The sequence below is a fragment of the Rhinatrema bivittatum genome, chromosome 6, assembly GCF_901001135.1.
Source record: "Rhinatrema bivittatum chromosome 6, aRhiBiv1.1, whole genome shotgun sequence".
NCBI lineage: Eukaryota > Metazoa > Chordata > Amphibia > Gymnophiona > Rhinatrematidae > Rhinatrema > Rhinatrema bivittatum.
Genome location: NC_042620.1, coordinates 283,598,143 through 283,742,321, shown reverse-complemented (window position 1 = coordinate 283,742,321; position 144,179 = coordinate 283,598,143). Strand labels below are relative to the sequence as shown.

At 45.5% G+C, this 144,179-nt stretch overlaps 1 long non-coding RNA gene across 1 annotated transcript; it reads right to left on the bottom strand.

The window, feature by feature from the left end:
- Positions 1 to 42,259: 42,259 nt before the first annotated feature.
- Positions 42,260 to 103,116, bottom strand: LOC115093295. The gene is made up of 3 exons (XR_003857271.1): positions 102,928 to 103,116; positions 91,878 to 91,926; positions 42,260 to 42,529 (listed from the first exon to the last, which is right to left on the bottom strand). It is a non-coding gene; the product is annotated as an uncharacterized LOC115093295 (long non-coding RNA).
- Positions 103,117 to 144,179: the final 41,063 nt, after the last annotated feature.

Below are 144,179 nucleotides of genomic sequence, written 5' to 3'. Positions count from 1 at the left end.
TTTATGCACCTAGTTGGGCGCCTAATTGGATGCATAGGAGCGTATACCTGGGTGCTTAGTTATGCGTGCACACACACGTATGCTCTATTTATGCATACTATCTGAAGCGTCCTGGTGGAAGCTCAGTTTGTGCACTTATCGAGGCACAGTATTGAGCGTACTCTTATTTTGATGCCTATTAGGGTGTTTTGACAGACTGATGACATCCATAGCAAAGAAGCCTAAGCACCTTGCCCTTTGTGTTGCTTGTCATATTTGGGCATCCCAGCCTGACATTCCCTCTAACTTGTTTCAGCACTGTTTAGAAGCTGAGGGAGAGTTGCCTCCATCTGATTTTACTAAGCCCATTCCAGCAGGAATGGAAAAAGACCTGCGAGAGGTGTCGCCTGATTTTGGTGCTCCCCTAACTGGTTTGCCAGGGGGGGAGGTAGTACAGGTCCGATGTCCCCTGGTTTTGGCATGGATTCCTCTGCCTTTTCTTGGATATAATTTTTTCAAGGATTGCAGTCCTTTCTTCAGGCGCAGTCCTCTGTCCTGGCCAATTATAACAGGTTAGGATCACAGGCTGCGGATTCCTGCATGCCTGGTGCTGCGGGTAAGCATCGGAGTATGCCTAGATTTGCTGCAGGTCTCCCTGATAGGGACCCAGATGGCACGGATGATGAAGACGATCCTTACTCCCTGGATTATGGGGAAATTCCTCTGGATTGGAGCCGTATAGAACTATGTTGTGTTTCTTTTATAGAGATGAGTTACTGGTTCTGATTTTCCAGACATTGAAGATGCTGGGTGTACCAGGGGCTGAATCCATGTCTGAGCCAAAGAAAAATCCCATTTTGATTTCTTTGTATAAAGCTTCTTGTTTCTTCCCTATTATGGAAGCCATTCAAGAATTGATTGATCTTGAATGCGGCGCACCGGAAGCTAATTTTAAAGGGGGATGAGCTTTGGAAGGACTGTACCTCCTGGATCCAGCTGCAAGAGAGCAATTGCACTTTCTGAAAGTAGATGCGCTTTTGTGTGCCGTTTCCAAGTGGACGATTATCCCCATAGAAGGGGGAACAGCCTTGAAGAATGCCCAGGATAAGAGAATTGAGGCTATCCTTAAGCAGGCTTTTGAAGCAATGGCAATGAATTTGCAGATAGCTTCCTGTTGTTTCCTGGTGGCTCGCTCTTGTTTACTTCTCTCTCAGGAGGTTGATGAATCTGGTGTGAATTCCAGGGCAGTGATGAACCAGCAGCCTTCTTTTTGGCAGATGCGGGCTGCGATTTGGTCCGCACTTTGGCCAGAGGATAGCTTTGGTAATAGCAGCCAGGCATCAGCCTCGTCTGAGAAATTGGCCAGCCGATACAACCTCGAAGTCTAACCTTACGAAGTTGCCCTTTTGTTTGGGAGCGAGCTGGAGAAAATGGCCAATAAATGGGGTGAATCTCAGGTTCCTCAGTTACCAGAGGATAAGAAACAGATGCTGCACTCCTTCTGAATGAGAGGTCATACTAGGGGTTTCAGGTGTTTTCAACCCTACAGAGGAGTGGCCTTTCAGAGGACTCAACCTTTGGGTATGTCTCAGCCTTTCATCCCAGGCAGCACAGACGGAGCGCAGGCTCGGGAAGTGGAGCTCCCCGAGCCTCCTGATGAAAGTGTGCTGACCCACCCCCAGGAATATGAGATAGGGGGGTCGCCTTTCTCTTTTTTATCGGAGATGGCTCAAGATCACATCAGACCAGTGGTTTCTGGAGGTGATAAGAGATGGCTATACGCCTGAGTTTCGCATTGTTCCTCGGGACGTTTTCATGGTGTCTCCCTGCAGCTCTCCACAGAAGAGACAGGCAGTGGAATGAACATTGTCAAGACTCCTCAGCCTGTGGGCTGTGGTTGCGGTGCTCATGTCTCAAGAAAATATGGGCCGATATTCCATTTATTTCATTGTGCCCAAAAAAGAGGGCTCTTTTTGCCCCATCCTAGATCTCAAGGAAGTCAACCGTCATTTGCAGGTGACTCATTTTCACATGGAAACCTTGTGCTCAGGAATAACGCCAGTACAGTCGGGGGAGTTTCTGACTTCTCTGGACTTGTCCGAGGCATACCTTCATATTCCCATCTGGCTAGAGCATCAATTATTTCTGTGTTTCACAGTTTTGGGGTGTCATTAACAGTTCTGAGTGTTGCCTTTTGGTTTGGCCACTGTGCCCAGAACTTTTTTTCAAGGTTATGGTGGTGGTGGTGGTGGCAGAGCTGAGAAAGGATGGAATTCTAGTATACCTGTACTCAGACGACTGGAGTAGTCTATGGGTAAATGATCAAACTGATTGACAGGTGAAATAAGGATGACAGCAGCCAATCAGCATTCACTTCCGTTCTAAGCCCTGCCCACGCACGACCTACTCACCATAGAAGTGAATGGGGGCATAGCCATGCCCCTCCCACCCCTTCCCCTAGCTCCACCCCTAACTCCACCCATGCTCCTCGCCAATAGAAGTGAATGGAGAGGCCCATCCTATACCCCGCCCCCAAACTGACCCCTATGATGTCACTGGTGGCCCCGCCCACACCCCGCCCAAGCCACACCCCTATGATGTCACTCGTATGACATCGCTGGAAGTCCACCCCCTCACCACCCCCAAAAACACGCCCATGTCCATCACATGACAGAGAGACCAGGTAGCTTTTGTGTTACAATACACAAGTTTTGAGGGTTGGTGGTGGTTACGCCTTTATGATGGTGATAAAAGGGTATAGCCAGTGACCAGAAAGGTTCAGCAGTCTGTAGTTTGTCTGCCCCTGCATTTATGCCTCTTGTCCACATACACTTCACATTTCTCACACAGTATTTTAAACAAGCACTCAACTTCTTTTTTTAAAGCCAGAACTGTATGCCTTTCTAAACACTCTTTAGAACGGCAATACAGTCTGCATTTAGGACATTTCTGTTGTGCACCAACATTGTCTATACATGTTGCTGTTAAGTAGAGACGGCACCATAATGTGCAATTATGATTATGACTGTACGGCTTCTGGCAAAATTTACAGACGTTTCGCTCCCCATAGAGCTTTTTTACATCTAAGATTCCATAAAAATGGTCATCATGTAGCAACATAAAAACAGTTTTATGGAATTCAGGTCTGTCCTTTGTCTTAAAGCAACCCCATTCTTTTGTATAAAGCACAACCCTTATGTTTATACCTAAATGTTGTTCAAATGTTGAGACATCATCTAGCATGATCTTTTTATGTTCTGACCACCCTAGCTCTGCGTGCAGTTTTTTAGCATGGTCTAATAGCTCTGCATCTGTGAGCTTTATTGGTGACATGAGGGCTGCAAGGCTCCCTGCAAAGCATAGAGCATTACCTGTGTTATTCAAGTCTATTAAATACATTCTCTTTTTATGTACGATTTGGCTGTATAGAATATACCTTAAAACCCTTCATGCCCCTCCCCTCTGTTCCATATAACAAGAACAACGATACGGAATGTCTCACCAAACTGTTTCTCTCTATAACTCTGCAGGAGTTTACTAACTTGATCTAAGAAATCATCAGCGTTCAGATCCTGAGGATTTAACTTTCCCGAATACAAAGAATTATGAAAACCTGTAGAATGTAAATGTACCTGAATATAATCATTAGATAAAACTCTATTGCTTATTTCATTTAGAATGTGCTGTATGCCTTGCCTCACAATGTTTTGTGCACCTATGAATGAATCTATTCTATCTAAATTAATAAAACTAAATTCCTCTGAATAAAGCACGCCATTACATTTTTCTAAATCACGGTTCCACCTTCTCACAAATTGTACAAAATTAACCGGTTCATTTTCTGCAGTTGCATTTTCAGAGGTCCCTGATATACAATTTACCACCACCCCTGAAACATTGTCATCGGTACAATTATCTAAGACCATGCTTTCACATTCTTTCTCTACTTTCGCCCTCTGTTCTGGTCTGCTATCTCTGAGGTTCTTGTCTTTTCTTTCGGAAATAGACCTTTTTGTAGCATTTTCAGAGTCTAAAATTTAAAAATAATAATAAAAACTAACATGGGAGGTGTCATACTTTTTATTGATTTTACAATATTTTAAGAAGAATTTTGTTAAACTATAACAGTATAAATTCTTACTCTTTTGTTTATCTCTTGGCTTTTGGTATGGTCTTTTGTTAGATTTCTTTGGCATATGCTGCTCTTGGTCTGTTATGTAAAAAAAAACACATGGTAATACCTTTTCATTTACACAGCTGTGAAATAATTGGAGGTTTACCCGTATAGATATAAAAATGCTTCCTTACCTTCATTTGTATTATTGTCAGAAATTTATTTATTTATTTATTTATTTATTTAAAAACTCTTATATACCGGTATTAGTAAGCATACATCATACCGGTTCACATTGTAACTTAAAGGCTGAAAATACAATCAACAGGGAGGGCGAACATGGAGGAGTATACATAGAACAGGAGGCAATGAAATTAAAGCATTAAGACTGTAACTGGCTATTTACAGGGCTATATACAAGGCTTAGTCAAGTCAAGAAATGTCTTGGGGTTTTGTTTTTTGCTCTAAGGCCTTGCTGCAACCCAGTTATTGGTCTGTGCTGAACACTGTATCTGTTTTTGCAATATTTTCTTGCTCTTGTTGCGTCCGTCGGTCGCAAATGGCTGCAACTGCTCTGCCTTACTTCTTTTCTTCCCTTTTCCTCCTTGAGCAAGATGGCTGCCTCCGGTGCCGAGGTCCTTGGCGTCTCCAGCTCAGCATGGGCGTTCCAGTCTGCCATGGTCATTCCCAGGGCCTCCTAGGGCGTGCGCGCACATGTTGCCTACGCTCAAATACACGTCATGGTGGGAACCTCGGGGGCGTCCCCACTGCGTGACGTCAATACCTCCGGGTATTTAAAGCCTCCGCTTCGCTGCCATTGTTGAGTTAGCAAGGACTTTGAATTAGCTACTCTGACCACTCTAAGCTGCACGCTTAGACACCTCTCTACATCCGGGCCTTGCTCCTTACGAAGTTTTAGGCACCCGCTCCTCTGGGGTCTCTTGCTTCCAACTCCCTTCGGGGCCTCTACTAACTAGACAACCGCTCCTCGGGGGTCTCTCGCTCTTTCTATTTCAGGATCTCTGGACTATTAGGTACTCACATCTCGAGGGCCTATCAGTCTGTGTATCCTGCACCTCGGACCTTCGGTCCCACCATCTTCATTACCAGGAAGACGCCTACACTACGCTCCTGTGAGTACCTCTATGATCCGGTGCTCCAACTCCACCCACCAGGCTCGGCGTTATCCGCACTGCGGGCTCCCACCTATCTGAACATCTGGGTGAGACTTCAACAGCAGAGACTGTTGAACGTATTGGCACCTCGCGGACTGCAGTGCCTTACCTTCCTGCTTCATACCATCTATCTACAGCAGTACAATAAAGCCTTCCATCTACTACGTGTCTGCTATCTGAGTTTAGCCTATCACTGTGGTTCCCCACAGGGCCCCTCCCCATGGGAGGAGTCATCTCCACAACGACCAAGGGTCCACACAATGCCACAAACATAACAGATTGCTAACTCCATGGACTCGGCTTAGCTCGCGGCCCTGCAGGCCATACCTGGCCTAGCCTAGCGGATCACGGAACAACAAAAGTCTTTGGAGAGCCTAGCTACTGCTTTCAATCAGTTACATGCTCAACTGTATTCTTTAACCACTTCTATGAAGGAATTGCTGTTTCCAGTGGTAAACCTTCATACCACTGTACCTTTATCCACACCTACCCGTTTCACGGGTGAAGCCAAGATGTGTCGAGGGTTTGTTAATCAATGCAGCATGCATTTTTCATTACAGCCTATCCTCTTTCCCACTGAAGCTTCCAAGACCATTTACATCCTATCGTTTCTAGAGGGACGACCCTGGCTTGGGCTTCACCATTATGGGAACGTAAAGATCCTATCCTGAATGACCTATCAGAATTTCTAAAACTGTTCAAGACTGTTTTTGATGACCCGGCTTGCCAGACTATCACTGGATCTGCTTTGCTCAATCTTCAGCAAGGTAACAAGCTGCTTGCAGACTTTGCAATTGAATTTAAAACCTTAGCATCTGAACTACATTGAGACACTGGATGCCTACGTGCCATATTCATGGAGGGCCTCAACTCTCGCTTAAAGCACGAATTAGTGGCTCATGATTTGCCTGATAGCCTTGAGTCCCTGATGGAACTGGCTGGGAGAATTGACCGCCGCATCCGAGACCGAACTCAGGAGGCTAAGAGTCCACAAAAGTCTACAGTGGGGGCTAACTGTCCTAAACCTGTGTCTATTGCTTCCAGCTTAGCGGCTACACCCTTAGAGGAGGAAGAGCCTATGCAACTAGGCTGAAGCCATTTAACTTCTAAGGAGAGACGTTTTTGCGATCGCATGGAATTATGCATGTATTGTGGCCAATCGGGCCACGCAGTCTAAACCTATCCCATCTGTCAGGGAAACTGACGGGCCTAGGATCTGCAGGAGGACTTCTCCTGGCCTCACCTCTTCTACTCCTACTCCTCCATTATCCTTACCAGTATCTCTACTCTGTGGAGGCCTGGAATTTCAGACTCTCGCTCTCATCGACTCCGGGGCTGGAGGTAATTTTATTCTGAAGCGCTTAGTTGAACATCTATGGATTCCTACCATGCCAATAGCTAAGCCATTGCTATTGTCCTCTATCCATGGAGAACCACTTCCTGGAGAAGTTGCATTGATCACCCAGGCCATCGGCCTGCGCACTGGAGCTTTACACTCTGAATCCATCTCATTTTTAGTATTGGAAGAGGCCATACATCCGGTGGTATTGGGGCTGCCCTGGCTTCAAGACCATATGCCACAATTTAATTGGGCCACGTTGGAACTGTCCTGGTGGGGGCCAGACTGTCATGGTCGGTGCCTCGTGGAAGTTTCGCCGCTCATCTGCATGTCCATTACACCATCATTACCTGGCCTACCGCCACAATATGCCTTATTCCAGGATGTTTTCTCAAAGCAAGCAGCTGATGTACTTCTACCACACAGAGTATTTGACTGCGCCATAAATCTGAAGCCTAATTCAGAACCTCCCAAAGGAAGAGTTTATCCTCTTTCAGTAGCTGAGACTAAAGCTATGTCTACCTACATACAAGAAAACCTACAAAAGGGATTCATCAGACCCTCCAAATCTCCTGCCGGTGTAGGCTTCTTTTTTGTAGGGAAGAAGGATGGCACCTTACACCCCTGCATCAATTACAGAGGTCTGAATGAGATTACCATCAAGGACAGGTACCCCCTGCCCTTAATTTCTGAACTGTTCGACAGGCTCCAAGGAGTCAAGATATTCTATAAATTAGACCTTAAGGGGGCTTACAACCTGGTGCGTATTCGTGAAGGAGTCGAATGGAAGACTGCTTTTAACACCCGTGATGGTCACTTCGAATACCTTGTCATGCCCTTCAGTTTGAGTAACGCACCTACAGTATTTCAAAATATGATGAATGACATCTTGCGGGACTTACTTTATCAATGCGTAGTAGTATATCTCGATGATATATTGATCTTTTCGCACAATCTGCAAACTCATCAGGAGGATGTTAAGAAGGTCCTGAGACACCTGCGTGAGTACCACCTATATGCAAAGCTTGAAAAGTGTGAATTCCTTAAGGAGTCTGTACCCTTCCTGGGATACATTGTTTCTAAGAACGGGTTTCAAATGGACTCCAAGAAATTGGAGAGTATCCGGGACTGGCCTCAACCCACAGGCCTGAAGGCTCTGCGTCGATTCTTGGGGTTTACCAATTATTATCGATCCTTTATTAATAATTACTCATCATTGACAGTCCCTCTAACTGCCATGACCAAGAAGGGAGCCAATCCTGCCAATTGGTCTCCAGAAGCCATATCAGCCTTTCTGACGCTCAAAGAGGCTTTTCAAAAGAAGCCGTATCTCCGCCATCCTGACCCACATCGTCCATTCATCGTGGAGGTCGATGCATCAGACATTAGAGATGTGCTTCGTGTTTTGCTACCGGGTCGTTTTTTGACTCGGATACTTCGTGGTAAAGTTTGGTTTTTATCGTTTAGTTTTTTTGAAAAAAAAACAAAACTAAACGGGAAAAACCGAAACCGGGCCAAAAAACGACGCGGGAAAACAAAGCTAAAAAAAACCCCCACCCCACGCATTTAAATTAATTTTAATACATTACATACAACCCCCCCCCATCCCGATCCCTCCCCAAGACTTACCAATATCCCTGGTGGTCCAGCGGGGTCCCGGGTGCCATTTGTCCCTCCGTGGCGTGCCCAGTGTGCTAGTGCTAGCCACACTCAAAATGGTGCCGAATAGCCTCTGAACTACTATGTCACAGGGGCTACCGGCGCCATTGGTCAGCCCCTGTCACATGGTAGGAGAACCGACCAATGGCGCCGAAAGCCCCTGTGACATAGTATGGACAAAGGCTATCGGCGCCATTTTGATTATTGGCAGCCGACGACGACATCGCTCCCGGACCCCCGCTGGACCCCCAGGGATTATTGGCAAGCCTTGGGGGGTCAGGAGGCCCCCCCAAGCTGGCCAAAAAGCTTGCCAATAATCCCTGGGGGTCCAGCGGGGGTCCGGGAGCGATGTCGTCGTCGGCTGCCAATAATCAAAATGGCGCCGATAGCCTTTGCCCATACTATGTCACAGGGCTTTCGGCGCCATTGGTCGGTTCTCCTACCATGTGACAGGGGCTGACCAATGGCGCCGGTAGCCCCTGTGACATAGTACTTCAGAGGCTATTCGGCACCATTTTGAGTGTGGCTAGCACTAGCACACTGGGCACGCCACGGAGGGACAAATGGCACCCGGGACCCCGCTGGACCACCAGGGATATTGGTAAGTCTTGGGGAGGGATCGGGATGGGGGGGGGGGTGTTATTATAGTTAATGTTAATGTTTGGGGTGGTTTTTAATTTAAAAAAAAAAAAAAGTGCCTCTCTCCCCATACAAACCCGAAAAATGGATTTTCCCTGAAGTTCGGTGAAAATCCTTTTCGGGTTTCGGGGCCCCCGAACCAGGACGAATTAGGCAATTTCTTTGTAATTGCCTAATTCGTGATAAACGATTGCACATATCTATCAGACATTGGTGTGAGGGCAGTTCTAAGTTAGTGTAGCGAATCCAATGTGCTCCATTCTTGCTCCTTCTTCTCAAGGCGATTCTCGCCTGCTGAGAAAAACTATGGAATCAGAGACAAAGAACTACTCGCAATCAAGCTGGCTTTTGAAGAGTGGTGTCCTTAGCTGGAAGGCACACAACACCAAATTGTAGTGTACACCGATCACAAGAATCTGGAGTTCCTCAGACGTGCTCAACAACTCAATCACCGTCAAGCAAGATGGTCTCTGTTCTTTAACAGATTTGACTACCTTCTGAAGTACCGTCCGGGAGAGAAGAACACTCGGGCTGATGCCCTGTCACGATCCTTCTCCCCTCAGGATTTGCCAGATGAACCCAGTCATATCATTGATCCCGAAAGAGTGGTTCTCGCAGCCACTCATGCGGTACCCATGAGTGGTGGCCAGAAATTTAAGGAGGAAGCTGTTGAAGTGGGTGCACGATTCCCGTCTGGCAGGCCATCCGGGACAGAGTCGTACCCTAGCTATGTTACAAAGGTACTATTGGTGGCCCACTATGAAGAAAGACGTACAAGCTTATGTGGGTTCCTGTGCTGTCTGTGCCAAACAGAAACCACCACCCGGGCATCCTTGAGGTCTGATACAGCCTCTACCATCGCCGGACGAACCCTGGACACACATAGCAACCAATTTCGTGGTAGGAAAAACACCATTTGGGTCACGGTTGACCACTTCTCCCCACATGGGTGGGGTCTGGGGTGGAGCTAGGGGCGGGGGTCAGGGGTGGGATGGGGTGTGGCCAGGGGCAGGAGGGGTGGGGTTGAGGGCAGGGGGTGTGGCTACGCCCCATTCACTTCTATGGGGGAGTGGGTGGTGCTACACCCCATTCACTTCTATGGGAAGTGGGCGGGGTTTAGATCGGAAGTGAACGCTGATTAGCTGCTGTCATCCTTATCTCACCTGTCAGTTTGATAGATCGTGTACCCATAGATTACTGACTGGCTAACTCAGACCAAGAGTCTACAAGAGAGCCTTCGGATCTCACGCAAGGAGAGCTCCTTGTTGCAGGAGCTAGGTTGGATGCTGAACATGGACAAGATGCTGAACATGGACAAGAGCAGTCTTCAACCATCACAGTCACTGGAATATCTCGGTGTTCAGTTTGACATGAAGCACGGCAGGTGTTCCTACCGGAGGGCTGATGGCACATGTGCGACTGTTGACAAACACAATATGTCCGACAGTGTGGTCTTATCTACAGGTACTCAGACTGATGGTGGCGATCCTAGAGGTGGTGCCATGGGTGAGGGCGCATATGCTTCCTTTTCAATGCACTCTGCTGTCTCGTTGGAGCCCACAGTCTCAGGGCTATTCGATTCGGCTCCACTTACTGACAGAGATCTGCATACACCTGCAGTGGTGGTTGCAAGCGGATCATCTAAAAAAGGGGTTTTCCCTAAGACCACCGAACTGGCTAGTACTCACGACAGATGTGAACCTCTAGGTTTGAGGAGCTCATTGTCAGAAGCTGTCAGCGCTAGAATACAGAAGAGTCTCTCTGGAGCATCAATCGGCTGGAAGCCCACTCCATCTGGTTGGCATGCTTGCGATTCAGCGACCAATTGCAGGGTTGAGCGGTCTGGATAATGTCAGACAATGCGACGGCAGGGAGGAACCAAGAGCCAGCAAGTGTCACAGGATATAGCCCAACTTATGGAATGTGTAAAAGTGCATCTTCAGGAGATCTCAGCCTCGCACATTGCAGAAAAATACAATGTAAGAGCTGACTTTCTCAGCAGACAGAGTCTGGATCCAGGAGAATGGGAATTGTCAAACGAGGCATTCCAGCTCATAGTGAATCACTAGGGCCATTTCTGGACCTGCTGGTGATTTCTCGCAATGTGAAGGTTCCTCGCTTCTTCAGTTGCAGGAGAGATCAAAAGTCCTTGGATATCAATGCCGACTTGCAGGAGTGGCCAGAGGGAAAACTACTATATGCCTTTCCCCAATGACACATGTTGGGCAGAATGATTCAGAGTATCGAGAGTCACATGGGAATGGTGTTTCTGGTGGTACCAGGTTGGCCCAGAAGACCATGGTATACAAATTTGCGAAGGCTCCTGGTGGATTCTTCCCTCTGGCTTCTGGCTCACAGGGATCTGCTACAGCAAGGGCCTGTTCTTTACGAAGATCGACTCAATTTTGTCTTACGGTATAACCCTTGAGAGGGCTTGGTGGCTGAAGCATGAATATTCTTCTACAGTGATTGCCACCTTGCTACAAGCAAGAAAGTTCTCCACTTCCTTAGCCTATGTGCGGCTCTGGTGAGTGTTTGAGGCTTGATGTGAAGATCAAAGGGATCTTCCTTGTTCGATTAAGATCCCGCTCATCTTGGAATTTTTGCAGGATGGACTCATTAAAGGGTTGGCCTTTAATTCTTTAAAGGTACAGGTGGAGGTTCTTGCCTGTTTCCAAAGTCAGGTGAATGGTGGACCCTTGTCAGCTCATCCAGTTGTGACCCGTGTTTTAAAAGGAGTGAAGCATATTCGTTCTCCCTTGCGGTTACCGATTCCTTTATGGAATCTTAATCTAGTTTTGTATTTTTTGGCGGGCCCCACATTTCAACCAAAGCATAGCCTTTCCTTGAGGTTACTGACTGAAAACGGTGTTTCTTGTGGCAATTTGTTCGCCACATAGAGTATGCAAACTACAGGCCTTGTCATGCCGGGAGCTGTTTTTGCGGGTGATTCTGAGAGTGATTCAGCTACGTAATATTCCTTCTTTTTTGCCAAAAGTGGTTTTGGATTTTCACTTGAATCACTCAATTTCCCTGCCGTCTCTGGACAGGGAAAGAGATGTGGAGGAATATCACCTGTTACAGCCCTTGGATGTCAAGAGGTATATCTTGAGGTGTTTGGAGCTTTCCAAATCTCTCAGGAAGATGGATCACCTGTTTGTTCTCCACAGGGGAAGTATACAGGGTTAGCTGGCGTCGTGGGCTATGATAGCCTGCTGGATTAAGAAGGTAGTCACAGCTGAGTATGTGGATGCTGAGCAGCCATTGCCTAGTCAGTTTAGGGTTCTTTCCACTAGGGCTCAGGCAGTGCCATGGGTGGAGGTTAGATTGTTGTCTCCCATCAACATCTGCCGAGCTGCGACGTTATCTTCCTTACACACCTTTTCCAGGCATTACCACCTAGATGACAGGCTTGGGAAGATACAACCTTTGTGAGTGCAGTATTGATCGAACCACGGGCAGCCTTCCTTGCTGTTTGGGAGTAGCTTTGGTACATCCCACTGGTTTTGGATCTACCTGATAATTTCCTTTTCTTTAATAAGGACAGGTGGATCCACCTTCCCATCCTTGGCTGCCAGATGGTTGTGCTATTGTCCTTCTACATGGCTGTGTGTGTTTCAGGGGTTACTGGTAAGTGTTAATCCAGTCCCTAGACTAATGTTTTTACACTCCTTGTCTGAACTCAGTGGTTTCCTGTTAGCTGAGTGCTGGAGTGGTTGTCTGTTAATAATCAAGTTTTATTAGTTTATCCACTGTTGGCTTTTACAGAGAATACTGTTAGGCTGATGTCAATGCAGAGGTAATTATACCGTGATGTCAGCTTTGCTCCGTCTCCATCAGCTGGTAAGAAGTGCATAACCCACTGGTTTTGGATCCACCTGTCCTTATTAGAGAAAAGGAAATTATCAGGTAAGTAGTAATTTCTCCTTACAGCCACATTTATTTACATGCACTGCTGTGGTGCCAACCAGAAAACCCTGCAAAAAGCAAAAAATGACACATGGAACCTATATGGTATCAGGCCTATTGTAACACATGTTAAGTGTGGACTTATCTGTTGCGTGTGCCGGCCGCGGCCAGGCCCTCTTGCCCTCTTCTGCCTGCTCCACTATCTGGCTCCACTTCCCTCGTGGCCAGGAGCCGCTGCCTCCAACCTTGGGCCAATCCCAGTGCTCCTATCTCCACGATGGACATCTATGCTCCGCGGCAGGCCTCCTTGAGCAGTCCGCGGGGAGACACCGTCATCCCGCGCTGCGCCCCTCCCTAGGTGCGCGTGCATCTCTTCTTTTAAAGGGGCTGTGGCGGGAAACTAACCCGTGGCCCCGGATGATGACGTCACTGGGTCCCGGTATATAAGGCCGGGCCCAGCCACAGTCAGTTGCCTTTGCAACAGGTCTCCACGCTGGTCATGTACTTCATTGCTTCTCCTGGTGATTCCTTCATATTCCTGGTTCCTGTCTTGTTTGTGTTCCTGATCCTAATTCCGGTTTTCTCCTTTGTTGCTGTGTTCCTGCGTTACTTTACTTGTTCTATGGATTGACTCCCGAATCCGACCTCTGCTTTGCCCGACCACGCTACTGACCATCTCCTGGACCCGACCTCTGCTTTGCCCGACCACGCTACTGACCATCTCCTGGACCTGACCTCTGCTTTGCCTGACCACGCTACTGATCATCTCCTGGACCCGACCTCTGCTTTGCCCGACCACGCTACTGATTATCTCCTGGACTTGACCTTTGCCTTGCCTCACCGCTCTACCTTGCCTGCCGCTTGCCCTGACTCCAGCCTGTTCAATGATGCCTCTGCTATACTCATTCTGGACTTGGCTTCTCAGGCTTCAGCCTGTTCTTGCTTGGGCGCCCCTGTCTGCCTCTCGTTCCATTTGGCGCCCAGGTTTCTGGGACTCCACCTCATCCAGATCCGACTTGCTACTCTTACCACTGCTGGTCCCTGGCTAATCTCCTCCTCGTCTATCAGAAGACCTCAGACGGAGGCCCACCTAACTCCAGCCAGCCCCGGTACCCAAGGGCTTAACCCGCGGGGAACGAGGGCTGGTATTGGCGAAGCTCCAGCCGGCCTCCGTCAGGCAGCCAGCTCTGCCTACCAATGGTGGGGACCTGTAGGGCTTGCCCTGCGGGTAGCACGAACTCCACCTCAGCTCAAGGGTCCACCTCCGGCACAACAGGGCGCAACATTATCCCTCAGAAGCCCATGAGTAAACTGAATTACAATAAAAATATAGTAAACCTCCCATGCCAAAAAGCATAACTGCCAGCACTCAAACAATAACAACTCTAGCTATGAAATGGCAATACTGAAAATATTACACCAGGTCCTAAAAACAATAATATACATCCTATTAAGAAAACAGAGCAAACCAGGCTGCTATAGATCCCTACACAGAAACTACACGCTTGCAGAATACCTCACCTCAGTTACACATGCAGAATACAGACAGATCCTCACCAACTACAGAATAAAGAGATCATCTAACTATAATAAAGAGGAAAGTTGACCTGTGCCTGTATCATCAGTATGCAAATTGAGCTCTGCCCCCTCCCTCCTTGTACTTTCCAGCTCCATTCCTCTCTCACTCAGTATTATCCACTTTACTCTCTACTATCTCATAAAGAAATTGAGCTATGCCCCTCTCTCTGGCTGCACTCTCCAACTCTGTCCCTCTCACTCTTTCTGAATTGTCCAGTCCCCTCTCTATCACCATAGGGTACAACTGAGCTCAGCCTGCACTTTCTACTACCTACACATCTCAATTATGTACTTCCTACACTTATCAATATTTCTCCATCCTTGGACAGGCTCTTATTATTTGTAAAATATAAATAGAAATGTGCAGACAAAAACTGAACTTGAAACCACAACAAGCCAGACTCTGTATGCAGTGCAACAATGGAAAAACAAAACATCACTATTCCTCATAAAACATCAAATAATAAAATAAAGAAATATAAAACATCAATAATAGTAAAATCATACTAATAAAAAGAATAAATATTTCAAAACAGCTGATGAATAAAATAACATCCAATAATTAAAAATTCATATAAACTTGTAAAAATATTTCCGAACACTAATAAAATATTTCATAACAGCAAACATATCAAATAACACCCAGTAATTAAAACTAATAAAGATTTAAAAATTCCCTGTTCTCCATACCTGGGAACTTTTGATTTCCAGATGCCCTGAAGTTGTCATGGATTAGCAGGAGGAGGTGTGGGGGATTGTTGCTAATAGACTTTCTCCTCTCTTTAACACATACATGCTCACTCACATACATAAGAACTTAAGAAGTTGCCGTACTGGGTCAGACCCCAGGGTCCATCAAGTCCAGCATCCTGTTTCCAACAGTGGCTAATCCAAGTTACAAGTACCTGTGAAGTACCCCAAAATTAAATAGAACCCATGCTACTAATGCCAGAAATAGCAGTGGCTATTCCCTAAGTCAACTTGATTAATTGCAGTTTATGGACTTCTCCTCCAGGAACTCATTCAAACCTTTTTTAAACCCAGCTAAACTAACTTCCCTAACCACATCAACGGGCTACGAATTCCAGAGCTTAATTGTGCGTTGAGAGAAAAATAATTTTCTCTAATTTGTTTTTTTTTTTGTTTTTTTTTAAAGATTTCTTTATTAACATTTTATGTATACACCTTAAACAAAAGGTGGGACTGTACAAAACACTGGAAAGACAAAACAGTTAACCCCCCTCCCCCCATCCCCCTTAATTTGTTTTAAATGTGCTACTTTCTAACTTCATGGAGTGCCCCCTAATCCTTCTATTATCTGAAAGAGTAAATAATCGATTCACATTTACCCGTTCTAGTCCTCTCATTATTTTATAGACCTCCTTCAGCCATCTGTTCACCAAGCTGAAGAGCCCTAAACTCTTTAGCCTTTCCTCATAGGGGAACCATTCCATCCCCGTTATTATTTTGGTCATCCTTCTTTGTTTCTTCTCCAGTGCAACTATATCATTTTTGAGAGATGGTGACCAGAATTGCACACAGTATTCAAGGTGCGGTCTCAGCATGGAGTGATACAGAGGCATTATGACATCCACCGATTTAATCACCATTCCCTTCCTAATAATTCCTAACATTCTGCTTGCTTTTTTGACTGCCACAGTACACTGAGCCGACGATTTCAATGTATTATCCACTATGACACCTAGATCTTTTTCCTTGATGATAATCCTAATATGGAACTTAACATCCTGTAACTACAGCATGGGTTATTTTTCCCTATATGCATCACCTTCCACTTGTCCACATTAAATTTCATCTGCCATTTGGATGCCCAAACTTTCAGTCTCACAAAATCCTCCTGCAATTTATTACAATCCATATGTGATTTAACTACTCTGAATAATTTTGTGTCATCTGCAAATTTGATTACCTCACTCATCGTATCCCTTTCCAGATTATTTTAAAATATTTTAAAAAGCACCGGTCCAAGTACAGTTACCTGAGGCACTCCACTGTACCTTTTTTCACTGAGAAAACTGTCCATTTCCCGGATCACCCTTGGATCCCTTTTTAAATATCAGGGTAACACTAGCCACTCTCCAGGTACAATGGATAATTTTAATGATAGGTTACAGATTTTTACTAATAGGTCTGAAATTTCATTTTTTGAGTGCTTTCAGAACCCTGGGCTGTATACCATCCGGTCCAGATGATTTGCTACTCTTCAGTTTGTCAATCTGGTCTACTACATCTTCCAGGTTAACAGTGATTTGGTTCAGTTCATCTGAGTCATCACACTTGCAAACCATGTCCAGAACCTATATTTATCTATTTATTTATTTATTTAATCACTTTTATATACCGACATTCGTGATGGCTTATATTGGTTTACAAGGCAAGTTATCTCCCCAATATCCTCATTAGTAAACATGGGAGCAAAGAATTCATTTAGTCTCTTTGTGATGGCCTTACCTTCCCTAAGTGCCCCTTTAACCCCTCAGTCATCTAACAGTCCAACCAACTCCCTCACAGGTTTCCTGCTTTCAACTGCATAAGAACCTTTGTACTTGGGGGCTTGGTTTGTAATTGTTTCTTTACTGTCAATAAAATGTTGAAATATAAAAGATTTTATTATGAGTTTGTGCCTCTGCGGCCAACTTCATTTCAAATTCTATCTTAGCCTGTCTTGTCAATGTTTTACATTTAACTTGACAATGCTTATGCTTTTTCCTATTTTCTTCAGATGGATCCTTCTTCCAATTTTTGAAGCAAGCTTTTTTTTTTTTGGCTAAAATAGCCTCTTTCACCTCACCTTTTAACCGTGCTAGTAATAGTTTGGCCTTTCTTTCACATTTCTTAATGCGTAGAAATATATCTGAATTGTACTTCTAAGAGGATATTTTTAAACAATGTCCTCGCCTGTTGTACACTCTTAACTTTTACAGCTGCTCCATTCAGTTTTTTTCTATTTTCTCCAATTTATCAAAGTTTCCCTTTTGAAAGTTTAGTTTTAGAACTGTAGATTTACATATTGTCCCCCTTCCAATCATTAGTTCACATTTGATCATGTTATGATCACTATTGCCAAGTGACCCAACCATTGTTACCTCTCTCACCAAATACTACTTGCCACTAAGAATTAGATCTAAAGTTTATAGGTTTCTGAACCAATTGCTCCATGAAGCAGTCATTTATTACATCCAAGAACTTTACCTCTCTAGCATGTCCTTATGTTACATTTACCCACTCAATATTAGGGTAATTGAAATCTCCCATTATTACTGCACTGCCAAATTGGTTAGCTTCCCTGAATTCTCTTAGCATTTATTTTTTATTTATTTATTTATTAAGGCTTTTATATACCGACTTTCTTGATACAAATCAAATCAATTCGGTTTACAATGAACTAAGCAGAATATACAATTAACCAATCAACAAGAGATACAGAGCATACAGTTACATTATAACAAGGAAGCCTTAACTTGGAGTAGGAAAATAAAGAAGGGGTGATGAGACAGACATTTCATTGTCTGTCTCATCATTTTGGCCAGGTGGACGGTATATTCCTATTGCTCTACTCTTACCCAACACACATGGGAATTCTACCTATGAAGATTCTACTGTACATTTAGTCTCCTGCAAGATCTTTATCCTCTTGGACTCTATGCCATCCCGGACATAAAGCACCCCCCCCCCCCCCCCACCACCACCACCACCAAGTTGATCCTCTCTATCATGATCCTCTCTATCATTGCGCTTTTAATTTCTACCCTGGTATGGCACTGATCCATTGGTTATCCTCATTCCACCATGTCTCTGAGAAGCCAATTAAGTCTATGTCATCATTCACTGCTATACACTCTAACTCTCCCATCTTACTTCTTAGAGTTCTGGCACTAGCATACAGACATTTCAAAATGTGTTTTTTGTTTGTATTAACAACCTACATTTTCATTTGACAGGGATAATTTGGAATCCGTTAGCTCAGGTGATTCTTTACTTAAAGGAACATGGACTACTTTTGCTTTTCGTGGAACCTCGCTGTTGGGATGCCCTAACTCTCCTATTTCATTAGTAACCTTCTAAATTACCTCCCTCCGAATCATGCACTGCTTTCCCCCTTGTTCTAGTTTAAAAGCAGCTCTATCTCCTTTTCAAAGGTGCCAGCAGCCTGGTTACACCCTGGTTAAGGTGGAGCACGTCCTTTTGGAAAATACTCTGCCTTCCCCAAGAGATTACCCAGTTCCTTACAAAACTGAATCCCTCTTCCCTGTATCAATGTCTCACCCATGCATTGAGACTCTGGAGCGCTGGTGCCTCTGGGGACCTGTGCATGGAACAGGGAGAATTTCAGCAAATGGTACCCTGGAGATTCTGGATTTCAGCTTTCTACTTAAAAGCCTAAATTTGGCTTCCAGGACCTCCCTACCACATTTTCCTATGTCATTGGTGCCCACATCTAAAATGACCCAGCACGTCCTAAAATCCTATCTAGGTGACACATGAGTTCCACCACCTTTGCACCAGGCAGGCAAGTTACCAGACGATCCTCACATCCACCACCCACCCAGATATCTATATTCCTAATAACTGAATTACCAACTATGATGGCTGACCTAACCCTTCCCTCTTGGGTAGTAACCCTGGGAGACTCGTCCTCGGTGTGAGAGGACAGCGCATCACCTGGAGAGTAGGTCCTTGCTATAGGATCACTTCCTGCTACACCAGGGTGATGTTCTTTGACCAGGAGATCTTCCTGATCCAAGGCAGCATCAGGGCTAACAGACTGGAGTTGGGACTTGGCTGACTGTGCTCCTGAAGGGCTCATCTATACACCTCTCTGTTTGCCTCAGCTCCTCCAGGTCTGCCACTCTAGCTTCCAGATATCGGATTCATTCTCTGATAGCCAGGAGCTCTTTGTACCGGGTGCTCACATGCAACCTCTTGCTGGCGGGAAAAAAAATCAAACAGATGACACTCAATGCAAAGGACTGGAAGGCCCCTCTCTTGCTCCTGGACTGCTGCTTTCATCTTTAATTTTGTTGAGTTCTTAGTTAAGTTTAGGTTGCTACAGGAGTAGGAGTATGTACAATTAGAGTCCTTTAAATGTATTGTTATATTCACTGTTAATCTGTTAGTAGCCTACAAGGGGACAATTAAACTCTCAATAAGGGTTGGTGCAATAGTCTGATTTAGATAAGAGCCTGATTCATTTTTAATGAGAAAGTGTCTCGCCTCTAAATCAAGGGATGAGCGAGGGGTTGGGGGGAAGGAAGGAAAGATAGACACTAGAATTACTTCCTCTTATTTGCTTTTTATCTCAGATACACATATGCACTAAAGATTATCTCCCACTATTTCACCTCTCCCCAAACTTTTTTAAGTCCTAAGATTTCCCAAAACAATACTTATGATCCTCCTCAGCCACCAGCAAGATGATCTTTTATTTCAAATTTATTTCAAAATTCTTCTATTCCGTCGTTAAGTTAGGTAACCATCACAACGGTTTACATGGAGGCACGATAAAGTAAAATATGAATGGTATAGATTTACAAGTTAACCATGTGCCATCAAAGTACGGTAACATTTTCGTAATAATAAACTATGTGTATAAATTAAACCTATATGTATTTTAAGAAATATTGATTTGAATTTTAATGTAATGATATATTTTAAGGTTAAAAACAACTTATTTGCTTGGTGCGACCTTTTCACTCAGCTGTATTTCTCCTTCTCTTTGTCTATACAAAAAGCTTGTTTATAAAGCCATGTTTTCAAGTTGGTTCTCCCACTGGATACATTCTGTCTCTCACTCACTAACACACACATGCACAATCACAAACATATACATGCTTTCACATACCCTTGTTTTGCACAGAAATGCTCTCTCATACTCCCTAAAACATAAGAACATAAGAAATATCATACTGGGTTCAATCAAGGTCCATTAAGCCTAGCATCCTGACTGACAGTGGTCAGTTTAAGTCACAAGTATCTGGCATATTAAAAAAATATAGATCTGTTTCCTGTTACTCATTCCCAAGGATAGCAATGACTTTCCCAAGTCTACTGGTTAATTATGTTTTATGGATTTTTCCTCCAGGAACTCTCCAAACCTCTTTTAAACCTCGCTATGCTAGTTGCCTTGACTAAATATATAGTAACATAGTCAAGATGGCAGAAAAGGACCAAAATGATCCATCCAGTCTGCCTAGCAGGTTTCTTATGGTAGTAACTGCCATGCTATGCAGGTTACCCCCATGTTTCTCTTTTACTGGGTAATGAGCCTTGAAAATTCAGACCGTGCTGCTTGACGTGCTTTGCTTATGAACTTGGCCGTAGAAGCAGTCCTGTGCTTTTTCCCTTATGTCTGTGCATCAGTACCCCAGACCATAAATGTCAGGGCCCGTGTTGGTTGACAGAAGGTACAGAGAAGGGCAACCAAAATGATAAAGGGGATGGAACAGCTCCCCTATGAGGAAAGACTGAAGAGGTTAGGGCAGTTCAGCTTGGAGAAGAGACGGCTGAGGGGGGATATGATAGAGGTATTTAAAATAATGAGAGGTCTTGAACGAATAGATGTGAATCGGTTATTTACACTTTCGGATAATAGAAGGACTAGGGGGCACTCCATGAAGTTAGCAAGTAGCACATTTAAGACCAATCAAAGAAAATTATTTTTCACTCAACGCACAATAAAGCTCTGGAATTTGTTGCCAGAGGATGTGGTTAGTGCAGTTAGTGTAGCTGGGTTCAAAAAAGGTTTGGATAAGTTCTTGGAGGAGAAGTCCATTAACGGCTATTAATCAAGTTTAATCAGTAGCATGGGATCTTCTTAGTGTTTGGGTAATGGGTACTTGCCAGGTTCTTATGGCCTGGTTGGCCACTGTTGGAAACAGGATGCTGGGCTTGATGGACCCTTGGTCTGACCCAGTATGGCATGTTATGTTCTTATGTTCTTATCTGAATCCAATACCTCTTTCCACCTCACCCCTTTGTGTGCTGAGTGAAAAAGTACTTTCTATGAACAGTTTTGAATCTGCTGGTTGTTAGTTTCATGGAGTGACCTCATTGTTTTAGTGTCATTTGAAAGGGTAAATAATTCTTTATTTACACATATTACCCCACTCACACACACATGCTCTCTCACTCACACACTTGCTCAATCACACACACATGCTCTCTCACTCACACACTTGCTCAATCACACACATATGCTCTCTCACTCATTCTTCTCCCCCTCTGAAATACACAAGTGACAGCAGAAGCCTCCTCCTCCTTTAGCCCGCGCAACTAATAGACTTCCTCTTTCTTTGGGCCATGACGATCAGTACGGCTCCTGCTCCTTCTTCTTTTTTCAACCATGCAGGTCCAACGCTGCTCCTGTCTTGCCCTTTCTCCTTCCTTTAGCCATAGAGGCCCAATGTTGCAGCCTCCTCCTTCTGGCCTTGCATCTCCTTCCTGCTCATGCAAGCCCATGTGACACCACTGACTTTTCCAGGCTCACATGGCAGATAAAAGGAAATGTGATCACCATGCTGACCTCAAAACTGTGGCGCTCTAGGTAGTCACCTAGTCCAGTTGCTGCTTCCACCGGCCCAGGATGAACAATCCTGGGAACCCTTGGATTTCGTCTGGAGACTTAGGGAGTTTGCATCAATTGCTAGGTCTCCAGAGAAACACTAGAAAGCTCTGGACCTCTCTGTTTACTGCTCCAGCCACGTCCCTTTCTCAGCAAGCCTGCAGGGAACAGGAGAAAAGGGGTAAACCTGAAGCAGACAACGGAAGGCAGTATGTGGGGAAAGACTGGAGGGGAGGGACTGGAACAGACACAGCTCAGTCTGCAGTTGTGATTCTAGGACTTGGGATTCAGCTGAGGGTAGAGTGAGGGTGCCCAAGTCAGGGTACGCTGACTTATAGGGGGAGGGGGGTGGGAGCAAAGAGAGTACTGGTGTCAGGGAGGGAGGAAGGGGAAGATTGCTGGAGGGGGGAAAACGGTGCTAGTCAAAGCTGAGAGAGAGAGTGTAGATTAGGCCTCCCCTATCCTCACCACCACACTAATCAGCAACAATCTCAGGGTGACCACAACGCACAAGTTCACAGGTATGTGGATGGAACGGCCTCCTGGGGGAGGTGGTGTTGGAAACAGAAAAGGAAGCCAATTTCAAGAAATCTGGACTCAGCACAGAGGATGCAGAGAAGCGAAGGGAAAAAGCCAGAGGCCAATAGGAATGAAACTGGGCAGATTAGCTGGGACTTAGTGTCCTTACCTGTTGTTTCTTCCTGCCTGGTAGCCAAACCTTCTCAGGAGCTGCCCAGCTCTTGTGAGATGTGCTCTGGACCTGAGCACTTCAGATATTTGTTCATAACATTAAACAGAACTCACAGAAACACAGGACCTTGGGATCTTTATTAAATACCAGGGAGAAAGCTGGGATTGGGGGGGGGGGGGGGGGGCAGGTGGCAGTCTGGTGATGTAGGGCTGGCCTTCCAGTGGCACAGTGCGCCACAGGAAGGCCAGTCTATTCAGACTTTCAGTAGCAGGCTACATTTAATTGAAACGCTGGTGACCTGCGGCTCACCCAGTGGGCACAAGCGAATGCCAGAGAAACTCTGATGATTCACTGCACTTAAGGCCTGGCCCACAACTACATCAGAAGCCAATAAAAACAATGCAGAATCCTGAATAATAGAGCCCAGTACCTCTAAGCCGAATACAAAGCTACACCCCCACTGCTGTCCCTTAAGACTGGGTGCACTTTCAGAGCAAGTCTGCTGGGTGAGTTGTAGCACAGCCATTAATCAAAACCATCCTTCAGCTGCTCCATTAATAACTATGCAAAGGCTGTAAGAAGCATAACAATATAGTTCTTAATGTTACTGTTAATAAAAAAAAAAAAAAATCCCCTGCTGTTACCAGGGAGAGTATAAAAAGGAGATAGGCTGATTATTATCCTGCAATTACTTAGATTTGCGCTCAAATGGAAATGAAAAGGCAGAGTGAGGAAAGAGGTGAACCCAAAGCAAAATCTGATCGGTTTGGCATAGAGGATCAAACCCATTCCCGCCAGCACCACAACTTGCATCCACTCTTTTTCAAGCATTAACTTTCCCATTGGAAATTAACCCTGTTCCACCTAAGTGACTAAAGCAACTAGATCTAGCCAGAAAAACTCGGGGGAAGGACGCCCTGCACTCTTACTCTGTAATTGTCTTGGGTTCCGGCCAGATGGTTCAGTTCTGATGACCTTTGCTCTCCTAATCACGTCTCCTACTGTAGGGAGAAAGCAAGTGAACCTGCTGAAAGACATCGTACGTCAGTGCAGACCCAGCCAGAGCGATATTAAAATCTGCAGACACACAGATTATGAGTGAACAACTCTGCAACCTAAAAAAAGCCAGAGGAACTGGTCAGCTGACTTCTAGAGCTCTAATAATAAGTAACGCCAAGAGTCCCCATAATAAAGTATCACTCCCCTCCCCCACCCACCAAAGCACACAAGTACACAGAGCTAGCATTGCTATACACACCTCCAGGAGGCAGAGAGGTCCCAGGCGCACAAATTGAAAGGGGCCAAGCAGGGGACACTTGTAGTTTATTTTACAAAATCTTAATACATGCATGTGCTCCCGAGGTAACGGTACTGGGATGAAGGCCCTGCCGCTGCCCGGCTTGTATCCTGGAGCTGGACTGTGCATCCACAGAGTCGCAGGAGGCATCCATCCACATCTGCGAGGGCCCCCAGGCACAGAGGGCTTCCCGTTTTGTGTAATGACTTTTAACAAGGCACGTGCCCAGTGTAAAGGGGGCCCCCGTCCCCCAGATATTTCCACTTGAGAATTATCAGTTTTCCAGGCTTTCTGCCGAAAGGGCTGAGGTCCCCTACCAAATTTAGGGGATGCAGGTGCCTCCCCTAACCCGCTGGCGAGACAGGTTTTAGCCACGATTGGATGGCACAAGTAGTGTATGCCTGGAGGTGGCAGGATGTAAGTGTCGGAAATAAGTAAACGTTTGTGTGAGCCATGCTTGAACTGGGGCAAAATGATTTCTTGTAAGCCTTACCTCCCCTCGATTCTGAGGGGAGGAAATGCTTGCCTGAAAATGCTAGGCCTACACTGAGGTTTCACCCTCTGAGGCCTCTCTTATCCTCTTCACTCATCTGATGTCTTCAGTCTGATTGGCAAATTGCCAGCACTGTAGAAGCTTCCTAATAAAAGTAATTAATGGCAAGGACTAAGTTTTGCAGCAGAAACGGGAGGCCAGTTAGTGTCCATCTCACCGTCGAAACCAAACTCATTACGGTGCCTTTCCACTTGCTCTGGGCAGGGTTCGTAAACTGCAGAGCTTTCGTTCTGCTCCAGCTGCAGCCGCTGCCGCAAGCGGGGAGCCACAGCCTGACTCTGGGCTGACCGTGGCATTCGTTCTGACAGCCGCTGCGCTGCAGGCATCCCCTTTCCATGCTGACACGTGCTGAGTGCAGCTTTCAACACCTCATCAGGCCAAGGGCCGTCCCACAGTGTGCGAGCAAGCCCTGCGTCGTGGCTCCGGCCACGTGGATAACACCACGGGGGGAGACCTTTAGGCTGTCCGGGTGTGCGGCTGCTCTGCGACACCCCCACCGCTACCACCACTAACTCTCCGCTGACTTGATGGCGGCCCGTGAAGTTCAAGCTGAAGCCTGTCTACGCGTGGAGCCCATCAGGCACTCGCCAGAAGAAGAAAGACTGAGCTGCGTTCGATTTATTTTCACGGAGCAGTGCAAGAATGTCACCACGGTTGTCTAACTGAGTTCAGTTGAGCAGGTGTAAGCCGGAAAGCCCAGAGCAGCCACAGACACAACTCAGAAGTCTCCCAGGAATGTGCATCCTGAGGTGGCTTCTCTGAGCTTCCGGATATCCAAGACATGTAAGATGCCAGTATTGTACAGCACTGGTAGAGCTTCCGACTCATTCCTGCAAGCCAGCTAGCCAGTGCCAAGAGGATGGACCATCTCATGGTGTCACCAATGTGAAGAGAATCGAGTCTACGCCAGATGTATATTCATACAAAAGTCGTAATAACCAAGGTCACTTCCCCTGCACCGGCAGCCAGCAGTGCACAGAACAATAGTGCCCAGGAAAGTGTGTTATCTCTTCTTGGAAAAAGCATTTTAGGTCTTGGCCTGGAACAGTCTCTCCATAGAATGGAGCTAACCAAGTAGAACACAGAAAAAAGTGCCTTCAGTTCATGTTAGCAGATTAATCATTACTTCTTTCCAGCCATTGAAAATTCTCTATTCTTTAGCACCCCTGGCACCAGCTATGCTGTCATTGCGTCTTTTTCCATTTTCCCATACACTACAGCAATGATTGTGCAAGCTACACACACACACACAGCCCCACCACAGAACAGGCACAGCACAAGCAGCAGCAGTGCAAGCTTCATACACACACACACACACACACACACACTGCCCCACCACAGAACAGGCACAGCACAAGCAGCAGCAGTGCAAGCTTCATACACACACACACACACAAACTGCCCCACCACAGAACAGGCACAGCACAAGCAGCAGCAGCAGTGCAAGCTTCACACACACTCATGCACTGACACACATGTACGGACACACCACAGAACAGATACAGCTCAGGTAGCAGCAGTGCAAGCTTCGCTCTCTCTCTCTCTCACACACACACACACACACACACACACACTGTCCCACTACAGAACAGGGCCAGCACAGGCAGCAACACTGCAAACTTCACACACACACACACACACATATACACACACACACACACTGCCCCACCACAGAACAGGCACAGCACAAGCAGCAGCAGTGCAAGCTTCATACACACACACACACACAAACTGCCCCACCACAGAACAGGCACAGCACAAGCAGCAGCAGCAGTGCAAGCTTCACACACACTCATGCACTGACACACATGTACGGACACACCACAGAACAGATACAGCTCAGGTAGCAGCAGTGCAAGCTTCGCTCCACACACACACACACACACACACACACACTGTCCCACTACAGAACAGGGCCAGCACAGGCAGCAACACTGCAAACTTCACACACACACACACATATACACACACACACACACTGCCCCACCACAGAACAGGCACAGCACAAGCAGCAGCAGTGCAAGCTTCGCTCTCTCTCTCACACACACACACACACAAACTGCCCCACCACAGAACAGGCACAGCCCAGGCAGCAGGAGAGCAATTTTCTCTTCTACAGAGCCACAACTATTTAACGTGTAGCTCTTTTAACCTTATCTTTTAGTAAAATCCCAGGGGTAAAAGTTACATAGGTTTAATTTAGAAGACAAAGTGCTTGTCTTTCTCCTTCATCTCCTGGGGTGTGTATTCCTCTCTGTTGACTGCAGTCCAGCAGGAACATTTTAAGCCTTTCCAGGGATTTGTCAGCCTGTTCTGTGAAAACATTATTCATTACCATAAATCCCAGAGAGATTGGAGTGGGACGGGAAAGCCCCAGGAGTAATTGTTACTAGTTTCAGGGTCCAGCTTCGCTTGCTCTAGACACTCAAATGTCCTCTTACTTTGATCCATTTAGGGCCAGCAGATTTACCATCTCCTCCTCAGGAGAACCCCCACTGGCGTCTTGCTGCTGGCCAGCCTGAGCCGCTCCTGGCCTTCCCCACTGCAAGCAAGCGTAAGTAATCCTGCTTTGCTTGGGAGCTGCCTCTCCATGCATGCAACTGGGTGAAACCATGACCAGGCCAGTCGGGCTATACATTGAAATGGAACTAGCTGGCTTCCTTCTCCTTGTGCCCGCCAGATGCTCCTGTGACTGCAGTGCAGTGCCTTGACATAAAGGGCCACTATTGCCAGAGGATTTATGGCAGGACCACTGCACCCCCTGGACTGAGTGAGAGCTGGAGGGGGCTGCTTCCCCTGAGCCAGCAGGGAAAATTATCCACCTAACAAAAACTCAAAGAAAGGAAGCAACCTCAGTACCTACCCGAGTAAAGCACCAGCTCTGTGCCTGCCCCCCTCAGTCTTTTCAGTGAGTTCCTTCAACAAAACAACACATAAATAGGATAAATAATGCTGATGGCTGTGAGCCTTAGTCCCTGGCTCAGTTCTTCCATCCACTGCTCTCTGCGTGTCCTTGAGAAGCCACTTAACCTCCCTTTCCTCAGATGCAGAATGTAAGGTCTTTGAGGCAGGGTCCTTATAATTGTGTGAATTATCTTATAGTAGCATAGTAATGTGCTAGATGACAGCCAAAAAAGGGTCATCCAGCTCAACCAGTCTATCCAATTATCTCTGTCCTCACTGCTCAAGATATCGCCCATCTGCCAGCCATAGAGCGAGGCCACCTGCAAGTTAATCCTCCTGCAAGACAGTTTTTATCAACTTCTGTTGAACTCCACACTCCTGGGTGGCGAAGCACGTAAGATCCCCTTTTTAGTTTCTATCCAGCATGCATCCCTTCCCATACTATTTCCAACCACAGTGTTGCACCATAATCCAAAGAGCCACGTGTGTTACTTAATGCCTTTGTCCTGAGGCACTTTACTTGGTGAACAAGTGCTGCCAATTCCTGCTACAGACGTTCATTTTGGTGGCTACGGAAGGACTGGTCAGCATGCGAATGCTCCGAGAGGCACAGATTTACAGAAATGTCACCATGGGCACTCCAGACCGCTGAGATATACCAGGCTGTCGGAAGTCAGAGAGATTAGGAGGCCTTGCTTTAGATGCAGGACAGACACTTTGAAAAAGTCTTGACTATGCCAGAGATGTAACAGTAAGCCTCCTATGACTGTCTGTGCACTCCAAAAATCCAGAGGCGAACCAAACAGGAAACTATAGAGGGACTCAATGTCCAGGGATAGCATTTACATTAAGTGCTTTCCTAGGTTGCTGTGGGCTAGCTGCTGACAAGGGGAGGGGTGCTGGCTCTGGGAACTGTGCAGGCCTTATTCCTTCCCAGCTTTACCACTCAATAATACTGAGTTTCCCCAGACGAGAAGCCTCTTGCCAGTGACAGCCTCCACTCTGACAATCACTCCATTGAGCAAGGTTGCCAAGTGGCCCAGCTCCACGATTGCCAACCCAGTCCTTGGAACTCACCCAGCCCAGTTATGTTTTTAGGATATAGCAACACAGAAATCTAATGGCAGAAAGCATCCATATGGGCCTATCTAGTCTAGTCTGCTCATCCACCCAACTAATTTAGCTCTGCAGGTCCCGTCACTCCCTCGGAGATGCCCTGTCCACAACGGATATGCATGAGACGCACCGTCTCTATTGTGTGTCAATCTATCTCATGCACCATTCGTTGTGATATCCTGAAACCCAGACCGACTGGGTGTGTTCTGAGGACTGGGATGAGAACCACTGACCCCCAGTTCATGAGAGGTGAGAGAATGGGGCTCCTGTTAGTCTTCCATCCCACGTGCATTGTGGTATTTGTAGTTCAGCTTCTCCCACATGAGCTCAGTCCTGCCAGTTATTTAGTTTATTTTTCAGTTTATATTCTGCTTTTCCTTATTTCGCTCAGAATGAATGACAACGAAGTTACAGAAACAACTGGCTAAAAAAAAAAAAGGCATGAAATTAAAGAAGAACAGCAAAAGGGGGTGGCCATATGATGGCCTCCTCCCCGGGGGGGGGGGGGGGGGGGGTGAGTGCTGCCTCTGCAGCATTGCTGGGTCCAGGTGACTCAGGGAGCAGAAGGCCCCTCTGCGTGACAGGGCCGGCCCGCACAGATCGGTGTCTCACTCGCTTGTCTCAAGCAGTCCTTCCCGGATTTCCATTGACTCTTCTTCCTTGGCCTGCTTTCTCCTCTCTTCCTCCCTTTTCTCCAGAGGCAGTGAAGGCTCTTCTGCTGCTCCATATAACTCAGGACTTCCATCCACTGTCTTCTGCTCAGTTGCCTTCCTTTTCAGGCAATTGCATCCCGACGTGCACTCAGGCCAGTGGCACCCCTCCTGGGAGGAACTGGCACAGACACAGCCAGCGTTACAAGGGGATGCTCGTCTCCAAATTCTCCTGTGGATAAGTTTCTTTTTCAGAGAAGGCTGTGCAGAAAGAAGGTATGAAACCAGGCAGCTGGTAAAAGAAAGAAAAAGGCAAACAGAGAGCAGGTGGCATATATTTTTCTTCATGTTTTGTGTTTTACTGCACTACAAAACATTATTCTATTCATCTAAGCATCCTAATTTCAGCAGTGTAATTACTGTGTTAATTACTACAGTCTTCTTGCAGAACTGAAGCAGTGTTATTACAGTGCTAATTACTGTAGTGCTATTAATGTGCTAAGTACTGTGGTCTTTTTAGGGTGCTAATTAATGCAGCATTCTTGCAGTGCTAATGCACTGTTATTACGGTACTAATTACTGTAGTCTTATTACGGTGCACTGTAATTGTATAACCCACAAGTGGTGATGACCCTGGCTCCATGAGCACTCAGTTGCAACTTCCACTGCTGTGTAAAATCTCACATCTTTCTGGAACTTGGGATCCCCTCAACTTCTAAAGACATTTCACCACTTTCTGGTCCAGAGACAAAGATCCTGGACATTTCAGACTGGCTGCATCCAGTGAAGTAATCCACAAGTCAGCCGTTAAGATTGTGGCTCTCCCAGCCAGCACCTAACAACGTTTGCCCACCAGCCAGAGTTTTAATACACAGACCTGGGAGCAGCTCCACGCTGCCTTTCTGTGACCGTGCAGTGGCCTCTGAGAATTCAGTCAGTGCTCAAACTTCTCCGGAGCTGGAGCTCCTGAGAGAAGGGGGCCAAGAGATCCAGAAATGTGGAAACGGAATTTCAGCGCCACACCAGCACATCTGCAGAGCAATCTGCTCTGTGCAGAAAGCTTGCACTGGTGCTGCCTGAGCTGGGGCAGTGGTGGATTTGTGTTTGTAAGATAAGGGTCGCTCGCACTGGTGGGCTACGGGGACCGTCCTACTTTCTCCTCCTCCTGTTTTTCCCACACTGAGCCACTGAGGTTTTCTCTCAAAAATCCCACAACATCCTTCGGGTAATGGTGGCCGCTTCTCATTTCGGCTAACTTTGGTTTCCTCCGAAACGTTGCCCTGGCCAGAGATCTACGTGGAGGGAGCAGAAAGAGCTTTTGTCAAGAGAAGCAAGGTGGGAAAGATACAGACTATTTTATTTTGCAGAGTGATTCTCCCCAGAGAAAGGTCTTCTAGCTAAACAAATCTCACAGTAAATGCAGCTCAATTTTGGAAAGTGGAGTACTTAGGGTAATGATGATTGCAGGTGCTCTGGCTGTACTCAGCTCTCAGTAATCTACATTTTTTCGTCTGCTTGTTGTGTACTGCTAGTCACAGTAGGTGTTGTAGCAGGAATTGTGTTCTGCTCCCAGTAAAAAAAAAATACAGAGAATGAATATAGAACATGTTTTAAGAGATTTCATTATCTGAGAAGAGGCCAATGTAACAGCAGAAACTGATTTATACACTGCTTCATTCCAGGACAAAGGTACTTAAGAGAGAAAATGAGGCAGAGGGGGAATGGATCTCTTAATGCATCGGGTCAAGATTATGGGCTTTTAGAGGGAAGCTTGTACTACTGCTGCCTGTGCTGTATCTGTTCTGTGGGTTCTATGGAGGGGGCATTGTCTGTGTCTGTGTGTGTGTGTGAATGACGTTTGCAGTGCTGTAGCTGTTCTGTGCATGTGTGTGAGGGAAACTTGTACTGCTGCTGCCCATTCAGTGTGTGTATGTGTGTGTGTGTGTGTGTGTGTGTGTGTGTGTGTGTGTGAGTGAGTGACATTTGCAATGCTGTACCTGTTCTGTGCATGTGTGTGAGGAAAGCTTGTACTGCTGCTACCCATTGTGTGTGTGAAGTTTGCAGAGCTGTACCTGTTCTGTGCATGTGTGTGAGGAAAGCTTGTACTGCTGCTACCCATTGTGTGTGTGTGTGTGTGTGTGTGTGTGAAGTTTGCAGAGCTGTACCTGTTCTGTGCATGTGTGTGAGGGAAGCTTGTACTGCTGCTGTCTGTACCTGTTCTGTGGTAGATCAATATGAATGTGTGTGTGTGTGTGTGCGCATGCATGTGTGTGTGTGCGATGCACCTGTTCAGTCTTGCAATAGTGTGTTCATGTGTGTGAGTGCTACTGACACACACACAGGGAGAAAACAGTGAATTGGTTATAGCCTCCAAAATAGTAGATTTACCCAAATATATACTGTTGGGAAGAGGGAGTATTCTGCTGCTGCTTGATGTCTTTTCAGTGTACTGATGTGGACCCTTGGTCTGGAGAGAATGAGAGTACTCACTGAGGAACAGTCCTGATGAAACTCCTCTCCGGGAGGTGGTGTGGGCTATAGTCCAGGCGAGGGTGAATCTCAGCTGCTCAAGCCCTCCGAAGAGCAGATGGCCCGGAGACGTCGGAAAGTCCCCGAGGAACGGGTACCACCAGAGCTCCGAAGCAGGTGGCTACGTGAATTCCAAGTCCAGGCAAAGGTCGAGGCAGGCGGCAAGCACGGCAGGGTCGAAATCCAGGCAAGGTCAAGGCAGGCGGCAGGCAAATGCAGAGTCGATGTCCAGGCAGGGTCGAGGCAGGCAGCAGGCAAAAGCAGAGTCAATGTCCAGACAGGGTCGAGGCAGGCAACAGGCAAAAGCAAGGTCGATGTCCAGGCAGGGTCAAGGCAGGAACCAAGGAAGAGCACAACAAGCAGCCATTCAAAAATCCTGTTGCAAGGCATCTGCTGGTTCCCAGGGAGAGGTTTAAATCTCCCCAGGTGTTGACGTCATCTTCTGGGGCCGACCAGATCTTCCCGCCGCGGCCCCTTTAAGGGGCGGAGCCTGCCACACTCTCCCCGATGCTGCTCGAGGAGGCACCGGAGAAATTGCGCCGCGGCCCGCACGATCAGCTGCGCCTGAAGAGGGTCCCGCTCGGCCACATCGCGACGGTAGGGGTCCTGGCCGGGGGCTACCACGGCCAGGAATCACAACATTCAGATTGTTGAAAAACTATTCCAAAGGGCCCAAATACAGATATTTGGGAAATGCTGGAGCCGGGCCTTTAGTCTCCGTTATTGCATCTTCTCCACGTCATCTCCTACCCACAAACGGCTCGTCACCCACCACACTGTGCAGCTTTTATTTGTCTCCCTCAGATCAGCAGTGAGTCCTTCTGGCCTCCTTGTTGTCTACAGAGCCTCCTTTATTCCCTTTGAGAAAGAAAAATGTATTTTCTTTTCTTTACCAATGTAGAGGAGGTAACCAAATATAAATACATTTCATAAATATCTGAGAAAAGCCCAGTGTGGAGAAGGGGAGCCGGTGGTGGGGCCTGCATGAAAACCGCGTTTGAGAGAGGGCCCAGAGCAGCAGAGAGGCCGCTTCACTCCTGAGACAGGCTGCCAAGAGTTGTGCCACAGGGTCGAGTGAGAGGCTTCGCACGTCAGCTGAAAGTCAGGCCGGAGTGGTCCAGTGACTTCTAGGAGGGGCTTGGAGTGACAGCTGAGAGCGGCAGAGAGATGGGAAAGAAGCCGCAAATGAGAGTGGGGAAGAACTGTCAGGCAATGCCGAGAATCGTGGCAGGGCCCCGAGCAGCACTGAGAGGAGAACCAGTGTGAAGGAGGTGACAACAGGCCGCTCTAGCTGCCAGCCCTCTCGGAGTCAACCCGCTCATGCCAGCTGTTCCAGCGCTGGCTGAAGCCACTGCTGACTTTCTCCTACCCCGATGTGCCTGGAACCCGGCGATGTGTCCCAAGGTTCAGTGCCACCGCAGTTTTAATTTAAACAAGAGCAATTGGCCTCTGAGGGTCCAGGGGAAGCCCCTAATGCAGCAAAACATTTTAGGCCTTGATCCTGCTGATGGCAGCAATGATGTCAGCGGGACCCATGGGCTCCGAATGAGGGGCCCTGCATGTAATTAAAAATAAGGAAAATAAAATACATTTAACAAAGAATAAATGTTGTGGTCATGTAAAGAGACCCCAAGGACCTGACTAACACAACCACCTGGCCTCCAAAGCAGATTTAAAAATAAGAATTTACCTCGATGAAACTCCAATGTATTTTGGCTTAAAACCCCCCAAAGTTGAGAAAAAAACAATGGGATTTGAGTGGTGGTCATCAGAGAGGGACCTAAGCAGCCTGACCCAGGCATTTTCTGGTATATAACAATAGAAGAGTTTGAAATGGAGAACAAAAATGCCCATGAGTGACCAGGGGGATTATTTAGGGTTTGTAATGATGAGGGTAAAAATGGATCAGCTCTGAAACTATTTTTGTTGGCTGAAGAATACCTTTTGGGAGAATTTAAAAGCAAAAACAATAACATTTTTAGGAAAATAGTATCTTCCTTTTCTCCTTATTTTAATGGTTTAACCCAGCACCTGCCCAGCAAAACTAGGACAACCAGGTGAAACTCCGAAGCTGTAGCCACCGCTACATAACGACTGCTTCCCTAGAAACGGAGAAAGGACTAGTGTAATGAACAAAAAGTACAAAGGGCCAGATCTTACAAGGGAAAAAAGAGACAGACATGGGAAATTGTAACACTGCAAAAAATTCCCTAAATTCAGCAACAGTACCACCAAATAAAGAAAGAACTTGTAGCCAATCATTTAACAGGAAAACTAACTAACCCCAGGAACTATTTACTGTCATGACATCAGCGAGAGCACCTGTAAATGACAGTTTAGAATTTGTACCGGTAGCTCAGAGAATTTTCATCCAAGCAGGCGGCTCTTCACTGTTGCTCCTCCCTGGGCCAAAACGTTTGGAAAAAACAGTACAACACTGACAAGGACAGCATTGAGATAAAGTATGAATAGGTGTGTGAGTCTAAACTACAAGTGGACAACTGACCAAGGGAAGGTGGAGAGTAGGAAAAATAAGTTGTTAAATGTCGCAAAGTTGAGGGAGCTAGCGACAGCTTTCGAAGGGTTTTCAGTGAGTAAAATCTGACAACACAGGTGTCACAGGGTTATGAAAAGAGAGAGAGTGGCTACATCTGTAAAAAGAAGCAAAGAAGATACATTTTCCCTTATCACAGAGTGTCCCTTGCATGTAACACTCCTTAAAGGAACACTGCCTTAAAAAAGATTTTACTCAGGGAAAAAAAAACGACTTTTATGTGATGCTCCTCTAGCAAACGGTGAAAACCTCCTGTAATGGAGAGAGTCTTCGCCTCGCCCTAATTCTTAGGGAAAGAGGTTATCATACTCTAGCCAAGTCAGGGAAGTAACTCACTCCAGAGAAGACATTGCAGAACACACCACTGTCAGGCAGTTGCCCCCTTTTAGTATCTCCACTAATAAGGGAAAGCATGAAATTTATGTTTTAAAATCACTGAGCAGTTTAGGATTAGTGGAGTTGTGAAAGGATAGATTTAGTAAAACCCTCCGTCCTTGTCTTGTTTTACCTTTAGCTAGTGACATGGTTTCACTTAGACATCAGACTACGCTGATTAGGGATCATGCACACTAACAGCTCGATACAGTAAAGTGGGGCCGCGGTTACCCTGCTCCTAACCCGCTTTCTACTCACTTTCTGGCCGCGTTAGCCCTTCCTGCGATACACTATCCCCTTTAACCCATCCTTACCGCCTCTTTAAATCCCCGGGTAACCCCTTCCGCCCGCGGCATGTATATTAGATGTAAACGATCGAATTAGCTATTCCCTTCCATACAGTAACGCGCGCCCCGACTATCGCTATTTTACCCTGCCATTTTGCCCCGCGTTTAACCTGCTAACTTACCGCCTACCCTTACCCCTGCATTAGAGGCAGGGGTAATGGTAGACAGCAAACTTTCCCCCAAAAGGAAACCTCTAAAAACCTAAAATCCCCTCCTCCCGAAGCGACTCGACATTACTTTCTGTTGTTTTCTTACCTTTTGTTGCTTTTCAGCCCCTTCCCTTCTCTGCCGCCTCCGGAGGGGGCAGCCGGCGGCGAAAGTGGCTCGCAGTGGTCCCCCCCACGCAGGTCCCGGTTCTCCTGGCTCGGCAACAGCAACAGCAGTAAAACAGCTAGGGCTCCATCTACCCCAATCCTTCCTTCCTTCCTGGCTCGGCCAAATTGTGAAGCGGCTTGCAGCGCCCCCCCCCCCTGCGCAGGTCCCGGTTCTCCTGGCTCGGCGTGAGGTGAGAGCCCACTGTTCTGTGCCCTCTCCGGCACGAGCGGAGCAAAGCGTTCTTTCGTTGGCTGGAGAGCCCGTCGATTTGGGCGCTCCGGCCAACGAAAGCACATAGATGGGCGCGCGTGACGTCACAGCTTGCGTCACGCGCGCCCGTCTATGTGCTTTCATTGGCCGGAGCGCCAATGAAAGCAGGGCAAGTCAAGATGCCTACCAATAGCTAATCTGGAAAGGAGGGCCACCTACCCAGCAATCAAGGCAGCCAGTCTAGAGAGAGCAGGACTTACCCCAGAAGCCTACCAACAGCAGATTCGGCAGGGAATTCTACAGCTGAAAATCCTAGGAATCTGTTTTGCAGAATTAAAGATGTTGACTGGAAGTGGCTGCACTCGGAAGGGAAAACTGGAGTGGCAGTAGCCAAAGCGGTTCTGCTGGAACAGTTCCAGGATAGCCTTGACCCACCAATGTAGCAGTGGGTTTGCTGACACCCAAGCTTTATGGGTGAGAAGGCCCTGTAAGTAATGAAGACCTATTAGGCCCAGACATGTCTGAATTGCCACCTTTCTGAGAGAAGCCCCCCAACCAGGATAGAGGACAGTGGAGTCCTAAGACTCAGAGGTCTTGACTGACAACAGCGCAGATCTGGTCAGACTTTTCACCTAACCTGCAACCCTCAGCCAACCCTCGGTTGTGGAGAAAGGGGCCATTTTTCCAGAGACTATCCCCACAGAGAAGACGAGGTGATGGACATTAACTTTTGTAACTTCGTCGATGTCTCCAGCCAGGAAGTTTCTACGTTTGTGATCTCGGTCAAGCTAGATAGTGTTCCAACACAAACATTAGTGGACTCTGGGAATGTGAAAATGCTTGTTTGGAGGGACTTGGTGAAGTGAGTCCAAATTGACTACAACAAGGTAGTGACCCTGGCATGCATTCACAGAGACCATGGACAATATCCAACAAGCTGGATATGACTTAAACCCTGGCCAGCCAAGATTTGGTTGAGATGGGAGTACTCCTTTGGCTACCCTACCCCATGATCATTGGATGGGACTGTCCAAACTTTAAGTCTCTCTGGAACCAGTTTACAACATGTTTGTCCAGCACAACCATGAAGAGTTATAGTTTCCAGAACTCTTTATGTTGGAGGACCCTGATCTTTTTCATAAAGACTCCTAAGTCCAGGAGACAACGGTGACAGGACAAATACACCTATGCTGCTAATTTAGAGGCAGTCGGAGAGGAGGATTCAGAGTTGAACAACCACCCATCCAGAATGTCTTAGCTGGCCACTTGGAGTGGGAAACCGGGACTGATCTGGGGAATTTAGGTGGGATCAGAGGGAGGATGAATCCTTTAAGTGGGTCCAGGAGCATATTCAAAGGGTAGATGGAAAGGTAGTCCTGGGAGCACAGTTTACAGACCCAGTTCCTTCCTATTTTGTGATGAAAGGGGATTTATTTTACAGAGTCACAAAGGGAAGTGTGGAAGAGGAAGAGATAAGGTTTGGGAACCAGAAGTTGTTCTGTCATCAGCAGGTCATGCAGTTAGCACATGGTCACCTGGGGGAGGAAAAGATACTGGCACAGTTCTATTGGCCAGGCTTTCATAAACAGGTCTAGTTATATTGCCGGTCCTGTCCTACCTGCCAGCTCACAAAGCCTGCCGGAATATGGGCGGCACCTCTCATACCAATGCCTATAATCGAGATCCCGTTTGAAAGAGGGGACATGGATTTTGTGGGGCCACTAGAGAGATCAACTTGGAGAAATAAGTAGATTATCATCATACTGGATATCTGGAGGTAGTGCCACTACATAATATGAAGAATCTGATGGTGGCGAATGCCCTAATGGAAGTTTTTTTGTGACTTGGACTGCCCAAGGAGATCCTGATGGATCAGGTTACCCCTTTAGTCTCCAAGGTCATGAAACAACTCTGCTCCTTGCTTAAAGTAAAAACTCTGCGAACCTTGGTGTATCATCCACAGACAGATGGCCTTGTCAAGTGCTTCAATCAGACGTTCAAACAAATGTTGAGGAAACTTTTGGATGAAGATGGCCAGAACTGGGACATGTTACTACACTATGTGCTTTTCATAATCCATGAAGTACCACAGAGCTCGATGGGATTTCCCCCATTTGAGTTACTATATGGGAGGAGACTGAGGAGAGTCTTGGACATAGCTCATGAGATCTGGGAAGACGAAGTGAACCCCGGACTGAACCTCATTGACTATATCCTCCAAGTGTAGGTTTGCCTAAAAAAAGCTGGGGAGGTGGCCTGTCTATGTCTGGGAAAGGCTCAGAGTTCCCAAGTCTGAGCTTACAATCATCCCACGGTCCGACGTGTATTCTAGCCAGGCGATCGTGTCCTTGTCCTCCTCCCATCTTCAGTGAGCAAGCTGTTAGCCCATTAGAACATAAGAACATGCCACACTGGGTCAGACCAAGGGTCCATCAAGCCCAGCATCCTGTTTCCAACAGTGGCCAATCCAGGACATAAGAACCTGGCAAGTACCCAAAAACTAAGTCTATTCCATGTTACCATTGCTAGTAATAGCAGTGGTTATTATCTAAGTCAACTTAATTAATAGTAGGTAATGGACTTCTCGTCCAAGAACTTATCCAATCATTTTTTAAACACAGCTATACTAACTTCACTAACCACATCCTCTGGCAACAAATTCCAAAGTTTAATTGTGCGTTGAGTGAAAAAGAACTTTCTCCGATTAGTTTTAAATGTGCCACATGCTAACTTCATGGAGTGCCCCCTAGTCTTTCTATTATCCGAAAGAGTAAAAAAACAATTCACATCTACCCGTTCTAGACCTCTCATGATTTTAAACACCTCTATCATATCCCCCCTCAGCCGTCTCTTCTCCAAGCTGAAAAGTCCTAACCTCTTTAGTCTTTCCTCATAGGGGAGCTGTTCCATTCCCTTTATCATTTTGGTAGCCCTTCTCTGTACCTTCTCCATCGCAATTATATCTTTTTTGAAATGCGGCGACCAGAATTGTACACAATATTCAAGGTACAGTCTCACCATGGAGCGATAGAGAGGCATTATGACATTTTCCGTTTTATTCACCATTCCCTTTCTAATAATTCCCAACATTCTGTTTGCTTTTTTGACTGCTGCAGCACACTGAACTGACGATTTCAATGTGTTATCCACTATGACACCTAGATCTCTTTCTTGGGTAGTAGCACCTAATATGGAACCTAACTTTGTGTAACTATAGCATGGGTTATTTTTCCCTATATGCATCAGCTTGCACTTGTCCACATTAAATTTCATCTGCCATTTAGATGCCCAATTTTCCAGCCTCACAAGGTCTTCCTGAAATTTATCACAATCTGCTTGTGATTTAACTACTCTGAACAATTTTGTATCATCTGCAAATCTGATTATCTCACTTGTCGTATTTCTTTCCAGATCATTTATAAATATATTGAAAAGTACGGGTCCCAATACAGATCCCTGAGGCACTCCACTGCCCACTCCCTTCCACTGAAAAATTTGTCCATTTAATCCTACTCTCTGTTTCCTGTCTTTTAGCCAGTTTGTAATCCACAAAAGGACATCGCTACCTATCCCATGACTTTTTACTTTTCCTAGAAGCCTCTCATGAGGAACTTTGTCAAATGCCTTCTGAAAATCCAAGTACTCTACATCTACCGGTTCACCTTTATCCACATGTTTATTAATTCCTTCAAAAAAGTGAAGCAGATTTGTGAGGCAAGACTTGCCTTGGGTAAAGCCATGCTGATGAAGTGGAGAAAATGCAATAACGGAGACTAAAGGCCCAGCTCCAGCATTTCCCAAATATCTGTATTTGGGCCTTTTGGAATAGTTTTTCGACAGTCTGAAAGTACATCAAGCAGCAGCAGAATATTCCCTCTTCCTAACAGTATATATTTGGGTAAATCTACTATTTTGGAGGCTATAACCAATTCCCTGTTTTCTCCCTGTGGGTGTGTCAGTGCTAGTGCTTCACAAGTCTCTCTGCTGCCATCCGGGAATCCTGGAATACAGAACGTCTCAGCTCTGAAAAGAAGGCCCCAGCTTCCTGCTGAGCACAGAGCTCCATGGAATGAGCTGTCTCCTGCCATGGCACCTGCCATCTCTTTAATCACGGCCAGGGCTGGGGTAGCCAGGACCTCAAGGAACAGGACTAATGGAGCTCAAATTCATCGGCAGCAGCTCAGAAAACACAGACACTTATCACATGTGCATCTTGAGACAGAATTCACACCTTGACTCTTGTCTTTGCAAATAAACACATTGATCTGTAAACACTCACAAAAGGAAAATATGCCTATGACCAGGGAGAAGAGAAGTACTCTCTCAGCACAGCTACAATACATACTTCCACACCCACGCCTATTCATACTCATACTCCCACTCAGTCTATTCCAACAGAGAACAGATACAGCACTCACACACATGAACACAAAAACTAAGTCTATTCCATGTTACTGTTCCTAGTAATAGCAGTGGCTATTTTCTAAGTAAACTTAATTAATAGCAGGTAATGGACTTCTCCTGCAAGAACTTATCCAATCCTTTTTTAAACACAGCTATACTAACTACACTAACCAGGGCAAGGACCCTATGAAGTTTTGGAGAAAACAGGGCTCTTGGATTACAAAATTGCTCAGCCAGATTAAAGAAAAAAAACTTCAATCTACCACATAAACCTCCTGAAGAAGTGGGTTGTACAGGAGTGCGGAGTGGTACAGGAAGGAGAGTTTGGTCCCGAGGTCGGATCTGAAGAGGACCAAACCCAGGTTCCTTTCAGAGAGCAGTTGTCCACTACAAGACAGCTGACTTAAATCAGCTGGTAGAGAAAAACAAGGAGATCTTCTCGAACCTGCCCGGTTGTACCCACCTGTTGCAACACGACATCATTACATCTCCTGGAGTTGTGATATGACAATGATCCTATCGGATTCCCAAGGCCAAGTGTCATGTCATTGAGACAGAAGAGAAGGAGATGCTCCAACTCAGGGTAATAGAGGAGTCAAACAATGATTGGTTCTCTCCCATAGTATTGGTGCCAAAGCCAGATGGGAGCATAAAGTTCTGTATCGACTTTGAAAAGTTCAATGAGGTTTCAAAACTAAATAACTCTCTGATGCCATAAGTGGATAAACTAAGCATCTGGGATTGGCCCAGTTCACCTCAACCCTTAATCTTAGAAAAGGGTATTGGCACATGCTTCTCACGCCCTCAGCGAAAGAGAAGACTGTGTTCTTGACACCCAGTGGACTTTTCCAGTTCACCATACTCCCTTTTGGCCTTCATGGTGCCCCCCCCCCCCCCCCCGGCCACCTATTTGGATGACATCATGGACTACAGCCCCGAATGGAAGGCATATCTTAGCCAATTGCAGGTGTGCTAACCAGTCTGAAGAAAGCAGGGATAACAGCTAACCCTAAGAAGTGCTTGCTGGGAGAACAAGAGGTCCTGTATCTTGGCTACACCCTAGAGAAGGGCAAGGTCCATCCACAGACCAGGAAGATCGAGGTGATCACCCGGGTGCCAGTCCCAGAAACAAAAGTGGAAGTGAGAGCATTCCTAGGCTTTACGGGATACTACAGAAGGTTTATTCCCAACTACTCATAGAAGGCTATTGGTAAAAAAAAGCACCAGAGAAGGTCCAGTGGTCAGAGGACAGCAATAAAAGACCCGCCGCTGTAGAAGATACAACTACAAACAACATCATCATACTCGGTCATGATGGAGATCCCCTAATGGAGGTTGCAGTCTACAAGTCCATAAGAATTTTATGAGCGGGCCTTTCCTGCACGGTTCCTTTTTACTCTGATTTCCACTGGCATGGAATTGGAAAAAGTCTCAGTCAAAACATAAAAGTGTTTGGAGCCATTTCTGGTTGTTTTTAGAGAGAGTTCAATAGACAAGTGCCTTTGTGGTACTATCTCTTTCCAGATCCTCCTTACTGCTCAAGCATATCTCTACACTATCCACACCTATCCCTGCTGACTTCCCCCACCCATTCCTTCATCTTTTTTATAATCTCTCTCGCAAGTATGCACTGTTGAGACAGACCCTGTACATCTGCACACACATTGTTCAGGCCATGCAGTATTGGCGCACGTTAAACAGGTGCTCATGATTGCACTTGATGCAAAATACAAATGGGCTGCCACAGTATAAAGGAGGTGCTGGGGGAAATTGTGCACCTTCTCGGCAGCGAGTGCCCAGGAGAGGTGGCTGTCAGCGGGTTAGGAAAAAGGATGCTCAATTTACGAGCATCCCTTCTCCTAACCTGTGTACAGCCACAGGTTAGGAAAATGAGCGCTTGTTTAATTGAACGTCCCTTTTCCTAACCTGACCGCAGGCACCTTTTTTTTAAAAAAAATTTTTTTAATGGGAACATTTCTAATTTTTTAGTTCCTCCGACTTAATATCGCCATATCTGTACACTCAGGGCAGGTGTTTATTTTGGCGAGTAAAAATGTGTGCGTCATGCACACATTATTATTATTATTTTATTTTTTTTTTTGCATCGGGGGGAATAGATAATAGCCTCATCAACATACATTTACATGTGATGAGCGTTATTACCTACGCGTGCAATTGGGCACGCATTTTGGACACGCTAAGCCCTGTTTCTCATTGGGGGTTATGGACACACATCCAAAACGTGCATCCAATCGCACATTAAGCCGTGCCCTGCAGCCAGCGCGTGGTACTGCATCAGCCTGTTTTAAGTCTATGAAAACTACATGAAGTGCATGAAAATAGCAGCAAGAAAAAGAAGAGTTTTATTATTACATAGAAAATAATCATTTATTTAAAAATGTTGCCCCCTTTCCTGGGGGGAGAAAGAGCAGGAACGAGGGTGCCTGAGCTTTCAGCATCTCTGGAAGAGGTGAGATCTAGGTCTTCCATCAGCTTGTGAGGCACCTTTGGCCTACCTTCTTCAGCCATCCAGTATCCAGGTACCTAGGTACCTAGGAGGCATCATGCCAATCCTTGGACCAAGACCAATCTTATAGAGTTCAAGTCAGTCTGAAAAACATCCAGAAAGAAACCCAAAGGTATTTATTAGTGGGCTGAGTCCAACTATTGCAAAATCAAACATCAGTCTACAAAAAATGGTCATGTTTTTCCAAGCACACAATAGTCCCATCAACAACATGGGTGAACCCTACCCTTCTCACACAGAAGGACAGAAGACAATCTAGACTTACTGGTGTTGGCAGGAAGACCCACCTGGGGGTAATCTTCCCTCATCCTAGTAGTGGCCCCAGAGGACCAGCTTCAGGAATATGGGCAGGTGGGATACTGGGAGTCACAGCTTAGGTGCTGGCTGCCATCTCCCCTTCCTGGGCAGGCAATGAGCTTCAGCACGTGATGCCTGCAGGTTTATACTGGGTCCAGCACCACCATTGGGGAAGGGTTTGGCCAGTACTTAAAGGATCCCACATCTGCCTGTGCGAGCAGGGATGTGCGTGGGGAAAAAAAAATCTATTCATTTGGGGGATTTTTTGTTTTGTTTTCGGCATTTTTTTGTTTAGTTGGATGTTCATTTAATTTATTTTTGCTTAATTGAAATTAAATATTTTTAAAACAAGGGAAGAAAACCAAAAGAAAAAAAAACCCACCAAGGACCTGGTTCCTCGCTCCCCACCATAAAACTGCCCTCAGCACTGCTGAAACACAAAAGTAATCCTCCCTCACCCCGGTGCCTCCCCTTATCCTCCCATCTTCCTCCCTCCCTAGATGCATTTCTTTATTTACAGTAATTTATATTCTGCCTATTACCAGGCCCTGTTCAAGGCGGATTCCAAACATTTCACATAAAATACAGAATCTGCACATTTTGACATGATCAGCAATACAGTAATAAAGAGAATCATTAAAATTGTATGATAATATCATAAACATAAATCAGTTACAATTAGTGAATGCTTCATAGAACAAATGGGTCTTCATCAACTTCCTAAAATGTATTTTGTATGATCTTACACTCAATGCTAAAGGGCAACCAGTGCATTACATATAAACCCAAAGAGAAAACCGCACTTAGTTTATATGGTGTGCATTTAGATTTCTAACTCAAAAAAATGGATTTTGATAATTTATTCCAAGTTTTAATTTTTTATATATTTGTTTTTCAAGGAGGAAAAGCCTTCAGATTTCAGAATGACTATTTAATAAGTCATCCTGGTAAAGGACAAAATCATTAGTCTGGAAAAACCTCCTCTTTTTATTAAATTTAACCTTGCAATACAAACTTTTATTATATTGACATATTTCTTTAAAAAGGAACGACAAGCTGGCCAGTGTTTCACCTTAACAGCTGCATCGGGGAGAATCAACTGGACTGTTCCTTTTCAATGATGTGTTTCATTTAAAAAAACTGTACGATAGTCAAAGGTGATCCAGGAGGTAGACCTGGCCAGCTTGTTGTTCCTTTTTAAAGAAAAACATCGATAATAAAAGTTATATATGTGTGTGTGTGTGTAGGCGGGGAAAGATGTGTGTGGGTTTACATTTGGATACACATTGGTTTTGCATATCAGCAGTTCCTCATGTCCTAAGGCAGAGGTTCCCAAACCTGTCCTAGGGAACCCCCAGCCAGTCAGGTTTTATCCACAATGAAAATACATGAGATAAAATGTCCATGCTATGGAGGCAGTGCATATACATTTTATCTCATGTATATTCATTGTGGATATCTTGAAAACCTGACTGGCTGGGGTCCTCCAGGACAGGTTTGGGAATCACTGCCCTAAGGCATTAACAGTTTGTTTTCTAACTGTAATGAACATTATTTTTTAATGTTGAGGGTGTACATAAGAACATAAGAAATTGCCATGCTGGGTCAGACCAAGGGTCCATCAAGCCCAGCATCCTGTCTCCAACAGAGGCCAATCCAGGCTACAAGTACCTGGCAAGTATACAAACACTAAGAAGATCCCATGCTACTGATGTCAGTAATAGCAGAGGCCATTCCCTAAGTCAACTTGATTAATAGCAGTTAATGGACTTGTCCTCCAAGAACTTATCCAAACCTTTTTTAAACCCAGGTATTCTAACTGCACTAACCACATCCTCTGGCATCAAATTCCAGAGCTTAATTGTACATTGAGTAAAAGAATTTTCTCCAATTAGTCTTAAATGTGCTACTTTCTAACTCCATGGAGTACCCTCAAGTCCTTCTATTATCCGAAAGTGTAAATAACCAATTCACATCTACTCGTTCAAACCTCCTCATGATTTTAAAGACCTCTATCATATCCCCCCTCAGCCGTCTCTTCTCCAAGCTGAACAGCCCTAAACTTTTCAGCCTTTCCTCATAGGAGAGCTGTTCCATCCCCTTTATCATTTTGGTCACCCTTCTCTGTACCTTCTCCATCTCAACTATATCTTTTTTTAGATGCAGCGACCAGAATTGTTGTTATGTTCGGTGACTTGAACGGAAGTGGGCCACTGGGTTGAGAGTGTGTTGACTCCCCCCACAGGGAGGAGCCCTGTGGGCGCTTGCCTCAACAGGCAAGGTCTCAGCTGTAATGAGAACAGAGGTGAGCAAACTTTATTATACTGCAAATAATGACCCGAGGAGCGGATCATAGAGAGGTCCGGAAGACAGGATCTGTACATTGGTCAATAGTAGAGAAATCCGCAGTGTAGAGATGATCGGTGTCTACCTTATCTAGGCGTAGCCTGTGCTGGCAACTCCGGTGATGGTCCGCAGCGCGGAGTAGGCCGGAAGCGATTGTACAGCAGCACAAGACAGGATGGTCCTGGTAGTGGCCCGTAAGCGGGGTATGCCGAGGATCCGTGCCACAAAGGTAGAGGAGTGTACAGTACTCACACTGAGGGATAGAAGTGAGGTGATGATCAGGCACTGAAGAAATCCTGGAACTGGCACAGCTAGGAGATCCGAGGTAGTAACTGGAACTTCTCTGGAACAAGAGAAAGAGAGAGAATGGCTCACCGAGGAGCGGATAGCCTTGAGTGCAGAAGGCCCCCCGAGGAGCGGTTACCCTGGTCACTCGGCAGGACAGCGGAACAAAGTCCCAGGAGGTTGGAATAGCAGGACCGGAATCCTTGCTAACTCATATTGCCAGAAGTCAGCTGGGCTTAAGTATGGTAAGCATGTGACGTCATGTGGTGGGGATGCCCCCAAGGTTCCCACCATGACACGTTCAAGAAGGGGGCAGGCGCGGATGAAATATGGCTGCCGGGAGCGCCCTCGCCGTCCCAGGCTCGCCATGAGGGTCGGCGTGTGGAAGCGGAGGCCGCCATCCTCCCAAGACTTGGAGCTGAGCAGAGAAAGGAAGTGAGCAGCAAAGGTCGCAGCTGCCTGCAACCGACGGGCGCAACAATTGTACACAGTATTCAAAGTGCGGTCTCACCATAGAGCGATACAGAGGCATTATGACATTTTCCATTTTATTAACCATTCCCTTCCTAATAATTCCTAACATTCTGTTTGCTTTCTTGACTGCTGCAGCACACTGAGCCAACGATTTCAAAGTATTATCCATTATGATGCCTAGATCTTTTTCCTGGGTGGTAGCTCCTAATATGGAACCTAACATCGTGTAACTACAGCATAGATTATTTTTCTCTATATGCAACACCTTGCACTTGTCCACATTAAATTTCATCTGCCATTTGGATGCTCAATCTTCCAGTCTCGCAGGGTCCTCCTGCAATGTATCACAATCTGCTCATGATTTAACTACTCTGAATTTGCACTTATCTACAAATTTGATAACCTCAGTCGTAGTATTCCTTTCCAGTTCATTTATAAATATATTGAAAAGCCCCGGTCCAAGTACAGATCCCTGAGGCACTCCACTGTTTACCCTTTTCCACTGAGAAAATTGACCATTTAATCCTACTGTTGCGCTCCTGCTCGTGGGCCTAGCCGCAAGCAAGCACTTACCTTCACGGCACAGAGCTGCCGCCGACCTCTGCGGCACGGAGGCGTAGTCAGCCTCCCTTTACGGCGGCAGGGAGCAGCAGACTTCGGTGCTTCCTAGCACGGCATGGAGCCGCTCTCATTGGGACCGTCTCGCAGCAGGGAGTGCCGCCGACACCCTCTTCAGCCTCGTGGCCCGGAGGCCGCAGCCCCGGACTCGCCTGCGTGGCAGGGGCTGCTCTCAGCTGATTCACAGCGCTATCATTGGGTCCTGCGCAGAGGCCCAGCTTCTCCCTGCACTGCTCAGCAGCAGCATGGCCGCTGACCATGGTTCTGATACTTCCTGTTCCTGTCTTGCTAAGGCGCGGGCTGCGCCTCCTTCAGTGATTTAAAGGGCCAGCCTCCTGGCCCCACCTGACTCCTCCCAGGGCGTTTCCTGATATTCAGCCCTGTATAGGGTCCAGCTTCCAGTCCTTGCTTGCCTTCGCAAGGAGTTAGTTCCTCTCAAGGACTTCTCCTCTTCGCTCCTGCTGGTATTTCCTATTCTTCATGGGATCCCTCATCGTTCTTCCTGTTCCTGGTCTCTTCTGGATTTTCACTCGTCTTGTCCTGAGGTTTCGTGGTTTTCCTGATGTTTCGTGGTCTTCCTCATGTTCCTTCCTGATGCCTCGTCTCTGCTTCTGCTTCCTGGTTCCTCATTGCTACCTCTTCTGGTGTGTCTCCTCACCTCGTGGCATGAGCCTGTCTTCTCTTCTGCAGCGCAAGCCTCCGGAGGGTCATCCTCGCCTGAAGCCAAGTCTTTTCTTGGTCCCATGTCTCATGCCTGAAGCCAAGTCTCGTCTTGGTCCCCTATCCTGAATCTTGTCTTGGCCCTTGGATGTCCTTGTGGCTGCTCCATCCATGCCTAAGACTCTGACTGAACCTGCTCTGTTCTAGTGTGGTCCGTGACCAGCCATGGGCAGCTGTGTAGGGTGTGTCTCGGTGCAGGCTTCTACTGAATCTTCGCCATATTCTGGCTTCATCTTCTAAGTATTCATCTGAAGTCTGCCTTGCACTCAAGTGTGGTCCGTGACCAGTCCCATGGGTCCGCCCTGTAGTGGACTGTGTAGGTTCAGGCTGCGTCGCAGCCTCAACCCAATACTAGACTTTGTTCCTGAACCTTGATCGTGAGTCTTCGTGCTCAAGCTTCTCGTCTGAGTCTTCATGTCCCAAGCTTCTTGTCTGTGTCTTCATGTCTCAAAGTTCCTCGTCTTGAGTCTTCATGTTCCAGAGCCTTCGTCTGCCCTAGTCTCCTGTCTGGCCTTCTGCCTTTGCCGTTCCCAGCGGCAGGTCCGAAAGGGCTTGAAGTAGTCGGAGGACCACTCAGAGACCAACCTTCCTGGTCTCAGCCCAGGCTTGGACATGTGTCACCTGCCTCGGTACTGCCTTGGAGCCCTCTGGGGTTGTGCCAAGGTCCAAGGGCACACAATCTCCTCGGAAATGGGACCGCTCTCCTAGTGCTCCCCAACAGATTGCGAAGTCCTCTGAGCTTTCCCATGCTCAAGGTCTCCATCTTCCCTAACAACTACTCTCTGGTTCCTGTCCTTTAACCAGTTTGTAATCCACAAAAGGACATTGCCTCCTATCCCATGACGTTTTAGTTTTCTTAGAAGCCTCTCATGAGGGACTTTGTCAAATGCCTTCTGAAATTCCAAATACACTACATCTACTGGTTCACCTTTATCCACATGTTTATTAACCCCTTCAAAAAAATGAAGCAGATTTGTAAGGCAAGACTTCCTGTTGCATCCATCGGTCGCAGATGACTGCGACTGCTCTGCCTTACCTCTTTTCTACCCTTTTCCTCCTCCTTGGGCAAGATGGCTGCCTCTGGTGCCGAGTGCTGAAACCCTCGGCGCCTCCAACTCAGCATGGGCATCCCAGTCCACCATCCTCCGTCCCGTGGCCTCCTAGGGTGCGCGCGCACGTTGCCTACGCTTAAGTTCACGTCATGACAGGAACCTCTGAGGCGTCCCCACCGCATGACGTCAATACCTCCGGGTATTTAAGCCTTCACTACGCTACCTATGTTGAGTTAGCAAGGACCGGTTTAGCTACTCTGACTGCTCTAAGCTGTTCACTTAGACGCCTCATTACCCTCCGGGGAATCTCACTCCTGACGAAGCTCTAGGCAACTGCTCTTCAGGGGCCTCTCGCTTCCACCAACCCTTTGGGGTTTCTACTAACTAGACAACTGCTCCTCGGGGGTCTCTCTGTATTTTTTTTCAGAATATTCTGTGCTATCAGGTACTCGCTCCTCGAGGGCCTATCAGTCCAGTGTATCCTGCACCATGGACCTTTGGTCCTACCATCTCCATTGCCAGGAAGACGCCTGTACTACATTCCTGTGAGTACCTCTATGATCCGGTTCTCCAACTCCACCCATCAGGCTCGGCTGTTCCTATCTACCTTGAACATCTGGGTGAGACTTCTACATCTGAGACTGTCTGAACGTATTGGCACCTTGCCGGTCTTCAGTGCCTTTTCTTCCTTCCTCATACCATCTATCTACAGCAGTATAATAAAGCTTTCGACCTACAAGTGTCTGCTCTCTAAGTTTAGCCTATCGCTGTGGTTCCCCACGGGGCCCCTCCCCATGGGTGGAGTCATCTCCACTGCGACTAAGGGTCCACATGATGCTACAAACACAACAGATTGCTAACTCCATCGACTCGGCTCAGCTCGCGGCCTTAGAAACAACTAATCTGGACACTGAGGACGACATCGAATATGACGTGGATGACATCTTGAATGTCCATAAGAGAGGCAAGACATGGGAGTATCTCATCTCCTGGGAAAACTATGGACCATAAGAGATCTCATGGCAACCGCTGGTCAACTGTTTCGTCCGTCGGTCGCAGACGGCTGCGACTGCTCTGCCTTACCTCTTTTTCTTCTCTATCACTCTCCTTGGGCAAGATGGCTGCGTCCGGTGCCGAGTGCAGAGGGTCTCGGCGTTTCCAAACTAGCATGGGCATCCCAGTCTGCCATGCTCACTCCCGTGGCCTCCTAGGGCGCGAGCATGCACATCTCTTATGCTCAAATACACGTCATGGTGGGAACCTCGGGGGCGGCCCCACCGCATGACATCAGTACCTCCGGGTATATCAAGCCTCCGCTTCCGCTACCAACTTGAGTTAGCAAGGACTTCAGTTTAGCTACTCTGACCGCTTTAAGCTGCACGCTTAGATGCCGCTTTCACTCCAAGGGCCTTGCTCCTGTAGAAGCTCTAGACACCTGCTCCTCAGGGGTCTCTCGCTTCCAGCTACCCTTCGGGGTCCTCACTAAGACAACCGCTCCTCGGGGGTCTTTCTCTCTCTTTTACATTTCAGGATATCGGACTATCAGGTACTCGCTCCTCAAGGGCCTACCAGCCATTATATCCTGCACCTCTGACCTTCGGTCCCATCATCCCATCATCAGGAAGACACCTTCATTCCTGTGAGTACCTCTACGATCTGGTGCTCCAGCTCCACCCACCAGCCGCGGCGTTACCCGCACTGCGGGCTCCCGCCTATCGTGAACATCTGGGTGAGATTATACATCTGAGCCTGTTGAACGAACTGGCACTTCGAGGATCAGTGCCTTACCCTCCTGCCTTCACCATCTATCTTCAGCAGTACAATAAAGCCTCTATCCATACTGTGTCTGCTACCTGAGTTCAGCCTATCGCAATGGTTCCCCACGGGGCCCCTCCCCATGGGCGGAGTCATCTCCACAGCGACCAAGGGTCCACAATGCCACAAACACAACAGATTGCTAACTCCATGGACTCTGTTCAGCTCGCAGCCCTACAGGCCATCCCTGCCCTAGCCCAGTGGATCACAGAACAACAAAAGTCTTTGGAGAGCCTAGCTACTACCTTCAATCAGTTACAGGCTCAAATGAACTCTTCAGCACCTCCTGTGAAAGATTTGCTGTCACCAGTGGTAACCCTTAAGACCACTGTACCTTTATCCACACCTACCCACTTTACGGGTGAAGCCAAGATGTGCAGAGGGTTTGTTAATCAATGCAGCATGCATTTTTCATTACAGCCTACCCTCTTTCCCACTGAAGCTTCAAAGACCACCTACATCCTGTCGTTCCTAGAAGGACGAGCCCTGGCCTGGGCTTCACCGTTATAGGAACGTGAAGATCCTATCCTGAATGACCTACCAGGATTTCTAAAACTTTTTAAGTCTGTGTTTGATGACCCAGCTCGCCAGACCTTCGCTGGATCTGCCTTGCTCAACCTTCAGCAAGGTAACAAGCCACTTACAGGCTTTGCAATTGAATTTAAGACTCTAGCATCTGAACTACATTGGGACACTGGATGCTTACGTGCCATATTCATGGAGGGTCTCAACTCTCGCGTAAAGGACGAATTAGTGGCTCGTGATTTGCCTGATACCTTTGAGTCCCTGATGGAACTGGCGGGGAGAATTGAATGCCGTATCCGCGATTGTACTCAGGAGGCTAAGAGTCCACGAAAGTTTACGGTGAGGGCTAACTGTCCTAAACCTGTGCCTATTGCTTCCAGCTTACCGTCTGCACCCCTAGAGGAGGAAGAGCCTATGCAACTAGGCCAAAGCCATTTGACCTCCAAGGACAGACGTTATCGCAAGCGCATGGGGTTGTGCATGTACTGTGGCCAATCGGATCACGCAGTCCAAACTTTTCCCATTTGTCTGGGAAACTGATGGGCCTGGGATCTGCAGGAGGACTTCTCCTGGGCCTCACCTCTCCTACTCCTCCATTATCATTACCAGTATCTCTGCTTTGCTGAGGTCTTGAATTTCAGACTCTCGCTCTCATTGACTCCGGTGCCGGAGGTAATTTTATTCTGAAGCGCTTGGTTGAACATCTACGGATTCCTACCACACCAATGTCTAAGCCTCTGCTATTGTCATCTATCCATGGAGAACCAGTTCCTGGAGAAGTTTCATTGACCACCCAGGCCATTGGCCTGCGCACTGGCGCTCTACACTCAGAATCTATTTCTTTCTAGTATTGGAAAAAGCCATGCATTCGGTGGTATTGGGGCTGCCATGGCTTCAAGACCTTATGCCACAATTTAATTGGGCTACCTTTGAACTGTCCCGGTGGGGACCAGACTGTCATGGTCAGTGTCTTGCCGAAGTTTCACCGCTCATCTGCATGCCCACTACCCCGTCATTACCTGTCTTACCTCCACAATATGCCTCCTTCCAGGATGTTTTCTCAAAGCAAGCAGCTGATGTTCTTCCGCCAAACAGAGAGTTCAACTGTGCCATAAATCTGAAGTCAAATTCAGAACCTCCCAAAGGAAGAGTTTACCCTCTTTCAGTAGATGAGACTAAAGCTATGTCTACCTACATACAAGAAAATCTACAAAAGGGATTTATCAGACCTTCCAAATCACCTGCTGGTGCAGACTTCTTTTTCGTTGGGAAAAAGGATGGCAACTTACGCCCCTGCATCGACTACATGGGTGTGAATGAGATTACCATCAAGGACAGTTACCCCCTGACCTTAATATCTGAACTGTTCGATAGGCTCCAAGGAGCCAAAATATTCTTCATATTCTTCAAATTAGACCTAAAAGGAGCTTACAACTTGGTGCATATTCGAGAAGGAGACAAATGGAAGATTGCTTTTAACACCCGTGATGGACACTTTGAATACCCTTCGGTTTAAGTAACACACCTGCAATCTTTCAAAATAAGATGAACGACATCTTACGGGACTTAGTGTATCAATACGTAGTAGTATATCTCGATGATATACTGATCTTTTCTCAAGATCCGCAAAGTCATCAGGAGGATGTTAAGAAAGTCCTAAGATGCCTGCATGAGTACCACCTTTTCGCAAAGCTTGAAAAGTGCGAATTCCACAAAGAAGCTGTACCCTTCCTGGGATACATTGTTTCTAAGAATGGTTTTCAAATGAACCCCAAGAAACTTGAGAGTATCCGGGACTGGCCTCAACCCACAGGCCTGAAGGCATTGCGTCGCTTCTTGTGATTCACCAATTACTACCGATCCTTTATTAAAAACTACTCATCATTGACAGTCCCTCTAACTGCTAAGATCAAGAAGGGAGCCAACCCTGCCAATTGGTCTCCAGAAGCCATCTCAGCCTTCCTGATGCTCAAAGAGGCTTTTCAAAAGAAGCCGTGTGTCTGCCACCCCTGACCCACACCGTCCTTTCATCATGGAGGTAGACGCATGCGACATTGGTGTGGGGGCGGTTGTAAGTCAGTACAGCGAATCCAATGTGCTTCATCCTTGCTCCTTCTTTTCTAGGCGATTCTCGCCTGCTGAGAAAAGTTATGGGATAGGAGACAAGGAGCTTCTCGCGATCAAGCTGGCTTTTCAAGAGTGGCGTCCTTGGCTAGAAGGCGCACAACACCAAATAGTAGTATACACTGATCACAAGAATCTAGAGTACCTTCGACATGCTCAATGACTCAACCACCGTCAAGCAAGATGGTCTCTGTTTTTCAGCAGATTCGACTTCCTTCTGAATTAACGTCCGGGAGAGAAGAACACTCGGGCTGATGCCCTATCACGATCCTTCTCACCTCAGGATGTGCCGGATGAACCCTGTCATATCATAGATCCCGAAAGAGGTGTTCTCGCAGCCACCCACACAATACCTGCCAGGAAGATGGTGGTGGCCAGATGTTTAAGAAAAAAACTGTTGAAGTAGGCACACGATTCCCGTCTGGCAGGCCATCCAGGACAGAGTCGTACCCTAGCTATTTTGCAAAGATACTATTGGTGGCCAACCATGAAGAAGGACGTACAAGCATATGTGGGTTCCTGTGCTGTCTGTGCCAAGCAAAGGCCACCACCCGGGCATCCTTGGGGCCTATTACAGCCTCTACCATCACCGGATGAACCATGGGCCCATATCGCTACCAATTTCATAGTGGACCTGCCATCATCCAACGGCAATAACACCATATGGGTTACAGTTGACCATTTCTCTAAAATGGCACACTTTGTAGCATTACCAGGATTACACTCTGCTACTGAGTTAGCAAAACTCTTCATTAAACTCATCTTCCATCTTCATGGGATGCCTAAACATATCCTATCCAACAGGGGAGTGCAATTTACTGCAAAGTTTTGGAGAACATTATGTCAAAAATTTGACATCGCCTTGGATTTAACCTGAGAGGATGAATAGAATGCTGAAACAATTTCTGCGATCTTATGTCAACTCTAGACAGAATGGCTGGGCTGAATTACTGCGTTGGGCAGAATTTGTCAATTCACATCCTGCTTCTTTAACAGGGTCTTCCCCTTTTCAGCTTGTCTACGGAAAACAACCATTACCTCCACTGCCAATTCCTTTGTCAGTAGCCTCTCCTGCTGCCCAGGCTATCGCAGCAGAATTATCCCAACTTTAGAGACAGACGAAGGAGCTTCTCCTCAAAGCAGGACAAAAGGCAAAGAGAACCTATGATGCTCATCAACAAAAGGCACCCCAGTTTCAGCCTGGAGACAAGGTTTGGTTAAGCACCAAGTACCTTCAACTAAAGCTTCCTTCTGCAAGATTTGCACCTCGCTTTCTGGGATGCTTCGCCATCCTTCGGCGATTAGGAAATCTGACATACAGTCTAAAGCTGCCTCCATCATTGAAGATACACAATGCATTTCATGTATCTCTACTAAAACCAGTGATACTCTCCGAGTTCTCCAGGAAAGACCCAGAGCCTACCAGCCTGAATACAGAAGATGACATTGAATATGCCAGAGACATCCTTGATGTACGTAAAAGAGGCAAGACATGGGAGTATCTCATCTCATGGGAGAACTATGGCCCAGTGGAAAACTCCTGGGAACCACTGGCCAATATTATAGACAAAGAGATGGTACGTCAATTCCACCTGGCACACCCACGCAAGCCCAGACCACCTGGAAGAGGTCTTGGATGGGGCCCTTTGAAGGGGGGTACTGTTGCGTCCATTGGTCGCAGACGGCTGCAACCGCTCTGCCTTGCCTCTTTTTCTCCTCTTTCACTCCCCTTGGGCAAGATGGCTGCGTCCGGTGCCGAGTGACGAGGGTCTCAGCATTTCCAAACTAGCATTGGCGTCCCAGTCCGCCATGCTCACTCTGTGGCCCCCTAGGGCGCGAGCGTGCACATCTCTTACGCTCAAATACACGACATGGCGGGAACCTCGGGGACGGCCCGACCGCATGATGTCAGTACCTCCGGGTATATCAATCTTCCATTTCCGCTACCAACTTGAGTTAGCAAGGACTTTGGTTTAGCTACTCTGACCGCTTTAAGCTGCATGCTTAGACGCCGCTTTCACTCCAAGGGCCTCGCTCCTATAGATGCTCTAGACGCCCGCTCCTCGGGGGTCTCTCGCTTCCAACTACCCTTCGGGGTCCTCACTAACTAAGACAACCGCTCCTCGAGGGTCTTTCTCTCTCTTCTACATTCAGGATATCGAACTATCAGGTACTCGCTCCTCGAGGGCCTACCAGCCATTATATCCTGCACCTTGGACCTTCGGTCCCAACATTCCATCATCAGGAAGACGCCTTCATGCCTGTGAGTACCTCTACAATCCTGTGCTCCAGCTCCACCCACCAGCCACTGCAGGCTCCCGCCTATCGTGAACATCTGGGTGAGATTATACATCTGAGCCTGTTGAACGTACTGGCACTTCGAGGATCAGTGCCTTACCTTCCTGCCTGCACCATCTATCTACAGCAGTACAATAAAGTCTCTATCCATACTGTGTCTGCTATAGGGATGTGAATCGTTTTTGAACGATTAAAATTATCGTCCGATAATTTTAAAATCGTTCTAAACCGTTAGAGTACACGATACAATACAAATGCCCACGATTTATCGTCAGGAGCATTTATATTGTATCGTTAAATAGGGAATTATTTGGGGGAGGGTGGGAAAACCGGCACACCAACACAACCTCTAAACCCACCCCGACCTTTTAAAACAAATTTCTTACACTCCCCCACCCTCCCGAACCCCCCCAAAATGTTAAATTACCTGGTGGTCCAGTGTGGGGGGGGGGGTCCCCGGCGCGATCTCCCGCTCTCGGGCCATCGGCGCCATTTTGGCTACCACTGATAAAAAGGCGCCGATGGCCCGAAAAAAAAAAACCCACCCCGACCCTTTTCAAATTACCCCTTTGCTTCTCCCACCCTCCCGACCCCCCCAAAAACCTTTTAGATGTACCTGGTGGTCTAGCGGGGGGTCCAGGAGCCATCCCTTCAATCGTGCCGGTGCCGGTGCTGGAGGTTTCAAAATGGCGCCGATCGCCTTTGCCCTTAACTTGTCACAGGGAGCGACCGTCGCTCCCTGTGACAAGGTAAGGGCAAAGGCGATCGACTGCCAGTATGGTGCCGATCGCCTTTGCCCTTACCTTGTCACAGGGAGCGACGGTCGCACTCTGTGACAAGGTAAGGGAAAAGGCGATCGGCACCATTTTGAAACCTCCAGCACCGGCACCGGCACGATTGAAGGGATGGCTCCTGGACCCCCCGCTAGACCACCAGGTACATCTAAAAGGTTTTTGGGGGGGGTCGGGAGGGTGGGAGAAGCAAAGGGGTAATTTGAAAAGGGTCGGGGTGGGTTTTTTTTTTTTCGGGCCATCGGCGCCTTTTTATCAGTGGTAGCCAAAATGGCGCCGATGGCCCGAGAGCGGGAGATCGCGCCGGGGACACCCCCCCCCCCCCACTGGACCACCAGGTAATTTAACATTTTTGGGGGGGGGGGGTCGGTGGGGTTTTGTTTATCTGCTCAGGCCTCACTAAAAATTTAACAATGTGAATTGGAATCGGAATGATTCCAATTCACAATCTCTAACGATCCGATTTTTCCCTCCCACCATCCGAACCTGATCGTTAAGACGATCGGGCACACGATTCACATCTCTAGTCTGCTACCTGAGTTCAGCCTATCGCAGTGGTTCCCCACGGGGCCCCTCCCCGTGGGCGGAGTCATCTCCACAACGACCAAGGGTCCACAATGCCACAAACACAACACCAACATCACAGATAAGGACATGGTACGTCAATTCCACCTGGCACACCCACGGACACCCAGACCATCTGGAAGAGGTCTTGGAGGGGGCCCTTTGAAGGGGGGTACTGTTGCATCCATCAGTCGCAAATGGCTGCGACCACTCTGCCTTACCTCTTTTCTACCCTTTTCCTCCTCCTTGGGCAAGATAGCTGCCTCCGGTGCCGAGTGCCAAAACCCTCAGCGTCTCCAACTCAGCATGGGTGTCCCAGTCTTCAATGCTCCGTCCCATGGCCTCCTAGGGCGAGGTCATGCAAGTTGCCTACGCTTAAGTTCACGTCACAGCGGGAACCTCATGGGCGTCCCAACCGCATGACATCAATACCTCTGGGTATTTGAGCCTCCCCTACGCTACCTACATTGAGTTAGCAGGGACTTCGGTTTAGCTACTCTGACCGCTCTAAGCTGTTCGCTTAGACGCCTTGCTACCCTCCGGGGAATCTCGCTCCTGACGAAGCACTAGGCACCCGCTTCTCAGGGGCCTCTCGCTTCCACCAACCCTTCGGGGTTTCTACTAACTAGACAACCACTCCTCGGGGGTCTCTCTCTGTTTTTTTCCAGGATCTTCTGTGCTATCAGGTACTTGCTCCTCGAGGCCTATCAGTCCAGTGTATCCTGCACCATGGACCTTTGGTTCCACCATCTCCATTGCCAGGAAGACGCCTGCACTACGTTCCTGTGAGTACCTCTATGATCCAGTTCTCCAACTCCACCCACCAGGCTCGGCTTTTCCCGCACTGCGGGTTCCTATCTACCTTGAACATCTGGGTGAGACTTCTACATCTGAGACTGTCTGAACGTATTGGCACCTTGCTGGACTTCAGTGCCTTTCCTTCCTGCCTCATACCATCTATCTACAGCAGTATAATAAAGCTTTCCACCTACAAGTGTCTGCTGTCTGAGTTTAGCCAATCGCTGTGGTTCCCTACAGGGCCCCCTCCCCGTGGGAGGAGTCATCTCCACTGTGACTAAGGGTCCACATGATGCCACAAACACAACACTTCCCTTGGGTAAATCCATGTTGATTTTCTCTGTTAATTTTTATGGAGCCAGGATGAATAGGTTCTTTATAGTGTATGCAATAAGGTGTGTGTGGAGAGGCATTTTTGGCATTTTACTCTTAGATCCTGCTGACATCATGGCTCAAGCATGTTCAGTGTGGCTTCCCCTGATTGTGTGATGTTACAGAGTCTGCTCTTGCAGTGTGCAGAGGACAATACAAGTCAGCTGTTCAAGTCAGATGATGTGAAAAGCTTCACTATGTATTCAGGATGGGAGCCCTGAGATCAAAAGTACACAGAGAAGTATAACAGGGACAGAGAGAAGATTTGAGCACAGTATTTAGTACTTAAATTCCCATGTGAAATTCTTCAGTCATAGTCCTATCTAACAATTCCCCTTCTTTTGCAAAAAAGTGTCTACAAGGCTGTTGTGGACCATATTCCTATTTGGGTTGCCACTGGACACCACCCAGGAGCCTAGTAATGGCTCCTTTGGTCTCCCATGCCGGGTCTTGCTGAACTGAATAGAACAGTTCCCGTCCCAGGAGAACTGGAGCTTCCCATTTCCCCAGCACTCTTCTGGTCGTACCCCAAGCAGAAGTTCACAGCAAAAAGATTAATTACTGCTCTGAGCACCACCTTATATTGACCCCAAGAAAGACTCCCCCTAGTGGTTCTCCTTTCTACCACTCCCTTAAAAGAATACACCAAATCCCCTTACTAAATCTCTGCCACAATGATTTACCTCCCTGACCCACAGGTAGAGGTTAAGTGATATTCCTGAACATTTTGGTTAGGAACAAATTTCTAGTAAGCAGGACCTCTTTCAAGGCCCTTGCCGCATGCATTTTTGCAGATGCGTTCCCAGAGCGGGTTTAGGCCAGAGGAGGTGGTAACATGCATAGTTTTACATTTCTTTTTTTAAGGAAAAAATGAAAAAGTATCTGCAGAATAAACAGGTGAAATCTCTGCAAGTACTTCTTCCCTGGGCAATTTTCAAAGGGAAAATGCTCTCCTTTAAAAATCTGGTGCAAAGCCTGCAGGTGAAAGGACTCCCCCCCTCTCTACATCTCAAACTTACTGCTCTGAAAATGCAATACCTACCTCAAAAATAAATAAATACTACTACAAAGGTGGTAATTTATTTAAAAAGTGACAGTTTTATGTGGCTTCCTGCAAACAAACCAGACAGAAGAAAAAAGCCATAAGCCTTTCTTCCACTGTTAATCATTTTAAAAAGTGAGCAAACTGCAGGTTAACATTCGTTTCATTTGTAGACACACACATACAGCAAGCTTTCGAGATGTTTTGTTTTGGTTTTTTTTTACTCTGAAATATAGTGATGACTCAGAGGAATGAATCCTAAATCTCTACCCCAGGTGAAACCACAGCAAACACATTCTGCCTGCTGTACTACCTGGGGGTCCCACAAAGCCAAACGGTTAAATGCTGGTGAAAGCCTGAAGCTCTATATATATATATATAGGGCCAGTGCTATCTTTTTTGCTGCCCTATGCAAACAATTACTGTGCTGAAACCCCACCCCCATTCATTCAGTCTCTGTCCTAGGCCCATCAAAAAAACCCCAGCTCCCTCCAGCATTCTATATTTTCTACAACTAACACCCATGGTCAAGGGGAGGGCATTAGGTACCCTAGGCAAATTTGACAGACATGAACATCTGCCATTCCCCCCCCCCACACACAGACACATGCACACACACTCTCCCACATCCTCTACTGACACACACAATTAAATTATGCATTTATAACAGATTTTTTATAAAAAGGAACATTCAGAAGTACAGTCTTCTGATGCAAAAATATCATTTATAACGTGCGTATTATGGGTGAATTGTCCTGCATTCGCATGGGCGTACATGTGCGCACGCTACCCGGCGCGCACACGTACGCCCGATTTTATAACATGCGCACGCCCCTTTTGTAAAACCCCGGGATTTAGACACATCCCGGGACTTTACTCCTGTCGCCGGGCCTTTATAAAATAGGCCCGGCGCACGTAACCCCCCCTACGTGCGTAAGGCTTTGAAAATCAGCCCCTATATTTACCTGCACTACTGTGGTGCCAACCAGAAAACTCTTCAAAAAAGACACTTGGAACTCCTATGGAATTACACTTTTTATAATGCGTATTAGGTGTGAGCTTGGTCCTCAGAAAGCTTTGAATCAACAATTACCATTACAATAGAGTAAACCTCCCATACCAAAACAACCCTAACTGCCAGCACTCAAATAGTAACAATCTTATCTATGAAAAGGCAACATTGCACATATTACACTAGGCCCTAGAATACCAAAACACCCCTATTAGGAAAACATAACAAGCCAGGCTGCTGTAGATTCCTATATAGAAATGACATGCCAGTAAAATACCTCACCTCGGTCACATATACAGAACAGACAGACCCTAGCCAAATACAGAATAAAGAGACCAGAAAGAAACGTACTGCGAAAAACTGAACTGGAACCCACAACAAGCCAGCCTCTACATGCAGAGCAGCAACGGAAAAACAGAAACATTACCATTCTTCATAAAACATTAAATAATAAAATCAAGAAATATAAAACATCAATCATAATAGTAAAATCATATTCATAAAGAGTCAATATTCAGACGCAGAGCTGCTAGTTAAATTAACCCGATATAGCTATCGGGCTAATTTAACGGGCATATTCAACAGCATTGCTGCGTCACTGAATATCCTCTGCTTTCTTAAAGTTAGCTGAATAAGTATATATGGCCAACTTTAAGACAGCCCTATGGTGTGACCAGAGTTAGCTGCAAAGTTAAGTGGCTAAATTTGATGTTTGGAGTTAGCCACATAACTTATGCGGCTAGCTCTGCTCCACCCAGAAACACCTCCCACCTGCCCCTGGAATGCCCCCAACTTATGCAGCTAAATGCTAGATGCATATTTTATTATGTAGCTAGATTATAGCCACATATGGCTTTGAATGTAGCCGGGTAGCCATTTAGACAGATAACTTTTCAGTTATCCATCTAAATAGCTTTTGCATATCTACCTCAAAAAGAATAAATATTGCAAACCAGTTAATAATGAATAGAATATCCAAAAATTCCCAAACACCAATAATATATTTCAAAATATCTAATGAATAAAAAATCCAATAATTAAAAAATATTCTAATATTTCCCTAAAAAACAATAATATTTCGAAACAGAAACATCAAATTATACCCAATAATTAAAACTAATAAGGATAAAATGTCTTCTGCTCTCTATACCTGGGATCTTTTGATTTCCAGTCACTCTGAGATTGTTGCATCCGTCAGTCTCAGACGGCTTCGACCCCTGTGCCTCACCTTTTTCTCTGCCTCTCCCTGCTAGCCTTGGGAAGATGGCTACCGCCGCGTCTGCAAGCCGCGTCCTCCGGCGTCCCCGGAACGGCTATGGCAAAGCCGCAGGCCATGTTTCTCCTAAGGGCCTCCTAGGGTGCGCATGCGCACGTCACCCACGTCTTTATCCAAGTCATGGCGGGAACCTCGGGGGCGTCCCCCTCGAGTGACATCACACCATCCGGGTATTTAGCCTACACTTGTTTGCTAGCTCGTTGAGTTAGCAAGGATTGGATTGAAGGATTGGACTCGTCCGGTCTAAGCTACTCTGCCGCTTCCTTGCTGCCTCTGGAAGCCCTCTCTCTGCCCTTCGGGGTATACTCTAACCTGGGTACCCGCTCCTCGGGGGCCCTCTGCTTTCTTTCAGGTGCCTTACTGGGATCAGGTACTCGCTCCTCGAGGGCCTGCTCTCCCTGCCTCAGTGCCTGTTACAATCTACTTCTGCCTGGTGGAATCATCAACCTTACAGCTACCATCTAGTGAGTAATCTAATTCTCAGTCTGTCTCATCTACAGCTCTGCTGTGCTGGGAGACCTACACCTGGATATCCCTATACCATCTTGGTGAGATGGGTTCCCTCTGCCGAGGGTCCCTGGACTGCTACCTCTGGATTACCTCATTACTGCCACCTCTGGTGGTATACAACAGCTGTACAATAAAAAACAAAACTCTGTGTTTGTGCATCCTGAGTCTAGCCCAGTACTGTGGCTCCCCATGGGACTTCTCCCCGTGGGCATGGTCATCTGCCACAGTATCCAAGAATCCACTTAAACACCTCGAAACCATAACAGAGATTGTCATAGATTGGGGAAGGTAGGGCTGCAAATCGTTATCTTTTCTCTCTCTGACACATACAATAACATATTCATTCTCTCACACCCTCTTTCATATACGTGCCTATGCTTTCACTCATACTCCCTCTCTCACATATACAAGCTCTCTTTCTCCCTTACACATTATGTGTGTGTGTGCATTATACATAGGCTATCACAGGCACACACTGACGCACACAGGCACTCATAGACACACATACATGTTGTCACAGATGTGAGCCCTTTGGCTGTAGTATGGTTTATGCAGCCTAGCAGGCAAACCTACTAGGCCCACACCAACAGCGGGTGGACACATTCTTACTAGGACTGGTTCTAGGGCTTCACCTATATCAGAATCACTCCCCACAGGTTGAGCCCTTGGGTTCCAGGGTCTGGCAGGATTTAGGCAAGAGTCCTGTATGGAGCAGTCAGATGAAGTTGAGTAGCAGACAGAGGTCAGAGCAAGTAGTAAGAAAACGGTGTCATGGTCCAGGCCAAAGTCAGGGCAGGCAGCAAATAAGCAGTGTCGAGGTCCAAGCAGAGGTCAGAGCAGGTGGAAGTCCAGCAGAATAGTCAGAGTCTGTAGCCAGGGCCAGAACCAGAAGTCAGGCAGAGACGGACAGACAAGACAAGGCTCTGGGAACCAAGACACAAGCAGGACAAGGCAAGGTAACAACAAGGCAGGGCAGACAAGGCAAAAGCAAAGCAGGATGAGGCAAGGTAACAGCGAGGCAGGAAGACAACGGACAAGACAGAGACAACGAAGCAACACACATTGTAAGAGCAAGAGGATCTGTTGCTGAGGTGTTAGAAGTCTGTGAGAGTAAGGTTTAAATGGCTCCAAGGCCTAACATCATTAAATGGGGACACAGCAATGTTTACCGCCATGGAGCCCATAAAGTCTGAGAACTTGGGCACACGCCTGCTTATGGGACAGTGCAGCACAGCTTGAAGGAAGCCCAATGGTGGTGTTCCCACCACAAGGAGGAAGGCTTGGCATCATGGTAGTGTTGCATTTGGTAGTTTGCAGCCTGCTCCAGCAAACTGCTGAACTCACCTCCTTGGCCGGACCTCCTGTCTTTTCCTGATGCAGCTGCCTGACTCCAGTTCCTCATGTGGCTAGACACCACACTTCGACGCAGCAGGAAGCTGCTAACCTCACAGGTGACAGGACTCCACCGGTCCCATCTTGACACGAACCTCTCTAGGCGCAAATGGCAGGAAAGCCCTGATGGCGCCAGGTGATGACATCACCCATTCAGGCCTATATAAGGCCAATGCTGACATACTCTCACTACCTCAGTAAAGAGTCCCACTACTTTTCAGTAGTGTTTGCTTCCCGTCTCAGTCTTGTCTTCAGTCCTCGTCTTGGTATTGTTTTCAGTCCTTGTTCCAGCCTTGTCCTTGGTCTTGCCTAGTTCATCTTTGTTTGTCATTAGTGAGTCTCCTGCTTTGTTCCTGCATGCTTGTCCTTGCCTACCTGCCCTGCTTATCTGTCCCCTATCTTCTCCCATAGATGGATACCTAGTACTGATCCCTGTCTGAACACTGAATATGCTTGACCACTGCCTGAACACCGGATACGCTTGACCGCCACCTGCCTCGACCACTGCCTTTCTCAGCTCTCATGGACCATTCTTCTGCCACCAGCAGAGACCCACATAAATCCTGCCGGCCCCAGTACTCAAAAGCTCAATGCAAGGGGAAAGAGGGCTGGTATAAGTGAAGGTTCCCTTGGGTCTCTGCTTCGCCTTTGTCCAGCTGCCAATGGTGGAGACTTGCAGGGCTCCTCCCTGCAGATAGTGCCAATCCTACCTTGGTCCAAGGGTCCACAGATATAACAGGTTGCTGAGGCCATGGACCCAGCCAATTTGACTTCACTATAGGCCATCCCCGGCCTAGCCCATAAACTGCATGAGCAGCCAAGGAATCTAGAGCTTCTGGCCGCCTTGATGGGCTGATCTTCCACTCGCCTGGATGCTCTGACCACTCCTGTGGTACCATTTCCACCTGCACCAGCATCGCTACCTCTCATAGCTTCCAGTTTCTGAGTACCACACTTACCGCTCCACATCAGCAATGCCAGGGATTTTTTAATTCGTGCTGTATGCATGTCCAGCTCAAGGTATCGTTATTTCCCTGTGACTAGGCTAAAACAACTTACAATCTCTCCCCGCTTGACAGAACAGTGCTGACCTGAGCCTCTCCCCTCTGGGAACAAAGGGATCCCCTTCTGCTTGACTTGCAACATTTCATAGAACAGTTCTGGACCATTTTCGAGGAGCCTGGTCGTGCAGCAGCTATGGTTTCACTTCACCTTTGTCAAGGATCCGGACACTAGGGTTCAAGCTAAACTGGTGGGAGGACCAGTTTAGCTTGAACCCTGGTGGGAGGACCCCTACCCCTCTTTCCACAAGTTTGCTAGTTTTTGCTCTGTTTTCTGAGCTATGTTAAACACTGTTCCTTGTAAAGGCTTTGCCTATATATCCATTGTTGTAAGTTATCTGTAAACCGGCACGATGTGCAAACGGTTGCCGGTATATAAAATTAAATAAATAAAATAAATAAAATAGGACAGTTTGGTTAAAGATGAGCTTGCTGTCAGTGACCTACCCACTGCTTTAGGTGGCCTTATAGTCCTAACCGGCCAAATTGACTGCCGTCTGCAGCAGAGGGCTTGAGAGACCCATCCAGCACGATGGAGTGTTGTATTAGCACCTCGGTTACAGCAGCTGTTCTCATCCCCGGCCACTATGCCATCGACCTCTCTTTCCCCCAAAAAAACAATGCAGCCGGGATGCAGTCACCTGGCACCAGAGGAGAGACTTTGTCGCCAACAGCAGGGCCTCTGTTTGTATTGGACTGCTCAAGGCCACTCTTGATACAATGTCCTCAACAGTTGGGAAATTACAAAGCCTAGAGCCCTTTGGGGAGATGACCCTAGGTCTCACAATCTCAGCTCCCCAACTACTCCTGCTGGTCACAGTGGAATTGGGTCCCATTAGTTTCTCCACTCAGGCGTTTGTGGATTCTGGCTCCGGAGGCAACTTCATTCTAAAGGACTAGCTTCAGATTCCCACAGTCCAGATGACTTCTCCCTTGGTGATCTCTTCAGTCTACAGAAACCCATTGCCAGGCCAGGTCTCCATGACCACAGTACCCATGATCTTATGCATCGATCTCCTGCATGTGGAAAGAATCTGCCTTCTCTTAATCTCCAGAGCCATCCACCCAGTAATCCTGGCCCTGCCGTGGCTCCAGCAGCACCAGTCACACTTTGGTCTACCTTACAGCTGGCCTGATGGGGCTCCTGATACACCGAGACCTGCTTGGTGCTAATAGAACATCTCGGTATCCTTACTCCCAGGACTTCCTCCTCAGTATGCAGAATACAAGGACATCTTCTCAAAGAAGATTGCTGAGATTTTACCTCCTCATCACACATACGACTGCGGGATTGAACTCATCCCAGGGCCAAGCCCCCAGGTGGATGGGTCTACCTCCTGTCTCTCCCTGAGACCCAGGTCATGTCTGCTTTCATTCAAGAGAATTTAGAACAGGGCTTCATCTGTCCTTCCTCTTCCCCAGCAGGAGTTGGGTTCTTCTTCATTGCAAAGAAGGATGGATCACTCATGCCATGCATCGATTACTGTGGCTTGAACGCCATCACCAAAATGGACTGTTACTCCCTACCTTTAATAGCAGAACTCTTTAACTACAGGGTGCCAAGATCATTACTAAGTTGGATCTCAGGGGTGCCTACAACCTTATATGTATCAAATCTGATGATGAATGGAAAACCTCATTTAACACTTGTGACTGACATTACGAGTTCTTGGTCATGCCCATTGGGATTTGCAATGCCCTGGCAGTATTCCAGAAAATAGTCAATGAGATCTTCCATGTTCTGTTATGCACTTGCATAGTTGTGTATTTACACAACATCCTGATTTTCTCTCAAGACCTGGGCTCTCATCAAAGAAATATTTGCACCATTCTGCAATGCCTGAGTATAACCACTACATCAAACTGGAAAAATGCCTCTGAGCAACAGGAGCTTCCCTTCCTGGGGTACATTGTCTCACAAGACAGATTTCAGATGGACCCTGCCAAGATGAAGGCCATCATGGACTGGCCATGCCCCATGGGGCTCTGGGCTTTACAGAGGTTCCTGGGGTTTGCTAATTATTACTGTCAGTTTATTCCAAACTACTCCACTATGGCAGGCCCTGTTACTGCTCTTACCCGCAGGGCTCTAACACTAAAGACTGGCTACCTGAGGCGATGGAAGCATTTCATAGATTAAAGAATGCCTTTGCTAATGAGCCTTGTCTGTGTCATCCAGATTTCACATGACCCTTCATCCTAGAGGTGGATGTCTTTTCCCTGGGGGTAGGGGCTATGCTAAGCCAACACAAGTTGGCATGGATATTTCACCCGTGCTCTTCTTTTTCTAAGAAGTTCTCCCAGGCAGAACGCAATTACAGCATTGAGGATGAGAGCTATTGGCTGTTAAACTAGCTCTCAAGGAATGGCGCCTTCTACTTGAAGGGGCCCAACACAGCGTCACAATATACACTAACCATATGAACCTCGAACATCTGCATCAAGCACAGCAGCTTAATGCAAGACAGGCCTGATGGTCTCTGTTCTTCACCCACTTCAATTTTGAACTACTTTACTGGTCAGCACTCAAGAAGCAAAGGGCAGATAACTTTCTCATTCCTTCCAGCTTGAGAAAGAATCAGAACCTCCCAGGCACATCATTGATACCACTAAAATACTCCTGGCCACCTTGGTACCCAACCCTCCAGGGAAGATAGCTGTACCTTCCAGATTGCCTGAAAAAGTGTTGAAATGGGCCCATGACTCCTGTGTCACAGATCACCCTGGGCAGGCATGAACCCTTCAGTTGCTTCAGTGACATTACTGGTGGTCCTAAATGAAGCAAGATGTCAAGGTCTATGTTGATTCATGTCCCACGCACAACAAAAAGCACTGCATGGCCAACCCTGGGGCTGTTACAGCCATTGCTAGCCCCTAGGGAACCCTGGACCCACTTGTCCTCAGACTTTATTGTGGACCTCCCTGTCTCAAATGGCTCCACCGTGATCTGGGTGGTGATGGACCAATTCTCAAAGATGGCACAGTTCGTCCCATTATTGGGCCTTCCTTCCGCTCTAGAGTTAGCGTGTCTCTTCTCTCCACGTTTTTTGCTACATGGCCTACCAAAGCACATTCCCTCAGATAGAGGAGTCCAATTTACCACAAGATACTGGAACTCCCTTTGTAAAAAATGTGGTATCATGCTCGACTGCACCACCGCCTATCACCCTCAGGGTAATGAACAAGCAGAGCATACTAACTATACTTTGAAGGTCTTCCTTTTCTCCTATGTCAGTAAGTGCCAGGATAACTGGGCCACCCTCTTGCCGTGGGCTGAGTTCTCATATAATCACATTAATGCCACTATCGGTTCTTTGCCCTTTCAGTTGGTCTATGGGAAACAACCCTTACCTCTTCTGCCACTGCCTGTGCTAGTATCTTCTCCAGCAGCTTAACTCTCCGTCCAGGAATTGTATGAATTATGAAACAGACAAACCACTTGATTGAGAAAGCTGCTGCTTGAGCCAAAAGAACAGCTGATCCCTGAAGAAGACCAGCCTTGCAGTTCAAATTGGGAGTAATGGCATGACTGAATACCCAGCACCTGGTCTGCGACTTCTACCATGTGCCTGGCCGCACGCTTTATTGGACTATTCCCTGTGCTCCGACAAGTGGACCCAATTGTTATGTTTTGCACTCACTGCACTCACCTTTCTGCCATTGGGGCTGACCACCACGAGATGCTGCAAAATGGCACATGCATCAGGACTCCGCCATGCTCACCGCTCTTCAACTTTCCCCTAGGCGCGCACCCAGTCAGCCATCTTAAAGGACCCCCCCGCACACACACAGGAAAATCTGTGGTACCCTCGAATTAGTTCATGATATTCTGGCCCATAAAAAGGGCTCTTCTGACATTTCTTCGTTGCCTCAGCAAGAAGGTCTCCAGCCTGGTTCCTTGTCTCCAACCTTGTTCTGCTCTAGTCTTCAGTTTCCAGTCTTGCTCTTCTCTAGTCTTCAGTCTACAGCCTTGCTCCGCTCCAGTCTTCGGACACAGCGTTGCCTCCATCAAGCCTTCTGCTTCCGCCATAGCTCATGGACCCTGTCCTAGCCTGGACAGGGTCCAGGCTAGGACAGGGTCCAGGCTAGGCTAGGACAGGACTCGCTCACCCACTGTCGGCGCAAACCTTAGGGCCCAGTCCACGAGATTGTGCCAATTGCGCTATAGCAATAGCGGCTCACACATACATCATTCGCAACAGATTGCTGAGGCCATGAGCACAGTGAACACATCCCTGTGACAGACCATTGCTGCCTTGGCCTCCAAGATTGTTGCATCTATTGCTGCTCGACGCCCTTACTCTGCCTTCTTTACCTCTGTGGCAACTCCCTCTGGGTCTGATGGACGGCTGGCTGCCGCAGAGTCTCTATGCCGTCTCCCTCCGGCGTCCCCAGACCGGCTCGACATTGCAGATCCGCCATGTTGCCTAATGACCTAGGGCACGCACGCGCGCTCTGATTGAAGTACCAGCAAGTGCGCGAACCTCAGGGGCATCCCCCTGAGATGACGTCATCCGCTTCCAATATTTAAAGGTCTCTAATTCACTATCTAAGTTAGCAAGGAGAGGATTCAGATACAAATTTGGCTACGTTTCCTCCAAGCTACTCTGCCTCTTTGGACTTACCAGAGGTACCCGCTCCTTGAGGGCCTTGCTCTTTTCTTTACTTTCAGATTACAGATAGGAACTGGTACTCGCTCCTCGAGGGCCCATGTTTCTGGACATTCTGAAGATTCTCTACTGCCTGGAAGCTATCGCTGCTACAAACAATTGTGAGTTATCATCGCTCTCTCAGAGCTTTCCCTGGAAACAGGTACTCGCTCCTCGAGGGCCTAAACCTTTCCAGCTCCTGAGCTTCCTTGAGACCTTATGTGAGTTTTGTATTCTAGTTCTGTTCATGAATCTTGTCTACACCTCCTACTCACTTTCTACAGTTTCTCAACAGCTCAGCCATCTTGGATCGTGGTTCCAGTGCCTGAGGGACTACAGCCCTGCCGGGCATATCAGCTCACTACTGCCACCTCTGGTGGTTTCCAAAACCTGTTTAATAAAAGAACTATGTGTGTCTGTCTCCATACTCAAGCCTAGCCGGTAGTCCCTCTCGGGATATCCTCCCGGGGGTGTGGTCATCTGCCATCGGCCCAGGGTTTCACCACTACTATCTCAGATTCTTAACAGATATAACAGATTGCTAAACACCAGCTCTATTTATTTATTTATTTTATTTAAAAACTTTTCTATACCATCGTTTAGTAGTATACCATCACAACGGTTTACAGATAGGCACATAAATAAGTCTGGTTAGGATTGTAAATTAGCTAGTAGGTGCCAATAAAGTTTTGGTTACATGAATCAAATAATATACGCTATTTGGATTGTGGATTGGAAATTCCATTTATATGAATAATAGGATATCCATATGAGAATACTGTACTCTTAAATTAATCTTTAGGTATGAGAAAAAAAAATAAATAATAAAGGAGGGATAACTGCTATTTGTTGACTTTTAACAGTGTGCCGGAGTTCTCTTTCTAACACAGAGCTTTCACAAGAGATTTCTAACTCCGCAGTCTAACTAACTGCAGATGTATTACAGATTGCTACCTCCTTAGCAAGACGATATCTGAGATATTACAGATTGCTAACTCCTATCTGATTGCTCCTCCTATCAGATAGCGGTTTCACATCAGATTGCTAACTCTTAGCAAGACGATATCTGAGACATAACAGATTGCTAACTCCTGATTGCTCCTCCCATCAGATAGCGGTTTCATAACAGATTGCTAACTCCCTAGCAAATCCAGAACAAAGATGCAGAAGCAAAAGACCAAATTAAATACTCCTGAACCAGTTCATGCGGCAAGTCCAGCAGCAACTTGATCAAGTAAATGGGTTTTTACTGTCCTTGTCCCAGTGCATAGATATGATTCAAGCCCAAACCCGGTTTCAGTCCCAGTTCCAGCTCTGGTGAACCTTGCGCTGGCACCTATCTGGTCCATGGAATCCATGATTCAACTCCCGCCACCTCTGGGGTTCAGTGGTGATCCTAAGGGGTGCAGAGGTTTCCTCAGTGTTTGCAAGATGCAATTCGAGTTGCTGCCAGCTCGGTTTTTTTTCTGACTATGTCAATATTACATATATCCTCTCCCTGTTGGATAGTCTTGGCAGGCCTGGGCTTCTCTCATGTGGGAGCAAGATAACTTGGATAACTTCATGCAATAGTTTCACCTGATTTTTCATGAGCCTAGTTGCCTTTCACCCGCTGCTACAGAAATTCTTTGTATTCATCAAGGCACTCAGTCGGTCGGTGAGTATGCAGTAGAATTTCATGCCCTAGCTTCTGAACTTGTTTGGGGCAAAGACAGTCAAAATGCCATTTTATGGCAAGGGTTATCCAGGAGAATAAAAGACAAACTAGCAGCTCTTATTGCCCTGGCTAACTGAATAGTTCTGAGATTTCAGGAACAAGCTTGAAAGAGGAAGACCTCCTATCGGGTTAGTCTAGTACTTCCCAAATCCCTGAGTCACTTGGACTCCACGCTAGTATGTATGGGTCTGCCAATGGGTAAGGGGGTGGTTGCTTTTGGGTTTATTGTATAAACACCAAGAGACAGGATTTTTGTATTTCCATTTTTACTTATTAACAGATTTACATAATGTTGTTCTATTTCTTGTTTTTTTCTCTGTTTGATGGATTTGTATACGGTATCTCTTGAATAAATATATATTAAAAAAAAAGAAAAAAAAAGAACCACCAAAGATGGTGGCCTTCGAGGAACCCACACAATTGGGAAGTACCCGAATTCCGCTTGAGAAAAAACAAAGGCAGAGACGGCACATCCTTTGCAGCTACTGTGCAGCACAAGGATATTTTGTTGGTTGGTTCCTCGAGAGACCAGGAAACTCCGAAGAAACAAGCCTAGTCGGGAGGGCAGTTCTCCATCATCCTTCTCCTTCTCCACAATTGATGGTACCAGTGTCCCTTACCTTCAGGAAATAGTTCTAACAGAGGCTTTAATTGATACTGGAGCCGGGAACAACTTTATTCAATATTCACTGTTATGCCAATGTGATTGCCCTACTACCAATTTGACTACTCTTTGTGTTATTTCTTCCATTTTCAGAGAATCCTTACCTGGTCATGTGACTGTGACCACCTTGTCCATCTGTATGCAGATGGGGTCTCACCAAGAAAAACTTCATTTCTATGTGCTACGTAAAGCATCTTCCCCTCCGCAGAGAGCCTTTTACCCACTTCACGGTGACTGGGGTTTTGTTTAAAAGATGTCTATTATAGAAAGCCTCTTTAGCAAGGGAGGTAGCTAAGAGGAATACCCTCTTTTTTGGGCACCTTACCGGGACAAATGGAAAATCTACCCAAATAGTCCCTCGGAGGTAGAGGGGAAAAGCAGGGTTAATAAGATGAAAAAAGAAAGAAAGAAATTACCTTACTTTTTAAAACACAACTTTTACTTGCCTTCAAAATATTTCAAAGAAAATTAACAAAATCTATCATTATTTCTAATTCTATTATAGCTTCAAAGCTTCTGTTCAGTTGCAACACTTACAATATTCTACCAGATAAGGTTTTTTTTACAAAATTATTACCTTTATACTTAAAATCACTGTATTAACTCTATATTAATATTTCTCTAAGAATTGAGTCTTTGTGTATTCTCCTTGTGTTTTAAAGAAAATAATTCAACACCTAGTGTTCAGGAATTTCAGGTAAGTAATGAACCTTACATCTTTATCTTTCTTGTAGTCTATTTCTGTGTATTTGTATTTTCTTCTCTTCTCTCAATCTTTATTATTGTTTTTGCCTTTGTAAGTAATGTTGGTGTGTGCACACACTTATCTTTTTGTTGTTCTGTATTTTTATTTTTCTTGTTCTTCTCCTTTTCTCTTGTCTTCTGTCTGTCGTCTTCTCCCTACTACCTATCTTTAAAAAACTCAATAAAGAAAACTATTTCCCTCCACCTACCATCTTCCACAAGCTAATATATATGATATGTCCCCTAGGGTGTCTGTCCTCGTTAGCTGGTGTTAAAACCAAGACTAATTACCTTGTAAATAAAAGAATAATTAACAATGCCCTAACTATAGGAAAAGAACAGTGATTTTCTTTGCCAATTTTTTTTTCCACATTCACTCCTTACAAATATTATATTTTCCAATTTGAGTATTCTCTGTTGTATTTACTCCAGCAAGGCATCAATTGTTCTTTTTCATTAGTTGCTACTGCAATTTAGCACCAACAGGTTTTGTTGATGTAAGAATATTACTCTCTCTAAATTCTGAGAACATAATGATACAGCGTGTGACTTCCTTTTCTTGGTATTTATTTATTATTTATATACCAAGTGTGTATATATATATATATGTATATATATATATAATTTTTGCCAGTCACTATGGGCCAGATTTTAAAAACAGCGCGAGGGCGTAGGTTTGTTCGCGCAACCTGGTGCAAACAAATCTATGCCCGATTTTATAACATGCGCGTGGAGCCACGCGCATGATATAAAATCCGGGGTCGGCGCACACAAGGGGGTGCACACTTGTGCACCTTGCGCGCGCTGAGCCCTAGAGGAGCCCTGATGGCTTTCCTAACACTAATTTTTAAACTCATATTTGTGCTTTTGACCAGTTCTAATGATATCACACTGACCAACTCACTGGTTATAGGGAAGGTAAACACACATTTTTCTTGGATACCACTGTAGAATTCTGCTGGTCCCTACAGTAGCCCTAGCTTATTCTGGGATGTTTGGGTCAGTTCATTAATTTTAGGGGTGTTCAGATGATACCATTAGTTTTATTCTATTAATTTTATTTTAGTTATGAACATCCAGTATCACTTTTCTTTACATTAAACATATTATTTTGATTTTACAAAATACACAAAAATCATTCTTAGTTTCCAAGGTCATTTCACCACTAACAATAAACGCTCAATATTGTCATTTAAAATTTTCAAATTCTGTTTTCCAAATTTTTTCTGAAGATCAAGGAAAAAAACCACTGCCCATGTATAAATTATGAACCTAACAAGTAATATGAACTTTTGTTATAATAACTATTTAATCCTGGCTTTTCTACTTTTCAACACCCAATCGATCACCAAAAAAAATTCAATAATTAATGATCTGCTCATGGACTCTCAATCCGATTTTATAGCTATAACAAAACCTGGTTAAAAAAGACTGATAAGGTATTAGTGAATCAAATTGATGACAAATATTTGACTTTCTCAATTCCAAGAATGGAAAAAAGGGAGGAGGGATTATGCTTATTGCAAAAAAGAATTTACAAGTAAAATTAATTGATCATATGTCCCCACCATATGAAGCTGTTCTATTTCATTCAAAAAACTTGCAAATCTGTATATTCTACTGCCCCCCTGGATTGCTCGACCATAACTGCTCCCCCCATCATCGAATTTGTTACTCATAGGATCAATTTAGACAAACCTGTCATTATTCTTGGAGATTTTAATATCCATATAGATTGTAATCAACCCATCCCGGTTTGTCAGAATATACTAGAAGCTTTTACAGCTTTAGGATTTAAACAAATTATTGAAGGCCCTACACACAAAGCAAATCATACACTAGATTTAATCTTCATCAACTCACAACTAATAGAATCATTCCCCCCAACTAAGACCCCAGTCCCATGATCTGGCCATTTTCTGATCAACGCCAGAGTAACAATCAACACACATCAACCTCATCAATATACATGGCCAGTCACCTTTCCCTTTCATCCCCCATTTAAACCAGATACACTTGAAGAAGCATTAAAAAATGAAGTAGAAAATTTAGATGTCTCAAATGCTGATTGTGCTACTAAATCATGGCTTGACATGACAAGCGATGTGGCAAATAGTATTAACCCTATTCATTTTAAAAATATAAAAAACCCACAATTGACTAATCCTTGGTCTAATTCCGAAATTAGACAAGCAAAAAGAGAAATCAGGAAAAGGGAAAAAATCTGGAGAAAACAAAAAAACACATCCACTCTAGCAGCATACTGATCCTACCTGACATATTATACACGACTAATTAATAATTCTAAAATGGAGTTTTACACTAAAAAAATACAAAAATGTAATCATAATCCGAAAGTATTATTTTCTATCACAAAAACTTGACAAAAGACGTCAACCATAACTAACCACAATTAACGGAGGATAGATGTAACGAAGTTGCACTCTTTTTCAGGGAAAAAATTACCAATCTAATTAATGAAAACCTTACAATGGAGGAACAATCTATTGAAATGGGTATAAAAGAAGTAAATGCCTGGTAAAATTTGATTTAACTAGTACCTGTTGCGCTGGTAGGTGGACCCTTGGCCTAGTGAAGGATTGGTAGGCCCCTTGGTCAGACCCAGGGAACACCTGCCACCAGGAAGCGGAGCACAGGAGGAGACAGAGGGTAACTGGAGCTTCACCACTGGAAGCCCGAGGTCCCGTCCCCCCCCCCCCCCCCCCCCGGGTTGAGCCCTTGGGGACCCAAGCCGTTTGGACTTAGGTGGGCCTTGCAGGATCTCCCAGAGAGATAGTTCAGGGGTGTGCCCACCAGGATCAAGAGTGTGCAGTCGATGTTCAGGCTAGGAGCCCAAGGTGCCTGAGAAGGCCCAAAGAGTGTCTTCGTGGACAGGGCTAGGATCAAGGCCAGATTCAAGAAAGCGTAGTCAGCCAATGCAAGGGTCAAGTTCCAAAGGTCAGTCCGAGAGTAGTCAGCCAAAGCAAGGGTCAAGTTCCAAAGGTCAGTCCAAGAATAGAAAGCCAAAGCAAGGGTCAGGTTCCAGAAGATCAGCATAGTCAAGGTCAGGCAGAGGTCAATATCCGGGCAGCGATCAGTGTAGTCACGAATAGGCAGAGGTCAATATCGGGCAGCGATCAGCGAGGTCAAGAACAGGCAGAGGTCAGTACCGGTAAGACAGTCCAAGGGTACTACCTGAATAGATATAGGAACAGAAGGACGCTGGAACATGAGGACACAGATGTAGGAACAGATGAACGCTGGAACAGGAGAACGTAGGAGCAAGGCTGAGACGAGACTGGAACAAGGCTGAGACAAAACTGAAACAAGGCTGAGGAACATACAGGCAAACTATCACACACTAGGTGTCGACCCGATTGCCAAGGCAAGGAAGTGCAGGCAGGCACTTCCTTTTAGCTGGTGATCAATCAGGGCGTGCCATGGAGCTTGGACCTGCCCTTGGCCCTTTAAAGAGCCGGGCGGTCCGCGCGCACTTCCTTAGGGGCAGGGCCGACGCCACGGAGGATGCCGCGCCCCGCCGTGAGGCCTGGTAGGCGGAGGAAGGCCCGTCGACTGCCTACACAAACACAGATAGTTCTTTATTTAGACAGTTTGAGAAGCCACCTGAGGTGGCAGTAGTGAGTAGAAGATGTAGCCCGGCTGGGCTAGTATTCCCCAGGGCGCTGGAACAGCGGTTTCTCCGGTAGCAGTGCTGTAGTGGAGAGAACTGAGAAAGTGAGTACAATAGAACATTCACAGAGTCCCAAGTATGGAGAAGCCCCGAGATAGGGAGAGCTGGCCCTCAAGGAGCGAGTACCAGATCCCTGGAGGTAGAGAGACTCAGCAAAATATTCACACAGCGGTTCCACGTAAGAGATGGCACTGGCGCTGGAATGGGGGCAGGCCCTCGAGGAGCGAGTACCTGGTTCCAGGGAGGCAGCTCTGAGGAGTAGATGATAGTGGTGTCTGTAGCGAATTCCTCTCAAGTAGAAAAGGAGATAGGTGCAGGCAGCGGGTCAGGGAACATGGGCCCCCGAGGAGTGGGTACCCCATTAGCAGAAAGAGTCCAACAGAAGTTGGAAGGCAGAGTAGCTGGGTACGGAGAGTGAATTCCATCCGTAAGAATCCCCCTTGCTAACTCAACGGCTAGCAATAAACAGTAGGCTTAAATATCCGGGCAGCATGATGTCATCACAGGGGGACGCCCCAGAGGAACATGCCAATGATGAAATAAGAATGAGGGCCGCGCGGCGCACGCACCCTAAGATACCTGGAGAGCATAGCGGGAGGCAGCGCCCAAGCCGGTCCGGGGACGCTGGAGAGGACGGCAGACGGATGCCGCGGCAGCCAGGCGTCCATCAAGAGCAGGAGGAGTCGCAGTCAAGGAAAGGTAGGCAGAGTGAAGCCGTCGGGCAGCGATGGTCGCAACACTCAGCTAAATTCTGCCAGCCCCGCACCCAAAGGCTCAACCCGAGGGAAACATGGGCTGGTATAGGTGAAGATCCTTTTTGGTCTCTGCTTTGTCTGATTCCGCCTGCTGATGGCGAGAATCTGGAGGGTACCTCCCTGCAGGTAAAGCCAATCTCGCCTCAGCCTAAGGGTCCACAGACACAACAGTTTGCTGAGGCCATGGACTCGGCGGACTTGACTTTGCTCCAAGCGATTCCTGGGATAGCCTGCAGGCTGCAAACCAGCAGGGTGCCTTGGAGCTCCTGGCTGCAGCGATGTACCTCCTTATCGCATGACTGGATGCCCTGACCTCTCCTGTGGTATCACCTCCACCCGTACTGTTGCCACCACCTCCTTCACCACCCAGCTGGCCTGTCCCCCAGCTGCCAGCTCCACCCCAATATGCTGGGGATTCCAAACAGTGTCAAGGATTCCTTAATAGGTGCAGAATACACTTCCAGTTACAGGCTCCGTTATTCCCTGATGTTCAAACTAAGATCACGTACATTCTTTCATTACTCAATGGAACAGCACTGGCTTGTGCTTCTCCCCTCTGGGAGCGAGGGGTTCCCCTCTTGCTTGACCTTCCACAGTTTATGGAGCAGTTTAGCATTGTCTTTGAGGAGTCTGGCCATGCAGCAGCAGTGGCCTCTAATCTGCTTCACCGCCATTAAGCTCCCAAACCGTGGCCAATTATGGGATGGAATTTTGCACACTGGCTTCCATGCTAAATTGGCGAGAGGACAGCTTGGTTGCCATCTTCCTGGAAGATCGTTCTGGGAGAATCAAGGACAAGCTTACCGCCTGAGAGCATCCCACCTCACTAGAAGCATTTATTGCTCTAACCAACAAAATAGACCATTGGTTACAGCAAACGGCTCAAGAGCTCTGTCCGGCACAAAGGAGTGTCTCGCTGGCACCCCAGTTCCAACATCTGCTCTCACCTTCAGCTTTTACACCATTGACTTCTCCTCCTCCAGAGGAAGAACCAGTGCAATTGGGATGCTGCTGCTTGGCCCCAGAAGAAAAACGTCAGTGCAGACAACAGGGTCTCTGGCTCTACTGCGCGGCTCATGGCTCTCTTTTGGCCCAGTGTCCACAGAGGTTGGGAAACTTCAATGCCTAGGGTCTTTTGGGGAGATGACCCTATGCCTCACTGTACCGGTTCCCCAACTCCTTCTGCTGGTCACACTGGAACTGGGCTCCTTATGTTTCTCTACCCAGGCCTTTATAAATTCTGGTTCTGGTGGAAATTTCATTTTGCAAGACCTGGTTGACCAGGTCCAGATGACTTCCCCGCTAGTGATCTCCTCGGTTTTTGGAGATCCACTTCCAGGCAGGTTACTCAGATAATGATGCCTTTTGCCTCATACACCAGCCTCTTGCACTTAGAGAAGATCAGTCTTCATGTGATCTCCAGAGCAATTCATCCCATCATACTAGGTCTACCGTGGCTCCAACAACATCAGCCTCACCTGGATTGGTCCACCTAACAGCTCGCCCGCTGGGGTCACGGGTGTACAGATTCTTGCTTGATACTTGTGGAGTTCCTCATCCAATAACTAGGGCTTCCATACTTCCTCCCCAGTATGCAGATTACAAGGATGTCTTCTCAAAGAAGAGTGCTGAGATCTTGCCTCCTCACCGCATGTATTATTGTGACATAGAACTTATCCCAGGAGCTATGCCTCTGTGAGGCTGGGTTTATTGCTTATCTCTCCCAGAATCTCAAGCCATGTCAACCTATATACAAAAGAATCTGGAACGCGGGCTCATCCGCCCCTCCTCCTCTCTGACAGGGGCTGGGATCTTCTTTGGCATTAAGAAGGACCGTTATCCATTACCTCTCTTTGATCATCTACAGGGTGCCAAGATATTAATGAAATTAGATCTCAGGGTGCATACAGCTTCATCTGCATCAAAGCTGGCAAAGAATGGAAAACCGCATTTAACACTCGCATCGGACACTACGAGTATTTGGTCATGCCTTTTGAGCTTTGCAGTGCCCTGGCTTTGCAATCCCTGGCGGTTATCTAGAAAATGGTCAACAAGATCTTCCATTATCTGCTGTACACCTGGGTGGTTGTATACTTGGATGACACATTGATCTTTTCCTGGACCTTGAGTTCCCACTGTACAGATGCTGAGATGGGATGTTCGGGTTATATTAGGGTACGGGTGCTTGTTAGGATATTAAGGTTATATTAGAGTAGAGATACTGGGATGGGATGTTAGGGTTATGTTAGGGTACAGATGCTGGGATGGGATGTTAGGGTTATATTAGGGTACGGGTGCTTGATTGGGATATTACGGTTATATTAGAGTAGAGATACAGGGATGGGATGTTAGGGTTATGTTAGGGTACAGATGCTTGAATGGGATGTTAGGGTTATGTTAGGGTACAGATGCTGGGATGGGATGTCAGGATTATGTTAGGGTACAGATGCTGGGATGGGATGTTAGGGTTATGTTAGGGTACAGATGCTGGGATGGGATGTTAGGGTTATATTAGGGTACGGGTGTTTGATTGGAATATTAGGGTTATATTAGAGTAGAGATACTGGGATGGGATGTTGGGGTTAGGATTATGTTAGGGCACAGATGCTTGGATGGGATGTTAGGATAATGTTAGGGTACAGATGCTGGGGTGGGATGTTAGGGTTAGGATTAGGATTATGTTAGGGCACAGATGCTGGGATGGGATATTTGGGTTATGTTAGGGTACAGATGCTTGGATGGGATGTTAGGGTTAGGATTAGGATTATGTTAGGGCACAGATGCTGGGATGGGATATTTGGGTTATGTTAGGGTACAGATGCTGGGATGGGATGTTAGGGTACAGATGCTGGGATGGGATGTTAAGGTTATGTTAGGGTACAGATGCTGGGATGGGATGTTAGGGTTAAGATTATGTTAGGGCACAGATGCTGGGATGGGATATTTGGGTTATGTTAGGGTACAGATGCTTGGATGGGATGTTAGGGTTATGTTAGGGTACAAATGCTGGGATGGGATGTTAGGGTTAGGATTATGTTAGGGCACAGATACTGGGATGGGATATTTGCGTTATGTTAGGGTACAGATGCTTGGATGGGATGTTAGGGTTAGGATTATGTTAGGGCACAGATGCTGGGATGCGAAATTTGGATTATGTTAGGGTGCAGATGCTGGGATGGGATGTTAGGGTTAGGATTATGTTAGGGCACAGATGCTGGGATGGGATATTTGGGTTATGTTAGGGTACAAATGCTGGGATGGGATGTTAGGGTTAGGATTATGTTAGGGCACAGATACTGGGATGGGATATTTGGGTTATGTTAGGGTACAGATGCTTGGATGGGATGTTAGGGTTAGGATTATGTTAGGGCACAGATGCTGGGATGCGAAATTTGGATTATGTTAGGGTGCAGATGCTGGGATGGGATGTTAGGGTTAGGATTATGTTAGGGCACAGATGCTGGGATGGGATATTTGGGTTATGTTAGGGTACAGTTGCTGGGATGGGATGTTAGAGTTAGGATTATGTTAGGGCACAGATGCTGGGATGGGATATTTGGGTTATGTTAGGGTACAGATGCTGGGATGGGATGTTAGGGTTAGGATTATGTTAGGGCATAGATGCTGGGATGGGATATTTGGGTTATGTTAGGGTACAGATGCTGGGATGGGATGTTAGGGTTAGGATTATGTTAGGGCACAGATGCTGGAATGGGATATTTGGGTTATGTTATAGTACAGATGCTGGGATGGGATGTTAGGGTTAGGATTATGTTAGGGCACAGATGCTGGGATGGGATATTTGGGTTATGTTATGGTACAGATGCTGGGATGGGATGTTAGGGTTAGGATTATGTTAGGGCACAGATGCTTTCAATGGGATTTTAGGGTTATGTTAGGGTACAGATGCTGGGATGGGATGTTAGGGTTATTTTAGGGTAAAGATGCTAGAATGGGATATTAAGGTTAAGTTAGGGTAGAGATGCTGGGATGGGATGTTAGGGTTAGGATACATTTAGGGTACAGATGCTGGGATGGGATATTTGGGTTATGTTAGGGTACAGATGCTTGGCTGGGATGTTAGGGTTATGTTATGGTACAGATGCTGGGATGGGATATTTGGGTTATCTTAGGGTACAGATGCTGGGATGGGATGTTAGGTTTAGTGTAGAGATGCTGGGATGGGATATTAGGGTTATGTTAGGGTAGAGATGCTGGAATAGGATGTTAGGGTTAGGGTTTTGTTACGGTACAGATCCGTGGGTGTGATGTTAGAGTTATGTATAGGAACAGGGTATAGATGCTGGGATTGGATTTTTCCAGTCTATAAGGTATGGTTTTGAAAGTTGCCTGTGAAATTGCAGGCTTTTGAAGCTAAGAATCTCCCCTCTGTCCTGGCCTTGCAAACACTCAGACTACCTTGACTGAAATCACTGCCTTGTTGGCAGTGTGTGCCTTCCCAAGGCTCTGTCTGCTTGCACAAGGATTCAGCCCCTGGCTCTCTGAGGCACATTCGCAGGGGAATGTTTAGGTACTCTTGATCAACCTTAGGCCCGTAAGATGTTGTGGGTATTCACAAGCTAACCTTGACTTTTTCTTTCTGTTCCTTTCTTTTCTCTGTATTTGGCTGAGCAACGTATCAATAAAAAAAAAATCCTGCATTTTAAAGAGCAAAGTTTAATAAACAAGTTCTGTAGTACCAGACAGAATTTCAGCCACCCACCCTGTGTATATCTCAGTCTGCGAGACCTAACCAAGACCTCCAGTATGACTGCAAAGCACCGTTTCCTCTCTGTCTCTCTCCTCCTCTCCTCTCTTTCTTATCTGTCTCTCTAGGTTACAGTATAGATCATTTTCTATCTCCCTCTTTCCCCATCCCCATTTTACTTCTCCTTTTTATGCTTCGCTTTAGTTCTTTTAGGATTATAAATGCATTTATGTATTTGCTTTCTCTGTCTGTCTGTCTGTCTGTGTGTATATTATCTCAACAACAATTTAATCTACAGCATCCAAATTTTTCTGACAGGTGGATCAATATAAAAGCAAAAAACTGGAGTAACATTGTGCCATAAAACTTATGCATCTAGCCAAAAATGGGGGGAAAAAGACTCTTCCCTCATTAAATGTATGGGTCTGTTTGTCTGTATGCACCATTTAACCTATAGCAACCATATTTTCAGGACAGCTGTATCTACATAAAAGCTCGAAACGAAAAGAATGCTTTCCCATTAAAGCTATACATCTAGCATAAAATTGTTGTTAATGTGAACGAGTGTCTTTTCACTATTTTGTAATTCTTTTTGTGCTTGTTTCGGTCTCTCTTCATTGCTTCTCTTGCTGTTTTCCTTCTCTCTCTCTCCCTATCTCTTGCACACACAAGTTGTGAGTCAGGCTTCAGCCAGTTCAGAAAGCAGATGCTAACTCAAACAGTTCAAAGCAAAGCGGGAAAAGAAAAGGGGGATTGTGTCATGCAAACCATGTCCCCGAGTGTTTTACAATCCAGAGGGAAGTGGACGGGGGTAACAACGGTAGCAGAATTCGAGAGAGCCTGGGGCAGAGACAGAGGATCCTTGGTGCTGAGGAGGTGAAGGTAAAGCTACAGATCAAGCGGGCTCTTATGGTCCTTATAGGCCTACTTTTCTGTGTAAGGAATCAGAGGGAGACAGAGAGAGCTTCGGCAAGGAAAGGGTTAAGTGATCTGCTTGCAGGGCAGGGTAAGTGGGTCATGAGGAGATTCCTGGTGGGTGTCCAGCAATCCCAGATCTGTTTTCCATTTGATAATTATTAACTAAACAACTTCTGGGAGAGCACTAACCTAGTGAAAGCAGATATCGTAGCACCATCTGCTTCTGAAGGCAGGAAAGCTGTAAACTTTCTCCTTGTCACCAAGGCACTGGGAAGCGGGGCTGTCAGATTCATTCCCGAGGGCTACCAGATCGCTCCTCGTCACCAGGGACAGTCTGAGCAGCACTATCTGGTTCCCTTATTAAGGGAGCCTCTGAAGCTGGGGATTTCACTCCTTCAGTGAGGAACAGTCACAGCCAGGGGTTGAGACCCTAGCGCTCTGTGATGATTGGGAGATACTGGGCTTCTCTAACGCAGCGTGTGGAGATCAGTGGTATGAATGAGGATGTGTTTGAGGCCCCCCCTCCCCTTTTATTTTTCTGCTGTAGAGTAATTTATTTTCTCTTTCCTGATATTTCTCTTAAAATCAACGTAGTGTAACCCCCTCTTGGACGGAGCACATAAAATGCGAGAGGGTCTAGCACCCGAATGAGACAACTGCTGGACTCTCGGGAAGGGTTCGGCGGGAACGTGGGTCCAAGCAGCCAATGTAGTAAACCCAGGCAGACAGGCAAGGAGGAAATGCGACAGGCCTGAGCAGAGAAGGGACCTCAAGCTCTTAGAGGATCCCTTCTCTGACCTCCTTTGACTGCTGTTTCCCTTGCTCAAATTACTTGGGAGTCACTCCACAAATATAGTCAAACAACAAAACTTTCATCTTCTGGTGATACCAGCTGTCAGCATATAACAGTAGATGGAGAGATAACACCGATTAGATCAGGGTACAAAGGCTTGCCCAGCTAGGCTGAAATGGTTAGAAAGAGTTAAACGTACTGAGTCGCTAACAGGCTGTATACACCTTCCCCCAGCTTAGTTACAAAATACTTTGCCACACTGCACTCCCATGATTCAGCAACACAGGCGCTGAATCCAAGCTCCAGTCCTTTAATTAGTTCCCTTTTTCCTCAACTGAATCTGGGTATCACAGTCTTAGTACCGCAGATACTGCCAGGCCTGGCGCGACTGGGTGTGGATACCGTGCATTTGTATGAGGTGGCACACCCGGGGGGGGGGGGGGGGAGGGGCGCGGCGGGCCAGCGGCAGCAGGAGAGGCCATGGGGCCACCGGCGGAGCCGGTGGCCAAAGAAGGAGAGAGGCTGCCGACGGAGGTCAACTCGTCGGCGATTGAAAAATGACAGGCCCGGTGTTCCCTTTTATTTGTGTGTGTGTCTGCGGGTGCCCATGTACAACTTTTCCAGCGGGCGCACACAGCTCCTACCACTCCCCCCCTCCTCCCAAGCAGAAAGGCTGGTGGGACATGGTGGAGCCCATCCTTCCACAGCCCAATGACAACAGGAGGCCTTGTGTCTATGTGTGTGAGCTTGTAAGTGTGTGTGAGTGAGTGACAGCCTGTGAATGTCTATGAGAGCCTGTATGGTGAGTGCGAGTGTCTCTGTGTCTGGGTGAGAGCCTGAGTGTGTTTGTCTGTGAATGTGTCTGTGTGAGAGCCTGTGTGCTTGTGTGTGTGTGTGTTTAGGTATGTTTGTGTGCCTGTGAACACCTATGTGTCACATATAGGCTGTTACAGGCATTCACACACACACACACACAAAATAATGTATCTGAGAGGGAGAGGGAGTGTGTGAGAGAATGAATGTGTTACTGTGCATGTGTATAAGAGAAGATAAAATTTGTGTGGCCCTACCTCCCACAGTCCACGACAATCTCAGGGTGACTGGAAATAAAAAAATTCTAGGTATGGAGAGCAGGAGATTTTGTAATCCTTATTAGTTTTAATTATTGGGTGGAATTTGATGTTTCTACTAATTTTGGGGGGGTGGAGGGGGAGAATAGAACATTTTTTAATTATTGGATTTTTTAATCATCTGATGTTTGAAATATTTTTTGGGTGTTTGGGAAATTATTTAATGTTTTATGAGGAATAGTAATGTTTCTGTTTTTCCATTGTTGCAATGCATACAGAGTCTTTGGCTTGTTGTGGGTTCCAGTTAGGTTCTTCTCTGCACATTTCTGTTTTTCTGATCTCTTTATTCTGTATTTGGTCAGAGTCTCTCTGTGTTCTGCATATGTGACCGAGGTGAGGTATTTTGCTGGCATGTAATTTCTGTGAAGGGATCTAAAGCAGCCTGGTTTCCTAATAAGAGTTTATATTGGTGTTCTAGGGCCACGTGTAATATGTGCAGGGTTGCCTTTTCATAGATGAGGTTGTTAGGGTTAGGGTTGTTTTTGTATGGGGGGAGGTTTTCTATATTGTAATGGTTATTCATGGCTTTCTGAAGGCCAGGGCCAAGCCCACACCAAACACATATCACAAAAAGCTTAATTCCATAGGAGTTCCAAGTGTCTTTTTTGCAGACTTTTCTAGTTGGCACTGCAGCAGTGCATATAAATATAAAATGCATATTGTAAGTGATATTTTTGCCTCAGAAAACTATACTTTTGAATGTTCTTTTTCATGTAAAATTTGTTGTAAATGCATAATTTAATTGTGTGTGTCTGTAAAGGGTGTGGGAGTATGTGGCATGTGTGCGAGGCTGTAACGTTTGCCTAGGGTACCTAATACTTTTCCCTATCCATGGGTTCCGGGAGAAGGGGCATGTGTTAGGACTCCCGACTCAGTCCCCTTGGCTGCTTTCCCTTGATGAGAAATGGCTTATGTCTCGGGCTTTTCTCCTTGAAGGATTGCAAAACATTATTGTTGTGTTCATGGACACTTAGACTGAGGCAGGGTTGACACAACCTGCAGGAAGGAGCCTTGCAGGTTCCCACCTTCAGCAGGTGGACCCAGACAAAGCAGAGGCCCAGTTGAAGCTTCGCCTTTACCAGCCCACGTTCCCCTCGGGTTGAGCCTTTGGGTGCCGGGACCAGCAGGTCTTAGGTGGGGGGACCTCTGCTGATTGTGGAAAGATCCGTCAAGGTAGCTGGGTCAGAGTGGGCGTAGGTGAGGTGTATATGGTGGCAGGCAGAGGTCAGTGGCAGGTGGCATTCAAAAGTGTCCAGAAGTTAGGCCAAGGTCTGTATCAGGTATTCCTCTGAAGGGAATGGCAGGACAAATAGGCAGGGCAAGAAGGCTAGGAGAAGAACAAGTGGGCAGCAAGGACGGCGTGGAAGAACTGATAAACTGAAGACAGTGATGCTGGAACTGAGGACAAGGAACATTGAACTGAGACAGGATGCTGGAGCAACTCGCACTGCTACTAGAGCAGGGAGACTTGTTATTGAGGTAAGTATGTAAAGGTCTGGAGTGTCTTTTATAGGCCTAGCTGCGTGAGGTCATCAAGCCATGCTGCGGGGCTTTTCCCACTGCATGCTCTTTAAATCTGGCAGTGTCAGCTGTGCGCACATGGACAGATGGGTCCAGGATTCTCTGGGGGCTGGCAACGGCTGTAACAGCCCCAAGGGTTGGCCATGCAGCATTTTTTGCTGTACGCAGATAGGGCATGAGTCAACGTAGGCCTTGATATCTTGTTTCATTTGGGGCCACCAGTAATGTCGCTGAAGCAATTCAAGAGTTCATGTCCACCCAGGGTGACCTGCAACACAGGAGTCCTGAGCCCATTTCAATACTTTTCCATGCATTCTGGAAGGTACCACCGGCTTTCCTGGAAGGATGGGTATCATGGTAGCCAGGAGTATCTAAGCAAGATCAATTATGTGTCTGGGAGGTTCTGGGATATCTTCTGTCTAAAAAATGTGAGAGAGGGCATACGCCCATTGATTCTTGAGTGCTGGGCGATACCATAGTTCGAAGTCAAAGTGGGCGAAGAATAAGGACCAAGGGACTTGCCTTGCATTTAAACACTGAGCTTGATGTAGAAGTTTGAGGTTTTTGTGATCTGTATATATTATATTGTAATACAGTGTTGAGCTCCTTTGAGAAGGTGGCACCATTCCTCAAGGGCTAGTTTGACAGCTAAAAGCTCTCAGTCTTCGATGAAATAATAATGGCTGCATCGGGGAGAACTTCTTCAAGAAGAAGGAACATGGACAAACTACCCCTTCTGGGGTGTGTTGACTTAAGACTGCCCCTACCCCCAGAGTTGAGGCATTAACTTTCAGGATAAAGGGTCATATTGGATCTGGATGACGTAAACCTGATCCACTCTTAAATCCTAATAAAATCTCACCCTATAATGTGTTTATCAACTTTAATTTATTTTTTGTGAAGAAAGTTTTGAAAAAATAATTTTGAAAAAAACAATTTTTGAAAAAATTTGTAATTTTGAAAAAAAAATTTTTTGCAGGTTGGGGTAAGTTTCATATATTTTGATGCATGCCTCCACGGCCTTGCTTCAATTTTTTTATTATAATCATCAACTTACCACCCTCCCACTCTCTATTTCATTCAACAATTTTTTAGCAAACTTTTGTTATTATTTAAGTAAAAAGATGTTTATATATCATTCAATAGACCCTCTTAACCATGTCTCAATGTCCACTTATTAAATGTCCACAAACATAAATGGAGCAACACCGCTCTCCACAATAAGTTATTAGGTCACCAAGGAGATGCACTTATTAAATGTCTCCATCAAAATTTATGGTTCTTACAATTTCTATTGTTATTCCTTGCTTCTTTTTTTTTGTTTTTTTGTAAAGTTCAAACTGTGATGTCTTCCGATCTTCCTCCAACTCTGTTTAATGTTCTTTCTCCAACGAGATAGAATTATTTCTTTATCCGTTATTAAATTATTCAAACTGAGTGAGTCCTTGTTATTCAAAAGACTTTATATCTACATCAATTTGTTTGAACTAAATAAATCTCTAGGGAGGCTGGGAGATCCTGAGCAGTGAGCATGTCCTTAATCTTTGAGGAGATGTCCTCAAGAAAGATTGTGATGAGGCAGTTCTCCCGCCAGTTGAGCTCTGGAGGAGATGGAGTAAATAAGAACCCATGGTGGCCATATAGCCAGACTCTTCAAAGACTGGTTTCTGGGAGGGCTGGTATGGTTAATGGAGGGGTGATTTCGAATTTCTGGGTCATCTGACTGGGGGAAATGATGATTATTATGACATTGAATGATGTTCTTTGTAAGTCTGTGACTACGTTAACACTCTTGTATATTCCTTGTTGATCTTATAAGTGTCCTATTTGTTAAATAAAAAGTTTCAAAAATACTATCTTAAACAGTTCAGTTATTTGTTGCAAGTTGTGCAGCAGTGGATCATCACACTCCGAGAGAGGGATGCTAACACTAGGGTCCAAGAAGGAGAGAATATAGGTCATCTTGCTCAGATCATCAGGAAACAATGGTGTTTGTAAGGAAAAGTGCATGCGGCACTGATTCAGAAATCCCCAGCATTGCTTGGGGTCCTTCGGGAGGGGCTGACAGCTGAGGTATAGGATGGCTAGAGGCTATGGGAGGTAGTGGCACTAACATAGGAGGTGGTGAGGCCACCAAGATAGTTAGTGCGTCCAGTTGTGTGGACAGCTGATTCATGGAAGCCGTGAGGAGCTCCAAAGTTTTCTGCTGATCCTGCAGCCAGTGGGTGAGACCCAGGATGGCCTGCAGGGATGTCAGGTCCACCGGATCCATGGCCTCAGCAATGTGTTGTGTTCATGGACCCTTAGGTGGGGTTGAAAAAACCTTCAGGGAGGAGCCCTGCAAGCCCCCACCATCAGCAGGCAGAGCCAGACAAAACAGAGGCCAAGCTGGAGCTTCTCCTTTACCAGCCCACATTTCCCTCGGGTTGAGCCTTTGGGTGTCAGGGCCAGCAGGTCTTAGGTCTTAGATAGGGGCCTCTACTGATGGCGGAGAGATCTGTCGAGGTAGCTGGGTTGGAGTGAGCGTAGATGAGGCGTATCCGGTGGCAGGCAGAGGTCAGGGTGCAGATGACGATCAAGAGTGTCCAGGAGTCAGGCAGCAGTCAGTGGCAGGCAGTGATCAAGAGTATCCAGGAGTCAAGCAGTGGTCAGTGGCAGGTGGTGATCAAGAGTATCCAGGAGTCAAGCAGTGGTCAGTGGCAGGTGGTGATCAAGAGTATCCAGAAGTCAGGCCAAGGTCAGTATCAGGTATCCATCTGAAGGGAATGGCGGGACGGATAGGCAGAGCAAGAAGGCTTGGAGAAGAATAAGTGGGCAGCAAGGGAGGTGTGGAAGAACTGAAGAACTGAAGACAGTGATGCTGGAACTGATGAACAGAAGACAGTGATGCTGGAACTGAGGACAAGGAACGCTGGAACTGAGATGCTAGAGCAATATGCATTGCTACTGGAGCAGGGAAGCCTGTTGTCGAGCCAAGGTTGTGAAGATCTGGAGGGCCTTTTATAGACCTGGCTGCAAGAGGTCATCAAACCATGCCATGGGGCTTTTCCCACAGTGGGCTTTTTAATTCTGGCAGCTTCGGCTGCACGCGCACCTAGGTGAAGGCGCGGCAGCAGAGAGTCTGCAGCATCCAGCCGTGAGGCAAACCAGCGGCATGTTGTTACACAGATGAGAGCAGCGTCCTGCCATGAGGGCATCTTGCCATGACCTGGGCCTGACCCAAGAGGGTAAGGGCAGCAGTTCACAGGATTAGCCCGCGGACCGCTGAATGTAACAATTATTTCTTCAGGCAGAACCCACTCCCTGGCTGGATTCTCTCCAACCCCTAATCCATCTTGAATGCTCCCTATCAAATTCTTAACCAACCCTTTTATACTAGGACATTGCTCTCTATTGTTCTTAAAGGGAAACACTCTTATATAAAACATCAATCATTCTCCCAATTAACACAGGGGAAATGCATTCATGCATTGAGTTAATTTTCCAGAATGAAGGCCATCAGAATAGTACGGCCTCCAAATGCAAACAGCAGGAGCAGACAACTTCTGCTATCCTTTGGCATTTTCACAATTCAGATCAGTACTCAAGTGTAGACCAAGCAGTCTCCCCCACCCAGAATTCTTTCCAGGGGCTTCTTTAGCGATGACAAGGGCTCCTTGTTGGGAGTTCCATCTTAGTCAGGTGGGGCCTGCCCGATGGTTCAGTGGTAAATACCGCCTGCAGAGGACCTCAGTTTAGTTCCCAGGCCAGGACTCTGCTCCCCAGGATGGCCTGGGGGGGGGGGGGGGGGAGGGTCCCATTCATGCAACAAACATCCAGCAGCTAGACACAGGATCCACATTACTGTGACCCAGTATCAGCCATGGCTGAGAACTATCCCTGCAATAGCTGGGCTGTATGAGTTTGTTTTATTAAGTGAGTGTACATTACAATGGCAACTCATATAACATTGTCATGCCATCAAAGTTATCTGAATAAGTTTGAAAAGGGTCTAGAACAGAAGACAAAGAAAAGAAAACCCAGATAGTTGCAAATGAAGGCCCATGGTGCAGTAGCTCAAAAAGGATCTGTTCTGATTGAGCAAGGGATCCAAAGGGGCAGATGGAAAAGTGTTGGGCCCAAAAGGGAAAAACTCACTCCAGTCTTGAAATCCTGTTCTTTAGGAAAGAATATCAAACTGCTGCTCAGGTGTAAACTGAGAATGTGCAAACCTTCCCCCTGGCTGAGCTGCACTTCCTTCTGCCTCTCTGGACTACCTGTGGTATTGATTTTTCAAAAGTATGTACCTGCACAAGACCCGGTTTCATGCGCGTAAATGGGCTTTTACAGATTACTCGAGGGAGTGTATGCTTGTAAAACTACGAGCAGGCACATGCCTGCACTAGAAAGAAGCGTTCCGAGGGCTTAGTTGGGGGGAGAGGAAGAAGCCATTTACATGCAGACCTTAGCTCTGCAATGGGCTGTAATAAAATCTCCCTCCCCAAGTGCTGCTATTATGCTCAGGGGAACGGAGGAGCAGGGTTTTTTGGGGTATGCATAAATGTGTTTGTAGTTATTTCCACATCATGATACACCAGCACAGTTGTACAGTATTTGCCTCGGTTCCCAGACCCTCCTGGCAGCTCCTGGATCCATGCTCTCTGAGATCAATCTCAGGCTGCCAGGCTCTCCCTGAAGTCTTATAATGAGGGGCCATGAGTCTGCACAAGGCATATGTTATGTTGTATATCATGCTTCCTAAATTAATTTGAACTGAATAAAAACCTTATTTAGAACTGAAATGTTGGCTCCTGACTTTTCACCTTCAGCCTTCAAGTCTCAACTCCCACAGGACTCATCGGCAAGGCAGAGGTCAGTGTTTGCAGTCAGATGCTTTCTGTGTGACCTAGTCAGGGTGCCAAAAGACTGTAGGGAAAAATGAGCTTCACCAGCCATTTCCAGGCACCGCACCCAGTGACTGGTGCTAAGTAAGTCCTGCACAGTCATGGGACCGCCGAGCTGGGATCAGTGATGTACTCTTCACCCAGATCAGCAATGCCAGGGATAAGAGCTGATAGCCTCCTGACAGGTGTCCCTGTAAATCTGAGAGCCAGGCCCTGTCCGGGCAGCAAGGAAGATGTATAAAACCTAAGGTCTGCTCCTAGAGCTTGCAACCATTGTATGAATGACTGGGACTATAGAGCCAGCAGCTCACCCATTCCAAATTTAACCCTTTAATAAAAGAAATTATTTCATGCAGTCTTTGGCTTTCTTTTTATCCCTTAGGCTATTCTTTTCTCATTCCACCCCCCACCCCCCTTTTCCCTCACTCCCTGTTATCCCTTGTAACCTTTAGGCTGTCTCATGTCCCCTTTTCCCCAGAGACCTCTCTTCTTCCTTTTCATGGCTGCCTTCATCTTTTTTTGCATCTGGGGCTCTGTATATTTTTTTTTTGTGTGTGTTTTTCTACACTCTCTATCCTCTGGCTCAGGCTTGTCATCCATGAAACACTCTTATCGCTAATTCCCTTTGACCTCTTCCTCCTCTCTCTTATAGGTAGGACTGAGTTGCCAGGACCATGAAGTTGTGCCGGCAGGTGAACTGACACTCAAGTGCAGACAGAAGTAGATATTTCAAGAAACATTTCCTATGCAGTCAGTCTTTCATGTGCATATAAGCACACAACCAGAATGTGTTTAGCTGGCATATAATGTTTAACCACCTAAAGAAAACTGTAGCATATTGCAGTATATACTTTTCTACACCTGCCAAAGCAACAAAATAGTCCATTGAGGATTTTCCTGCATCTTTCATCCTGTCTTACTGCTGAATGCAAAGTAAACTCTACAGCCTTAGCCTGCAGTGATTAACACTGGCTGTTGTGTGTTTTGTATGTGTGTGTATTTATGTAGCATTCTGTTTATATAGCTGTGCGTTTACTATAACCGTTGCTATAAGCTGCAGTTGATAGGCATGCATACACTGTACGTGTGTTGTGTGCTTAGTTACTATAAATTATTACTGCTTGCTGCAAGTGGCAGATGCATGTATGTGTCTATGTGTGTATCTCTTTCTGCGCATGTATGTGCATCTGCGTGTAGTTATGTGGGTATATATGCATGTTTTATTACTGTACATAGTTTCATTATGATGCAGGTGGCACATGAATGTACATGTGTGTGAGAGAGAGTGCATTGCTGCTGTATATTATTAGGAAAACAAGATCCTCGTCTCGTGCTGGGAACAGAATTTCTGGGGGATTATTTCTTGGGCCTGGTGTGCACGGCGCTCCTTCTCTTGGTGCTTGTGATAAGGAATGAGAATCAAGGACTCCTAACTGCTGCATCATTCTAGGAAAAGTTCAAGATGACAGGACAGGATAACTTAGTGGAACTATTCATCAAATGACTTTAGCAGAAGGAGCGGAACGTGATAAATACGCAGTGATGTAAGACAGAAGGAATGGAAGAAACTCTGGCAAGCCATGGGGGCTTCTTAAAATAAACGCTGCCCCGCTGGCGGCTGTGTGCAAGCAGCCCTAGCAGAGTGACCTCAGCTCAGCACTACCTGGAAGGGCATTTTCTGGAGGAGTGTTTTTAAGTTATTATTTTGCATAACAATAAACAAACAACTGCAAAATACCAGCAATAATCCTGATGGAAGGGAGAAAAATCTACTACTGACCACTTGCCAAACTAGAGCACTCTAAACTGATTAAAAAGGAGCCAGATCTGACTCAAGAAGATTAGAAAGCGGGTCTTTGCTTGGAGTCAGTGAACAGGATACTTACTTGATCGTAAGCCTACACAGGCAGAGAAATCTTCCTTAAATCAGACCACCTGTACCGAGTCAAAAGACAGGGCAAGACATGAAATTAATTTACAAGAGTCTATCAAGCAGGAAAAGGTATCTAAAAACTTGAATTACAAGCTTACATCTCAAAAATCAAATATGGAGCAGAACTAAAGTGTCACAGTGATTGTGATTCCTTTTTTGGTATGGAACCCGATAATATAAATTCAGCGGACTACCAACCACCTCCCTCACGGCTCCTCTCTCTGCAGCGGCTCATCATCAACAACATACGTATGCTCTCTCTCTTTCTGCCCTCACCCTCAGTTCATCTCATACTCTCTGGCCCCTCACCCTGCTCTCAGTCCGTCCCCCAACACCCAATCTCTCTCTCCCTTACCTAGATCATCCCCTCTCCCCCACAACAGCCAGTATCTAGTTGCTCACCTCTGCCACCACCCACCATCCTGTCACCAACTGCACCCACCTAGCAGTCTCCAGCTGCCCCCAGCCAATATCAATCAAGTCAGCCCTCCCTTCTAACCAGGCAGTTCATTCCCCCACCCACCCACCCATCAGCCTGCCTCAGCACCCCCCATTGTTCTGAGGCTTGCAGCCAACTCCTCTCCCAAGTGCAGCTCTCGCTTTTCAGCACCGCTCAGCTCTCCAAACTTTTCAGCTGTGTAGTGCTTTGTGCTCTTGTGCTGTTTTCCTGAGAATGTGAGGCCATAAGATGACAGTGAGTGTTTGGGAAGCACACAGTTCAAATGCACTTGAGAGCCATGCAGTGCCAGAAGGCAACTGCATGGCTCTCAAGTGCATTTGAACTGTGCACCCTGCTGTGCATTTGAACTGTGCACCCTGCTGTGCATTTGAACTGTGCACCCTGCTGCTCCTGCCACCCACTCTGTGGGTGGCAGGAGCAGCTACAAATGTCGAAACTAGGTAGCGAGGGGCAATTCCCCAGGAATAATTTTCAAATGACCTGAAAATTATGTGGAACTGTTTATAAGGATTGTGAACCCTTGTTCTGTGGGGAGGTTGACTCATCCTACAGAGAAGGCCCTGTAGGTCCTCCCTGACAGCTGCCAGGTCTAGGCTAGTGCAAGACTGGTCTAGGGACTCACCTTTACCAGCCTCTTTCCCCTTAGGTTAAGCCCTCTGGTTCCGGGGAACCAGCATGATATAGGTTTGAGTCTCGTGGAGCTCGGTGAGAAGTCCCAGTCATGACTGAGGTTAGAGACAGCTGGCAGACAGGGATGGTCGTGGATCTGGCTGAGAACAGAGGCAGACGGCAGGTGAGAGTGATCTAGGTCCAGCCTGTGGTCGGGGGCAAGCGGCAGGCGAGAATGGTCAAGATCCAGGCTGTGATCAGAGGTAGGTGGCAGGCGAGTACAGTCCAGGCAGTGGTCAAACCAAGAGTCAGTCCGAGGAAAGGCTGGGCTAGAGGAGTCGAGTTAGGCAGGCAGGACTTGGAGAGACAAGGCTGGTAGGCAGGCTTGGAGAGATTGGACAGACAGGCTTGGGGAAATGAAGGCAGGATCATCAGGCTTGGAGAGACGAAGGCAGGATCAGATAGGAATGCAGCAACGCACACCTCAAAGGCTGTAGTTGACCTATTGCTGAGTCTGTGCTCTGTTGCACAGCCAGGGTTTAAATTCCTGGTCATGTGACATAATCAGGCTGCACCAAGAGGAGCGGTTCCCACTGCAGGGCTTAGATAGACTGGTATGCAGGGCCTAGAGAGGAGGCCCTGGCAGGAGATGGCGGTGGTGTCCTAGCTGCGAGGCACATTGCAGCATCGGCGGCATCATAAGAACATAAGACTTGCCACACTGGGTCAGACCAAAGGTCCATCAAGCCCAGTATCCTGTTTACAACAGTGGCCAAGCCAGGTCATAAATACCTAGCAGGATCCCGAGGAGAAGATAAATTGAAAAATTCTAAGCTGCTTACACCAAGCAAAAACAGTGGATTTCCACAACTCTACTTTAATAATGGTTAATGGACTTTTCCTCCAGGAACTCGTCCAAACTGTTTTAAAATGCAGCTACACTAACAGCTTTCACCACATTCTCTGGCAATGAATTCCAGAGCTTAATTATGCGTTGAGTAAAAAAATATTTTCTCACATTAGTTTTAAATGTATTATTTAGTAACTTCATTGTGTATCCCCTGATCTTTGTACTTTTCAAAAGAGTAAACAACTGATTAACATTTACTCTTTCTATTCCACTCAGTATTTTATAGACCTCTATCATATCTCCCCTTAGCCGTCTCTTCTCCAAGCTGAAGAGTCCTAACCTCCTTAGCCTTTCTTCATAGGGGAATTGTTCCATTCCCTTTATCATCTTGGTCACCCTTTTCTGTACCTTTTCTAATTCTGCTATATCTTTCTTGAGATGTGGTGACCAGAACTGCACACAATACTCAAGATGAAGTCGCACTGTGAAGTGATATGGAGGCATTATGATATTCTCTGTTTTATTCTCCATTCCTTTCTTAATAATCCCTAGAATTATATTTGCTTTCTTGGCTGCTGCTGCACACTGAGCAGAAGATTTCAACGTATTTTCAGCGATGATACCTAGATCCTTTTCCTGCGTGGTGACTCCTAATGTAGAACCTTGCATTATGTAGCTGTAATTTGGGTTACTCTTCCCTAAGTCCACTTGTCCACATTAAATTTCATTTGTCATTTGCATCTCCAGTCTCCCAGTTTTGCAATGTCCTCTTGCAATTTCTCACATTTCTCTTGTGATTTAACAACTTTGAATAATTTTATGTCATCAGCAAATTTGATCACCTTACTTGTTGTTCCTATTTCCAAGTCATTTTTAAATATATTAAAAAGCAATGGTCCCAGAACAGATCCCTGGGGCACTCCACTATTCTCCTTTTACAATTGGGAAAATTTACCATTTAGTAGGGATGTGCATATGTTTGAGACAAAATAGGAAATAGAGACGATATTTCCTATTTCGTCGCATTTCGGGGGGGGGGGGCCGACGAAACGATAAGAAAACCCACAAAATTTCATGTGGTTTTCTTATTTTTGGGGGGGGAGAGAAAGGGCACATTAAAAAAAAACAAACTCCAAACCCACCCCAACCATTCACATTTAATTAATTGCAACCCCCCCACCCTCCCAATCCCCCAAGACTTGCCTGACACCCCCCCCCCCCCAAGACTTATCAAAAGTACCTGGTGGTCCAGCAGGGTCCCGGGAGTGATCTTCCCCTCTGGACCTTTGGCTGCCAGTAATCAAAATGGCGCCGATGGCCCTTTGCCCTTACCATGTGACAGGAGCTATTGGTGCCATTGGTCAGCCCCTGTCACATGGTAGGAGCAATGGATGAACCAAAAGGTTCGGCCAAATCACATCTCTGCCATTTAGCCCTATTCTCTTTAGCTTGGAAAACAGGTGACTGAGAAGGGTTATGACTGAGATTTGTAAAATCACGAGTGCCTCGACCTTGGCCACGGAGAAGGAGCGCTCTGGCACATCAAAAATTAGCTGGAATTGTTTTAAGAATTCCTCCAGATTTCCAATGAGAGGGTTAATTAGGCTCCTAGAGTGGAGATGCCCAGGCAATAGCCAGTCTAGCTAGCCAAGGACAAGATAAACGTTACCTTGATCTGGTCGGAAGGGAAACTGGCAGCTTGCACCTCAAAGTACGAGGCACTGACTAATAAACCCCCTACAGAATATGGGGTCTCCATCATACCTGGGTACAGGGGCCAGGTGAGGCGTAGGCCCTGGAGTGTGGATTGGTGTGAGTACAGGTGGCGGAGGAGGTGCTGATACCTGAAGTCGGGCCTGCATAGCATCTATACAAACACCCAGATCCTGAAATATTCCTGCTACCTGGTTCAGTTGCTCTTGCTGTTGTTGAACTCGCCAAACCATGGATGGCCTGAGCTGAGGGCGAGTCCACTGAGCTCATGGCTTCAGCAACTTAGCACAGAGTGTGAGCTCTTTAGCTGTGGTGGGATTGGCGCTGCCTGGTTAGTGAACCAGCTGGGTCCCCATCGACAGTAGGCAGACTGGGACAGAAACTAGGCTTCACTTTTATCAGCCTCTTTCCCTGCAGGTTGAGTCCTTGGGTTCTGAAGCTGGCAGGACTTAAGCAAGCATCCCGGGAAGAGCGGAAGGTGGAGTCAAACCAGACTAAGGTCAGGGGAGGTGGAGATCAGGCAGCATCGGTATCCAGGCAATGATCAGGATCCAAGAGGCAGTCAAAGAGAGGAGGAAGGAGACAGCGGGCAAGACAGGCCAGACGGAGTGATGGAACAGTATTGGAGCAGATGGGGCAGAACAGAAACAAGGCAGGCAGGTACTGGAACGAGGAGCAACACACACTGCAGGCAGCAAGGCACAGCAGGAAGACCTGTTGCTGAGGCACTAGCTTGGACCTCCTATTGACCAGGTCGAAAGTTAGCTGGTTATCTTATCCGGCTAACGTTAAACTTATCTGGGTATATTCAGCAACACGGCCGAATATCCTGGCTAAGTCATTTATTTATTTATTTTAGAAGATTTGAGCCCACATGCTCCATAGTTTACAGCGGATAATAATTATACATACATAATCATAAAATACAACTAAAACATAAGACAACACAACAAAAACAATAGGGCAAAGCTAAACAAAACAGAAATATGCTGTGGATACCAGTCACAAAATTATGTTGAAATCTGTTTATTAGCAACAATGCACAACAAAACACTGTAAACTTAACACATATGGCACATATTACACACTGCTACATACCACATGCTCATGCAACTCTTGCCAGATTTCTTAATTTGTGAACCAAGCCCAACCTTTCCCCCCCCCCCTCCAATCCCATTTCCCCCTCCCCCCTCTGCTGGATTCACCATTCTGCGATAGAATGGTGGATCCAGGCCTTAGCCAGCTATGTTTGAATATTTACCTCTTAAGTCTTATCTCAAAGGGTTTTTGGTGCTGACACTGTTTCACTTTGGTAGCCCTTCTCTGGACCATCTTCACACTGTCTATATCTTTACTAAAGTGCGACCTCCAGAACTGGACATAATATCCACTTGAGATCTCATCAACAACCTGTATAATGGCATTACCACTTCCTTGTGTCTACTAGTCATGCCCCTCAAATCAAGTCAAGGCATTGTTTATTTATGGCATGTTTTTCCAATAGGTATGTGTTCAAAGCTTTCCCCCTCCCTTGGCTTAGAGAGTGGACTGGTATATAATTGTGATCCCTTTTTAGAGCTCTGAGGGTTGAAGTTTCTGAACCAGAGGTTCGAGGCACAGGATATAAAGAAGAAATGACAGGGGCAATCCCTGCCCAGTTCCACTTAGGCTCCGAGGCCTTCTATCTACTATCTCATTGGCCAGTATTTTATACACACAGAAGATTAATTGCATGATCCAAGCAGCTGAATTTACCAAGGACAAACCATAACTACTGCCAGAAAATACTGCCCCTGTATCAGTATTGACCACAAAAGGCACTTCATCAGTATTTGCCTTTTCAGTTGCAGCCAGAAGAAGCCTAATGTTGGTGATAAAGTGTCTTCCTCAGACAAAACTTACTTGACTTTCAGATATCAAAAGGGGGGCTCTCGCCTAGTTGCCAAAACCCAGCATATATTTTAACATTTGGGTAGCGTGAAGGATTTTCAACATCTCTGTCTTTTTTTTTTTTTTTTTTTTAGGAATTAGGGAGATACATGATTGATTAGTGAAATAGCATGGCTTCACCTCTTTTGATCCTAAATTAGACAAAGAGATGGCTACTTTGCTCTCAAGTGTTTTATAAAATTCAGGCCCAAATCATCTGGGCCAGGCATTTTGAGATTTTTAACTTGGCTAATCATTTGTTGAATCTTGACTTATGAAATGGGCAATCTTAACTTCAAAAGAGCCTCTCTTGGAAGCTGTGGCAGAATTAAAGAATTCTCATTGAGCTATATTATCAGCGCCTTCTGAAAGTACAACTGCATAAAAAAAAAAACTTTACCACACCAATTTACTTATCTAAATGACTGGTATAAATTTACAGCCATCCCTAGTGCAAACAATCTTGGCCAAAACTCTACAGGCTTTATTCCCCTAAAAGTACAACTTTTGTTTATTATGTAGCATGTAATTTTGGACCTTTCTACATAACAGCACAGTATGAGAGGCATCATATGCCTTTTTATTTAAGAACGAGGAGCTAGAGGTAAAGCACTTTTGTTCTATTGAATTGCCTCTGTATGATAAAAATCTGTCCATTTTCTTTCTCCTTTTACAAATATAAGTTATCAACTTGCCCCTGAGCACTACCTTACCTAGTTCCCAGAAAAGAACACGCTTAACACAATACATTATTTTCTTCAATCTTCTTCCATGCTTTTTAAGCAACATGACTTCAAAAGCGGTGTCTAGAGATAGGTAACCTGGAAATGTCCACCACCTCAGTTGATGCTCCTGAGATCTTAGTAAAACAATCCAACCTGTGATCTGAAATAGCTAAGGAGCCTAGAGTAGCATCTGGTGTTTCTGAAAACATTTTTTGGATATCAGGATGTAATCAGTGAAAGATTGGGTTGGATGTGCTCTAGACTGAGGTGTAGTGTCTGTCACAAGGATGCAAGGTCCTCCAAACCTCAATGAGAAAAAGATGTTTAATGTTCTTATCCCAGTTCTACCCAATCTGTCCCTTAGTATGTCTGCCACACAGTTAAGGTCTTGAGTTAGTGTGGAATATAATTTTTTTCTACTTTAATTATATTTTATTTAAATTTCACAAAATAAATTACCATCTCTCATTGTTATAATGCATAGTCACATTTTTAAATGGAAGATAAAATCATGAAAATCTTTAAAATATTTGTACTAAGGTTATAAATGCCTCAAAAATTAACCCTAATCAACTTCCCTCATACCCATATTCCTTTCTCCCTGCTGATGTCAACTGAAGGAGCTGGATCAGCCAGCCAAGAAGGCATGCTGGAGACCAGCTGGACACAGCGCACCAGCCTGGGCCACAGGATCAGGGGGTGAGTGTGTTATCTGTCTACCATCTTAGGCTTCCTCCCCTTTGCCTGATCAGCTTCTACCTACTTCAGAGCAGCAGTGCCCCATGACTATGACTCTACCTCCAAACACGCCCCCTGCTGATATCAGCTATAAGGGCTTGTCCACCCCACCAAGAAAACACACCAGAGGCAAGCCCAACACCAAAGGGCAGGCCCCCTTGTACACACAGTCTGGCACCCATGAGTTTGGGTGCTTTTCCTCCTCTGCTCCCTTTTTGTGTTCTCTGCACTTGGTCATATCCTGGCCCCTTGCATCTAGCTCATTCTCCACACACCCTTCTAAACTACCTTCCCATAACCAATCCATTATCTCCCTGGCCCTGAAGCTCAGAAGATGTGTTACAAATCCCCACCCCACTTTCACCTTGCCTGATACCTACCATCACTGGCCAAGATAAATACTCCATACTACAAACCTAGCCACCACAAGCCAAAGCCCCTACCCAGATCCCTCCACCCACTGAGGGACACCCAATACAGGACTGGTACTTCCTCCCAGTGAAATGTTCTCTCCAGGATAAGAACACTGCTCTTAAAACACAAGCTTCATTCACAGCACGACCAACAATCTTCCTGATCAACTCATTGATACTGACATCCTATGCCTGATAGAAACGTGAGCACAGAACACTGCTACCCCCTCTACTTAACCAAATTTGTCCACTAGACTATATCTTTGATCACACTCCATGCCAATTAAAGAGGAGCAATGGAGTGGCCATCATTTCTAACACCTCATCCTACACATAGAGGAGATAGTATCGAAACTATCCTCCTCCAAGCTGACATCCACTCCAATTGGGGAGTCTGCCTAGCTGCACCTTGGAAACTATCACTACTAAGAATTCCAAACCAACCTACTTCTCATAAGCTCTGTCAGCAATGAAGAGAATAGAATGAAAGTGGAGGAAATCAAAGTCACAAGCTGACAGGAATGACACAGTCTAAAGAATTTACTGTACCAGAACCATCAATCTCTTCCAAGCCATTAACAATTTCCTGCGGTCTCATTCTTCCATAGCCATAACTAACATCTCACTTGCAAAAGCCCAGCTACCAAACACTTTGAAAAGAGCAATAGTGAAACTTACACTGAAGAAGGCTAATGTCGACCCCAGTAAGCTGAACAGCTAGTGCTCAGTCTTGAATCTCCTTTACCAAACTAACAGGTCGATACAGTAAGGCCGCGGTAGAAACAGTGCGGCAGTGTCAGGCGCACCCTTCCTCCCCGCACGCACAGTTCTCTTCACTAAGTCCCCGATACTCTCTTCTAATTGCATGCAAATGCATGCCGCGGCTGTGAAGCGATAGGGAAGGGTTATGCCCGCACAACCCATTTTACTGTATAGGCGCTTAATACAGCGCCTATACAGTAACCAGGGTGCGCTGGTACCTGTTATTTCAAATGTCATTTGGAATGACAGGCACCGGGAGGAGGGAAGCGGCGAAGCGACTTACTTCTTGCTGTGTCTCTCCTCCTCCCGGAGCAGGGCGCGAAAGCAGCCTTGCTCCGGGAGGAGGTGGGACACAGTGGCGAAGCAAAAAAAAAAACCAAAGGCGCGTGTTCGATCGGGCGGGTGGGCGCGTGTTCGATCGGGCGGGTAGGCGGCAGCAGCGGCGGCAGAGAAGAAAAAAAAACCCAAAAGCAATTTTTTTTTTTTCAAAAAGCGACAATTTTGGTTTTTTCCAAAAGCGACTTACTTTTGGGATCTGTCAAGATCCCAAAAGTAAGTCGCAAAAGTAACTTACTTTTCTGAAGCCATCAGGAACAAGATCGTAGCTCCTCCCGATGAAGACGAAGATGGCCGCCTGCACGGGAAAGCGTGCAATTGGCCGCTGAAGACGTGACGTCACGACGTTTGGCGTCACGGGATGTGACGTCACGTCTTCAGCGGCCAATTGCACGCTTTCCCCCGTGCAGGCGACCATCTTCGTCTTCGTCGGGGGGAGCTACGATCCTGCTGATGGCTTCAGATCCCGGGGGCGGGTGGGCGCGTGTCTGGCTCCCGCCGCTGCCTGGATGGGTGGGCGCGTGTCCGGCTGGATGAATGCCCGTGCGATTTTGGCGCTCATGGCATGAGCGCCAAAATCGCACGGGCATCCATTCCAGCGGGGGCCGTGCATTCATCCAGGCAGAGGGAACCGTGGGCCGTTTTCGCCACCGGTTCCCTCTGCCTGGATGAATGGCCGTGCGATTTTGGCGCTCATGGCATGAGCGCCAAAATCGCACGGGCATCAATTCCGCTGCTGCCCCTGGATCCCGGATGCCGCTTTTTTTGCTTCTTTGCTGCCCCCCCCCCCCCCCCGCTGCTGCCCCCGGATCCCGCTGCCCCCCCGCTGCCGCTACTGCCCCCGGATCCCGCTGCCGCTGCCGCTTACCCGCGAAATCGGGAGGAAGGGAGAACGGACTACCGTAGCAGGCCCGAGCCTTGCTACTTTTTCGGGTTTTTTTTTTTTTTTTGCTTCGGGAGGAGGAGACCGGACTGGGGCTACACCGGACGGCTGGACCGGGGACCAGGGCAGGTAAGCAATTTTTTACACTACACTACACTACACTAACACCTACTAGGGGGAGGCGGTAAACTAGCACGTTAAGGCCGCGGCAGAACAGCGGGTTACTGAGGAGATAATATCAGCGCCCGTTACAGTATCGGAGGGGAATAGCTAATTCCTTCATTATACAGCTTTTTCGTTCATTTACATGCTGGGTGCGGAAAGGGTTATGTGTTTATTTTAGGAAGCGCTAAGGACGCGTGAAACTGGAGACTGTATTGCTGGACCGCCTTACTCGTCTGTATTGTGCGCTCCCAGCACGTTACAGACGGGGAATCTTTAACTGAACGTTACTGTATCGACCTGTAAAGGCATTAAAAAATGTGTACTTTCACAACTATCAGATCATCTGCAAGTTGCAATAGTCCAGGCAGAAGAGCATGCAGACTCTGGTAGCAGTTTCAAAGGCCTTGTCTTCGAGGAGAGAGTGGATGTGGCAGAGCTGATGTAGATGGAAGGAATCTGTTTTGATTATTGCTTGGATGTGGATGAGTTGGGAGTCTAGATTGAAGCCTAGGCTCTGAACTTGGGACCTTCACCCTATGCACTCTAGCTCCATCCTTGTTATACTTTTTCACTACCTTGAAATTATCAGGTATATTCACGCTAAGGTCCCTTTCCTGTTTCATTCATGTAAATATCTCATGTTCCATCATATACCACTTCCTCAAATTTCTGCACCCCAAATGTATAACTCTTCAATCTTTAGTATTCAAACTTATCTGCCAGTTGGTCATTCTTGGAGCTCCCTTAGATTGCTTTAAATTCATCCACTCCCTGTATCCACTCTACTGCAGATCTTAGCCTTTCAAAAAATCCTAAGAAGCAGGATGGCAGGATAGGCAGAGAAACCTGGGAGCCTAGCAGGAGTGAGTCGGAGCAGTCTGTTATGTATGCAGCAGGGGGCACCCTAGTTGAAATGTTCAGATTCTGTGCTAGACACTCTCTTGGTTCTTGTTCCTCTCCTTTGTCTTTTTTGGCTGTTCCGTTTCCACCTAAGTGGGTGCTAGTGTACTTTATTAAATTTGGTTAATATCTACTGACATCACCTAATAATCTAATTTTCTAATGACAAAGCTGGGTCCCTGCTGCTGTTGATCTTAAATCCAGCATGATCAGCCAGCACTGAGGGCAGGACCATGCCTCGAAATCAAAGCAACACATTCACCCGCAGCTATGGCCAACTCTTGGTCACATTCAGGAATTTGATGAGGGGCATCCCAATGCTGTGGACTCTAGTGCAGAGAGACTGTCATTTTTTGGAAGTAAATAAGACTGAGATCCCTGATTAGAAACAGGCTGTTCTCTTGTGTGTGTGTGGGGGGGGAGGAAACATACACTGTCATACATTTGCTGGTCTTGCCAGCCTTGCCAAACAGTAAGTCATACGAGGAGATCACAGCATTGCTAAAGACCCATTTCTCACCTGTGCTGTCCATTATAGTGCAGAGATTTCCATTCCACATGAAGATTCAAAGTTGTAATGAGATCATTGTCACCTCTATGGCTGAGCTGCGTAGAATTCTGGAGCACTGAAAATTCTTAAATGACATTCTTTGTGACTAGTTTTGTCTGTGGGGTCCAGAATGAAGCACGTCACTGCCTTCTTGCTGAGTTAAATCTGACCCTTGCAACATCACAAGAAAATGTTTTGACAGTTAAAAAAAGAAATCCAGGCCACAGCAACCGATGTGGACTTTGCCAGCCAAAATAAGTAAATAATTCAGCAGCCAAACCAAGGGGCTGTGCTTCCAGAGTGGCCTTTTAACTGCAGAGGACAGTACTGATGCTCTGTCTGCAGATGTAAAAGGCCAGAGTGGCATTTTTTGCAATAAAAGGCCACATTGAATGAGTTTGCATATCAAAACTCAGTGGTGAGAAGTGTAGGGAGAAGAACAGGGACCCTGATTCACAAACAAATTTGTTCGACACAGCAGTGAGTGATGAGATTGGGAAACTATATCACACCCAGACTGTACAGAACATGGAGTCACATAATTTGGAGGTGTTAATAACAGATCATATCAATGCTCATGAATGTGAAAGGGAGATTGACTCTGAGTCTGTGGGGTCAGTTATCAGTGAAAATTTGTTCCCTGCTCACTAACCTCTAAAGAGCAGCCTCCCTGATTACAATCGCAGGACCCTTAGCTCGTAGAAACCTGTATCAGAAGTGCTTGCTATGGCCCTTTGCAAGGGACATTGTCACTCGTAGTCATGCGGGGTAAACAAGGAACTGATTCATACCTTTAGGAATCAGTATCTCATAGGTCCGTGTCATCACTGATGGGCATCTCAAGGACATCACGGATGAAGTCCAGCACTGTCATTCCACCTGGACCCAGCATTGCACCCATTCACAGGCAAGAAATGTGCCTTCTTCGCTGTCCCCGAATATCAAGCATCTTAAAGCATAAGGTCACACAAAATGAGCCACATCCATTATACAGAACATATAGAAAGACATGGTTTAATGGAACAAAGTCAGCATGGCTTTACCCAGGGCAAGTCTTGCCTCACAAATCTGCTTCACTTTTTTGAAGGAGTTAATAAACATGTGGATAAAGGTGAACCGGTAGATATAGTATACTTGGATTTTCAGAAGGCGTTTGACAAAGTTCCTCATGAGAGGCTTCTAGGAAAAGTAAAGAGTCATGGGATAGGTGGCGATGTCCTTTCGTGGATTTCAAACTGGCTAAAAGACAGGAAACAGAGAGTAGGATTAAATGGCAATTTTCTCAGTGGAAGGGAGTGGACAGTGGAGTGCCTCAGGGATCTGTATTGGGACCCTTACTTTTCAATATATTTATAAATGATCTGGAAAGAAATACGACGAGTGAGATAATCAAATTTGCAGATGACACAAAATTGTTCAGAGTAGTTAAATCACAAGCAGATTGTGATAAATTGCAGGAAGACCTTGTGAGACTGGAAGATTGGGCATCCAAATGGCAGATGAAATTTAATGTGGATAAGTGCAAGGTGATGCATATAGGGAAAAATAACCCATGCTATAATTACACAATGTTGGGTTTCATATTAGGTGCTACAACCCAAGAAAGAGATCTAGGTGTCATAGTGGATAACACATTGAAATCGTTGGTACAGTGTGCTGCGGCAGTCAAAAAAGCAAACAGAATGTTGGGAATTATTAGAAAGGGAATGGTGAATAAAACGGAAAATGTCATAATGCCTCTGTATCGCTCCATGGTGAGACCGCACCTTGAATATTGTGTACAATTCTGGTCGCCGCATCTCAAAAAAGATATAATTGTGATGGAGAAGGTACAGAGAAGGGTTACCAAAATGATAAGGGAAATGGAACAACTCCCCTATGAGGAAAGACTAAAGAGGTTAGGACTTTTCAGCTTGGAGAAGAGACGACTGAGGGGGGATATGATAGAGGTGTTTAAAATCATGAGAGGTCTAGAACGGGTAGATGTGAATCGGTTATTTACTCTTTCGGATAGTAGAAAGACTAGGGGGCACTCCATGAAGTTAGCATGGGGCACATTTAAAACTAATCGTAGAAAGTTCTTTTTTACTCAACGCACAATTAGACTCTGGAATTTGTTGCCAGAGGATGTGGTTACTAGTGCAGTTAGTATAGCTGTGTTTAAAAAAGGATTGGATAGGTTCTTGGAGGAGAAGTCCATTACCTGCTATTAAGTTCACTTAGAGAATAGCCACTGCCATTAGCAATGGTTACATGGAATAGAGAATAGATTTAGTTTTTGGGTACTTGCCAGGTTCTTATGGCCTGGATTGGCTACTGTTGGAAACAGGATGCTGGGCTTGATGGACCCTTGGTCTGACCCAGTATGGCATTTTCTTATGTTCTTATGTTCTTACTAGTACTAAAGCAAAATGGAGATGTACAGATCTATGGAGATTATAACTGCACTATTAACAAGGCATTTAAAGATCATCCACACCCCCTGCCTGCTGTTAACCAACTACTCGCCACATTTGCTGGAGGGAAGGTCTTTGCAAAACTTGATCCTGACAAACCTGCCAACAACTGACTATGTATAAAGAAGCCATGGATGCCCAGACAATTATTACTCATTAGAGAGCTTATTAAGTTAAATGTCTCCTTATAGGTCTGAGGTCTGGGGTACTGATGCACAGACATAAGGGAAAAAGCAGAGGACTGCAAAGCATGTCAAGCAACTACTGTCTGAATTTTCAAGAAAGCTCATCACCCAGTAAAAAATCTTGCTAACTGCAGTTTATATGGGTATAATAAAGCTTGGTGATAACTGCACGGAGCGGCAGTTACTACTCTTAAGAGAAATATGGGAGTATCCTGCACAGAGTGGCAGTTACTACCTTAAGCTTGCTGGGCAGACTGGATGGACCATTTGGTCCTTTTTTGCCATCATTTCTATGTTTCTTAATTTGGAATCTCTGTCATATCAGGTATCTTTCAATGCTTCATAGAAACACTGTTGGCTGGCACTCCAGGTATTGCATTTTATTCCGATGATGTCTTGGTCATGGGAGCATCAGAGAATGGGAGACAGCAAAATTCTATACCCATTTGAGAAAGAAAAATTTGAAATTGGGACTACCAGTCATATTTTTGGGCTATCGCATTGATGCTTCAGGAATAAATTCAAAGGAAGACAAGGTAAAAACAATCCATGATGCCCCTAAACCAAATGAGTACACTGAGGGCCTGATTTTAAAAAGCATTTACTCGAGTAAAAACCAGGTTTACTGGGGTAAATTCACTTTACTTGAGTAAGTGAGTTTTTGAAAATTGCTACAATATATGCCATTGACTTGTCTATAGGATTTACTCACATAAGTGCACTTTACTTGAGTAAATGGCTTTTGAAAATTGCTACAATAGTAGCTACATTTACGCATGTAACTCCTTTTGAAAATTACCCCCTATATGAACAGAGGACTCGGCACAATTATAATGCCAACAAATAAGTATATGTAAATTTTTTATTTAGAAATGACTTTAACATATTATATTAGAACCGTTATGTGCTAAGAACATACACAATTTAAGAACTACCAACGACGCATCACTACTATCATATCACTCATACTATTCCATTCATACTATATCCCTAATTATCTCTAAAATTCAATACATACAAAATATATATTCACCATCACCAACCAATGTTGACATGCCCAACATATAGCAAACAATACATTTCTAGAATAAATTCTATGAGGTAAATACCTATTATGATTTAACCAGTACCAATCTTATAATCATGTACTATTGCTGTATTATTTATGTAACCCGACGGGATACCCGTTTCGCCCAAACCGTAGGGCTTCTTCAGGGAAGAGTTGAATGTTCATGAATAGCACCTTTTATGCTGACATCTCCATACTGTTGATTCCTTCATGTATATGTTGCATATTGTCAGATTTTTACCATTGATGGTCATATGTAATGAAATTACAAATTGCACATAAGCCCAGTCTCTATACCTATGGAATAAAATGAAATACAATATCCGATTTAAATAAATAATCTCTTTATATACGGGTATGTACACCCTGTGCTCCATCACCACTTTAAGCAGTACCAACCATTCCTTTTTTATGATTTTCAAACTTGGCTGTGAGCCTCTATATGTTACAAAAACCAAGAAATCCAAATTCTCTAAGTTGTTAGATCCTCTCAACCAACAGCAGCAGGTAAACCAAAAACTGTAACTGCTTCCAACGCTGGCAGCTTTCAACCTTATTAAACACAATAATATATAATAATGTCCGATGGTAAAAATGACTCATAATATGTGCCTGGTTTCCTTACTTTATGTGGGGCACTCACATTAATTAATGTGGCGTCCCGCAATATCTATGTTAGCCTAAACGCATTCCCAAAATTTAAACCAATACACCAAACGATCAGCAGTATTGTGAACTTACCACTTTCGCGACGAAACCTTATACAAAAGTATCCAGAAATCTTTTTCTGCTGTATAATTCTGATTCCAACGATTCAAGCGGAATGGACCTCGCCTAAAGTATCTGCAAAACGCCGAAAACTCGACGTAGTACCTGCCGTACGTAACGTGTCAAAAACGTGTATTTTAACCATCCATGGGCCAATCAGTCAACAACAACGTGAAATTCATGACGTCAAGCATTCAAGGGCGCGTATACTCGAAAAATTAAAGCGGAGACCCTGCTTCACGTTGCCTGTGCCGTCTCGATGAGCAAACAAATGTATTTATTATATATATTCAATAGTCTGTCTACTTGAAATATATAATCTGGTGTCATGCACAGGTGTCAAGGAAACACGATGCACTGTTAACAATAGAACTCAATCACACAATAGAACTCAATCACGCACAGCTATCAAAAAAGCACAATACACTTTTAAAATATAACTCAGTCATAATATATATAACCTGGAAGTATCAGAAAATCTACATTGCCACTCACTGAATATTGCAAAAAAGATGCCTCTTACGTCTATAGTGTAAATAATCCTATAATAACAATAAACCCTACAGATTTTATATACCGTAAAAAGCTTCCCATTCAATAGCATCATTTAGTCCTTGAGGGTGTATAGTGTTCCATGTATAAATATATCGTTGCTCAACTCTCCTCAAAATATTACTTATGTCGCCTTGCTGATGCACATGGCACTGTTGAATAACGAAAAATCTCAAATCTTCTATTGCATGATTCATGATATTTCAATGGGATACCAACGGGGCCCCTATCTTAGCCGTCCGTAGTCTGCTTTTGTGCTCTATGGGGCGGATTTTCAGAGCCCTGCTCGCCTAAATCCGCCCAAAACCGGGTGGATTTAGGCGAGCAGGGCCCTGCGCGCCGGTGAGCCTATTTTACATAGGCCTACCGGCGCGCGCAGAGCCCCGGGACTCGCGTAAGTCCCGGGGTTCTCCGAGGGGGGCGTGTCGGGGGCGGGCCCAGTCGTCGCGGCATTTAGGGGGCGTGTCGGCAGCGTTTTGGGGGCGGGTACGGGGGCGTGGCTACGGCCTGGGGCGGTCCGGAGGTGTGGCCGCGCCCTCCGTACCCGCCCCCAGGTCGCGTCCCGGCGCGCAAGAGGCCCGCTGGCGCACGGGGATTTACGCCTTCCTCCGGGAGGCGTAAATCCCCCGACAAAGGTAAGGGGGGGGCTTAGACAGGGCCGGGGGGGGTGGGTTAGGTAGGGGAAGGGAGGGGAAGGTGAGGGGAGGGCAAAAGGAAGTTCCCTCCGAGGCCGCTCCGATTTCGGAGCGGCCTCGGAGGGAACGGGGGTAGGCTGCGCGGTTCGGCGCACGCCGGCTATACAAAATCAATAGCCTTGCGCGCGCCGATCCAGGTTTTTAGCAGATACGCGCGGCTCCGCGCGTATCTACTAAAATCCAGCTTACTTTTGCTTGCGCCTGATGCGCCAGCAAAAGTAGGCCAATTCGCGGTATTTGAAAATCTACCCCTATGATTCTAAATTTAATTTGTCTTTTTGTATGCCCAATATATAGTAAGTCACAAGGACATGTGACTGCGTAAATAACCATGCTGGATGTACAGGTGAATCTGCCCTTCAAAATGAATGGATGCGAAGATTGAGGCATGTTGTACTCTGTTATTTCCAAAACGTTGTTACAAACGGAACAGTCACCACATTTGACCTGACCCCATCCCTCCTGTCTCTCAATGTCAACTGGCTTAGATAACAGGGATCTTAATTTGGAGCCTCTGTGCATAGCAAAGATAGGTGGCTCTTCAAAACCTGGTAATGAATGCAAAATTTGCCAATGTTTCAAAATGCTTTGTTTGATATGGTGAGATTTAGTAGAAAACGGGAGGGTACATACCGGTCTACTGATGTTATTATGGGGACTTGGCAAGAGCAAATTGCTTCTATCAGCATATAATGCCCGTTTATAAGCTCGTTTGATAACTTTAGAAGGATACCCTCTATCTCTAAATTTTTTCATAAGATCTTCAGCACAGATCTTATAATCATTTTTTGTAGAACAAATGCGTCTGTATCGGAGAAATTGACTGATGGGTATGCTTTCCCTTAAATTTTTCGGGTGGAAACTTTGAAAATGAAGAGTGGTATTCCTAACTGTAGGTGTGATATATACGGAGGTACATAACTTATTATTCTGAATAATATCCAAATATGGCAATTGATAACTACTAGACTGGACCGTAAACTGAAGATTCAATTTCCATATTTGAGACTGACTTCCCCTAAAGATATGCTTAAAGAATATTTTTTGCACGTATTAAAGATACCTGAACAAGCAATACCAACTATTACAAAAATTTATTATATCTTTAAAAAATCCTCTATAAGAGAAGAACAACCAGAGCAATCCATTGATATATCAGATGTCTTAGAAACTACTTTAGACACTGTTATAACTTCTAGGGAAACTCTTTTTGTCTCCTTTACATCTCCACAAGAAAGAGATACAATATTACGTTTATTTTTACGTAATAGATTATTAAATTTCCATGGTCAACAGATCTGGATTTATCCAGATCTATCTAGACCAACTCAGATAAGGAGACAAGAGTTTCTTAAATTGAAGTCTGCCACCCCGGCCAGGGGTGCCAGATTCCTTTTAAGATACCCTTGCAAGTGCGAAATTTGGTTTAAAGATCAAAAGTATATTTATTTTGAAGTCGCAGCATTACAGGCTTTCCTGGACACACACCCCCAAAGTGCAGAAAATGGTATTTAAATTGTTGTTATCTCTTGTTGCCTAGTATTATGGGTGATACCATATTTACCTTATATTTTTCGCTCTAATTTTCCAACGGTCCACTTTTTCTTTAAATATTACTATTATCTGATTATATGGGTAAAGATTGAGATTTACTTCCCACAGGAGATGTATAAGTATATTTTATGCATTGTATCCATTTGCCTGTTATAATTAAGAAATGTAAAATAAAGAATTGAAAAAGAAAAAAAACGATTTCTGGATACTTTTGTATAAGGTTTCGTCGCGAAAGTGGTAAGTTCACAATACTGCTGATCGTTTGGTGTATTGGTTTAAATTTTGGGAATGCGTTTAGGCTAACATAGATATTGCGGGACGCCACATTAATTAATGTGAGTGCCCCACATAAAGTAAGGAAACCAGGCACATATTATGAGTCATTTTTACCATCGGACATTATATATTATTGTGTTTAATACAGGTTGAAAGCTGCCAGCGTTGGAAGCAGTTACAGTTTTTGGTTTACCTGCTGCTGTTGGTTGAGAGGATCTAACAACTTAGAGAATTTGGATTTCTTGGTTTTTGTAACATATAGAGGCTCACAGCCAAGTTTGAAAATCATAAAAAAGGAATGGTTGGTACTGCTTAAAGTGGTGATGGAGCACAGGGTGTACATACCCGTATATAAAGAGATTATTTATTTAAATCGGATATTGTATTTCATTTTATTCCATAGGTATAGAGACTGGGCTTATGTGCAATTTGTAATTTCATTACATATGACCATCAATGGTAAAAATCTGACAATATGCAACATATACATGAAGGAATCAACAGTATGGAGATGTCAGCATAAAAGGTGCTATTCATGAACATTCAACTCTTCCCTGAAGAAGCCCTACGGTTTGGGCGAAACGGGTATCCCGTCGGGTTACATAAATAATACAGCAATAGTACATGATTATAAGATTGGTACTGGTTAAATCATAATAGGTATTTACCTCATAGAATTTATTCTAGAAATGTATTGTTTGCTATATGTTGGGCATGTCAACATTGGTTGGTGATGGTGAATATATATTTTGTATGTATTGAATTTTAGAGATAATAAGGGATATATTATGAATGGAATGGTATGAGTGATATGATAGTAGTGATGCGTCGATGGTAGTTCTTAAATTGTGTATGTTCTTAGCACATAACGGTTCTAATATAATATGTTAAAGTCATTTCTAAATAAAAAATTTACATATACTTATTTGTTGGCATTATAATTGTGCCGAGTCCTCTGTTCATATAGTGTACCTATTAATAGAAACAGAGGTGTACGTACTTAGATTTATGACCTAAACCAAATGATGCATACAACATCTTCTCCATTCCCAGATGCAAAAAAAAAAGGAGGTGGTATCCTACTTGCTGCCAAAAAGAAATTCAATCTTACCCTACAACAGATTACACCCCCGCCTAAACTTGAAATAGGCCTTTTTAAATCCCCTTCCCTCCAAATCTGTTTAATCTATGCCCCCCCCCCCCCCCCCCAGGCATTCTGGAAAACAACCTCTCCACCCTAACTGAATACTTTACCAAACATATAGACATCACCTACCCTACCATAATCCTCGGGGATATGAACCTCCACGTCGACCGCAACCCCCGATCCCCCTCATGCGAATCCATCTTGGCCTCCAAGAACGCTCTAGGCTTCAACCAATCCATCACCAGCCCCACGCATAAGGCAGGGCATACGCTTGACCTGATCTTCACCAACTCCATCATCCAACTGGACCCCCCCTCCCCGATGCACTCCCATCTCATGGTCCGACCATTACCTAATTGATACTAAATGCACTATAAAAAATACTCACCACACTACACCCAACAAGAAAACTATTAACTTCGGAAAACCTTGTAAAACGGAAGACCTCATCAAAGACCTTTCTGAAAATTTGCCCAAATTAGACCTCACAGATGCCAATACTGCCATCTCCTCTTGGTTTCAACTCACAAATACTGTGGCAGACAAACTATGCCCCACACAGTGCAAAATAATCAATCTTGCCAATAACAAAAAGAAACCATGGTACACCCCTGAACTCCGATCCATGAAAACTGAACTCAGAAAACTTGAAAAAAGATGGCGCAAGGAATAAATCCCCGCCATACAATCGAAGTTTCGGACCATACTACACACATAGGGGTAGATTTTCTAAATTTGCGCGATCACGTACTTTTGTTCGCGCACCAGGCACGAACAAAAGTTCGCTGGATTTTATAAGATACGCGCGTAGCCGCGTGTATCTTATAAAATCCGGGGTCAGCGCACGTAAGGGGGTGCACATTTGTGCAACCTGCGCACGCCGAGCCCAGTGCACGCTGCCTGTTCCCTCCGAGGCCGCTCCGATTTCGGAGCGGCCTCGGAGGGAACTTTCCTTCACCCTCCCCCCACCTTCCCCTCCCTTCCCCTACCTAACCCACCCCCCGGCCCTATCTAAACCCCCCCCTTACCTTTGTTTCATGATTTATGCCTGTTAAAAGCAGACGTAAATCTACGCGCGCCAGCGGGCTGCTGGCGCGTGATCACCCGACCCGGGGGCTGGTCCGGAGGCTTCGACCATGCCCCCCGGCCGGTGCCACACTCCCGGCCCCGCCCCAGCAACGCCATGTCACGCCCCCAAAACGCTGCGTCATTTTAGACGCGCCCCCGACACGCCCCTTTTAGAAAGCCCCGGGACTTACGGGTGTCCCAGGGCTCTGCGCGCGCCGGCGGCCTATGCAAAATAGGCGCGCCGGTGTGCGAGGGCCCTGCGCGCGTAAATCCGCCCGGATTTACGTGCGCAGGGCATTTAAAATCCGCCCCACGTTGTACAGCCACCGACAAAGCCAAAAAAGATTTCTACTCTCAAAGAATTCACCAGTTCCAATTCAACCCCCGAGCCCTATTTCAGTACGTTTCCAATCTTATTACCTCTCCCCCTAACACTATTCTCAACAATGATGATGACCAATCTAAATGAGAAAAATTAGCCTCATTCTTCTGCAATAAGATTGAAACCATTTTAGCATGCCTCCCCTCCACTGCAATACCCGATTACCCCCCTGCGATTTCCATGCAGAACACACTCTTGCCAGAGTCACCCAAAACTACAATCTCCTCAAATACAAACTCCTCAAATACCCTTACCTCCGAGATTACATCCTCTCTAGAAATAGAGTCATTGCTAAAAAAAAATCAAACTTGCAACGCATCCCTTAGACACTATACCCACGAAGACACTCCTCACCATCCCCAAGATAATAGCAAAACCCATAGCCAACATCATTAACAAATCCATCTCACTGGGCTTGGTTCCAACACAACTCAAACAGGCCATCGTAAGACCCATTCTTAAAAAACCTGACCTCGACCCCATCGAACCTGCCAACTACCACCCGGTCTCTAACCTCCCCTTCCTCTCTAAAATCCTGGAAAGAATCATCAACTGGCAATTGACCGACTACCTTGATGAACACCACATCCTGTTCCCATCCCAATATGGATTTTGCAAACATCATAGTACCGAAACCCTCCTCATCTCTCTATCCGATTGCATACTCAAGGCGCTGGACAAAGGAAAATCCTACATACTCGCCCTATTAGATATTTCAGCTGCATTTGACACAGTCAATCATGTCACCCTCCTAAAGCGACTTAAGGAAATCGGCATCTCTGGCACCCCATTTCTCTGGTTCCAGTCATACCTAAACGACAGACATTACAGTGTAAAAATCGGACACTGTGAATCAAAACCAATCAGGCTGTCGCAAGGAGTACCTCAAGGCTCTTCTCTATCCTCCACTCTATTTAACATTTACATCCTCCCACTCTGTTTATTTAGCTGGTCTAAAGTTAGCTGGATAAACTTAACCAGAGTAGATAGCTGAGTATATTCAGAGGTACATCTGCACCACTGACTATCTGGCTAAATAGATCAGCTGGATAGCGGCTGAATATTTACCCCAAAATGTAGAAGTGTAGAAGCTAATGAGGTTTTATAAAGTTACATCTTCTTTTCTTTTTTTCTCTGTCTTTTTAGGAACCCAGTATGGTTGCCTTAACATCTGAGTCTCTTTAATATGTGATGTCATTTTGCATTGATTAATTATGTCTATGTTTATCCTTGAAAGCACAAGTGAGATTAGTCTACTATGTCTTGATGTATTTCTATCAAAATATAATGTCTATGATATGCGTTCCCGCATAAACGGATGAATTTTCAAATGAGTTACATATGTAAATGTAACAGACTATCGTAGTAACTTTCAAAAGCCCATTTACCTGAGTTACGTGCACGGGTAAAACCTATTAACAATTCAATGGCATATACTGCAGCAATTTTCATAAGCCCATTTACACAGGTAAAGTGCTTTTACAGATGTAAAACCGTTTTAAGCGTGTAAATGCCTTTGAAAACCAGGCCCGTGGTTTTTAAGAATTAAGCCTGGTATCTTATATAATCTCATCTCTACGCTGGACCAAAGCCACTGAGGGAGTGCAGCCTGAAGTGAAGGAAACTATTATTTCTCTGACATAGGGCACTCACACATGCACATATGTGTGCACGAGCGTACTGATGCTGGAATTTTAAATCGACCAAACAATTTATAGATGGGTGGGTTATAATTTTTAAAATAAATTGTGCATGTACTTTTTAAAATATTCCAGGCGCGCGTATATGTGCTCCTAAATTTAAGTGACTACACAACTAAAAGTAAATTGCGTATCTTCCTTAAGAATTAGTCTGCTTTAACGCACACAGGTAAGCAGATTTTAAACATGCGCGCGTGAAGGAAATAACCGGCTTGACCACCAGTTTGACCACAAGTTTGCTCAGCCTACTTCCATCACCCAGACCCCTCTGGTTCTTCAGCCTGCACGATCCCCTGCTTACTCAGACCCCTCACCCAGTGTTTTTTGACTTCAAACGAGTTTTCTTCAGACTGACACCTCATCAAGAGCAGAAGTAAATATGTGTGGCTAACAGCCTGCCACGTGCTACGTAAATCTGGATTTACGCAAGTTAATGTTGACCCTGCCCTGGAAACCACCTGACACGACATAAATCAGCCCCTTTCCCCACACGTTTGGTTACTCGTGCATATACATATATGCACATAGTTGGGCTATTTTAAATTACGAGACGCTCATGCTTGGCCCAGATACTCGCTTAGTTTTAAATGTGCTACATGCTAACTTCATGGAGTGACCCCCTAGTCCTTCTATTATCCGAAAGAGTAAATGGATGGGTTTTGGTCGCCGCATCTCAAGAAAGATATAGTTGCGATGGAGAAGGTACAGAGAAGGGCGACCAAAATGATAAAGGGGATGGAACAGCTCCCCTATGAGGAAAGACTAAAAAGTTTAGGGCTGTTCAGCTTAGAGAAGAGACAACTGAGGGGAAATATGATAGAGGTCTTTAAAATCATGAGAGGTCTACAACTGGTAAATGTGAATCAGTTATTTAATTTTTTGGATAATAAAAGGACTAGGGGGCACTCCATGAAGTTAACATGTAGCACATTTAAAACTAATCGAAAAAAAATTCTTCTTCACTCAACACACAATTAAATTTTGGAATTTGTTGCCAGGGGATGTAGTTACTGCAGTTAGTGTAGCTGGGTATAAAATAGGTTTGGATAAGTTCTTGGATGAGAAGTCCATTACCTGCAGAAGGCAGAGGAAAAGGGAATGAGTTTGGGATTCCTATGAAAAAGGAGTCATAGGACTGGAGTGAAGTGAATTAGTCCTGAAGTAGGATTGTCCCTAATCCGAAGCAAGCCAAGAAGAAAGCGACTTTCAGGGAAAACTGAAGGATTAATAAGGAGGCAGGAGCTGCTGCAATAAGCAAAGATACTTCTGACAACTTAAGATCTCTTCAAGTGGTGGGTTGTGGAGAAAGGCCTGCCAGCCTGTAGGTTGTATGCCAGCCATTCAGGAAGTAAAATTCCTGGCCATAAATTACATTAAATGTGATGTTCATCAATAATCTTTTTGTGCCCTGTCTCTGGAGGAGTAGAAAATAGTACCTGAATTGTTTGAAGTAAATATTTTCATTGCTATACATTTCTTCAGTGGGAGCCAGAAAATCTAGTGCACTGTGGATTATTTGGATGGGGAAGAGAGCAGGCGTACTGGGCATGCTGTGTCCCTGTTCACTGGCAGGTCTAACGGAGATTCATTCTGTCCCACTGAACAAAGGAACCTGTATTATACATTTTTTTGTATGTGATCGATTTTTTCCCATCGATAGCAGGGCTGAATTAGCCATGCTGTTTGGGAAGCGCCGCGATCCCAGGTAGGCGGAGTTTCTCTTAGCTGATCACAGAGTTTTGAACTCTGTGCGTCTGTGCGGTCGTCTTCCTGTGCGGTTCCCTCACCTCTTCAGTTTCTTTTTTTCTGCGAGCCGTTCGCACGCAGGGTATTCTTCTCTTAGCGATTTTTTTCTCTGACTAGATTTTTTAATCGAATAGGTTTAGTTTTTTCGCTCAGATTTCGCATCCCAGATGGCTCCGAAGCCGTCTGGTTTCAAATATTGCCAATGTGGCAAAATTATGTCCATCACAGATGGACATAATTATTGCTACATTTGCTTAGGCCCGGACCACGATCAAAAGTCATGCTGGGACTGCGGCAGGATGTCTCCAAGGGCCCAAAGACACCGGGCCGCGAAGATGGAGAGGCTCCGCTTGGGCACTTCGGTCCCACCATCCTCCATCCATTCTTCGCCGGGACCAGCAAAGTCGGGTAAGGCCCATCTGAAGCGGGCGTCTTCACTGGGACCAGCGGGACTCAAGAGGCCCGAAAAACACCACAGGCCAGGGTCTCACACACCCTCAAGGCCTCGTTCTGAAGCCGGGGATTCGGCAGAGAATATGCGTCGTAAAACACCAGGGACCATCTCATCAGAGCCTGCTCCATCTACGTCGAAGACACACGATGCTTCAAAACGAACGAAGCACGGTGCACCTACGGCGCATAGCCGAGACGACACATCCTTCATGCATCACACGACGCACGGAGCAATCACGAAGCACGGAGCTGATATGGCGCACGGAGCAACTGTGCAACACGGAGCATCTACGACGCACGGAGCACATACGACACGAAGCCTATCGCACGACGCACCCACGGAGCATAGAATAATCCGGGATGCCCCTACAGCGCATGGTGCTAAAACAATGCACCTCCAATCACCAGAAAGGAGTGCATTGGGTAAACATAGCCAAAATCACATATGGCTTTCACAAAACATATAATACGATCAAGAAGTTCGTCAAGAAAATCCGTAACTTCAGATGTAGACATTCAAGGCTTCTCAACATCAGAATCCCTATCATCGGGCCATTCTCCTAGTGGTAGTTCTTTGGCCAGTCTCTCATTGTTTTCTAGGAAAAAGAGACATTCTCCTTCCTTACAAGTACCATTAACAAAACGCATTCGCCCTTCGCCAGTTATACCTCCTCAAGGTCAACATAAGGGACAAGTACCGAAGGATATCTTGCTTGCGGCTATTCCAACAAGAACCCCAAAGCAAAAGATTCACATTCCTCCACAAGGTACTTTAGCTGCATCAACTATGATGAAAATTTCTGATATTCTCTCCTCTTTTTTCCAAGAATTGGAAAAAACAAAGGAATTACCACAACATTCTCCAGAAGATTCTCCTGCACCACATACAGGAATAGAACCTCCAGAACCAGAAAAAGAACATACTCCGACTCAACCTGTCTGCCCAGGTTCTCCGGAATCAATTTATTCCGTTACTTCTTCAACGGGTGTGCCATCTGAACCTCAGGAAGGGTTACCTGAACCATATTCTCCTCCCGAGGACTTGACCTATTCGAAATTTGTTGAGAAAGTTGGCAGTCTTCTTCAGGTGGAAACAGGAAGAATACCTGACCCCAGGGCTGAAATGCTCGGTATCTTAAAGATATTCGAATCTCCTCCCGAGCCTACTGCTCTCCCACCTCATTCGGTATTAGAAAATCTACTCTTTAAAATTTGGAAGACTCCTTTCTCATCACCGGCTACTTCTAGAAAGATTGACATCAAATATAAGATGCGTAATTCAGCAATTTATGAATCAGCCCAACTACCACACCAATCAATAGCCTCGAACCAGCCTCGAACGCCTTTGCCCATTATTAGGGTAAGGATCTTCTATACGCATACCCTCCAATTCCCTTAGTGGCAAAGACTCTCTTGAAGTTTCACGAGGACAGAGGGACTATGATTCTCATAGCTCCTCATTGGCCGAGACAGGTCTGGTTTCCACTCCTTCAGAAGTTTTCCATTTGGAAACTGATCGGTCTGTGGACTTCCCCAGAGCTCATCACTCAAGACCGAGACAGGTTGTGGCATCCCAACCTCCAGTCTCTGTCACTCATAGCCTGGATGTTGAGAGGTTAATTCTGCAACTGCTCAATCTCCCTGAGGATGTGTCTCGGGTCCTGGTGACTTCTAGGAAATCTTCCACTAGAAAGTCATATGGATTGAAGTAGAGGAGGTTTTCCGTGTGATGTGAGCAGAAGGCCCTAGATCCGTCCTCCTGCCCTATACAAAATTGGCTTGATTACTTTCTACACCTATCGGAGGCTGGCTTGACAACCAACTCCGTTAGAGTTCATCTGAGTGCAATTGGTGCACACCACCATGGTGCAGATGGTACACCCATCTCTGTACAGCCTATAGTTCTACGTTTCATGTGGGGCCTGCTTTAATTGAAGCCTCCCCTAAGGCCTCGCACTGTGTCTTGGAACCTCAACGTGGTGCTAGCTCAGCTGATGAAATCTCCTTTTCAGCCACTGCGTTCCTGTGATCTGAAGTACCTGACCTGGAAGGTCATATTTTTGGTGATGGTCACTTCAGCACGCAGGGTCAGCAAGCTCCAGATCTTAGTGACTTATCCACCTTATAGTAAGTTTTTTCATGAAGGCTGGTCTTGTGTACGGTTCCTAAGTTCTTGCCTAAGGTGGTGACAGATTTCCATCTTAACCAGTCAGTCATCCTGCCAGTATTCTTTCTCAGGCCTAATTCGCACCAAGACGAATGAGCACAGCATAGTTTGGGTTGCAAGAGAACCTTAGCCTTCTATCTGGAGCGGACAGAAGCCCATAGACAGTCCACCCAACTTTTTAATTCTTTTGATAGGAATAGGTTGGGAGTTACCATTGCCAAACAGACACTATCCAATTGGCTAGCAGATTGCATTCCTTCTGATATGCCCAGGTGGGACTGCATCTTGAGGGTCATGTCAAGTATGATTCTGTCAGAACCATGGCAACATTGATGGCCCACTTGCAAGTAATTCCCATGGAGGAGATCTGTAAGGCTGCGACGTGGAGTTTTCACAAATTCGCATCCCATTACTGTTTGGATAGGATTGGCTGATGTGACAATAGGTTCGGCCAGTCTGTCCTCAGGAATCTCTTCGAAGTGTAGAACCCAACTCTCCCTGCCTAGGGCCCATTGTTTGGGTTCAGGCTATCTCCCCCTCTATTATCAACAGTGCTGTGATTGTTGTGCCCATTGGCACCTGGCTGGTGCTTGCTGGTCCTCTTTTGTGTTGAGGAGCAGCCTGTAGCTAGGGATTCACCCATGTGTGAGGACTACCATCCTGCTTGTTCTAGGAGAAAGCAGAGTTGCTTACCTGTAACAGGTGTTCTCCTAGGACAGCAGGATGGTAGTCCTCACGAAACCTGCCTACCACCCCACAGAGTTGGGTTTCTCCTGTTCTTTATTAATTTATTTTATCATAATTCTATGTGACGAGACTGAAGAGGGACCTTGTGTGGACGCGTGGTATAGGGCATGCTGATGTGGGTTAGTCGCTAATCCACCCCTAATGCAATAGGAGGATTAGCGCCTATTTAACCCACGTCGGACGCGGAGTGAATGTAATAGCACTCATCACATGCAAATGTATGTGAATGAGGCTATTACTCATTCACTCCGCATGCAAAAAAATAAATGTGCGTCACAGACGCACATTTATCGCTCAGCTATTAAACGCCTGCCTGGAGCATGTACATGTAAGCAGCTCTGCTTTCTCACATGCAATACAACACCAACTTGTCCCCACTATCTTGTCTTTTTCACCTGATATCATACCCTATTGTAATGTGTGTTGGGTGTGGGATTGGCTGCCAGAAAGCCATGAATAAACTGAATTACAATTACAAAATAGTAAATCTCCGAAAGCAAAAACTAACTGCCAACACACAAACAATAGCAACCCTGTCTAAGAAAAGACAACACTACAAATATTACCCCAGGCCTAAAACACCAATACACCTGTTAGGAAAACAGAACAAGCAGGGCTGTTAGAGATCCCTACACAGAAATTACAGGCTTGCAGTATACCCTCACCTTGGTCACACATGTAAAACACAGACAGATCCTCGCCACATACAGAAAAAGGGGCCATAAAGTATAAACAGAAACATGCTGCTGGAAACTGCTAAAAGCCAAATTCTATATATAATGCAAGAATGGAAAAACAGAAACATTACCATTCCTCACAAAACAAACAATAAAAAACAAAACATCATAATAGTAAAACCATATTTTAATAATCATTTCAGTATGGTTCATAAATATTTCAAAAGAGCTGATAAATAGAATACGATCCAATAATTAATAATGCAAAATAAAAAAAATTTTATTTACCAAAAAACAATATTTCAAAACAGCAGACCCATCAAAGTCCAAAAAATATCCCCCGCTCTCCAAACTTTAGAACTTTTGATTTCCAGTCACCCTTAGATTGTCCTGGATTAGTGGAGGGGAAGGAAGTTGCACAGTTTATCCTCTCTGTCTTATACACACCCACTCCTAACATTTGTTCTCTCTCTCACAAACACATTCATAGACAAACATACAAGCTCTCATACAGTCACAAGCTTTCTTTTATAAGCTCGCTCTCTCTCACACACACACGCAAACAGGCTCTTCCACACACTCATTTTCTCTCTTCCTCACACACATACAGGCTCTCACACACTCAATGATGCTCTCTCTCACATATACAGGCTCTCTCTGCACCACCCCCAACAAGCTCTCGCCATACACACACAGGCTCTCTCTCCCTCACAAATACTCTCTGGTGGTCTGTTGCTCACAAACATAGATTTTCTCACAAACACTGGCTCTCTCACCCCATAGACACACACACACATACATATATACATAGGCTCTGTCTCACACTCACAGGTTCACACCACCAAATACACACACGCACATATACATAGATTCTCTCACACTCACAGGTTCTCACCTCCTTGCTCTCACACACTCATTGGCACTCTCTGCTCCCCATACACAGACACAGGAGTTCTTAGAGGCTCTATCTCTCCTTCTCCCACACACACAGACTCTCACATTCACAGGATCTATCCACACACATACAAGCTCTCTCACACTTGCTTCATTCTTTCTCCCACACACAGGCTTTTTCACACACCCCACACACACTCACTCACTGGCTCTCCCAAACACATACACAGGCTCTCTCATACTCTGGGCCTCTGCTTCAGCACATTTACAGCCCGCTTGGGCCTCTTGTTGTGCCACAGGGGGAGGGAAGGTGCTGGTGGCCTTTACTTGTTGCAGTAATCACATATGGAGAGAGCACAGATCCCCTAATTCTTTACCAAATAAACATGTATATAGGGAATCTAAATACTAATTTTAAACACTTTTGTATACATATTCAATCTAGCATAAACAATATTTTCTTCAATGATATAAACTTATATCAGAGTATCATATTACATATATTTTTTTATTCATAAATACGGTATCAAAAATACACTTATTAATCAATAATACAATATCAGTACAGACATGTGCAAAATAGAAAAACCTGAGTAGGAATTTTTTAATCACAACAGATATCCCAGAGAACACAGACAAATTATATCAATTCAGACTCAATATAATAAAACACCCCTTCTACACACATACTCATTCATTCATCATACACCCCCCACCCAATATAAAATGATCATGTATCAGTTTTCTGAACAGATCTAAAGACCACACTCTACCTCATTAATATTTGACACCTATCATTTTAATTCATCTCAACATGATTATAACTAATCCTACGCTGATTACATCCCACGACCCTTTTTTAAAATTATCCAAATACCCTATTATCAATTCCCCACACTGTATTCTGTGACTTTATCATCCAGGGTCTTCTCATATATCTATATCCACACAGAATCACTCCAATGCGTCCCAACAAGGATCCTTGTTTCACCTCAGCTTCTTCAGGGGACGGCTTAGACCCAAGCCAGGAAATAAATCAGCCTCTCCTTTCTTCCCAAGAACCTCAATTACAGAGACAAAATTAAAAAACAATAACTCCCAAAAGTATCATAATGCCCTTATTCAGTTCACAACTCACTTCCTCCAATATTCTCAAAAGAAGCGGCTTCCATTCACCAGCTTAACTTCAATTCAACCTATAATAAAGACAGTATATTAAAGATCTTCGTGCAAACATCATAATTCGCAATTCTTTGTATACAATATCAATGAACTCTAACCTTCCATGATCATTTAACATTTCTCAAAACATCTTCAAATAATGACTCCACATCATCTGTTTCACTGTCCAGCTCACGTGTACCTATTGTGATGCAGTGCAGCACTGCCGGGGTCAGGAACAGCCCCGGCACCATAGGATGAGGTCAGATAATACCAGAGGCAGACAGCAGAGGGCGTTGCCGAAGACACAAAAAACTACAACTCCCAGGTTCTTAGAACCATCACCTGACCCATGGGCAGAGCAAGAGGGGAAACAGGTATCAGAGTTAAAGGATAACAAGTCAGACACAGCTGAATTGATGGAGTTGGAGGAAGGGGGTGTGCCGGCATGGTGGCAATGGCCAGAAAAGGCCAGCTCCTCCGAACAAGAGGAGGAAGGGATGGAGGTAGGTTTTGGGAGAGAGGAATCCTCCAGCTCAGTAATGGATATCAAGTAACCAGGAAGCGAAAGGGTTACAAATGATGGGTTACAAATGATACCTTAAAGGAAGGTGGGAGGAAGGGCTCTAAAGAGCATATTGTGTTTAAATGTTTAAAAGAGGGTTTTTGACTTGAATAGTAACACTGGTCAAGCACCCGCCATTGGGGAGCTGGAGAGCCGGGATACAGACCTGGATGTTCAGGCACTGAGTTCCCAAGAACTGGTGGAGATGGAGGGGTGAAGAAGCAAATGTAAAGAACATTTGAATTGCCTTATAAACTGTTTTGAAGAAAACTGTGTCTTTGCACTATCTTTTGATTGGGGGTTGGTTTCACCACCCACTCCTTCTAAGGAGAACCCTGAAGCCAAGCAGAGACAGGGCCTGCTTAGACCAGGACCTGGGGAGTTACGAGCGCCTGGCGGCTGCAGGGGCAAAGAGTAACTCGCTGAAGATGTAACCAGGGACACAGAGGAGGGGCAGATCCAGGCAGCGCTGGCGGTGAGGCATCACACTATTCAAAGACAAGGTACACAAAATAGCATCCACTACAAAACTTCCAAATAGCTCAAGTTGACACAAAATTCTAAAACTCATTAATCCAATCTTACCTTACAACTTCCCTGGTTTCACTTTCCACTATAACAGCCAGTATCTCACTCCGACCAGAACCCGTCTTTCAATACAGCGAATCGGAATAATTCAACTCATGGCGACAGTAACCAAATGGCCAAATGACCGTTATAAGAGAGCATTCATCAACCACACCCAATAACTCCACCCCACATCCAACATACACACAAACAACCAATAATGACAAGACCAACTCCATTACCTCATTACTTGTTGCACCATAGGAGGAAGGACAGGCAATGGTGGCCCCTGTTTCTTTGTTGAGCCATGGGCAAGAGGTGAAGAATTGGCGGCCTCATGGGGCGTTTTTATTTTCACCGCGGGCAGAAGGGAATATGTCAGTGGCCTCACAGAGCCTTTTATTGTTGATCCGTGAGTGTGAGGTGAGATGCTGGCAGCCCTGCTGAGCTGTTTTTTAAATTGTATTTCATTTTTTAACTTGAGCTGAGGGTGGGAAGGTAGGTGCGGTGAAAAGGTCACGCATCAACGGTCTCACCACGCTTCCTTTTGCTTTGCCGTAGGCAGGAGGTGAGGCACCATTGGCCTCACAGGGCCTTCCCTTGTTTCGCCGCAGGTGTCAGTGAAGGTGTCAGCAGCCCTGCAGAGCCTTTTATTGTTGATCTGTGGGCATGAGGTGAGGTGCTGGTAGCCCTCTGAGCCTTTTTTTTTCTTTCAAGAAGTATAGTGCCAGCCTTGGCTGTAGAGTTAAATCACAGCTCCTTCAAGTTAGATGACCAGATGCCATGCAATGCAATGCAAAAAGTAGTTGATGAGCTCTACTAGAGAGTTAAAAGCCAGACAATTTCTGGACATTTTAGCCCTCCATCTGGCTTTCAGACAGTACCTTAAAATTCTGTACTGTCTAGAGAAAATCTGGACCACTGGCAATCCTAGCCACAGGTCAGGGCAGGCACTGAGCAGACAATGTCCAGGCCACAAGTCAGGACAGGTAGCGAGCTGGAAGCAAAGTCAGAATCCAAGGCAGAAGTCAGAAGCGGGGAATTGGGTCAAGACTGGCAAGACAGACAAAGACAAAAGACACTAAAGGACAAGGTAGGGCAAGATGGACAAGGTAAAGCAAGACAAGACTCTGAGGGCCAGGGCAAGGCAAGTCGATGAGGCAAGGCAACAGAGGCAGGGCAAAAACAAGACAAGCCTGCAGGACAACGAGGCAAGGCACAAAGAACTAGCAACACACACACTGCAGGCAAAGCAGGAAGACCTGCTGCTGAAGCATGGAAGGGGAGCGAGGCTGTGCCTCGAGTACCTAGTCGCACTGACATCATCATCCAGTGCCATCATAGTTTTACTGCCTCGGGTCTAACTTGGAGGCTGTTGGCGCCTGCACAGGTGTGAGAGGGAGAAGTGTCATGGCAGTGTTCCTGCTGCTGAAGATCGTTCCAGCATCCAGGAATGAGTTGGCCAGCCACGGGGTTATCCCCTGACCAGCCCATGGTTACAGGCAGCTGGGCAAACTAGATAGGCCATACAGTCTTTTTCTGCTGTCATGTTTCTATGTAAATAGCAGCAATCCTTCCTAAGAATGGGTAGCAATACAAATATTATTAAGGCCATAGAACACTAATATGCCAGAGAGATTGCTATAGATCCCTACACAAACATTACATGTTAGCAGAATCCCTCACCTCAGACACACTTGCAGAGCACAGACCAACCCTCACATAATACAAAATGAGAGACCACAAATTAAACATAGAAACATGCCTATAAAACTGAAATGGAAACCCCAAGAAGCCAGATTCTGCATGCAGCGTAACACCAACGAATGAGAAACAAATGCATTTCTTCCTGAACTGAGCAAACTACAAAGATATAAGAAATGCACATTCCCAAGCTGACATAGTCCATTTTATAAAAAATAGCAAATAAAATAATTTTTTCTACCTTTTGTTGTTTGGCGATTTTATTTTTTAGATTGGGTTGGTCCTGGTCTCTCTTTTTGTCTTCTTCTATGTTCTTTTCTAGGGTCTTCTTTCATTTCTTCTCTCTCCTGTCTTCTTCCCTCCCTGCATCTGACATTAATCTTTCTCTTTCATCCTTTTTTTCCATTTCTCTCTTCTCTGCCTCTCTATCCATTCATAGCTACATTTCACCCCTCCTTCTCCCTCATTTAATCGTCGAGCCTTCAGTCTTCCTCTTTTTACCTCCCAATCCTCTCTCTGTCTCTCACTCCTTCCCCAGCCTCCTATTCCCCTGTATCCTTTACCCACTCCCTAGTCCTCCATTTCTGCCCATTCCCTTCCCAATTCTCATCTACTTTTCTGTCCGTCATCCCTTCACCAGCTGTCACTCCTTCCCTCTCTGTCCTCCAGACTGTTCTTCTCTCACTTATCTCCTATCAAGCTTTCTACTACCCCTTACCTCCCCAGATCCATTCCCATCCTCTCACCTCCTTCACAAACGTATCCCTTTCCTTACTCTCACCCTTCTACAGCATCCCCATTTCTTTTCACTGATTCTCACCCTCTCTCCTGTCTTCCAAGTAATTCGCACCACCTATGAACCCCATCCTACCCTTCAGCCTCCTTTTACCCCATCTCATACCCCTCAACCTAACACATTTCCACATACCCAGCCAGTTGCTGAATACCCAATAACCCTGCTCAGTATCCCACTATCTTCAAATCCTCATTCTTCAACCATCTCAGTCCCAGCTCTTCCAGACTCTCACCCAGACTCCTGAGTCTCCATTCTTCCCTGCTCTCACCCTAGTCACTGATTCCCATCCTTTTCCTTTCCCCATTCCTGAGACCTACTTTCCCCCTGCACTCCCACCCAGTTCCCAAGACCTTTTTTCTTCCAGATTCCTACTTAGTTCCAATTATTCCCTGCTCTCCCCTAATCCTAAACATTCATTTCACTTTTATTTATGAAATGAAACAAAGCAAAATAGGAAATATTCACATATCATATTTAATTATAAATGAAAATGCATCCCTAAAATACATTTCCTCCTGTGCTGTGCAAAACAGAAAGAGATCAGAGATGCACATTTCCCAGAGCAGACAGAGAAAATCCAAGACTTCTCACTAAAGAATGAGTAGGAAAAATTGAATAATCCTGGAGGAAAGAAAAGAAACAGCAGAAATAATCCCCATCCTATTCTTTCCTTGCAATCACCCAATCCCTGAGTCCCCATTCATACTGATTACACCCAATCCCTGAGACTCCATTCTCCCAGATTCCCCCTTTTCAGAAGTCCTCATTCTTCCCTTACTTTCCTCCCATTTTCTGAGTCTTATTCTTCCCCTGTTCTCTCCCCTAACCCTCAAGCCCTGGTCACCCAGTAGCCACTCACTCCCAAGTACCCATTCTTCCCATTCTGGCTTCACCCAAGTCCTACAGTTCTTGTTCTCCTACCCAGTCCGAAGGCCTCCAAGCCCTCGGTTCATAACAGCTGCCGGAGGCCGCGCTCGTAACATGTCATAATGCCTCATTATCACTCCATGGTGAGACCTCACCTTGAATACTGTGTGCAATTCTGGTCGCCGCATCTCAAAAAAGATATAGTTACTAGGGATGTGAATCGTGTGATCGATCGTCTTAACGATCGATTTTGGCTGGGGGGGGTGGAAATCTGATCATCATGGGTTTTTTGGTTAAAAAATTGTTTTATCGGGGGGAGGGCGGGAAAACCGGCACACCAAAACAACCCTAAAACCCACCCAGACCCTTTAAAACAAATCCCCCACCCTCCCGAGCCCCCCCAAAATGTTTAAAATTACCTGGGGTCCAGTGGGGGGGTCCCGGCGCGATCTCCCTCTCTCGGGCCACGGCTGCGTTAATAGAAATGGCACCGGTGGCCCTTTGCCCTTACCATGTGACAGGGCAAAGGTAGCGCCGGCGCCATTTTGGTTCCTGGCACCCGACATCACGAGTGCAGGAGATCGCTCCCGGACCGTTGCTGGACCCCCAGGGACTTTTGGCCAGCTTGGGGGGGTCCTCCTGACCCCCACGACTTGCCAAAAGTCCAGCGGGGGTCCGGGAGCGACCTCCTGCACGCGGGCCGTATTGCCAATATTCAAAATGGCGCCGGCGCTACCTTTGCCCTCACTATGTCATACGGGCCGACGTCGCTCTCCAGGCCCTTCTCATATGCCGCACATTCCTCCTCTGCCCAGAAGAGGTGTTCCTCATCAGCCGCCACCAGGGACACCAGATGGGCGACATCCCTGGTGGTGAAATTCAGTTGCCTGGCTCAAGCTGGCATTTTTTCAAGTCGCACCCAGGAACAGGAAGTCCCACCCTTGCGTTTGCGTGCATGTGCTCGCAGAACAATGCATGCCTGTGTAGAACACGTGTGTATCTGCGCACATATACATGCGCGTACGCGCGTACATGATGGCAAAAACATACGCATATTTCACATCATAAGCACAAACATGCGCGAATGATACAAAATACTTTGGCTTTGGTGCACGTGCCCACAAACGTGTTTATGGGAACACGCGCGCTCCATTTAAAATTTGCCAGTATATGTGTACACACACACACATGCTCATACACACGTATGCTCCCTCTCACTCACACATAAACATATACTCACATATACACACATGCTCCCTCTCTCATACACACCCAGATGACTCCATCTCTTCTTTGGCTGGGATCCACCAGCAGCATCAGGCCCTCTTCATTTCAGCTGTTGGCAGGTTGGAATCCACCTGAAGCCTCATTCTCTCACAGACACAACCCAGGAAGGTTCCAGTTCACACCAACACCTCTTAGGCAGGCTCCCATTCATACCCATGCAACCATCCTAGGCAGGCTCCCATTCATATACACAGGCAACACAGGCAGCCTCTCATTCACACACACGCACACATACACACACCGATTCCTGGCAAGCTCCCATTCACACACACACACACACACACACACTTGCAATCCAGGCAGGCAGGGTCCATGGGCCTCTTATTTCTCCTCCTCTGCTGCTGCCATCCTGTGCCTCCTTCGTTGGGGAGAGCAGAAGTTGTTAGAGCGTTAGAGCGTTGCAGCTCCTCCTCCATTCCGGCTCCACGGTATTCAACATTCACGTAGCTAGCACTTCTTGTATGTTCATTTCCTGCATCACGAGATGAGCATACAGGAAGTGCTAGGTGTTGAATATCGCAGAGCCAGCCCTTGAGTAGGAGCTACGGAACAGCTTCCTCTTCTGAGATGTGGAACGCAGGCGGGTTTTTTTTTTTTCCTGCAGCCTGTGGGATTGGGTTCATTGGTAATCACATGGGCCTCTCCCTACTCCTGATGTTGCCCCACCCCCGCCCCGTGTGTGCTGCCGTGTGCAATTCCATGGTTTGCAAACCCGGTGGTGCCGAGCCTGGTCACCGGAAGGGTGGATTCTGCCAGGCAGCCCGGCGTCCTCTGCTACATTTTGTAGACTGGTGTCTCCAGGTCACCGCCACCTCAGAGCCGCCGCCCTGTGCAAGTGCATGGCTTGCACAGTGGGTTGCGTCAGCCCTGCTTTTGTGAACCGTGCAGTGTACGGTGAGTCAGAGGAGAGAACTGGTATTTTTTTTTTTTATATATAGTGGCGGCTGAGTCTCGGTGCACTAATTGAGAGACTCAGGGCACGGGTCCCATGTGCCTAGAGCTAACAACACCCCTGGGAAGAGGGCTGCCATTAATAGAAATGAAACAAAGGGACAGAAACAAAATGTTCATTTTTCTTTCATTTATGAAATGAAACAAAACCAAATAGGAAATGTTCACATTTCCTATTTAATTTTAAATGAAAGTGCATCCCTAAAATACATTTCCTCCTGTGCATTTGCAAAATACTAAGAGATCAGAAATGCACATTTCCCAAAGCTGAGAGAGAAAATCCAAGACCTCCCACAAAAAAATGAGCAGGAAAAACTCTATAATCCTGGGGGAAAGCGAAGAAACAGCAAGATATAGCAGGCAAATGTTGTATCCTGCCACCAGGCCAGAAACATTAATTACTTAGACCAGAGACAATACTTACCGTAGCATCTCTAAAATCTTTTACATTAGACTAAGCATCCCTGCTCCCTTAGCAACTTTGAATAACTAGCAATACAATACTATTAAGATGCAGACAGAAGTCCAGCTTCCAGAGGGGGGGCTGTCCATTGTTTTGCAGTGAATGTGGCATGTAGGATTATTTTGTAGCCAGGCAATAAATAAATAAATAGCCTGCCAGTGGTGTTTTTTGTTTTTTTATCCCTGGTTCTGTGGGCTGGTGTGGGGAGTCTGCTGTCTGTTCCCAATGAGCCGAGGTCAGGTCTGATGATTTGCCCATTTTTTTTTTTTTAAAGGAAGGTGAGTGGTCCCGGCCTTTGTGGGACCAAGGGGAACAGGGCCACATCATCTTTATTGTTGCCAGGGAAGAGAAAATGGTGGAGCTGCCCCAGCAGCAACTGCTGCTCTGAAAAATGATGGCAGTCTGTTCCGCAAGCAGGAGGAGAGTTTGGCAGTGTCGGGGAGCCGGAGACATCAGCGGATTTGTTTTATTTATTTATCGAAAAATGTTTGTATACCGCCTTTACAAATAAAAATTTAGTCAAAAAGGTTTACAGTTTAAAACATACATAATCTGAATAAAAACAATAAAATACAATTTCTAAAGACAGAATCAGCAGACAAACAATGAGCTCCTTTCGAACAAAAGTGCCATAAATGTGAACTAGGGTAATGGGGGAGGAGGAGGAGCAAGGGGTTGTGGAAACTTCATGAAGGGACATTTTAATGGTTAATCTGAAGAAGAAAAGTTAAAGGCTTTATGAAAAAGTAGGTTTTTAAGGATTTCTTGAATTGATGAACAGATGATATGAGTCTGAGGGAATCTGGTAAAGACTTCCAGAAGGAGGGACCTGCCACCGAAAAAGCTCTCTTGCGGGTTAAATCTAATCTTGCTAATTTGATTGAGGGTACATCTGAAAGGTTTTTTGATAAGGACCGTAACTGTCTAGCTGGTTTATAAATACATAAAGACGTACATAGCCAAGTTGATGAAGTGTTATGGATAAGAGCGTGAATAATTGTTAAAACTTTGTATATAATTCTGAATTTTATGGGAAGCCAATGGAGGGAGTAAAGTATTGGTGTAATGTGACTTCTGCGAGTTGAACCAACAAGTATTCGGGCTGCTGTGTTTTTCACTAGTTGTAGAGGGTGTACTGTAGAATCAGGTAGGCCAATATAAAGGGCATTACAGTAGTCTAATCCGGAGAATACTAACGATTGCAATACTGTACGAAAATCTTGTAAGAACAACAGGGGACGTAGGCGTTTCAGTAGATGCAGTTTATAGAAGGATTTTTTGATGACCGCGGAAATGTGTTTTGTCATAGATAGATCAGAATTTATGATCACACCTAAACTGGTAGCATCATTACAAATGGGAATGGAAGTTCCATTAAAAAATAAATGAGCAGGAGGGCCAATTGTGGAGCAGGACACTGATATTAGGTAAAGTAATTCTGTTTTGGCTGGATTTAATTTCATTCGATTATGAGAAAGCCAGATGCTAATTGTAGTTAAGTATATTACTATGGTTGACAAGGTGTCAGTCCATGAATTATTATAAGGGACAAGAAATTGAATGTCATCCGCATAAATGCGGAACTGAATGTTTAGAGCGGCAAGAATGTGACACAGTGGTAAAAGATAGATATTGAAAAGGATCGGAGATAATGAGGACCCTTGAGGAACACCTGTAGAAATTGAGTACTGGTCAGATGATTAGTTTTGAAAGAAAATTTGTTGAGAACGGTTGGCTAAATAAGATTGGAACCAATTTAAGACTCTCGCTAAAATACCTAAGGATTGTAGGCCCAATAAGAGAATCTGGTGATCTAGCGTATCAAATGCTGCTGATATATCTAAACAAACTAGAATAAAGTCTGTATTAGCCCCGGTGGGATACTGAGAGAAGCCCTAGGACCCCCCTGATGACATCATCAATGAAGACTGCAGGTGGATAGAAAAATGTCTGTAGGTACTATTTTAGGTAAATAGAAACAGAAATGGGCAATTTCATGTTTTTAAACATTGGCATTTTTGATGGCAGGCATGAGGAGAGGCTGCCACCTTAATTCTGGAGCCCAGTAAATGCCTTAACATCCCATATGCCACAGGTCCTTAAAGCCCATATACATTGGCTAAAAATACATTTGATGGTGGTGTTCAGATGAAGATACTTAGGGTAATTTGGTTAAGACCATTTCTAAATCAAAAAAGCTTTATAAATTTGTTATTCATCCTATTGAACCCAGAGTCCCTCCAGCTCATTAAAATGGAATAAAATTCCTCAATTAAGCAAGAAAATCACTAGGGAAACCACAGAAGAAGATAAAAGATGTTCTTTAACATTTTTGAGGAAAATCATTAAAAAAAAAAAAAAAAAAAGAATATTGATACAGAGAAGCACAGGGGAATTTGTAATAATAAAGAGGTGACCTCAGGGTATGTGTGAGTAAGAATGAATGGTTTTAGAGTGATGGTGATTGTTTTGGGTAAAAAATGTATGTTATTTAATGATTTTAGTTATATTTTATTTCAAACTTCAAGGCTGTGATCGGTAGAAATGAGGTCCGACAGCTGATGAGGCATAGTAGCGGGTATGAGGCATAGCAGCTGGAAGTCACCCTGGCTGGTCACCCGGTCAGCTGTGAAAAAGCTGGGAGTACTTATACGTATTTTTAGAAAAGCACAATTTTCTTTTGCTAATTTTATAAATTTAAAGGACAATGTAGACCTTTAAATCATTTTTCCTTCCATAATTAACCAAAATAAGGGGGTTTTATTTGGATCCTGGAAGTTATATGAGCTGTCCTCGGTGGGACAGGAACTTTTCTATACGATGACATCAGTAAAGCAGTAATATTATAATTAGTATTCCTGTCCATGACAGTTGAGCAGAGAGCAGTGCTGCACTGGGAAAGATGACAGAAAAGAGCTGCACATATGGGCAAGAGAAGCCATTTAAGTAAAAAAAAACACACATACACACACACACACACACACACACACACACACACACACACAAGAAACTGTTAGCAAACACTAAATAGATGTGACTGACTGTGAATGAGACTTGTTTAGTAATGTTTTAAGACTGGCCAAGGTAAGAAATGATTCAGCCTTTTTTAGTTAGCAGAGTGTGAGAAGATGTGAATGTGAGAGATTTGGTGCTAGTAATGGAAATGTTAACCAAATTAGATTCAGTTACACTTAAGCCAAGAGCGATATTAATAGCCATTTTAAACCTGAGAAAGGTTTATTTATACAACTTGTAGATAAAGCTTACTGCATTGGAAGGTGGTAATAGCCCTGGAGTAAAGGCCAAAGGAAGTTAAACTAAGAAAGTGTGTGGAGAGACGTAATCTTTACTACTTTAGAAGAAAAATTATCTCAAGCATTTAATGTCCTGAGAAACATATGGAATGGTGCATATTCTGACTATAAACACCCGAGTTGTGGCAGTTTGAGAAACCTGAAAATGTCTAAGAGAAAAGATGCACTCTGATTTTTAGCAAGGAATGTTTGCTACTATATGGGGCAGATTTTCAAAGGCTACGCGCGTAACCCGAGAAAATCTGCCCCTGTGCGCGCAAGCCCCGGGATGCGCGTATGTCCCGGGGCTTTCAAAAATGGGCGGGGCGGGGCCGGGGGCGTGACGGCGGTTCGGGGGCGGTCCCGAATCCTCCGGCACAGCGGTCTGTGCCGGGGGATGGCGAGCCGGCGCGCGCAAGTTACGCCTGCCTCGGGCAGGCATAACTTCGGAAACAAAAGGTAATGGGGGGATTTAGTTAGGGCTGGGGGGTGGGCTAGATAGGGGAAGGGAGGGGAAGGTGTGGGGGATCGCAAAATAGTTCCCTCCAAGGCCGCTCCAATTTCGGAGCGGCCTTGGAAGGAACGGGGAAAGCCATCGGGGCTCCCCTTGAGCTCGGCGCTCACAAGGGGGTGCACACTTGTGCACCTTGCGCGTGCCGACCCCGGATTTTATAACATGCGCGCGGCTGCGTGCACATGTTATAAAATCGGGCGTAGATTTTAAGATCTGGCCCTATATGCGCATTCTTATTCACACTCAAACTATCTCTGTGAACTTAGGGAAGAAATAATTATTCTTTATTTTTGAAAATAGTTAAAACAAAATTACACTAAGATGGCGAAGACAACACACAGGGCAACACCTTCGTCTGCGGAAGCTTGGTGGTCCTAAGAAGATAGTTTCTTTTGTTAATTTGTTTGAGGTAGCATAGTTGGAAACACAATATATTTGGAGACAACTGGGCCAAGAGTAAACGTCCAGAGTTTTCATCCACGCTAACAAACAATGAACACAAGCTTCGCTAGTGAGCCACCAATGCATCCCACCATTATTGGGGTATCAGTGCCACACTCGCTAATGACTTCCAGAAGCCCTGCCCTGCCTCCAAGCAGTTACAACACTGAAAAAATAGCTAAGTGCACCACTTGGATACAAAGGTGTGACAAACACTGATAAATTTGCTAGTTGCAAACAGAATTTAGTATATCAATATAGGAAAGACACACATACATTATAGTAGAAGGTTAAACAAGCAACACATAATATATATATACTTACCTCAATGCTGTTGAAGTATCTTGAAGTGATCTAAAATAGAAAAATTCACAACAAATCAATTCTTATAGCTAGAATTAGAACTGTGTAACAAATCCCATTTAACTTAAAAGAGAGAAAAATAACTGCAGGTATACTAATCTGAAATAAATCTGTTTGAGGTATTGTTGAGAAACAGATTTCAATTTTTTTGTTTTGAGACTAAAAGAAAAAATTTAAAATAGTAATAAGTACTGTTGAAAATTTGAATTAGAGTTTGTATCTAAACTTATTTATATTTTAAAGATATAATTTGTGAAATAAAGCAAATCATTATTAACTGTTGAAAAAACCTGACTACCCCGGTCAGCTTAATAAACTAAATTACAACTAAAGGTGAATTTTAAGACTTGCACGTGTGAGCACACGTGTGCGCATTTGCTGGCTCGCACACATGGACACGGCAATTTCTTTTTTTTTTTAAATTCATTTTCATCTACATTTACGTAATAACTCTTACAGAAAAAAAGCAGAAATACATGAGTACATTTCTAAGTACATAATTGTCGACAATAATATCCATTCACAGAAATATCTATCCATTTATTTTAACAAACTCATTAAATCCTCCATTTACTCATGTCCCCAACAGTAAAGGTATTACGGGAATCAGAAGGGGGGAGAGAATCATCGGGAGTTAAAACAAGGAAAATTATTATTATAGAAAACTGGCTTTACGTATCCATGCCTTATTATTTACTTTATATCTTCAGGAGTTAGATTTTAACTAAGGAGTGGGTAGTTATATTCCTGGCGTAAATAAAAGACTTCAGTTGCTCTGGCAGGAAAAAAATGAAGGATTCATCTTGTAATCGAATAAACATTACATGGGTATCTAACAGGCCGATTCAGTAAAAGTCGTGGGAGATCTCCCGGCACGTGCACAGGCCACTCTCCTGTGCGTGCGATTCAGTATTTAAATGAGGGCCCGCGGTGGCTGTCAGCGAGTTTGACAGCCGACGCTCAATTTTGCCGGCGTCGGTTCTCAAACCCGCTGACAGCCACAGGTTCGGAAACCGGACGCCGGCAAAATTAAGCGTCCAGTTTTCAAGCCGTGGGCCGATTTAAAAAAATTTTTTTTTTAATTATTTTTTACTTTGGGACCTCCGACTTAATATCGCCATGATATTAAGTCGGAGGGTGTACAGAAAAGCAGTTTTTACCGCTTTTCTGTACACTTACCCGCTGCTGGCAGAAATGAACGCCTACCTTTGGGTAGGTGCTAATTTCTGAAAGTAAAATGTGTGGCTTGGAAATAACTACTTGAGTGTTTTGCATGCGATAGCTGTGCGTTATGGCGGTGGAGCATATGTAAAGTTATCGTGTGCCGCAGTGTTAGCACAGCTCCTAGCTACAACACTTTCATTTGTGTTACAGGTCAGTAAAGGATTATTGTGGTCCATAGCTCATTGGGGGGGGAAGGGGGAGAGAGAGACTGAGAGACTTCCTATAGTGTCTATGCCCTAGACAGGTATTTGTATCCCTATCGGAGGGCCACCTAGTAACTCGAGGTGGGGATTAGGTATGAGCGTAGGGGGTTGGGGGCCACATTCACATTCAACATGAGACATACGGAAAGAACAGTGGTCTCTAGTGAAGATTTGCTGGCCGTCGGAGTGAGGACACTCACTCCAAGAAGAGATTTGGGCAACGTTCTCTCAACCTAGCTTGATGGACACTCTACCTGGGCAACAACAAGCTAGGTTGAGAGAACGTTGCCCAAATCTCTTCTTGGAGTGAGTTTCCTCACTCCGACGGCCAGCAAATCTTCACTAGAGACCACTGTTCTTTCCGTATGTCTCATGTTGAATGTGAAAGTGGCCCCCAACCCCTTACGCTCATACCTAATCCCCACCTCGAGTTACTAGGTGGCCCTCCGATAGGGATACAAATACCTGTCTAGGGCATAGGCACCATAGTAAGTCAGTCTCTCTTTCTCTCTCTCTCTCTCCCCAATGTTTTTGCGAATCCATTTCCGCACATGGCGAAAACATCGCGTGGCGCGATGTTTTCCCCGCTGCACGAAAAATGCCTTATTTGCATGGGACACGCCCCCTCATGCATTACCACTGCGATATTGGAAAATGAGGCCCTATAAGAGGGAGCATTATAAACTCAGGGTGAGGTTTGTGGGGAGAGTTGGCGTTTAGGGGGCTGTTTTACATGTACAGCCATATGAATGAACATCACAGTTACCATAATTGAAGATTTAATGTGATTTGGAGTGATAAACGGTGAAAGAAGAGTAGATTTGGCCCATGTTCTCTCTCCCTTTCACCGTTTATCACTCCAAATCACATTAAATCTTCAGTTATGGTAACTGTGATGTTTGTCCATATAACTGTGCATATTAAACTGCCCCCCAAAATCCAATTTGCCCCACAAACCTCACCCTGAGTTACTAGTGCTCCCTCTTACAATGGTATAACTAGTTAACTTTTTGGTGAGCCTCTACAGAGGCTCTCTCTCTCTCTTTCTCTCTCTCTTCTCAGCTTGCGATGTGAAATACCTATGCAAAGCGGTACCAGGAAAATGAACCTAACCATGTCCCTTTTTTATTTCGGGCACTATTCTTGCTATATTTATCACAAAATGATGAATCTAGGCCTCAGACAGGAAAAGCAAAAACTATGTCTACTTGAATGAAGATGGAAGAAAAGAAAATTGGACAGTAATTTAGCCATCTATAAAACTCAAATGGAACTATATTATAAGGCAGTAAACTTACATAAAAAAACAATATTTTTAAATAAAATACATGAAACTGGTTTCAATGCAAAATTATTATTTACCATCATTGAAAAGCTTATTAACACCTCATTTGAAGTCCAAAAAATTAATCAATCACTCTAGATCCAAAGCATTGTGAGGTAGTCACTTTCTTCTTTGAAAAAAAGATTACAGATTTGTGCATACTTTCCCCTCACTACTGCCTTCTGTAAGCATTCCACTTAACGTAGTTATATCTAGTTGGGACAGTTTCTCTACCACATATTATATTGAAAATAAACATATCATACCATAAATGAACCCTTCATATTGCAACTTAAACCCAATCTCAATACAAAGTAATAAAATAATCAGAGAAAAAAATTGCCCTACATATAACAAAGATAGGGGGTTATTTTGTAAGGCATCACATGCAAAAAGGGACTTTTCGCGTGTGATAGGTGCCGGGGCGGAGAGTCGGGACCAGAAAGGGAGGAGTCGGGTGTCGAGGAGGCGGAATGCGGCGGGTAACTTCGCTGGGAGCAATAAGTAAGACCCGTTATCGCCGCCAGTAGCGTGCCCAATAGCGCTACCTTTCACAGTGGTGCTATTGGGTGCGAAAGCCGGCAGCGATAACATCGCAGTGGTGCGATGGCTGCCGGCTTTCGCAGGCCCACCCCCCGCTTCGCCCTCCATCCCCCATTTCCGCAGGATTCACTAATCTTTGCGACAATAGAAAATCCCAGGCCATAGTTAGTTAATATATCTTTGGATGAAAGGTATCTATCAGATATTATTTATTTTATTTGTTATTTAAACAGTTTATATACTGTTTGTGCCAGATACGTCCATCTCAACGGCTCACAATTAGTCATAAGTAAAAATAGGGGAGGAAAATAGAAAATACAATTATTATATTATAAATATAGCTAAAAATTTAGATTTTTAAAACTAAAAGTTACCGAAGATAAAAGTAAAAGCAATATAGGTAAAAGGGTTTATAAACACATAAAAATGACTAAAAACTCTTATGTTAATTTTTTCTCGTCTGCATATGCTGCTGGAACAGCCATGTTTTTAGTCCTTTCCGAAATTGTTTCTTATCTTGCTGTAATCTCAGTTCTGGTGGCCATTTTGTTCCAATATTTTGGACCTGCAATCGACTACTTCGCATAAGGGGCTTGAGTATATCCTATCTTAAAACAATAATCAACTGATCCCACAAATCCTGCAAGTTATCCCTCAATATCTAATCTACCTTTCTTCGCAAAAATAATTGAGAAAGTTGTAAATAAACAACTAACAGTCTACTATGCCGGTTTCTTTCCATATGTGAATGGAAAGGAAAAGAAATGGAAAAATTGTTGCCTCTCCCAGATGTCTACACCGACAAGAGGGCCTATGGATCTTCATTTTAAGGGGTATATTTTCGAAACCTACATGCACATCCATGTGCAACGCACTACCCGGGGCACACACATGGACAGCGATTTTATACATGCGCACACTGGCACGCGATGTATAAAATGCCGGATCGGCGCATGCAAGGGGGGGCTTACTTTTGCAATTACGCGCGGTGATGCACCGGGGCTTCCCCAGTTCCCTCCCAGTCCTGCTCCATAATTGGAGCGGACGGGAGGGAACTTACCCAACCCTCTATCCTAACCTCCATTTCTCTATCCTTCCCTCCCCCTATCCCTATCCTATCTACCCCAAATGTTGTTATTTAACCTTTTGCTCCTGCCTCAGAGCAGGAGCAAGTTGCCGGCACGCATTCCCCGGCACAAGCGGCAAATGGCTGCTGTGGTGGGCACGCTTTAGCCCCGCCCCATCCCACCCCACTACCTCGCCCCCTGACCACCCTGCCCCTGGATCGCCCCTTTTTCAAGCCCCGGGAACTTACACACATCCTAGGGTTTACACGCGTGGGCCAAGCCATTGAAAAACTGGCCCGGCGCGCGTAAGGCCCGGGATTTACGTGCGCCAGGGTTTGAAAATCTACCCCTAATTGTCCTAGTTCATCACTGCAGATTGAGCTGAGTAACAAAACTGGACATCTTCTTAAGGCTGGAGCAAGTCCTACCACCTCCTAATCCACAATCTCTTCAGAAGGTAGAAAACTCTGGAACAGTTACTTTGTTTGATCCTTTGTCAGAGGAACTATTGAACCTAATTTATCTTCGATAATGGTGGATATTCAGCTGGGGATTCCCTTCTCAGTACCACCGCCATAGCTTGGCTCAATGGGGTGGTTCTGAGTTCTGGGTGAGTCTGGAGATATTTCCCTAAAAGACATGAAAAGTAGTTACCTGCCTAGAGAAAATTTAACAATGGGAGTACCCAACTATGCAATTCTACAGTAGATGCCTCTAAAAGGTTCTCTGACCTGGAGGTCAGGACATATTTGGTGGAAACCCAAATGGGCACTTAACAAGAGGCAACTACAAATTACAGTCAAAGATATCAGTGGAATTAAAGACAATCTTTTATGACACTTTAAATGTGAAATGGAAAATAAATTAAAAGTTGTTTAAAAGATATGCTATTGAAGCCCTCCAGTTTCTTCCTGACAAACTATTTTCGCTGTCCAATTGTTAATTCATTCCTGATATTCGGATAATTCTGGCTTCTGAGGAAGGAGCTACTGATGTGTTGGCTCCTTTCTCTAGCACAGATCTCACTTTATTCTTACAAACATCTAATGATGTGATTACCTCTATATCAACTATGATTGTTTCTTTTTTATTGGATAGTGATAGAGAGATCTTCTTCAAACAGCATTTTAAGTTTAAAGATGCTCTGTTCTGTGGTCAAAAAGTGATGGTGTTTCCAGATGTATCTAAGGAGATGCAAATGAAAACTATTTTTACAATTGAATCCTAGGTTACTGTCTTTGGGTGCAACATTCTTTTTGAAGTTTCCTGTAACCTATCAAGACAATAAGTTCATTTTTGTTGATCCTTTGCACTTGGAAATCTTTATAAGTGATAAATCATCTTCACATTGATTGAAAGGATTAATTTGTATAGTGAGGGGGTGATTGATCAGGGTTTAGTGTTATTTTATGTTTCTGTTTAATGTAATGGGGGCTTAATCATGTGAGATGAGAATTGTTAACTGTGATATGATTATTTCTTAATTTTCTTAGTTGTATCCTATGTATTATATGATTGAAAAGCTTAATAAAATTTAAATTAAAAAAATGGTTTCATTCATTTTTAACCAGTTAAACACAACAGATTTGTATTGTCAACCATACCTCCTGTTGTTACAAAATCAAGACAGGCGTCCCACAAGGATCCTCCTTATCCGACACACTGTTCAATATATATCTAGTACCCCTGTGCTAAATGCTACAAGGTCTTGGATTTAAATTACTGACTGTATGCAGTATGACATTACAATTCTTCATACCTGTCTGTAATTCCATAACACATACTCTGAAAACATCTAGAAATTTATATTTCATCCATTCTATTATGGCTAACCTTCAATTGACCCACCCTAAACATTGCAAAAACTAAAATAATTTTCTTACACAGATGGTCCAAAATACATAACATACCCAGTTTTACAATTGGAAATCAAAACATCAAAATAGTTGCAACTGTGCAAGGCTTAGAAGTATATCTCAATTCCAATTTAGCAATGAAATTACACATCAAAAGCCAAATAAAATCAGGGTACTTCAAACTCCGAATGTTTAGAAGATTACAACCTCTTTTAAAACCCATACAACTTCCGCACTGTCTTACAGACATTATTAATGTCAGGTATGGCTTATTGCAACTCACTATTATTAGGTGTACCAAATAATATTTTAAGATCTCTTCAACTATTACAGAACTCGGCTGCAAGAATACTCATAGGACACTCCTATAAGATAGATCGTTTTCTCTCCATAGCTGGCCCCATATGTGAAATATTGATGCTTGAATACCTTAAGAACCATGGCAGATATTAAATCATTTAAAAAGACCCTCAAAACACTGGCTATTTGAAAAAGCTTTTAACAGGCAAACTGTTAAATACTATCACTCTCCAATGAGACAGGACTATTCCTCCTTCTTTCAGTAAACAATATCAGAGAATGTTGAGGAGGTATAGATGCTTGAGCATCAAGTCAAGATAATTTTAATTTGTTATTTTTAATTTGTATGTTTTTTTCTGTTTTTGTTGGTTTTTGTTCTTAATATTAATTTGTATGTTTTTTTTATGTGAAGCACTGCGATACCAGTGAACACGAAGTATCTACATAATTTTAAATAAATAAGGGCCTGATCAGAGTCCACAAAATCAGTCTCAATAAAGTGGAGCAACTGATATCAGATATTCCACAAGATGAAAGAAACATGCTTTAACAACATTTACTGATATGTTTTTGAAATGATAAAGATGAATAGAGCTCTACTCTTAGGGGTAGATTTTATAAAGTTGCATGTGGGCATCCATGTGCGCGCGCTACCCGGCGCACGCACATGACGCCCAATTTTATAACATGTGGCGCTGACACCACGGCCTTCCCCAGTTCCCTCCCAGGCCGCCTCCGCTTTGAGGGTCTTTTTAAATGACTTAATATCTGCCATGGTTCTTAATATTCAAGCATCATATTTCACATTATGGGGTCAGCTATGGATTTCGGAGGGCCTGAGAGGGAACTTCTTCAACCTCTACCCTAACTCTCTTCCTCTTCCTCTTCCCCCTAACCAACCTGCCCCCCTATCCCTGTTTCAACCCACCCCCCCCCCCAAATTATTTTATCTGCCGGCACCCAGCACGTCACGTGATCCTCTGACACAAGCGTAAATGGCCGCTGTGCCAGAGGCCTCTGGCACTGCCCGCCCCACCCCTTTTTCGAAGCCCCGGGACATTACGTGCGTCCCAGGGCTTTACATGCGTTGCCGAGCCTTTTTTAAAATAGGTCCAGTGCGCGTAGGCTTTGAAAATCTGTCCCTTAGGATTTTAACTTCTCTAATAACAGGGATAGTATGAGTTCCAGTTGTGATCTGAGATCTTTTATCATCCTTTAGTTTTAAACTATTACTAACCAACCAATGCCCACTCTCTTTAATCATTCTTTACTAACTAATTTTTTTTTCTCAAAGTACAATATACTTGTTTCGTCCGTCGGTCTCAGACGGCTTCGACCTCTGTGTCTCACCTTTCTTCCTTCTCTCTCCTCAAGCCTTGGGACGATGGCTACTGCCGCGTCTTCATGCCGCTCTCTCAGGTGTCCCCGGATCGGCAACGGTGTTCGCCATGAATTTCCTGAGGGTCTCTAGGGTGTGTCTTTATCCACGTCATGGCGGAACCTCGGGGTGTCCCCTCCGAGTGACGTCATCACATCCTGGTATTTAGCCTGCCCTTCGTTTGCTAACAAACTGAGGGCTTTATTTACCAAGGCTATCGCAGGCTTGCGCAAGCCTGTGATAGCCTGCAAAGGTAGCGCATGCCTGCACTACCTAAATCGGGGCGGAGTCGGCCCCAAAGAGGAGGAGTCAGGACGTCACTGGGGCCGACTCCGCGAAGACGCCGCAGACGGCGAAAAGGTAAGGGCCTTTTCGCGCCCAATAACTACACCTTCTATGGTGGCGCTATTGGGTGCGAAAACCGGCAGCGATCGCACCGCGGCGGTACGATCGCTGCCGGCTAGCGCAGGACCGCCCCCCCGCTTCGACCCCCCGCCCCCCCCCATTAGCTCAATTTTCTAAAATATCGCAGGCCTGCGGATACTTTAGAAATGAGGCCCTGAGTTAGCAGGATTGGATTTGCCTCTGGTGGAAGCTGCTCTGCCGCTTCCCAGCGGCCGCAGGAAGCTCTCTCTCTACCCTTCGGGGTATTTCTCCAGTAACCTGGCTACCCGCTCCTCAGGGGCCCTTCTGCTCTATTTCAGGTACCTATCTTGGGATACCGGGTACTCGCTCCTCGAGGGCCTGCTCTCCCTAATCTGGTGCCTGCCACTGAACTACTTCTGCCTGCCAGGACCTTCAACAATACAGCTTTCTGCTTCAGTAAGTACTAACCCTTTCAGTCTGTCTCACTTTTCAGCCTTCAGCGTTCGGTGCCCACATCCGGGACCTGTTCCTGCTACGCCGCTTATCACTACTCGAGTGTGAGACGGATCTCCTCTGCTGAGGACCCCTGGACTACTTCACTGTGTTTTCACTGCTGGCCCGCTCCCCGGGGTAGTACCATCAAGCTGTACAATAAATACAACTTCTCTGTGTTTCCGTGTATAGAGTCTAGCCTAGTACTGCGGTTCCTCACGGGGCTCCTCCCCATGGGAGTGGCCATCTCCACAGTACCCAAGAATCCACTCCAACACCTCAAACCCTAACAATACTTGAACATCTGCATACATAGTGTAATGAAATCCCAAGGCATTGATCAATCCAGCCAAGGGTAACAAATGATAAAATAACAGAAGTGTTAGGCACACCTGATAACAACAGTCATGATTGAGAAAAACCATTCCCCCAGTGAATCTGTTGGGTTCCATTTCGACCAAAAGAAGCCAGCCAAGCAAGAGCTGTGTCTCTACGCCACCAGCTTCTCAGCAGTCTAATAATATGGAATGATTCTACCATATCAAAGGCGGCTGGCAGATTAAGGAGGCTAGAACACAGTCCTGCCCAGCATCTAGGTTATTTCAGAAGTCATTCATTAGCATCAAAAGATCAGTGTTTATACTAGGGCTTGCTCTAAAATTGGATTATCCCACCTCTAAGAAATTACTTTCTTTTAAATACTCATTTGGCACTCTAACACTCATCCTTTTCTATTAACATCTATTTATTTAAAATATTTATAGACTGCCTTAGGCCAAGTTGAAAGTGATTTACATAATTACATTCATAAAAATAAACATTAAAAAAAAAGAAAACAGAACATAAAAAACTAGACTGTCCATTCAAGTACTTATATACAGGTAAAAAAAAACCCTCTGTAAAGTGGACCCTAGCCATAATCCCAAGGAAAAGAAGTTACTGCCTGACATCTCATGGAGCA